We start from the raw sequence: 128,694 nt of genomic DNA on the forward strand, positions 1-128,694 counted from the left end.
TAATAGTAATAGTAATAGTAATAGTAATAGTAATAGTAATAGTAATATCTAAGAGCTAGCAAACACCCTGCTAAATATTTCAATAGATAATACCGTTCAGTTGAATTCAATTTACACGCTCTATTTACTTCAACAAATTATTTAGCAGTGGGACCAAGTGCACTCTCAGCAAGTTTGTGGATAACACCATACTGTGTGGTGCAGCCAGTGTACCTGAGGGATGGGATCAGCCATCCAAAGGGACCTAGATAGGCTGTCCTTTCATCCCCCACTATCAGTACAAGCTGGAGGATGAAAGGATAGAACACAACTCTGCTGAAAAGTACTTGGGAGTACTGGTGGATGGCAAGCTGGACGAGAGCCAACAAAGTGCCCTCTCAGCCCAGAAAGCCAACTGCATCCTGGGCTGCATCAAAAGAAGCGGGGCCAGCAGGGCAAGAGAGGTTATCCCACCCCTCTGCTCTGTGCTGGTGAGAGCTCACCTGAAATACTTCATTCAGAAACTGAGTTCTCTGTATTTGAGAGACAGGAACCTGTTGGAATGCATGCAGAAGAGAGCCACCAAAATGATCCAAGGGATGGAACACCTCCCTTCCAAGAACAGAAAGCTGGGGCTGTTCATTCAGGAGAAGACAGGTCAATGAACCCTTCTTTTTGGCTCAAGGCTTGCTTTCGGAAGTATTTCTTGTGATAAGACTGACTCTTGTGATAAGACTGTTGGATGGGGCTCTGAGCACCCTGATGTCCCCATAGGTGGCCCTGTTCACTGAAGTGGAGTTGGAGTAGATGACCTTCAAGGGTCCCTTCCAACTCAAACGTTTCCATAACTCTATGAGAAGTGGCACAATCCCACAGAGGAGTATGACTTTAATTGCAGATATTTCCTGGAAACATACAAAACTTTCTCCCTGTTCTAGGATTGGACCTGAAACCTCTCGTGTAACACTGCTTGTAATTTCAGTACTTGCGTTAGAGACGAAGTGCCCAAAATCTCCCCTTGAACTCCAAATTTTGTCTGCACTGGGATTAGATTTATGGAAACCTGAACTATCCACAAATTAATTGCTGCTTACAGACATCTAAATGCTTACCATCGTGTAGAAACCTTTTAGAAAGAGGGAAGTACATGACCCCATCACCCTGTTCTGAGAAGAAAGCTTATTTTTAAAGTCATGTTATTTTCAACTGATAAGTGGAATGTGTGGAAGGCATTGCTCAAAGTTACCACAGTGGCACTGTTTGCAGAGGCTTGCTTAAGCTTTTCAATTGAGAATCTCATGCAGTAAGTGCAGGACAAAGCTGCACTATGGACAACTTCTTTTACTGCAAAAAGTCTTCTAGTTTGGTCATGGTCATCTATGACATAACATACAATGAATTTATTCCTTTCAGTTTTGTTTAGAGCTTAAGAACACATGCATCACAAGTGATTCCATTCTTGCTTGTACAAGTTTCACAGACAATATGAATTTCAAGAGTGTATCAGTGTCTATACTTTAATAATTGATGAACCCATAAAAACAGGATTTATTAATGTTTAAAAATTCATTTTAAGTAATTTCTGAGTTCAGATATAAAAAAGCAAAATGTAGCACCACAGTTAATTAAGATGTATATATTTTCCTTTTTTTGAGGCTTTCCATATAAGAATGTTTTTTCAACCATCTTCTTGGCTAATAATTCACTCCTTAAGCAAGTATCACATCCTTTTCACAGAAGATCAAAATCTTTCTAACCAAAGTTGCCACAGCTTTTTGCTCAGCTTCAAGACCTTCATTCCACCATGCCAGTCGAGGATGCCTGCAATGATAATTTAATTATGGTGTTAATCCCTTTTTCCTTTCCTTATTATTTCCATTCAATCTTGACTGACTTTTAGAAATGTTCATGTCTCCCAGGAAATGTCTGCTAAATAGACTTGTGATACTGTGATTGCCAACCTTAAGTAACCAATGTGTTGTGAGGGAAAAGATGTTCTCTCCAGTACATCAGTGTGGTACACTGAATGCTGCAGTTAAAATCAAATTTCCACATATTGATAAGCATATGTTAGACTGCCATATAAAAAAAAAAAAAAAAAAAAAAAAAAAAAGTGTATAATCTGTTTGTACTAATTCTTATTGAGATGTTAATATAACATTTTGATATGATAAATGGCATTTGTATTCTTTTGCTTATGACTGGGAAAGACAACCTGCCAGGGAGCACAAAATTGCCATCACTGCCCTCCTCACTGGACTTCACTTTCAAGTTTACCCCACTTTGTTTCATAAAATGGAACAGATGTTTGTGATGAGCAGAGTAGGCTTTCTTCACCACACTATGATCATGTCTTTTTTGCCTGGGAAAGTAATGAGAAAAAGAACATTAAGAGAAGGAATGACATCTTGATCAATTTAGTCCTCTTCCCTCTCCCATTTGTTCTAAATTTTAATCTATTGTCTGTGTCTATCAGACAGCACACGCAGCCTAGGGAAAGCTAAAATACATTCTACAGAGCAGCTAAATGGAGCTGGGGTTATTGCAGGAAAATCCTCCTAGAAGCTAAAAACTAATAATAGTTAGAATATCAAGATTCACTTACTCTATTCTTCATCAGACAGTGAAGACTTTTAGGTGTCACCTGCTTGTTTGAAAACAAAAACAAAAAAAGCAGGTATTTTAAAAGTAAAGGAAAAATAAAGAAGAAAGGGGAAAAAAAATACTCTGTTTTATCCTTCCACTAAGATAGCTGGGAAAAACATAAAAGACATTCCTTCACTTAATTTATCCTAATTTTTTTTTTTCTGAAGTAGGATTAGAGGAAGAGATATTTAAAAATTTAAATTAAAATTTACTCTTGTCTTCTGATTTAATATAGCAGTTCTCTCAGCCGTGTTTCCCTGTACCCTTTCTATTCTCTGTGGCACAGATCTGAAAAGCAAAGTTACCATTCAAACAGGAAGAGGAAATATGATCCTATAGCATTAGTGAGGTTATAACATGTCTACAGAGATACAAGGAAAAGGTGTTTTACAAGGGGGTAATAGGCTCAGTAAATAGAAGTGCATGCATAGCTAAGTTACAGCTCTCAGGCTTATGACGCATCAATTCTTTGTAAGAATTCTGGAAGTGCATACCTTCTATTCCCTTACTAATGCACACTAATACCTTTAATTAAATTACTAGTGTGAATACACATTTACCTTATGTAAAATGTAATAATTATGATAAACATAACCATGCGTATTTTTAAACACAGAAATAATGTGGGTTTTTTTGGGTAGACTACTGTAAGACATAGCTGACAAGAAAAGATATGCAAAGGATATATAGAAGACTCTTGTTCTACAGTAGGAACAGATGCAGGCATCTTCCCGTGTGTGGACTTAGTGTGATTTTATTCTATAAGTATATATATATAATTATTATTTTTAAAGCATATTTTCTATCAGAGTTGAGATTGCTATAATTTTTATTTAAGAAATAGTTTTAAAACTTGGAAAAGTTACTAAAAAAAATTAAGTAGCAAAAATGGTGCAATGATCTATAAAAATAATATTTCTGAGGATTTGTGTAAAAGGAGTAAGAAGTCAAATTACAAAAAAAATCACAGAATTGCAGAAAGATTGAAATTGGAAGGGATCTCTGGGTGCATCTGCTGCAATTCCTCTCCACCAGGATCACCCAGAGCTAGGTGCCCGGTACTGTGTCCAGATACATGGCTTTTGGAGATCCCAAGGACAAGTCTTCTGAAAATGAAAATAAGGGATAGTAATAAAAGATATTTTTGCCTGGTGCCTGCAGATATTGTCTGAAAAAAAAGTAGATGGCATACGACAAGATGACTGTGCAGTGGAGGAAAGGAACACTTGGCTCATACTGTGGGAATCAAATGTTGTTTCTGCATTAGAATTGTATGATATTATTTTTATTTTATGATCTCCGCTATCATAGTTCTTTTTGGGAGTCCTTCTACTTAACTTGGGGAAGATCTCTGATAAGTTTACATCACTTATCCTCTAGATGAACCTTCCCAGGAACGCACACTCTGTATATAGGTGTATATATGTATATTTTGTCATACACACTGCAAGAATATCCTGCAGGTCAAACCAGAGAACTAGTCAACGCATGCCCGAGGAAGCACCTGAAGAGACATCGGAAGGCCTGGCATCATCCCCCAAGTGCTCTTTGTTTAACGATGACTTTAAAGAAAATCACCATATCAATAGGACAAGGAGAGCACCGAGACATCTTGGAAACAGGATGGCCGCTGACTGACACCAGATAACAAATAAATTAACAAGTAAATAGCAAATGTAAACCTTCTGATAAGATCGTGAACCTGGAGTACCCAGCCACTGGGTAAACAGGGAAAGGGGGAGGCAAGGGGGAGTAAACAGGGTATAAAGGCTGTCATGCTGTGTCCATAGGCGCGCTCCTGCTTGCGGGACACCCGCCATTACAATCGCGAATTCTGCATTAATCAGAGATACCGTCCTGACAAACATTACTTGGATATTTCCAACAATACTCAGATGAATCGGGCAGAACTGTAAGTAAAATACAAATACCATAGCAAATAAAACACTAGCAGAAATGTTGATAAAATAAGGGACAGAATAATGGTTGTGCTGAATGCAATCAAAACCTTTTCACGTCAGCACGGCCCCGCTCTGTTCCTCTGCTGTCATGACCCTCCTGTAGTCCCTTCTCTGGAGGGGCTTTTAACTCTGCTCAATGGGAACACGGCACTGTGTTCTATGTAGTGTGAGAAGAGCGATCTGCCATTGCAGGCACAAGTGAGTCACAAATGCTGACTCTCATTCCCCAGAACTTAGACACAGAGGAGGAAAACAGTGATTTGCTCGAGTTGGAATGAAAACGATGTGACAGTGCGTCCCAAATTAATCTTTTTCCTTTTTATCCTCATGATAGAAAAGGTAAAAACAGAATAGGAAGGTATGTGCCTGTGCAACATCGAACACACACTTTGATGGCTAGAGGGAAGAGCTGCACCAGAAGTGACGCTCCTGACGTGACCTGGAAAGCACAGAATACGAGTGTTCCTTCTGTGGAGCTGTAAAGCACACCACGATCAAACCAGCCTTACAAGTGCAGCCATGCATGCTGTCGCACTGAACTGGCGCTGCAGACAGCGAGGAAGGACTGCGGGGACCTCATCCCACCCGGCAGATTTTCTGGGCTTCTCTTACAGCACTGGGCACGGTTAGGAACTGAGCACTGCTCCTCTGGCCTGTGCGAGCTCTGGATTTGAGCTGACTTCGTATATCTGCAACCTCATTATTTGCTGCAGCAAAACTCGGTCAGATGGATGTGCTAAAGGGGGAGCAATCTTTGACTGTGGTTCTTCACTGTAACCTTAAGTATCTCTCCTCCCGACTTCCCAATTTCTAAGGGTAGGTTGTCCCTCCTACAGACATGGATCTAAGCATTTTGCCCGGTACGAAATGAACGGACTGTATGGAAGCGAAGCACGCTGTGGATGAGGAACTGTTTTTTATCTCAGCGCTGGGTTGCCTGGCCTCAATCCTTCAGAAAGCAGTTCTGAAAAGTAGCAAATAGCCTTTGTTAACACACAATCTGTTTGGGTGAGTGTAATTACGAATCTCAGATTTTCTTTGTGTTGCAAACGAAGCAGTCCTGTTTTAGAAACAGCTTTTCTCTGCAAGCTGCTGAGGGAGAGCTGCAAAGACCAGAAAGTAGGTGACAGTATGGACAGAACAATGGCCCCTCTCACGAATAAAAAACGCCACTTCCCACAGCTTTCTCTGAGCAGGAAACATTTCGCTATCCAAAGCAACAGCTGACACAGTGCTTGATTTAAATGGAACTGCAGTTTTGATGGAACCCTGATTCTGTGAGCCTGATAAGGTGAAATTAACCCTCATCTTTAATTTGCGAGGCATCGTATTGCCAAAACACTCCGTGTAATTCCATTTGGGACAAAAAACACCAAGAGTTCTGGCCAGATAATGAATCATAGAGTCATAGAATCACTCAGGTTGAAAAAGACCTTAAAGATCGAGTCCAACCATGATAATAGTGATAATGCCAACAGTGCAGGCTGGAGTTAATAAGATAAGTAAGAAAATGCTGGCTTACGTCTCAAAGGTGAAAAGAAACTATTTTGTGTCTATTTTTTCCTTTCTCAGAATAGTTGTTCCTTATCAGGCTGCCATATTTATTGGGATTCGTGTCATAATCTAGTTCAATAAAACTTGAAATAAAAAATTAAGTAAGGACAGAAAAGTGGATATAAATTCAATTTCTTGTCAGTGTCATCAGTCCTACGTGTTTTAGTAGGACTGTGTTTTAGCTGAAATACTTAAAATTGGCTGCTGAGTTTATTGTCGATGGGTAGTTACTGTACTATAAATTAAGTGAAATGTTGTATATTTGCCACCTATTAAATTCATTACTTTCTTTCTGCACATAAAGCACCATAAAGCACACAGCCATGGCCAGGTCATATCAGAATGCCCTCAGCCTGGTGGGGTTGGGCTGCATGGCAGGCATTCCTTCTCAGTTGGTTCAACAAAAGGATGTGACAGGCCTTCTCTGCCCAGTGTACTGAAGCAACTTAATGTGGGACTCAATAAGTGAGGAAAGAGTAGGTTCTAGGAAAATAAAATAAATAAACAGAATGAAATAAAGATTATATTCATGCTTTCAGCGCAGAGCAGAGGAGCTGAGGGGAGGCCTGATGGCGGCCGCAGCTCCTCACAGGCAGTGGAGGGCAACGCTGAGCTCTGCTCTGTGACAGCGACAGGGCCCGAGGGAAAGGATGGAGCTGGGGTGAGGGAAAGGGTCTGCACCAGAGGGCGGTGGGCATGGCACAGCTCCACAGGGCAGTGGCACCGTTTGGGCACTGCTCTCAAGCAGTTTCTGGGTTTGGGTCTTCCTATGTGAAGCCAGGGGTTGGACTCGGTGATCCTTATGTGTCCCTTCCAACCTCCAAGATTCTGTAATCCCACCATTCTAAGTTATCTGTACATATTCGTATACAGACTTTGCAAATGAGGAGGGAACTCAATGGCTGCTTATTTATCTGAGACTTGCTTTTCAAGTCCTAGAGTTAATGACCAAAAGAGGTCTTCCCCTTTATATTCCTTTTGTGACAAAATATGACACTGAGAAAGACTAATTCAGTGAGTTCAGTACTCCTTATCAACACTAACAACTACTTTTATCTTGCCATGTCTTAGTGTACTATTTCTTCTTTGTTGTTTTTCACCCAGACATGGTGAACTTGATTTATTGTTATCTTTTAACAATGACTATTGATGGTCTGTTTATTTGACAGAGCATAATTTATAGATAGTACGTTAGTTTGAAAGCAGTATTGACTCCTTAAATTCCTGGACTGAGAAGGTTTTCTGTGGTCTCATATCAGAAGCATTCTTAGGAGCTTTCTCAAGTGTTTTCTTGGGTACATGGGCATTGCCCAAAGCAGTACAGTAGATGTGTGATGTGGCAGAAATTTTGTTCTGTTAAGTCTTCTTTTTCCACCTTGTTCCCTTATTAGCAGACAGTAAGAACTGAAGATACTCACAGATATGCACAAAGTTTGTGTACAGGATGCTTACAAAATATTTTGGATTTCGAAACCTTTGAAACCTTTGAAGCAACTTCTAGGGATTAATATTCTGTCTCAAACAGTGAAGCTCCCACTCCCTGGGAGGAGACTCCTTAGCACTATTTTGGTGTCATTGCAGGTCTCAGGTAGGTCAAAAATCTCATTCTGACAAAGAAAATCTAGCTGGTTATTGCAAACATTATTCTCTTTCCTCTTTCTCAATCTTTCAGTTATTGTTAAGTGAGAGATGAATAATTCTTACAATAAATTGCTTCAGTAAGTAGAGAAACATTATAACATAAGATGGAATCATACTATTAATTGGCTCCTGAGATGGCCTACCATACTTTTTGGATCAATCTGGTAGATACCAGATTATGCTTTTTAGCTGAAAACATTACAGCTCCTATTCAAAAGAAGCAAACAAGCCACCTCAAAACACGACATTACCAAAAATTGCAACAATGTCCAACCTACTCCAACTCTTATGTACAAGTATTTATTTCTGCTTTAACAGAACCTTAAATACAATTAATATTTAGTTTTAATTTGTTTTACTTTTTGGAAGTATCCTGGAGTTAGATTTGCAGTGACTCCTTAGTTACTAGGAAGAATTGTAGGATGCAAACTTAATGTAGGGATATAGTCTGGGACAAGGGAAAAAGAAAATCAGGAAAGGAACATGTGACTGTCCTTTGTATTAATATGGCAGAAGAACAAAAGAGAACTCAGAATCCTTTGCTGGGCACAAACATGCAGAAATTCACCTAAAATAAATACATTAACTGTGTCATATTATTGCTGTCCAGGATCCTGGGATTCAGAGACAAAAGCCTGTAAGGCAAAAGGTATGAAATTATCTGTCCTGTATTAAAGCTGGATCTCTAATAAAGGTTGGCTGAAGTCCTGAAGCACTGGGTGAGCTGATAGAAAAAAACTGAAATGGGACAGAAAGTAATGAATATAGGTCAGATCCTTCTGAGACGGCTCCTCGTCTAAAGAAAGATAATTCTTTAAGTATAAACGTTGCTGCAGAATGTTCACGATGAAAAAAAATCAGTGTCATTTCAGATGGTTTTTCCGTGTGTTTCAGATAATATAATTCCTTTAGTATTCAAAAAAAGAAGAAAAAAAAAGCCAGTTCAGTTTTGTTATAAAGATAACCTTAAAATATCAACTTGGAAAGTGAACAAACAAACAGAATTGTAGTAAATCTGTATGGACAGTCTCATCTGGAAAAAAAAAAAAAAAAACTTCCTCTGAATAACAACCGTGATGGCTGTTTTAACAGATCATTAATGTGGAAAATCAAAATTAATTCTGCCTATTTGAAGTAAAAAAATAGTTCGTGCAAAAAATAAAAGCAGTATCACTATATGTTAAATGCAGAACATCTTTATTTAATTTTCACCTCAGGTTATAAATCACTCTAAGTGAAATGAACATGATATATGATTCTACTCCACAACTGCATTATTTAAAGATAAACAGCAAGAAACTTTTTTGATGAGATCTTAAAAGACAGAAAAGACAAATTACCACATTCAAACTTCATCTTCACTGCTGAAAAATAGTTTTATGATGATGGTAGTTTATGATTTTTTCAGTGCAAAGTGATTAAAGATATGTTCTCGTGGGTCTGTGCCATTCTGTGCTGGAAATAAAAGTCAGTTGTATCTTTAACTTGTCTACCCCAGGACATTAATAGTGGTTGCAAGAAACTAATTGCCTTTACCATGAAGACGTTTGATGCAGCATTTTCATGCTATTTGATAAATTGAGGGAAAAACCTTTCAGTGTGGACTACCAAGTCTGCCTTTACCAGCTAGCCTTGCTTATTTTGACATATACACTTATATGAACTAAAAATATATAAACAACATGGAGTTTTCTTGGTGTGGTCTTTATTTTCGTCAAATGCTGACTGCATACACTTAAAAAATTCCATACACAGGAATACTAGAACTTCTCGGGAAAGAGTTATCCTTTTTACTATATCCCCTTCGTAAAGTCAAACACATTATCATCTAATCTCGTTCATGGAAGATGTTTATAATCATTTAAAGAATTGAATATAGGAACAATCTATATAAAGTATGAACAGAAATGTTTCTAAGCTTATCAGCTGCTCTGCTGTACACATTTCTTATAACTTAAAATGCATATTTTGACTCAAGTTGGTAGGGTATTATGGATTTATTGCAACTGATATTACTCATTAGGACTTACTCATTCTTGTAAGTCTTTGTGTCAATGTACTGATTTAAAAAAATCAATCTTGCAAGAATTTGGAGGTATAGAAAAGATTTTTAGTGATATTATTTGATAATATTTTATGGAAATGCCCAACAAAATTTTGTCTATATCCATGCAGAAAGCCTTAGATATTATTGTTAAAGTCTCTCAAAATTCAGGAATTTTGTAGATAATTTGTTTATATATATATAGATATGTATATATAATAACAAAAATTCAGTATTCAGTCTGCCACTATTTTGATTTTTCTCATAAATAATGCACCATCAATTTGGCAGTACACTTTAAAGGAGGAATAAACATTATTTATTTAATTCATATTAAGCCTGGATGTTCTCTCCTGCAAAAGAAAGCTGAGTGGAGATATCAGTTCATCATTTTGTTTTCAACAGTTGGTTGATTGGAATTAAGTAAATTTTCTTCAGTTCTGTGGTAACAGAAGTCTTAAGGGATTTCAGAGTTGCAGCAGTTTGTTAAGCAGTTAGTTAAATAACAGTTAATATATATGTTGCTGAGCACCTTAAGAACAATAACAAACTATGCAGTGGTGGACAATTTCACCCTAGTAGACTCAGTTTCTCAAAGAGAGTCCCATGGTCCAAGTAGCCACATCCCTGGCTGTGGTACCAGCTAAAGCAGGTTCCCTACAGTAGGTCACACAGGTAGGTGTACAGATGGGTCTTGAATATCTCCAAAGAAGGAGACTCCACAACCTGTCTGAGCAGCCTGTTCTAGTGCTTTGTCACTTTGTCACATGTTCTTGGCTACACATGCACACTGCTGGCTCATGGCCTACCTGCTGTCCACCAGAACACCCACATCCTTCTCTGTAGAAGGATGCTTCTCTTAGCAAGTCATCCTCTAACGTGTGCTGATTCATGTGGTTATTCTTCCCCAGGTTCAAGACTCTACACTTGCTTTTGTTATATCTCAACAGGTTCCTTCTTTCCCAGCTCTCCAGTCTGTCCAGATCTTGCTTAATGGCAGCACAGCCTTCAGGTGTGTCTGCCAATCCTCCCAGCTTTGTATTATCAGCAAACTTGCTGAGAGTGGACTCTATCCATTCATCCCTTCTGTTGATGAAGATGTTGAACAAGACTGGAGCCAGCACTGAGCCCTGGAGAACACCACTAGTTACAGGTCTCCAACCAGACTCTGCACCATTGATCACAATGCTCTGAGCTTTACCAGCCAGCCAGTTCTCCATGCACCCCACCATTCACTCATCTATTCCACCCTTTCTAAGCTTCATTACAAGGATGTTGTGGGGAACAGCATCAAACGCCTTGCTGGAGACAAGATATGCAGCATCCACTGCTCTCCTCTCATCTATCCAGCCAGTGATGACATCATAGAAAGCTACCGGATTGGTCAAGCACATGAGTTCCCTTTTGTGAATCTATGTTGACAACTCCTGATAACCTTCTTCTCTTCCAGTTGCTTGGAGATCACATCCAGAACAAGTTGTTCCATCACCTTTTCTAGGGTGAAGTGAGGCTGACTGGGCTGTAGTTTCATGGATCATTCTTCTTGCCATTTCTGAAGACTGGAATGACATGGCTTTCCTCCAGTCTTCAGGTACTTCTCCTGTTTTCCAAGACCTTTCAAAGGTGATGGAGAGTGATTCAGCAATCACTACTGCCAGCTTCCTCTGCACATATGACTGCATCCCATTGGGGTCCATTTTGGAAAGGGTCCAGAGGAGGGCGACTAAGATGATCAGGGGGCTGGAGCACCTCCCCTATGAGGACAGGCTGAGGGAGTTGGGCTTGTTCAGCCTGGAGAAGAGAAGGCTGCGTGGTGACCTCATTGCAGCCTATCAATGCCTGAAGGGAACCTACACCCACGAGGGGAGTAAACTCTTCAAAAGGGCTGACAACAGCAGGACTAGGGGAAATGGATCGAAGTTGAAGGAGGGAAGATTTAGGTTGGATGTTAGGGGGAAGTTCTATACAAGGAGAGTGGTTAGGCCCTGGAACGGGCTGCCCAGGGAGGTTGTGGATGCCCCGTCCTTGGATGTGTTTAAGGCCAGGTTGGACGGGGTCCTGGGCAACCTGATCTGAATGTGTGTGTTTGGTGGCCCTGCTAGGCAGGGGGGTTGGAACTACATGATCCTTGAGGTCCCTTCCAACCCGGGTGATTCTGTGATTCTGTGATTCTGTGTGCACTAATTTGGCTAGATGGGCTCTGATCATATACTGCTAGGCCAAAGGAAAGTCTTCCATTCCCTAGACTCAGTCTTCACTGACATCAGGCTTCCTACATTTCCCGTGTTCTTCAACCTCTAGATGCAAGCTGGGGGAGCAAAATCCATTCAAAAGTAAGCAAAGAGCAACGTCAAGGCCACCTGATGAGAATGAATGTATACATATCCATGGGGCCAGATGACATGCATCATAGACAGAAATGGCTGCCAAGCCTCTCTCTATCATATTGAAAAGGTCATGGCTGTCAGGCAAAGTACCTGGTGACCAGACAAATGGAAACACTCAAGAAAGGAAGAAAGGAAGACCCAGAGAACTACATACCTGTGAACCTCAGCTCTGTGCTTGGGAAGATCATGGAACAGATCCTACTGGAAGCCAAGTTGCATGTGCATGCAAGAAAAAGAGTTGATCCCAGTCAACATGGCTTCATTAAGGGCAGATTGTGCCTGACCTTTCTGGAGGCTTTCTACGATAGAGTGATGGCATCAGGAGACATAGGAAAGGCAACTAATGTAACTGAACTTGTGCAGGGCCTTTAATAAGGTTCGACACCACATTCTTATCTCTAAACTGTAAATACAGGCATTTGAAGGCTGTACTATTCAATGGATAAGGCACTGGTTGAATGGTTAGAGCCAGAGGGTTGTGGTCAACACTTCTGTATGCTGGTGGAGGCCAGTCAAAAGTGGTGTCCCTCCAGGGCTCTCCATCAATGGCACCATCTAGGATGCAATGGGAAGAAAAGCAAGTGATAGGGTAAGAATATTCCAGGACTTTCTATAATTCCTCTTTGATAATCTGCTTTTTAGCCAGGTTCTCTGATGAAGTGCAAAATAAACATTTTATGTTCCTTCTCCCACTGCCACCCAATTTCTGCTTCGTAGATCAGATTTTCAGCCATGGAAAGGATTACTCCAAATGGGCAAGTTGATGGTACTATTGCAAAACTGAGACAGATGTTTCTTTCTCACCGTTTTGCTGGAAAATGAAGGAAAATAATGACATTTTTGAAGTTTTACTCTCTCTTTTCAAATTGTCAGCAAAAGTTAGGTACTTTCATAATTCTCTTCATATTTAACAAGTGTTCATCTTTTAAAAAAATGTGTTCTAATATTGATTTTCAAGAACAGACAGGCATTATTACAGTTTTGCTGGATAAGTCTTTGCTAGAAGCGTCTGCATGCGTACTCAATTCAGTGAATAAATATGGGCCTGTATGTTCTCATGACTTTTGCTATGTTAACATTAATTTCTACAGTGCTTGGGAAATGTCACACTGAACTTACAACATTCTGTAAAATTTGATTAACATCAAGTCAATTTCACAGTATTTAAATCTGCACTGAAGATTTTCAATGGGACACACAGTCCTCAATACGCTCCTTGGCTTCCTCTGCATTGTGCAGAGAGAAGATATGGATGTTTCCATCCTGAACCCATGGCAAACAGCTGACTGAACAGTACAGTGCATTCACTCATACTCCACAAAGTGATGTCCATGTAAGGAAACAGTCATTTGCTTGGGCCCATACATAGTTAAAATGCACAGCTTTTTATTTAGATGAAACACCACAGGTCTCACATCTACCCTACTCCCATGCTCCTCCACGCCTTTCAAGAACTGATGAGCTTTCCATTAGCAGAAGTGCAGGGATGACTGATGCTGAAAATATGGAGGAGTTCAGACAACACTGAGACATTTTATAGCTGCTGGAAAGGGAAGAGCAGTTCTGATGACAAATGCCATTCCCTCTCTGGCCCCATTTTAAACTGAAATCCTATTTTATGAGCCCTTGCACATCTTAAAGCAGTCACAGTTCATCCACCTTCCAAAAGTCATTCAAACTCCAGCCATATCTCATCACACCTCTGGGCAGATAGAAGACCCTTGAGGACATTGGTGCAGGATGAAGGTAAGCCATCAACATACTGCTGGAAGGACTAATGGGGAGCCAGGGGCACACTGAGTCTGAGGAGCAGACAACAAGGCAAACAGAGGAAGCTGTGGTTCAGCACCTGATTTGATATCTGCACATCCTCTGTACCTTCTCTCACAGTACTAATCAGTCTCCTGCTCCAACAATGGGAGAGAGCACAGGAAAATGAACCAAAGAACAAAATTGGCTGTGTAATTTGGCAGGAACAAATGGCTGTGTAAAAGTTTAGGCTGTGTTTTAGAAGATGGTTTCTATTTGCCAGAGCAAGAAGGTCATGGAGCAGTTTTCCTCAGAGAGGCTAGGATAGAAATGTTAATGGTTATACAACAGAACTTAGCAATTCATGATTGGGATTATAGAGCATGATTGCTTGTACTTACACAGTGAATCAGATTTCCTTTGCCATGTTAACAAGACCATCATAAGGTTTTATATAGGAAGACATAGAATCATAGAATCATCAAGTTTGGAAAAGACCTCAAAGATCATCCAGTCCAACCGCCCACCTACCAACAATATTGCCCACTAATCCATGTCCTTTCTAAGTGTTTCTTGAACACCTCCACTGATGGTGACTTCACCACCTCCCTCAGCACCCCAGCAACAACACTAGCACAAAAGCAGAGATTTTTTGCTGCTCTGATGAAGAAGGAGATGACAATTTACCTAAAGAAGGGCGAGAATTTGGTGTGTTTTTCTTCACTGTGATACACTGGCAGAATAACTGCCTTAGAAAAGATAGCTAAGCAGTCAGAAGATTCTTGAAACGAGTCTAATATTCAAAGCCACATGGATTAGTTGCAGCCAGGATTCCATATAATTTGTGAGACAGGGAGAAGAACAAATCTCTGTATTATCTCTGGCCATTCCCATTCATGCATTTCTTGTGCTTTTGTCGGTGCTGTCATTTGCTGCTCCCACACTAGAGCCATATGATTTTCTGCGTCTGTTGTCTTGCAGTTCACCCTGTGAGATATGATCCTGATGTGTCTAGATCCCTGGGAGAGAGGATCTCAGGTCTCCAGGACTGTGCCAAAAGGCTGAGAGTCAATCCAGTTAATTTTCTGAAGTAAATATTTATCGATATTTCAGAAATGCAGTGGAATGATACAAGCACTTATTAATTCCTGCTTTTCATTGTCAGCAAGGTCTGCTTGCTAGGAAAAGGTTGTGTCTTTGCTGGAATAACTGGAACATCCTGGAAAACCAAACAGAAGCAATTTCAATATGTACATTCTTCTTTGTAACTGCAAAAAAATGCATGATTCAAAATCTTCACCAGTGATATAATTTGTAGATAGCTTCTTTAGAAAATAAAAGAGAAAGTTTAAGGCTGTAAGCTTTATATTTTTTAGCAAAAAAAAAAAAAAAAAAAAAAGACTCATTAAGCAGCAGGCTAATCCAAACTTTTTGATATAACTCATAAATCCATGTTAGTTAAGGCTGACAAGTTTACAGCTTTCTTCAATGTCCTGCGGGCATTCTCTCACAGAATTGCAGAATTGTAGTGGTTGAAAGGGAGCTCTAGCAATCACTGAGTCCAGTCTTCGTGCTGAAGAAGGTTCCTTCCACAGTTCAGCAGATCTAGGTTGCTTCTACACAGTTAGGTAGCCTCAATAAGTACTTTATTGTGTTTTGTGAGTCTTTGAGGATGATGTACCTGAGGAAAATACTTCAAATTACATTTTTGCTGGCACCTAGATAACTTTCTAGAAAGAGTAGAAGTGTGTTACTTTTTCACAGAATGCAGATATAGGAATGCAATTTCAAAAACAGTGCTCTGGCATTTTTATGAAATGTGCATTTCTTTTTCTAACTTTCTGGGTTGGTTGCCATGCTTACCTGACCCTTAGCATCATTACCTGACTCAGTGAGATACACCGGATGAGGATTTGCTGCATGTCAGCATCCCATGAGGCAGTCATGGCAATTTTCAGGGTTCTTTGTCTCATCAAACCGAGACCTCTTCTGCCTCAGACATGTAGACCTTCTAAGTATGTCAAGTCAAAGGAGCTACAGATATCATAGAGGTTGTCCAGGTGCCTTGAGTCACTGGCACCAACTCCTGGATCATTGCCACTGTAACCCTCCTCAGTCAGCTTCAGACAGGTTTACTCACACTCTTTTCTGTCTTTGTTCTTTTTTTTTTTTCCTTGAATATTGCAGAATTCATCTGGGTGAGCAGTTTGCGAATAAGTTGGTCAGTGACTCATCAGCAAAGATAAAAATTTCATCCTTTTCTGGCAGAAGTCCAAAATTTGTGCTTTCTGTTCATTGTGTATATTGCTCAGCTAAGTATTTCTTTTTAACATCTTAGAAATATATTATAAAACACTCCAATGAGGCCACTAAGGAGTACACTTTGTGCTTCTTCCAGCCCCACCTTTACAGAGGACTGCAAAGCACCTGGCTTTATAAGCTGGGATGTGCTGCCTTTGCTTTCACATCCAGACAGCTATGTTTGTGGATACATTATGTTTTCCACCAAAAAAAACATGTCATGCTGATTTCCTTTGTGCTCATTTTAAACAGTAGAATTGGTCTGTAATGTAAATGTCAGAAATGAAGGCAGTAACAAGAAATAGCACATGTGGATGTTGCGGTTAGTGGCCTGAGCAGAGTCCCCATGGCTTCACATGAAATAACAGCCACCTTCAGCAAGCTCTCAGAAGTAAAAGCGAGGAGCAAAGACTTGGGTTGTCACAACAGGAAGGTGCAGCTACAGTGGAGCTGGGTAATGGCAGGCACAAAACTGGGCACAAAGGAGATGAATGTTGGCATCAAGGCCGGCACTGTGAGCAGGCCAAGTGAAGTACTGGGAAGAACTGGCATGAAACCGGTGCCAGCAGCAGGCAGGAGGTGCAGCGAGCTGTTCTCCAGGGGCTTTTAGGGCCAAGGATTTCTGTAAGCCACTTTGTGCCTTGCTGCAGAAGCTGATGTCTGGGAGCAGCGTGTAATGAAACGACATTAAGTATCCTCTAAGTCTCTGGTTTGATTGTATGCTCTAATTAGTGTGACCAACAGTAGGCAAAGGAAAAGAAATGAAGAAAACCATATGGATATTAAGACTCAGAAGTGTGCTTTAGTGATAATGTTCCACCAAAAAGATAACTGCAAAAATGTAATTGTTTCACTGAATCACAGAATCATAGAATCACCCTTCCCTCGAGGTGATGAACTAAAGAACTGCTCTGTTTTCGTTAATTCTGAAATGCAGTTAAGGAATGACTGCATTTACATCTAAATATATTAATGTATACACTCAGATATCCTTTCCATTCCAGGTCCTCTTTAGGTTATATATTGATCAAATTAAGGAATTAAACAGAGGAAACAAAGGACAACATTACTGTAAATAAAGTTTTGAATAAAAATATTTACAACATAACTTTTTAACATAATCCCTCCCAGGAGTTCTTATGTGTAATTAATTTATGTTTCAGTTGTACACGTTGAAACAGTTCTATAGCTCTAAAACACAGAAGAGCCTTAGCAGATATTGCAGGTATTAAACCAAATCTGAACTGAATGTAGTGAACTGTGATGAATACTCTTTCTCATCTGTTGAAGTAGTGCTCAGAATACATCCCTTATGAAATGGCATTTCTGTATTGAACAACTGATGCTGCAGCATGAAGTCAAAATAAATTTACATGAATTACATGTTCTTGATTAACTCAGTACCACTGTTAAAATAACTCAGAGAAACTCAGAGAGTGTCTAAACATAAAAAAAAATAAACGACAGAACAGTAGGTGTTACTTTACTTACCTAAATCAATAAAGTTTGTTAGGCACAATCTATCATTTTTTCTATCATTTGAATTTGAAAAGCAAGAGAGCTTGATTTCTTTATATAAGAGGCAATTGCAAGAGTCTCACACCTTACAATACTCAAATTCCGTACTCAAAACTGAAACATGCATTGGACGCGCATCTGGAATTAATGTCTGTGCTCTTTGGTTCTGTACTTTGTGTAGTTCTTGGCTACTGCAGAAAGGAAACAATCTGTTTTAATGTCTTATTTAAGCCAAATGCCTTGTGTTGAACAACTTTGTACATTCCTTTATGGGCAAAGTGTTATGATAAGTTATGATAAGCGATGCCCCTCTGCCTATTTATTTAACATAACCTACAGCTATATTCTAGAGCCATTCATCTGCAAAATACACTCCTGTGACAGAGCAAGCAGAACAGTGAGGACAAACCTTGTCTTGATTCTTTGAAATGTCATTAAAAATCTGCCCTATGAAATGCCCTATGAAAGTAGGTACTTTTCTAAGGAGTATCACTCCTAAGTAGGAGGAGGATGTGAAAGTTTTGAGAGGAAAACAAAACAACTTCAGTCTGCTTTATGACTAGAACACTGGGATCTTATTCCATGTTTTTCCAGTTCTTCAATTGTGATCAGAAGATCAGGAATATCAGAAAAGTTTCTTAATATTCTATTTCTGAATGTAGGCATTAATGTGAAATATAAAAGTAAATCTGCACAGTCGGTACCTAACAGTAAAGGTATATCTTGTTTTTCTGAACTGTTATGCAACTGTGCCAAGCAGTGACACTAAGAACAACCTGATGACTCTGGAAACTGTTGCAGGCTCATTCAGATTATGTCCAAGATGGAAGTAATATCATTTCAGAAATCTCACAAGTCATTGTATTTTTCTCAGTTGCTGGACATGATAGTAATTGTTTGACAAAAGCACAGCTCTCAAAACAGAATGTATTCCTGACTGTAAGACTGCTCCTAATGTTTGCAAAAAGCTCTAATTGCCTTGTTTTCTTTCACTAAGTTATTTCCTTTTTTAAATAATTGACAATGACTTGTAATTGGCCCGTATTCATCTTTCACCTGTTGTCTGGTGGCCTTCCTCAGTGGAACAGCATTTGTGATCCACAGTTCCTCTCACCTGAGGACTCACTGTGGAAGTGATTCGCCTTCTTTGAAGTGTCAGCTGTACCTCTGCTGTCCAAGGTGTCATCACCAACAGTAATCTCAGTTCAAACAGTCAAGTTCCAGAGCCTCATACTTAGTCTGTATTAGCACCTGGCAGGTGAGGTAGGCAGGGAGGGGATTGACCTTTGGCCCCAAGGAGAAACCTGCTTCCATTTGCCTCTGTCTCTCAGATCCCCTTCTGCCTCTGCATCCTGCCTTCACTGCTCACATCAGCCATAAAAAGCTGCCTGGTTCACCTTTGAGGAGCAGCTGGGCCCTTCACTGACAGTCTTCCGTATGATCTTTTAAATGGGTTCAGGAACAGAAGGAACACCTGACAAATTGCAAAACTCACATTTTGTCAAACAGGCATAGGGCTCCACTGCTTTTGAATCTCACCCACGGAGAAGCTTTGCATTAAATTTTACATACAAAGAATGCTAACATTAGGCTAAGATGTGGCTGAGAACTGAAAAAGTGGTATTTACAAGCATTCTGAACCACTTCAACTACATCTGCATTTGTACTAAATTTCTCTGGAGATTGTATTTATGTTTGGTTTTTTGTTTGATTATTATTTTGATACAGAAAAACTGCAGAAAGCACTGTGTTTTAGTTAACATTTCTACAGACTCTGCTGAACTTAAAAATACTATGCATATATTGATACCACTTTCCCACAGCTGAAACAAATTGTGAACTAGCTAAGGATAAACTAACGGCCATATTCCGCTCTTTTTACTCCATATTTCTGGAATAGTTTGTGATAGCTCAACTCGTAAACGAGCTCCAGCATTGCAACAGCAAGCTCTGTTGTGATCCTGAGGAACTAAGTGCAGATCAATGAAGTGACATAACATAATGTTAAGAGTCACTTTTTTATTTTTGTCAGTTTCAGGGAAGTAAAAGAAAAAAAAAGAAAACCAGCTATCCAGGCAAAGATGCTTTGCACTCATAGGTACTCTGGATAAGTAAAAGCTGAGACAATTGCTTGAAATGCAGCCCAGAATCACAGAGAAATCTACGGATCTCTGAAGCATAATTTGGTGAAGATGAATTTTGTCAGGGACATTCAAGTTAACATCCACAAGTTGTTACGATCCTCAGTCACTATTGTGTGGGAATCATATTGCTCTGCCCAACTGAGGTCTGAGCTCAGTAAGTAGAGTTACACTATTTGTATGCCTTCAATTTTTTTCTAGCCTCCATAAGCATTTCTGAATTCCCCTTCCCAACTGACAACACTCAATCACCACCAAATCCCTCATCAGGTTCACATTTTATGCGTCTTCCCTTTCTCCACATTAACGCATTTGTGATATTGAAGAGTTCTTTTGCAGTCCACCTCTAGCTGCTGGAACAACTCATTCAAATTACAGTTGTGTGCCACATTTTTAAATGCATTCTGCAGGAATTCTAGATGTAACATGATATTGCACTTCCTACCCTGCTTTGTTTTCTTTCATTTGGCAGTGGTGAAAGGATGCTGCTACCAGGCTCTATATACACATCTCTAAGGGAATATATTTACCTGCTGCTGCACACTTTTATTGTTCCTCCCTTTTATAAGTTTTTATAAATAGCTGTATACTGCAGATACTTCAGTTTAAATGCTATCAGGGTTTTGTGTATAAGTTCTTTCTAAGGCTCTTACCAGAAAATGACAAGAAGCCTTTTTTAAAAATCCCATCTGCTAGAGGCAAGGAAACTTGCTTCCTTACACGAGAGAGTTCTTTCATAGCCTTATAAGCAAAGTGTTGTCAGAGCATTTAAGGGTTCAAAGGTCTCTTATGTTATCCATCCTCTATTTGTGTAACTGATGCCTGCTTCTGAATAATTTTGAAGATAGGTAGAATAGAATAGAATTAAATAGTTCTGTTGGAAGATCCCAATGAAGATAATCAAATAGAAATGTTTGCCAGGAAGAAGAGATCAACACTTCCTTCTCTCTATTTCCCCTCCTCAGAAAGTTGTAGAGGACAATGAGATCACCTCTTGGTTTCCTCTTCTCCAGACTGGACACCCAAAATGTCTTCAGACTCTCCTCATGGGAAACATGCCTTCCCGCCCTTTCACCAGCTTTTCTGACCTCCTCTGGACACTTTCAAATACCTTAACATGGTTTTGGTATTGCAGGGCTCAGAACTGCACATAGTGCTCAAGGTGAGGCACCATCAATATAAATTAAATAAGGCATGAGAATCACCTCTTTTGGCCAGCTGGCTCATGTTGAGCCTGCTGTATCCAGCACCCGCAGATCCCTTTCTGCTGAGCCGCTCTCCAGCCACTTACCTCTCAGTCTGTCTGGCACCTGTGTTTGGCAGGTGTTTTTACTCCATTGCAGGTACAGAACCCAGCACTTACCTTTGCTGAACTTTGTGCCATTGCTGATGCTCCAATCTATTTATATCTCTCTTCAAGGCCTCTTGTCTCTGCAGGGAGCCAGTTGCCTCTCCTCACACACACTCCCCCCCACATCCCTCCCACCTCCATTAAGTATCATCACCAAACTTGCTAAGGATGCATTCCACTCCTGAGCCCAGATGTTGAACAGAATTAGCCCTAGAATTGAGCTCTGGGGAGCACCTCCATTGACTGACTACAAACCAGCCCCATGTTCTAAGATAGGACTTCTTATTGACTAAGACTGATAATAGCTTTGATCTTTAAATGCCTTTAAGTAGCACCCAGAATGTTTATTTCTGTAAGTTTTCAAGTTTCTGAGGTTTGACTAACATCTGTAGTTTTCTTGGTCTTCTCTCAGGCCCTTCTTTAGACTGGCATGAGATTGTCTGCTGACCAGTTAGTGAAAGCCTTTTGTTAATGTCTGATACCACAGACAACACTGGCCAATGTCAACTCAGGCTGAACATCGGTTTCTCTTGTTTTCTCTCAGCAACTGCATGTCTGTAACCACACACTGTAAACCCTGACCTTGTTTCCAGAGATCATATATCTTCTTTTTCTGCCCTACTTCCAGGAGGAGTTCCTTGTTCAGCCAAGCTGGTCTTCTGCCCTGTTTGCTTGACTTGTGGAACAATGGTATTTTCTCTACTTTAGTAAATACTTCACCATCATTTTTGTTATATTTCTTCTTACCACCTAATTCTTTCTTTCCTCTATAGGTGATCCTTAAATGAGCACTGGTCTTTAAATAGGCATTGTCTAGAGAGATTCTTCATTCATTTAGCTGATAAGCCATGGAGCAGATCAGAGAGCATGGTTCAATAGCACCACATTGCATTTACACTAAACTTTTTCTCAGCAAAACAGCTAATCCCACAGTGGTTGCCTCTGCATTGTAGGAACTTGCCATTTTTTTTCTGGTTTGCCGCACACACTTTTTTTTCTGTCTTCTCTAAAATCAGTTCTCAAATGTTTCTTCTCTGTAGACCTGAACTGAGCCTATCTGGATTTGCTTAAATACAGTCCTGTGAGACTCATTAATTGTGACTGTAAGTGTAAGCAGTGTAAGCAGAATGGAAGCCAGCTGAGATGGGGTCAAGTGTTACTCAGTTCTACACAAACTGGTAAGACTGGAGGGAAATCTTTGGAATGGGCTCATTCCACACACATATTGTGGGAATTAGCATATGTTTCCTACAAAATTCTTTCTTCTTTCATGTTACTCATGTTTATTAAAATCTGCTTTCTAGCAAAATATTCTAATTGATTATAAATGTTTTGTAGACACTGTAGGACTCTGGGTCTAAAAAAGATGCTTTCATTTTTGTGTTGGCCATTCTACTATGGTCTCTATGCATATAACCCAAAATCATAAATATCTCATGAAATCTGACGGCTTTATTGATGCACTTCACTTTATTCCTTCTCTTTTGGTCAAAGAGACCAAAGTGATTGGCAAATGGTGTTGGTAATATCCTATTTCAAGACCTTTATGGATGCAGAATGTGAACAATGCTCTAGATAGCCACAAGCTTATAATGTCTTCAAAGTTCATGAGTATCCCACTGGAATGATGACATTCTTATACCACTTCCGCGCTCATTCAACTGATTACTTCTTGACCTTTTCAAGCATCTGTTTTGCCTCAAGGGCAAAAAGGAGGACTAATATGTTTTATTCTCCCCTGGTTCTGGTCAATTTATGACTCTTGTGCTGTTGGGACTGTATGAAACTTAGAAAAGTTGTATCTCCTGACTCCTTTGAGGAGCTGAACACAAAACAGTGTGCTGTATAATTGACAGAGAAGACGAGGAAAAAATGAGGAAAAAAAGCAGGAAAAGTCAGTGGTTTCATTTAATTTCATTTCACCTGACTTGTATAAAAAGATACTACACTTTCTGTTTTGATTTCTCCTTTGGACTATTGAATACTGAATTTTCACTTTATAGCTGGGAAGGAGATATTTTATTTATTCCTTTACTGATCATATAATTGCCAGTTAAATCAATTTCTAAAATTAAAATGTATCCTTGAAATCTGGTACAAATAAAATTAGATTTAGGAATCATCATTTTTTTAATAATACATTTTAAGTTCCTACTGCACTTTTGTGAGAGAGGGAGGAAAGGATTTAATATCTTGCCAATTCCATAAATTGTAAAAGCATATTGGTATGTCAGCCATTTCCTTTTGTGGGAATAACCAGGATTATAACAGCATTGGAGAGCACTCTTATCACTGGTAAGCTGAAAGTAGTAGTATTAAACTACTAGTAGTATTAAACAGCTGAATACAATTCATGAAGCTTAAGAATAAGTGATTCTTAAACATCTCCTTTCTTTTGAATCTTTAGATTAGAGTCTAGCATTCTGGCTGCATAACTTGACCTAGACATGAATCACCAGCCCATCAGTATGACACTTGTTTCCACTTCATCATTAGAAATAGATTAACTACTTGAATAGATAGTAATAGTTAAAAATGTTTGGCTGCTGTTCTAGAAAAATGTGTGTAGCTATCCAAAATGTCTAGAGTTCAAAAACCCAAGTAATAAATATTCTAAACATGATGTGAGTGCCCTTATCTCACTGTAAAGAGGAAATATGTGTGCTGTTTTCCTAGCTAGGGAAGAAAATTCATGACTTTTTTTTTTTTTTTCTCATAAAGAAAAAATTCTTTTAAAACAATGAAAAAACCTTCTGGTGGTATCTACTTGCATTGGCTCCAGTTGTCATGGATGTGAAGTTCTGTAATCCTTGGAGATTTACTATCTTTTCATACAGGCAATTGAACTAAAGCTGCCATTCTCCTGGTTTCTTTTCATCCTGGTCGGACTCAGTGAAATACATTGACAGATTATTTTTCCTGGTCTCCAGTTAAGCAAATATTCAGCATCAGTATGTTTTGTACTTCCTCAGTCTATTTTGTCACTTATATACTACATAAGCCATAAGTCATTTTTGTTGCCTCCTTGGGCTGTTTTTTTCTTTCCCCAGTTTTCTCTGAAGATAACTTAGGTAGAAACAATTTATATTATGAGTTTAAGGAGAGAAATACAATCATGGAATCAAAAATATTCTGGGGGGATTCTATGAGGGGACTCACAAGGATCACAGAGTTCAGTGTCTGACTCCACAGAAGTATACCCAAATTTCAAACCATATTTCTGAGAGCATTATACAAACACTTCTTAAACTCCAGCAGCTTGGTGTAGGCTGCCATGAGGTTGAAACCTCAGTCTCCTCTCCTCTAGGCTGAACAAATAGAGAGACTTCAGATGTTCCTCATACATCTTTCCCCCCAGACCTTTCACCATCTTTGTGGATTTCTGACACTCTCTGGTAGTCGTTCTGTTTATGTCTTTCTCATGTTGTGGTGCCCAAACTTGCCCATAGAGTTTTCTGCATAGAGCAGAGCAGGACAATTCCTTCCCTTGGTCAACTGCCAGTGATGGGCCTGATTCATCCCAGGATACAGCTGACCTTTTTGGCTTTCAAGGCACAGTGCTGACACATTCAAATTGCAGTCAAGAAGAACCTTTTTGAACTTGACCCATCCACCAAATATTTTAGAACTGCCTGCTCCAGTGCTCTTAAGGAATGGTAATTATAAAGTGACCAGCACTGATGTATCATAACACCTTCAAAAGTAAGATTTCTAAAAGATGTCTTTAGCCAGTGCTTTGAGCAGGTTGATATGCTGGCAAAGAAAACAAATTTCTAGCACCTATAGAGAAGACCTCAGACCATCATTCTTCTACTGAGTCCAAGGTCGGAAGGCAAATTAAAGTTTTTGAGTTTAATATCAATCTGATTCTTTAATCATCCTCAGTTTGCAGGCGGGCTCATGGGAAGCAGAATCTGCAAGTTCCACTTCTGTTAGTGGGCTCTTCGCACACAAGAAAAATGAAACATAAACTGGAAGCTGCCTAGCACTGTTTTAACTGTGCATAAAACACTTTATTAGAAACATAAGTGAGTCCAAATTAGCTACAGGTGCTAAAGAGAAGGTGCTATTTATTGAACATGTTTTGGCTCTAAGCCCTAAGGATATCATTTTCTGCTGCAGTTGTCAATTGCCTGGAAAATAGGTATAGAGAGCAGATAAACTGCTTCCAAACGATGGCTGTTTCAGAGGCTAATTCCAAGCACAGCCATACTTGGCAACAGAAGAACCATCTGAGTTTAGGGAGGAAGTTTGATGATGCTTAATAAAAAATTTACATAAAAGAAAAATGCTTGTGAGAACATTCTATAAGTAATTTGATAATTTAAGGTAATGAGGTTCTTTATAAGTTACTGTAAAAAGAGAAATAAAGAAGGCTGAGCTACTGACCAAATATTTCTAACTTGAACTAGACAAATTAGTAGTGATTTTCACTGTTGCTGCTAAGTTCTAAAGGGACAGAACTTAACATCTAAAAAAGACATTCACACAGGAGATATTCTGGCACAAGTTGACAACTGCAAAGTGATTAAAAAAATACTTACAGCAAGACTATTGCATCCAGCTGGCAGTTGACTCATTCTGTAAGACAGTTAGATCGTTAGATCAAGCATACTCTATTAATAAATAAAAGTCCTTTTTTTTTTTTTTTTTTTTTTTTTTGACACCTTCAGTCACATGGTCAGAAAGACAATATTATACAGAATCTAAAACATGGTTTTTTTACATTCTTTTCTGACTTTTTGGAGCCTTCATGCTGGAAAGCAGATGGGGGAAGGACATTCAAGATGATGCAGTTCCAACTTCTCTATAAGCTTTTGCTTACAGCTGCAGAGAGTGTTAAGCTTTCAGCTCTCATATGAAAATCAGTGGGGTGATGGAATGAGGCTGTTGTTGCCAGTTCTCCCTTCTCATTTATCAGAGAAAGTACACTCTCACTGGCCTTTCTTTTCAGACTAATTTACCTATTGAATCCTTTCTTGTAATTCTTTGCATCCCTTGCCAACTTCAGTTGTGTCTGTGTCTTGGCTTTCCCAGTCCCATCCCTACATATCCAAAGAGCATTCCTATAATCTTCTCAGGCCATATGTCCCTGCTTCCACTGTCTGTACAACCCCTTCTTACCCTTCAGTTTCACTAGTCCTTGCTGTTTTCCTGTTTCCTGGTTTGATTTCTTTCATGTGAGATTGGAGAGCTCTTGCATACTTATGTAAGGTGTCCTTAAAAGAGCTGCTATGTTCCTCTGTCCCTAAGAACACTTCCCAGGGGCTCTCATCCAATAATTCCTTTAACAGCTGAAATTTCACTCTTCTGAAGTTAAGGGTCCTGACAGCTTTTTAGCAGGCCCATCTTCCTTGAGATCATGAACTCAACCAGGGCATAGTCTCTGTAGCTCAGACTGTCTCTGATCTTCAACTCTTTGATGATCTCCTCTGCTTTGGAGAGCACTAGATCCAGTAATATTTCACATTTAGTTGGTCTGTCCCACATTTGGACTAGAAAGTTATTCTCAATGCACTCTAAGAGTCTCCTGGATTGCTTGCAGCGCACTGTGTTGCTTTCCCAGCAAACATCAGAGTGGTTAAAATCAGCATGAGACCCTATAAGCATTGTGCTTCTGGTAACTAAAACAAGGTCTTCTCACCTGGCTTCTCTTGACCAGGTGGACTGTAGTAGGCTAAACTGCAAGATGTCCTTTATTGTTACAGCCCTTAATTTTTACCCTCAAACTCTTGACCTGTTCCTGCCATTTCTTAGAGTCATCTCTTTGCAGTCTATCAATTTCTTAACTAGGCCACATTATTGCCTGTTCTTCCCTGGCTATTTTTTCTAAAATGCATGTAATCTTCAACTTTGGTGTTCCTAGTGTTCCCAACTTTAGTTGTACGATTTGTCTCCCTGTTTCTGTAATAGCAATGAGATCATGGTGTTCTAATTGCCCTGTCGTTTTCTAGTCTTCTAGAAAAGCACTGATGTGGAAGCAGTTCAGCTGATGAGCCCTCCCAAGTTCCTCTGAGACAATTCTAAAGTTCAGCTTCCAAAGCAGAAGGCTTCTGCTGGCTCGTCTCTATCACTCCAAAGGACAACCTGTTCCCTTACTGAATCTAGTTTAAAGCTCTGCTGTAATCAATCCAGACTACTTGCTGTCCAGAACACTCTGTGTCCCATCTGGTCAGTTGAGTCCCATCTAATGTCCATACACCCAGTTTCTTGAAGGTCTGTCTAAAATCAAGGAACCCAAAGCCCCATGCATGGTAACAGCTACACAGCCAGTCATTTGTGGATCCATTCATCTCCTTCTTCCTGGGTCCCAGTTTCCCACTGGGAGGACAAAAGCAGACACTACTTGTGCCCTTGATCACTTCAACATCTTTCTGAGGGACATAAAATCTCTTTTAGTATTTCTGAGTGTTCTCATTGCAGCCTCATTGGACCCTCTTTGAAAGAGTAGAAATTATTTATTCCCATAATTGAGAGCAAAATACTGAATACAAATCTGGATGAGTTATATTAAGAAACTGAAAAAATAAGTGCCTCTGGTAATGGCACAATGTAAGGTGTGAAGTATGTCTTAAAATACTGTAACTTACTATTTTCTTAACTATTTCTTTCCCATTTTAAGGTGTTCTGATGGAAATAGAACATTTCGGAATGGAAGTCATTCACAGTTAGTATTTCCTTTGGCCTATGCCTTCTAAACCCTCATCTCCATCAGTGCCTCCTATCAGCCCCACATATTTACCTACTATTGTAGTCAAACTTCATCTGTAATAGAAAGCATCTTCCTCCATCCCAAAAATAAATTCAGTTTAGACAGTCCTACAACCAATCAAATTTATGTCCCTACTCAAAACATGGTGCTTATATGTCACCTTAAAGCACCTAATGCAATGTGACTGTCAACATATTACAAAGGTACGTCTAAAAGGTAGACATGCACCCATTTATGTTGCAGAAGTTATGTTGCCCTGTAAAAAGAAGGCATCAACCTCCACGGATTATCACACCATAAAATATGCTTTATTTCTCTCCAAAATAGCTGACTTTTTTTTTTCTCTAAATTTGGCAAAAGGCAAAAATATTTGATACAAGTCTGTTGCTGTTTTTGTTGCTGTTTTCATAAAGAATTCCCTTTATGTCCAATAGCCACAATACTGTTTTTCAAATCAGGATAATTCTTAAAATCTAAGTAGTCTCTGAATTTTTTAATAAACACAAAGAGGAGAAACAACTATGACCTTGAAGCCATTAATAAGAATAATAGCTTTGGGGTTATGATGTTTTTTTAAATCACGTAAGGTGTCATTTGCAGTAGTTATCTGGATCCAGCAGTTCTCTGCATAGTACCTTTATTTATCTAGGTCAGTGGTGCTTGTCCGACTTCCCATTTGTGAGCAATTTCCTACTGCATCCATTAGGACAAATGACCCAGCTGAGGATGTTTAAAGATATGTTATTTGGAAAGAAGACGTAATTAAAGCTCCTTGTTAAGACAAAATAGCCACTATTTCCATTAATGGCCAGGGATGTGACGTGCTTCCATTCTAGTATAGCTAAATTGAAAATTTAGACAAAAAGATGACGGAGAGTAGGAACATTTGACATATGACAAGAGGCTAAGAAATCTGAAACTACTCAGCCTAGAGAAGAGAAGGACCAGGGAACTTTTATACACGTGTATGAATACCTGATAGATGTGTGGAATTCAGTGTTTATTTATGGCCTCCAATAACAGGTCAAGGAACAATCAGCACAAACTGAAATACAATACATTAATTTAAATGTAAGAAAAAGCTTTTCTTTATTTCCAAGGTGGTTAAGTGTTAGAACAGGTTGGGTTGTCCAGAAAGGTTATGGAATCTCCATCTCTGGATACATTAAAAAGTGATTGGACACAATCTTTGACAGTTTGCACAGAGAGCCTGGCATCCTCACACTGTGATTCTATGAAAATTATTTCATTTCCAGTTATTGCCAAGGTCAGAGAACAAGAAGAAAAGGAATAGAAGAAACAAAAAATGGAAAGGAGGAGAAAAAGAAATTTTGTTTTGTTTATAAAAATGAGGGAAAAGTAGCAGAGAACACAGAAGCCACTCAAACTGGAAAATACATTTATGGCTACCCATGACATTAGAATGAGCTTCATTCATATATGTTTCTTGTAGCATTTCAGCACTGAATCTTCCTTGGAGATGAGTCAAGACTTGTATGGACACTTATCTATGTGACTTACTTTTGGAACCTGCTTTAGCAGGGGGGTTGGACTCAATTATCTCTTGAGGACTCTTTGAACCCCTGCAATTCTGTGATTCTGTGAATCTTTCAATGTGTGAATGCACGCAAAAGAAATGAGAGGGAATAAATGATTTCTTTTCCCGTAACTCTTTCCTGCAAAATCAGAAGCAATCTATTTTGGGGCTTGAGACCAGACATGCCTTCTCTCCATTGGAATGTTTGAATGTTTGTATTTCTAGCTTCCTCAAGAAATTCAAAATTCTAGTTAAAAGATCATGGTTATATTTGTTCTTTCAATGTTGGAATGCTAAGTGCATGAGAGGTCACAACTGGATTCAAAGTCCTTTCCAAGTCTTATGTTCAATTTCTGTTAATATCTTTTCAACACTCAACATTTTCAGGTTTTACTTGTTACTATTGAGTTTTTATGAAGTGAAGGTTTTCCCATCTGGAATTCTTCAGTCAGAAACTGTACAGCAGAAACAAGCTAGTGGGAATTATTTGGTCACACAGAACTATCACAGAATCATTATCTAATAAAATCACACAGTAGTTTGAAGTGGAAAGGACCTCTACCTGGATTAGTTCCAACCCCCCTGCAATTGGCAGAGACAGGATCCACTGCATCAGGTTGTTTGAGGTCCCGTACAACCTGACCTCCAACACCTCCAGGAAGGAGGCATCCATGGCTTCCCTGGACAACTGTGCCATCATCACCCTCTGAGTAAAGAAGCTTTTCCTTGCATCTAATCTAAATATAACCTCTTTCACTGTGAAACATTACCCCATTTCCTATCACTACTCCCCCTGTCAAAGAGCAAACTTTGCACATCAATGTCAGACAGGTCTTAGACTCTGCCTGAGTCTGGTGATGCCTTAGAGGTTCCTTTTCTGAACTTTCCAACACAGCAGAGAGCCTTGGCTTTCATTTATTTCTCCCCCACTCACTGAGACTGCAGTCAGTTCTGCAAACACAGAGATCATCTTCATTTACAGTTGTAAATACACAGGTAGAAAATTGAATCAAAACCCAAGTACTGTAACTTGCCAAAGGAGAAACAATTACATGACAGTTTGTTGTAACGATTACCCCTGTCAAGTGGGTCAGTTATAATATAAATTGCTTGGGGAAAATGTCAAGCATAAGTTAAACTCTAGTGATTGGCTGTAAAAAGAACAATCTTCTGGATGAAACTAAAAAATCAAATTTCACTAAAAAGTAATTTCTCTTTTGTCTCTCCTGGAAAGCACAAGCTTTGGAAGAGAAAGGTGTCATGTCTACATGCAAATCCTAACTAAATACGGAGGATTTCTTTACAGATCTGTCTTCAAAGAGCATCAGAATAATCCAGTGCATTTTACAATTTTGAATGCAGGGAAAACACAGAGCCCTTAAAAAATTTCAACGTAATGTTGAAAATCTGATTCTCCGAATGAACCGCCTCAGAAACAAAGCTTACAGGAGTCAAGCACTGCTGTCTCCTGGAGAAAACTATTTCATTACAACTTGCCAGGCCCCGAGGTTAGAAAATGTTGTAACAACCCATCCAACCCTCTCCATGATGCCCTGGGCCAGGAGCCCAGAGCCAATCCCACTCCCTCGCTCCTGGTGACACCCCTGTCCTGCCAGCCCCCATAAGGTCCCCCCATGGTTCCAGCCACCTGACATCCTAACAGAGCCTGACTAGCAAAATACATCTTCACTATTCTCTCTGAGCTTCTGCATTGTGATGATTTAAAGATCCTCCCTTTTTTTTAATGTTTGTCTGTCACTTGTAAAAATAATTAATAAGCTTTTGGTTGATTTCAAGTAAATTTGGCTCATTTGTTAGATTCAGCAGTTCTGGGAGAGAGTCGTGTTCCTGACTGGAAGGGAAAAAGCAGTGCCAAAGGCAGAACTCTCCTAATATTTTCAATCCAATTTTCCTGGTAACTCAGGTACTCCCAACACTTTGTTGTTGAATTGCCACCATCAGACCTCAGCCCTGTGATAAAGTTATGTGACAGCTACTTGAAGCATACAGCAGGTTTGAAGGGCAGACGGTTGCTTGAAGAATAAATGTGCAAGAACAGACAGCATTAGAGGAGATTAAAATAAATTCTGAGAAATCTGCTTCGGATTACTATCTGAATTCTTAGATGACAGAGTGTAAAACACCATTTTGAAAATGCCAAAGAAAACCAGCAGCAGTAGATTCCTCTTTTGCAGAAAGTTACTGAGCTTCTACCCAAAAATAACGGAGAAAGTCGCAGGGTTTTATTTCCCTGGAAATTAACCTCTCACACAAGTTCAATTGCATGTACATTCATAAAGAACAAATGTAAACCAGAATTTCTGGTCTTGGAGGGGAAAATGCCTTGATCACCTGTGGATCTAGCAAGCTGAGCTCCCCTGAGATAAGTAGCAGCAACACGTTCTGAGATATTGCTCTGTTCTTGCAGGATGTTCCATCATAAAACCAGATGAAAAATACAAGGTTCACTGATGCTCATTCTATTCTATTCTCATCTTCATTTATGAGTAGTACACATACATGTGTAAGCTTATTCAAAACACATATGTATATATACGTGCATTTACATACATGCTTAAACAGACTGAACACATACACAGATTTATAAACACATGATCCTTAGATTTATAACTTCATCATCTTTAGTCTCATAGCATTGTCATGCGGAAATCTGCGTTGAAGGAGTGATCAGCCACCAGTATGTTGGTGCAACTCAACCACCTCATGTCAAAGTATTTCCTGCATATTAATGATTAAACTATCCTGTAGCAGAAAATCCATCCAAAGTAATTTTAAACACCAGGAAATTAGGAAGTTTATATATATATGGTCCACAGAAATATCAAAGAATGAGTGAGAGCTGAATAATTACAGCCATACGCCTTTTAAGACATACGTCCTACTACTTTCTAGGCAACAGATAAAGGATTTTTGCATGAGATTTTAGGTGAATATGTGGAGTCATGCTGAACAACAACAGCAGAACCACTGAATGTTACATTTCACTTTGTTATCTCAGAAGCACCCTGGTAGACAAGCCCACCCCATACTCACAAATCTGCAACTAGTAATTCTGATGATTGTCTGCTAATTATTCCCCATTTTTAATATGGAGAGCATTTCTGCATTAGTTCTGCCAGATGTATACAGACACAGAGCTGTTTTAACAGTTACTGAAACAGCAGCGACCTTGCAGTGTTTGCAGTCGCCTGTCAGGAGGCACTGCCTGCTGTGTGCCTGCCACAGCTAACAGGATGAACCAGGAATGAAAGAGAGGCATCTAGTGGCAAATCTGCGCTGCTCTTTGCATCTCATGATAAAAGTTCCAGTATTACAGTTATGATCAACCACCATTTCTTTGAAAGAACTGTTTAATATTATGAATGAAAACACATGAAAAACAAAGAGGATTTTTTTTTTCTCTCACAGTTGATAGTCAGGACTGTTAGAAAAGGAGCTGAGGTCTTTATATTTGCTCCTTAATTTTTTTCATTTTCCTTCATCAATGGAGAGAGGCCATGCTGCAGTTAATGATACTTCTACCCATGAAAGCATTTACAGAAATAGAACCACTTGTGATGTTGCAAACTTCACAGTCTAAAGATCAGCTGCTAGAGCTGTAGAAACAAAGAGCAAATAGTTCTGAGCATAAACAGAACATAATACCAAGGAACTAGCATGATGGTAAAAAGTATCATAGTTGCTTGTGCCTCATTTTGAAGATTCTAATGATATGATAGAGATGGGAAATTCTAGATACAGAATCACAGAATGGTTCGGTTGGAAGGGGCATCAAAGACCATCCAGTCTCAACCTCCTGCCATGGACAGGACCGCCACCCACCTGGACCGATCAGCCTGCCCAGGGCTCCATCCAACCTGGTCTGGAATGCCTCCTTGAACACCCTCACTTAGAGTATGCTGGTGTAGACTGGCTGAAACATTTCAGAATTTTCCAAGTGTACCACAAAATACTGCCTCTGAGAAAACTCAAGTTGGATAAATCAAACCCAGTTTAGTTAAACTAAACTCAGTCCTGAGTGGATTCAGCCTGAATTGAGCAACTCAGGCTGAAAATACAGAGAGATCCTCATAAACAGAATTCATATAGATAGATTGTTGGAAAAGAAGTGCAGAAGTTATGCTGGACCACTAATAAACAAAGCCGAAGCTGAGACAAGATAACATCAGTGATGGAAAAGAGTTTCTAATACAAAGCCAAATTAATCTCATGAAGTGCAGGTAAGTATTGAAGACGAATTTTTATTAAAATGGATCAAATGGGCAATCTTTTTGCCTGGAAGTAGAATTTTAGAGTTGCTATCAACATATGAGGAGCAAAGAGACTTGCAATCCTAGTCCAATGTCTGCCAGCAATCTGTTGTGGAATCATGGAATCACAAATTGGAAACGACCTCAAGGATCATTCAGTTCCCTGCCATGGGCAGACCTGCCATTCACTAGATCAGGGTTCTATCCAATCAGGCCTTGAATGCCTCCAGAGATGGGCATCCACAACCTCTTCAAGCAACCTGTTCCAGCACCTCACCACCCTCTGAGTAAAAATCTTTTTCCTAACATCTAACTAAATCTGTCCTCTGAGTTGAAAGCCATCCCCCCCTTGTCCCATCACTATCAGAGAGTGTAAAAAGTCAGTCCCCATTGTGCTTCTAAGCTCCTTTCAAATACGGGAAACCACAAAAAGGTCTTCCTAGAGCCTTCTCCAAAGTGTACAAGCCCATTTGCCTCAGTCTTTCTTCATAGGATAGGATAGGAGCTATAGCCCTGACAATCTCTGTGGCATTATTTTCCATGACTCCAACAGTCCCACATCTTTCCCATACTGGGGGCCCTAGGCTTGGATGCAGTATCTCCAAATGGGATCTCACAAGGGTAGAGCAGTGGGGGACAACCATCTCTCTCTGCTGCCACACCTTTGTTGATGTAGCCCAGGGTACAGCTGGCCTTCTGTGCTGCAAGTGCACACTGCTGGCTCATGGACAGTTTTTCATCAAACACGAGCACTAGAATAGGTTGTCCAGAGCATTGTGGAGTCTTCTTCTATGGAAATAAGCAAGACCTGGACACCTAATTGTGCAACCTCCTGTAGGGTACCTGCTTAAGAAGGGGGGGTTGGATGCAATGACCTCTCGAGGTCCTTTCCAATCCCTACAATTCTGTGATTCTATGGAATTTTTCTTTCTGTTTTTGTTCACCTGCTTAGAAACCAGAAGCAGCTCAGATTAATGTCTCATTCACAGTTTCTGAAGGAATGTTCTAACGGTGGCAAATTACTACAAACGTGGCTGGTTTTTCATTGAAGCATTCCCAATCATGATTGCAAGTCTATGCATAAATGTGTGCAGTACATGTAGACTTCTAATTTGCAGAAGCCATAGTGTTAATACGCAGCAATAATGCATGTTATGGTATTGCCAGCTGTTAAGTGATACAACTTTCTAAGCTGCGTTCACTCCTCCATGTTTTCTCCAGACTTAAGTAATTCAAGATAGCTTCTAGTCAACAGTATGACTTCTTTGCCATCAAAAATTGCTTAATATACACGAGCAAACACAATAAAGGTACTTCAATAAGGACTTGTAAGCTTATTTGAACTGAGGTAGTCTCATAAACGAAGCTTCACTTACATGAATTTCTGAAGCAAGAGCTTCAATAGTAATTGCAACACTGCTTGCAAGATTGGCTGACAAATGAAAAGAGACAAATTAAAAAATGATAAACTATTCCATTAAAAGTACTATCATGAATTATGATCTTAACCTTTTTGAAAAATGTCACTTCAACATGAAACTGAATGTACAAGACTGCAAATCTGAATTTCAGTGTGAAATAGTGTTTTGCAGAATTTTAGTCTTTTTGCAAGAAATTCCACCTACTAAAAGAATGAGAAAGTATGAAACTAAACTGATGAAAAGAATGCTCATACAGAGATTTCCAATTGGAATTAATCTTAAATGCACAAAGCCTGTCCTTAATCAAATACGACAAGGTTCTGTTATTAACAACTCTTAATTCACGGAATCACAGAATGGTTTGGGTTGGAAACCACCTTAAGGACCATTCAGTTCTCAGGGACAACTTACGCTAGATTAGGCTTCCCAACATCCAGTACAAATTGACCTTGGAACAGTTCCTGGGAGGTGGTATCCTAAAACTCTCTGGGCAAGCAGTTCCAGTATCCAAGCACTCTCACAGTAGACTTTTTTCCTTTTATCTCATCTAAATCTACTGTCTTTTAGTTTAATACTTGACACTTCTACACACCCTGGTGAAGAATCTTTATCCATCTGTCTTGTAGGTCTGCTTTAATTATTGGAAGGCCATAGTAAGACCATCACAAAGCTTCCTTTTCTCATTGTAATGGAAAATTATTGGATGAAATAGCCTAAAATGCACACTCCCATTGTATCTTGTTCTGTAATAATACCCTAGATGAATAAAATCAATTACAAAACTTATTAAAAGTTCAGTCTTCAGACACCATTCTGCTCTGTTAGCAAAAGAGAATATATCCCAAATAAGTCTTTAGCACAAAAGTAAGTTATGTAAAAATCTCTCTTATTTTTTAAATACAGAGCCGTGGTACTTATTACAATTTGGATCATATACTTCCTTGGAGAACAGCTTTCTGAAGGATGAATATGAAAAACATGTTTTACCTGCTTTCAAGGTATGAAAGACAAGAAGTTGGTTTGAATTTCTATTTCTCTGAAATTTCATCTGAAATCTGGAAAGAAAACTCCAACTCCAATGTGTCATTCTTTTACTCTTCAAACTAAGTACCAGGGGACTTTACAAACAAGCATGCTTGCAGAGTTCAGGTAGCACATCTAAACCTGAGAAGTCCACTGCCCCAAGTTCATCTCTTCCCATCCGTGCAAGGGATGATTTTGGCATATGCAGGTGAATCCAGCGCTTTTTCTCTGGCTGTCTTCCATGCAGGTAATGTGCAGTGCACTGCATATACAGCTACATTTACAGGGGGAGTATGAAGAGCCCAAGTATGAGCCACAGTGGTTTCTCAAAGGCTGGTGTGACGTTGGAATTATTTGGCCACACCTTAAAAATTATATATGATATCCGTTACTCCTACCAAAAAGTCCCCAAACTATTCCTGGAAAGTAATTACTGTGTTTTTAGAAAAGACATTTCTGCTCCCAGCTTAGAATAATAATCTTTTGATGGCAGACAACACCTTTCTGGGATTTTTGTTTTCAATTACACTATATAATGCCTCAGAAAAACACATTTCCAGTGCTTCTAATCACTTTCCCTTTAAGGACATGGGCAATCTCTCTGGGCAGAAAAAATTTAACAACCTGAACATTATTTGCAGTAGCACATTACTGAAACAGCAGCAGCACACCAATGGACAGACAGAGGCTGTATTCTAAATATATCAACAGATTAATTCTGAGTTCAGTTTACAATTAAATGATTTAAAAAAAAAAAAAAAAAAAAAAAGGTGCTTGCTTTCTTTTCAGTGTTTCTCTTCTTTCTGTAACTGGGATAACATTGCTCAGGGAACCAAAGGCTGTTTTTTTCCTTCCAGAGGTTGGAGAGTGGGCTGTAGCAGCAACTCAGTCTTGTACCTGCTTGCAACTGAAGCTGAATGTCCCTGCAACACATCTAGAACTTCCATAGTTTGAGGCGTTCATCCCACTCACACATTTTGAACTCCATTGCAATTCCGGCATCAGAAAACAAGAGCATGCAATATTATTGCAATATAAATTGTGGGAGTTTTGGTGGCACCTCCACGTAAAAAAGGTTTTATGGTTGTGATTTTGAATCCCCTAGACGACAGTAATATGTCTCTATTGCTGAAGTTTGTCATTAACCAAGTGTTGAGTGCTTTAGTAAGGCCAAGGCCAACAGTAATAATCAGAAGTTGATGTTAAAGAACTTTCTTGTTACTATTATTACTTCATACTATTATCAGGAAAGCTCAAAAACGTGAAGTAGCTCAGAGTTTTGATTAGAGTGAAAATGAGTATAGCACAAATTACCATCCTTCAGTACTAGACACCCTCTATGAGCTCAGGAGGGTCCAGATGGCATTTTAGTGACACAAACCTGCAGGGGGCCTGGATAAACTGAGTCTTCACCTGAACTAAACAGGGACCACCCCATCCCATGCATCCCACGTAAGGAATGGAATAAGTACAGCTGTAGTAAATTGAAGATGTAAATTCCCCCTCTTCAAAATTAAACACTTGTCATAAAGACAACACCTGATCTTTCATAGGGGACAAAGCCAGAGCATTCAAAATTGGCAGCAATTCTAAATTTATGTTGGATTAGTGTATTTCTTTTTTTTAAAATTTGTATGCTAGCAATACAGAATGCAAACATATCACACATTCAAAATAAGTTGTTTTGATCCTTGCTTTCTTATTTATGCAGTAACACTAATTACAATGATGTGAGATATGATGTATGTAAGGGATTTATGATTTCACACAGGGACCCAAACAACAAGAAGTATTTAACAGTCTATTCTGATAAAGACAAAACACTGTGAATGTCAGTAGCCAAACATGAAATTATTCTTTGTTCCAGCCTAGCTAATTTAAAGAGGAAAACTACATGACACCATTAACTTCCTACCAAATAAAAATAGGACAAGAACTTCTGCTTAACTGTTGTATTTTCACCTCAATAAATTATCAAAAAAATTCAAAAACAAATCCAAACTAAACTGTTGTACAGCATATGTTCTATTTATAAACAGTTAAAATATCTCTAGCAGATTACAGAACAGCATTCATACAGTAGTTTTATTTACATCATCAATACAAGATATCAAAGTTTTTACATATCCCCTTAAATCTCCTCTTTCAGAAGGTTCAAGCTTCTAAACAATAATTTTTCTGAAGACATACACTTTAGAAAAATCTTCAAATGCTGGTAACTTACCAAATGTGTAAATAGGAACACATTGTAAAACTCCAAAGTAAATGAAGATGTGTAAAAAAAAAAAAAAAAAAAAAAAACACAACAATAACTTAAGAATGGCACTGATTAGCTACAGCCTCAAACTATTTAAATTTATCATTTATTGTTCTCCCTTTGTCTCAGTATACTTCTATGGCTCAGAACAGGCAGGGAATAGCCTGTGATTTAGTATTCTGATCAGGTCTGATCCTGCAAAGCTATGAGGAAGATAAAGAAAAGTGTCTTGATACTGACACTGTTATGTTTAGACTGGGCCTCCCAGCCCACCTGCACTCCATTCAGCAGACCATACTCATTTTAGCAAAGCCCTTTGGCACATAATAATCTATCAGCTAAGTCAGTGGCTGATGCTTTGTTGGACTTAGTCACTGTCATATTCCTCTATATTTAATTCATCTTCCTCCATAGCTACTAGAGCAGCAACAGGCTGAGGCTGACTGCAAGGTAGTTCACTTCCACTGTGCTGGCTGGATGACAGGGGCAGTCCATCCCAATCGTTCTCATTTGTTCTATTTTCCTCCATCTGTACAGCCACCTCAGCAGGGTCCTCCTCACAACCAACAAATAAGTCTGGAACTCCAGGATCTTTATCAGTAAGCGTTTCAAGCTTTAACCTGTAAAATAACCATTACAAGAGTAACTCACCATCAAACAAAACAAAACCAGCCAGCCAAAGCAACCACTGCACTTCCTGCTCTCCCACACCTCTTGCATAATATCCAGGCCTTCCCTGTTCACTGATGCCAAACAGCTTTCACATTTTCTAGCAGTAATATCCCTGTCAGTCTTAGTTAATTAATTTATACAAGTTTGTTTGTTTTTTTTTAAATTTATATCCTCACCTTCATTATCAGTTTTACACCTGTGTGCACATCTTCCAAGCCCAGAACTCAACACTATGCATAAGCTACACAAGACACTACGGAAGACACTACGGAAGACAGAAATTTCTCTCAGATAAAGAAAAGCAACACAGAGTCTCACACCAGAGCTATGGCAACAGCAAAATACAAAAACATGTCTGTGTTCTGTTAGTCTCTAGCACCCACTGTTGCCTGAAGTTTCTCCTTACGGTGGCAGTGGATTTGCTCCTTTCCTAAAGCAACATGAACTGCTGACAATGAAGTGACTGACAGCAGCCCACGGAATCCAGCCATGACAGGCAGCAACTGAACTTGAAACAGGCCACTTCAGAAAAGAAATGAAGAGAAATTCTTTTCACATATTATCTTCCCTTTAGTATTTGGACTTCAATTTTTGTAGCATCTCTGTATCAGTGCTCCATTAAAATTGGTCTTGCTAATTATAAACAGATTTGAACTAGAAACAATTCTAGCTTCCAAAGTTAGAAACGGTCATGCTGCAAATGGAGGAAAATATTACACCACAGATATACACTAATATTTTTTGTATGAAATGGCTCCTCCTCGGTATATGTTAAGAGAAAGACAGCATTTTATTTCCTTAAAGAAAGTAAAAGACAAGTCTACCTCCCAAAATGTCTTTTCAATGGCAGCCTCCCAACATCTTGGATAAAAGCAATCTGAGCTGAGAACAAAGAATAGCCAGTATTATATTGAGTACATCATAACACACTTAAAATTGAACACATTGGAAAATAAGCAGTTTATAAGTTCGCTTAAGTGGTCCTGTAAAAATCTGCAGTAATTTGGCTATCAAAACAGCTTAAATAGCTGCCATAACATATTTGCACATTCCCTACACAATAAAATAGAAAAACAATCATCAGCTGTGAAACTGTTCTGCAGTTATTAAAACGCAGCCTACGAAAAGAATTCATCCAGATGCCACGGCCTTATATAAGGCTGTTATTAGAAGCAATTATCACGGTGTAAGCGACATAGCTGTCTGAAAAGTAATTTCCAAATTATTTATCATACAAAGAAAACATTTTCTGCATGGATTGTCTTACATTAGACAACAAAGCACTGTGCACTCTGATCTTATTTACTTCTCCTAGGAAAGACTCCTCAGAGCCTTTCTAAGACTTAATGTTATTTGATAGGGATCAGCAAGCAAGGAAGATGCAGCTAAAATTGTCTTCTGCACTTCCAAAAGGCTTCTCACTAAGTCCCCTAATTAAAAAGCTCTAAAAGAAGCCTTAGGACTAAAATAACTACTTTTTTTGTTGTTGTTTTTGTTTTCCTCCACTGTGTTACCCAGTACACTATGAAAAAAGGGAGGTGAAGAGTGAGACTGGCAAGTTTCCTGACTTCTCCAAGTTAAATACCTGGTAGTGCTGAAATTTTTCAATATGCTTTAATACCTAGGGGGAAAAAAAACAACAAAAACAAAACAAAACACTAAAACAAGAGTTACACTGATCTTACCTTCGTTTCTCATTGGATTTGCTAACTTTGCAAGGTAAGGCAGTAACTCTGTCTGAAGACACTCTGGTGATAAACAGAAGCTTGAAAAGAGAGATTTTGCAGCAGCACAGTTTTCTTGATACTGTAAGAGTTGGGGAAAAATAAAAAATAAATAATCACAATACAAACCCTGCTAAACCAGAACTGACATATATATTCAGTGTGATAAAGAGCAGGAGGACAATTTCCTGGTCTTCTGGATAACTGTGCACAGGCTTGTGAAGAATTAATACAGAAAAGACAGAAAAAGTTGAGTTCAGATATACAGATTACAAAACAGCAGTACACATCTTCACTTTTGTCTTCCACCACACATTAAAGATTTCTGCAAGTTTTTATCCTATATACAGGCAGACACAGCAGGGCAGGTATGCATTCAAATGCAAAAAAAATGCCAAGAGCTGACACATCTCATAGACAAATTACATCCAAAAAAAAAACCACACAGTACAACAGCAGTAATTTGTTACAGAATATTTTAAAGTAGTTTAAACTGCTCAAGTTACACTTATTTTTAGAAATATCTTACATTATTTAAACACTAACCATGTAACTTAGGATTAAAACTATCCCAGAAGTATGCCAATTTGAAGAAAGAGAACACTATCAGAGGACTCCATTTTATTTTTCCTTTAAAGGAATAAACAATTCAAATGGACCTCCTCGTACGAATGTCATTTAGAAGTAGCTTATGTCAAAATATCATATTTGACAATGCATGCAAACCTCATATATACTGCTAAAATCACTAAGATGTAGTAATTTCCTCAAAACAACAAGCATTTACCTTGCTATTGATAAAGAACCACTGAGGTTTATGTAAGGGCCGGAACCCCATCCCTCCTTGGCAGTGGGCAAAGGCTCTGGATGAATTTGAATGTATCACACCTCGAGTAGATACAGATGTACTGTACTCTTCCATCACAAGCCGTGACTAAGGAAAAAAAAATGGGCATTACAATAACTTGAGGACTGTGTATAGCACATCTCATCTGAACCAGAACCAACTGGTACCTGCAGTGACACACAACATATCCCACATGTATTTGGGTTAGTGCAGAATCACTAGTCAGAGCCAAACAGAACACCAGCTCAAGTTCTTCAGGGAAAAAACATGCAGCCTGTAACACATTTTAACACACTTCTGTTCTACTCAAAAACACTTTGTAGAATACATTAGATTGTTCTATAAAGTGTTCTTAATACCATAGTATGGCATGTATATATACACATATATACGCATATGCACTGTAGCATATATGAGATACAGTGATCAACTATAACAAAATGGTGTCAAGTTGCACAAAAAATGTATATGAAAACATATATAATCTTTATAACGTAAAATGACTTACATTCCAATTAGCACAAAGGACATCAGCAGTACTCAGGTACTCACTGGCTCTCACAACATCATCTATGTCAGTAAAAAATTCTACATAGTTCTGGTGAAGGTACAAATTGAACATGCTTCCAGACATATGTGATTTTTCCACAATATCCTGTGGGGACAAAAAACATGTCCAGATTTTACACAGTATGAAGGAAATGCATCCTATAAAACTATGATACATTTTGATGGTTAGGGAACTGGCACATGTAACCCAAGCAGGGAAAGGATGCCATACGTTGGGACCCTGACAGGCTTGAGAGATGAGCCCATGGAAACCTCATCAAGTTCAACAAGGCCAAGTGCAAGGTCCAGTATCTGGGTTGGGGCAAAGAATACAGGCTGGGAGATGGTGGACTGGCAGTGCAGCAGCCCTGCAGAGAAGGGATTTGGAGTACCAATGAATGAAAAGCTGGACATTACCCAGATGCATGTGGCTGCAGCCCAAAAGGCCAACTGCACCCTGCACTGTATCAACAAAGGAGTGGCCAGGAGGGAGGTGATTTCCCTTCACACTCTGCCCTCATAAGGCCTAACCTAGAGCACTGCATTCAGCTCTGGGGCCCCTAGCTGAAGAAGAAGACCGACCTGTTAGAGCAGGTCAAAAGGAGAGCCATGAAGATGATCCTAAGAAGACCTCAGGTAGGAAGGACCTTTAGGCAACTTGGTCTAGTAAGAGGTGACCCTGCTCATGGCAGGGTCAGGATAGTCATCAAGGTCCCAAACCATTCATATAGAAAATGAAGGGTTGTTTGTTCCTAAAGAAGGATAAGAGGGGCTGGAAGCTGTTTTCAACCCTGTAATGGGTGACAACAGAAAGGTGAACTCAAAACTCCACTCAATCATGCACAGCAAAAAGATGATAGGCAATGGGCACAGTCTGCATACACGCCTGCATACAAGCCTGAGGTTCTCTCTGACTTATTGAAGGTACTCAAAACTCAACAGGATTGGGAATCCAATCAGTCTTTGAAGCTAGTCTCTAGAAGTCCCTTCCAGAATAATTATTCTTTAACTCAGGTAGACAGAGTATACGTATATTAAGATTAATGAGAAAGCCACTCTGCTTGAGAATACGCATCAACCACTCAGGTTTGCTTGCTTCTTTCTTTTTTTTTTTTTTTTTCTCCAAATCAAAATTGAAGATGTACCTCAGGGTGGATAAGCAAGGTATCTCGACGGTGTTCCATTAAGTGAGAAGGCAGCTGAGGAAATTCAGATTCTGACAACGGTTCTCCTAAAAGAATTGTATAATCCATAGTCTTTTAGTACCAGAAATGGTTACATTAATGCGTATTACTAAAAAGCTAGGGTAAAGGAAAAGAAAAAAAGAAAAAAAAAAAAAAGACATTTCAGATGTTACATTCAAAAATCAGAACACAGATGAGACGGGAGCAAGAACAGAAGCATGCAAGTTCACGAACAAAAGCCTTCACACAGACCGTGGACTTGACTAACTAACTTGACTTTACCAACAAGGAGGTTGCACTGTTTCCAGTTTAAGTGTTTATGCCCGCATCAATATAGTCAACAGAATGTAATTGGTTATACTATCCTTTATAAAATAAAATCCACTTGAAGATTTTCGTACTCCTTCCTCTCGTCATTTCTTAATTGGTTTGGGGGAGAAATTCTGTCAATTATTAGGAAAAGGTGGAAAAATTGCATTATGAATTCTGATTCCGATCACTACAGATAGTAACACAGCATAAATATCTGATTCTTCTGAATGATATTTTTCAAATATTAAAAAAAAAAAAATAAAGGACAGTAACCATACATGCAGACTAGAGAGGAATACATTTACAGAGCTGTGTGTATAGAAAGCAGTGAAGAGAAAAGTGGAAAGGGAGACAGGATACTAAAAGGAGAAGTCAAAGAGCCTTTCAGCTCAGAAAGACACACAGGTCTCAAAGGAACCAAGGACTTGAAATAAGGAGAAAGAGACAGCAAAACGAATCAAACCCAAACAGGAAAGGCAGCAACTGAAGGGCTGCAGGTGTGTTTTGTAACTCTAAGAAAACATATGAGGACAGAACATAACCACACAACAAAGTACTGTGCACAAAAGAAAATTCTGGGATAGCTATCTTTGCGTGCTTGACAGCATGCGGACCTAAAGAAACTAGAGTTATGCATTTTATTACATGTTTAGTAATTCTCTGATGAAGCATGCATTATTTCTCTTCTGAATACAGACAGCTGCAATCTCAGCTACCAAAAACATTTATTGCTGTTTATTACTGTTACCAATGACAAAACATGTTCATTAGAGATCACCTAGCCTTATTTAAGGGAAGGCTATCTATTATCTGACATGTTTTGCTCATTATTGAAGATAGAACAAGTAACTTTTCTTACTTTTGCAGTAAATTATTTTCCCTAGAGCATGAAAAAGAAAGATGGAAGCATCTTTGCCACCAATAGCTTGTATTGCCTGGTCTTCTAAAATATCGGATTTACTTTTCTTCCTCAAATTATACACTGCTGCTGTTTCATTTTTTAGCGTGGAACTCCGTTTCTTCCTCGACCAGAAATCTTTCTCCAATGACCAATCTACCAATAAAAGCACAACACAGACAGAATAAAGTAACTGGAGTAAAATAAATAAATATAATCCACAGATACAGAAAGTTTTATAAATGCAGTCACCATGAGAAAGCTCATTTATTAAGAAGGCAACCCCATTATCTTCACTAGCAAATTTCATTCCACTTGTAAGCCATTCTACGGTGCCATTCTAAAAGAGAAGCTGGCATTCTTGCTTACTTACTCTAGCTCCGTATGCCTCTTAAGTTAGCCATCTCTCCTTTATAAATAAAGTACAAGGCAGATGCAAATATATGTAGATAATATTCCCATTACATTTCCTACAATTATCAAACCCAGAAATTGATTTAGCAGCAAAGTCCTCCAAACTGGAGGAAATCATCCTTTAATTAGTTTTTTCTTCTCCGATGATTACCACAGATCTCTTTTACCCATTAATATCACCAAACTGAATACATCATTATGTACCTAACACACACACCAAGTTACATACTTGTAAAACAAATCCTGCCATCCTTCTGATGGCTTTCAGGAAATGAAAATGGAGGTGAGGTCTCTCCAAAACATCACTGACTGCCTATCTATTATCTAACTGAAACACACCTGAACAACTAAACGATTTCTATTCAACATGAAGTAAGATATTTTCATTAGCATCTAAAGGAAAAAAAAATATGAAAAGAGAATGTATGTATGCCTTTGTTTTCTTCCAAGTTCTCTTTGTAACTCTCATGTTTTTATACTTCCGAAGTGAGTTTTCTTTAAATTAACATAGAAAATCTAAACAGTCTTAAAAACAAGCAGTTTGTGTATGTATAAGCTGCTTATCATCCACCAGTAAGCAAGAGCAAACTCTCCTCAGGTATTCCCAACCTACTTTTTATGTACTTAGTGGCATCACCATCATCAAAATCTTTTTATTAGAGGAATTTCGCACTTTTTTTTTTTTTTTTTTAAGTCTAAAACCTAAGCTACATTGACGTGAAACATAAGGCTATATGTTGTTTCACGTTGCTGAAAGATGGAATGGAAAGAAACAAATCTGCTACTAGCTTAAAGACATACCACTGAAGTTAAATTCACTTCCTTATTTCTAGGTTGAATATAAATGCTGGTATCCTCTAAAAGTTCCTAGAATGAATTACATGCGCTACAAAACAGACTGAAAAAAAAAAAAAAAAAAAAAAGATTACATATCTTCCATATATTTTTTCTTTACACATTCTGACTTCCAGCGCTTACAAAAGACAGAGAAAAAGTCTCTTCTTCCTACATGGGAAGATCTGAAATAATCCCAATTTTCCCAATTTAAGTTTGATTTGAACGCCGTCTAGTCCTGTGCTTTGAAGGCTCTTAATATACTGAACTTCACAAAAAATTTTTCTTTTCAGTCAATAACTTCAGAATAGATTATGCTACCTCACAGCTTTTCAACTTACTAACAATCACTTCAGAAATTACACACAAAAAATCAGTGGGCTATTTCAGAAATGCTACATAAGTAGAGCTAAGTGCAAAGAGAACCAAGCAGAGAAACTATCACTTTCAAACTGAGGTTGCATCATAAAAGTTTTCATCAGTGAACACATACTAATACCAAAAGACTTAGAGAGGAAGAGAGACGATTGCATTATGTTCAACAGACACACTGCCAGTACATGAGGGCTGCTTCAAAAGTAATACCTCCTACTTCATGATGCTGGCCCACAACAGAGGTGGATGCTGGTTGGATGGCAGTGAAAGTGGAACCTTCCCACCAATATTTCATGACATGTTGCTGTGCAACAGATGGCAGCGGAGGGACAGTCTGACAGAATGATGTCTGACATGGAATTGCAACTGAAGCAAAGGTTCACTCCATTCCTCCATGTAGAAAATATGGCACCCACTGATACTCCTCAATGCTCGCTGAATGCTTCTGAGACCAAGCAGTGAGTGAGAGCACAGTGAGGTGGTGAGTGTTGCATTTCAGCAGCAGTGAGAGTGGCTCACCTACACCAGTGCAGATCGTTTACAAGTGCACCACACAGGCTCTTGTTCAAAAGATGTACAGCTAACGGGGGTGACTATCTTGAAGAAGAATGTTTTGTACCTGACAACTTGCTCTATCAAATAGTATACTGTGCTCTTTGTACCTCTCATAGCTTCCATGGAAATAAACAGAAGGCACTACTTTCAGAACAACCTATGTATATTATTAGTAATCACTGAGTTTATATGTAAACAGCAGAATTATCTACACAGCTACCTAAAACAAACAACAACAACAAAACCTGCTCCCTTTTACCACAGCAAGATATCAAGTTTTTCACACAGCCCACATAACCCCACATAACGGATCTTCAGCACTCAACAGTTTTTCTTCACTGTGGAAGCAGTCAAAATGTCACTCAATTTCACCAAAATCATAGATATTTACCTTTCATGGAAAAAAACTGGAGGCTGTTTATTGCGCTTCTTATGTCACCTGAACAGCCCTTGCAAAGCAACTCCAGCGAAGTTCTATCAGGAGCATAGTTCTTCTCTCTGTTCTACAGGTAAAAGCAACATTCAAAATAATTACATGGGAAAAGGCATATTTGAGTATTCCTTTTACTATAGGTACCCATCCCTGATACAGACCATGAACAGACTATATTATATTATTATATTACATTGAACTCAGCATATGTTCAGGCCAGGTAAGATCTCCAGCTCAATAAATCACCATATTTTAAATTTCAAGACTAGAGAAAACAACACACAAATTTATTTTGTAACTGCCACTCAGGAGTAGACTAGATTATAATCTAAAAGCTTGAGAGTACATGAGTGGGGTTAATGGTCTTCAGGTCTTAATGAATACCATAAAAAAAGTAACTTCTATTCCTATTACTTGTTTTATACATACGGTTTCTGTAAAAGGCAGAATTCTCAGAGGCAACTTCAGACAAAGGATCAAGGGGATCTCATCTTAAAAACAAGATGGCTTTCCCTTTTCTTCCTTGTATTTTGCTATAGCCTTTCCTGCTCCTACCTCCCCCTCTTCCCCCCTCCTGGGGGCAAAAGCCTGTTACTTGATCAAAGATCAAGCAAATAGCAAAAACAAGTAGGAATAACAAATTTCACATATAAAAGCCAGAAATCTTTTGGTCCCAGAACCCTGCAGAAGTTCACAGTTTTGACAACTTACCATGTTAGCTTCTGCTGTAGCTATTCGATTAAGAACTTTCATCATGTTTGTTGGTGCAACGGGCTTGAAACTGTTAAATTCCATTAAAAAATGAATTAGTTTCTGAATTCTCATTTATTTTTAATAAATTTTTAATGAGACAGAAGATCTTACCTAATAACTGATACACACAACTCCTCTAGAATTTCTTTGGGGAATAGTAACCTCTGGTTGCTGTCTCCACTGAAGTTATCTGATATTATAAATATTAGAGGACATCTACTTGTACGTACAAATCTCCTAAAGTGAAAAATAAAAACGTGTAAGAGGATTCAAACTCCACTATAGTGCAGAATGGCTAAGGCTAACCATTAAAAACTTATTTATAACTAACCTGAGAATTTCATGTAGACTGCTAGGGTCTCGATAGAATTGGTTTGGCATGTCCTATTCAAAACAAATTAACTGCTGTCATTACATTCAGGTGTAAATATTCTCTCCCGCAGACTAACTTAAGGCGTGCTATATTGCTACATGGTTTTTCTTGCTAGTTAGCTTGGCTTCAACTGTGGCTGAAGCTGAAGATAACTGGGAAGTAGGTAGGGTGAGGGGTGTGGGAGAAGCATAACTTTCTTTTTTTCAGGAAAAACAATTACCTAGGAGAAGCATTTTCTTTCTAATCTTGTTTCCTAAGAAACAGCCTTGGGTGAGAACACTGCCTGCTAGACAATTCTATTCAAAACACACAGATATACACAGAGTAACAGCCATACTGAAGAAGGCAAGACATAGTGTATCAGATATGAGAGGAGGTAGACAAGGAAGTGATTATATGAACAGAGGTTTTAGGAATCTACATTTCCCAAGTTATATGGTAGACAATGTTGCTCAGCTGAAACTTCTCTCTCTTCTATTTTTTTTCTTGAAAGTTCACTTTACTAAAGGCTACTTTATTAATTTAGAAAATCTTTCTGTCAAAAAACAATGAGAAGTTCAAGAAGGATGTAGTAGTGTGATATATTCCTGAATTTGTGAAAATAAAGCCTTCTCCTGGATCTCCCGTTATGGCTTATGAGAAGGGTAAATTTCAAATGCCTTATTTTATTAATTCCCATGCACTTCTATATTCTACTGTATCTTCAGTTAACACGCGTAATTTTTACACATGCCTTTGTATATACACAAATATTGCTATGAAGCAAAACACGGTATGATTTTTTTCAGTATTGTTCCAGTCACTTTTTGAGTATCTATTACTTATTTCTGTATATGAATTAGTATGCAGTTTCTGCCCAGCAATTATATCATACAGTTTAAGCACAGGTAGAACTTGTTTTCAGCCAGCTGTCAAAGCCAAAAAGTAACAAAAAACTCATGGGCAATAAAGTGCCAACATTAATTCTCCAGCAGCAGCTAGTTAGCACGTCAAGATTATTATAAAAGTTTTCACTTACTTCAACAAGAATAAGCTTTTTATCATTTTCTGAGGACTCCCCAAGCATCTGAAGTTTGTTATATTTATTTGCTCTTAACAGAAAATCCTGAAAGAGAGCTGATTGGGCCTGACTTGAAAACGCATGAGAATTTGAGTCTGAAAAAGAAAACTAATTAAAAATGTGTATTCGATGTTACAGCAAGTAGAATACAAATACCCGCAAGAACTAATACCCACCCATGCTACTTTCAGATAACAGCCACTGAAGACCAGCAGCAAAGCCTTTTGGCAAACACATTTCAAATAAAAGATAGTTTTCAAAGGGAAGAATTCAATGGAAAACTCAAAGATACATTCTTATTTAACTAGTTCAGATGGTATCCAAAACATTACACTGCTTTCTGTATGAACTGCAAACTGCTTTGGAGTAAACACTGTAAAAAGTAAATCCCTTTTCAGACTATTACTGAACTCCAAGGAGGTGGCTTATATAGACATCAGTCTGACTTTGTAGTCTGTATTTTTTTTATGCTTTTATCTCTGTTACATACAAAACAAATCACAAAATTATCCAAAAAAATAAAATAAAATACTTACTATGGCCAGATATATTTAATAAGTCTTCTTTTGTGAAGTCTAAAGATACTGGATTGGTCCATTCTTGCACTTGCACACCAAGATCTTTTGCTAATATTTGTATAGTTGCTGTCTTTCCACAGCCAGCAGGACCAGTTAACAGCAAAACACAGCCACCCTGACAGAGAAAAAATAACTCCAAACATTTTGAATAAAGATTAAATGTAGACTGATGATGAATACCGTTATCTTTCATACAGCAAAGATTCTCTTTTACAAATAAGAAGAGGTAAATAGTTTGAGTTTTTAATTACCTATTCAGTACTCAGAAAGAACTAGAACAGAAATCTGCAAGGCTTGCTCCCAGCATCTGCATGGCTAACTGCATGCTATATGGGGTACCAACATAATATAAACGGAACAGAAGAATCAGGTGAAAAGAATATTAGCCAGTAAATGATGCATTTGTATAAGAATGCCTAACAATCCAGAAATTAAAAGCATCCTATTGCATCAAGTCACTACGACTAGAAGTTTGCCTCACTATTTAAAATCATACTGCTGGAGATAAAATGCAGTTATAAAAGCACACCAAGCTGAAGGTATGAATTGACTAGGTGCCAGAAAATAATGCTGCTGAGCAAAAACAGAATCCATCTCTACTTCTCTTTGCGTAGGGCTTGTGGGTTGGCTTGTGGTTTGCTTGGTTTTTTTTTTCAGGTTTTGTTCTTGTGGGTTTTTTTTGTTTTGTTTTTTTGTTTTGTTTTGTTTTTTTTAATTAAATTAGAATTCAATCCAATTTGGTTAGACAATTTTGTACCTCTACCTGCTAATTTCACCAAAATTACCTGCTTTGGCTGTCTCCGAAATATATGTATTTTTAACCATGTTTCAACTTCTTCAATTTTCTTCTTTTGGACAGCAAGGTCATTCTAAAACAAGATGAAAAATGTATGAAATGAATTTATAAGTATGCATTACAGTTTCTAAAACTTTAACGATGAAATTCAAGAACAGAAAACAGGCTGAGTAAAATAACAGCTGTGTATGCGTATGTTTCAGTTACATACACTATGCTTTAGAAGTAAATGAAGGACAATCATTAGAACTTATTTCCTCAAACAACCAATTTCCCATTCCTTGCAGTATGGAAATAATGAATGATTTTTGATTCCTAAAGTAACAACATGATCTTGCAGTGTGATTACACACAAATGCTTTGCAGCTATTGCTAGAACTGATCCTTGACTCTAATACTACGTGGATCTTTCTAAATTTCTAGTCTTGTGACCCAGTTCCTCACCATAGCTGGACTACTAAAAAATTAAATATGAAATACAAGTACTGCATTAACTCATTTCTCTCTCTTTTCACTAGTTGTGGATTTTCCTTGAATTGAACTGTCAGATTTGACAACAGATTCAGAAGTTTAGGTGTTGATGGACAGGAAATGTCAGTAGCTTTATATCCTCCAGAAGCCTGCTAGAAGGCATACATCCTACAGATATATAGCACATTATAATCTTCATTACAGACAGTATATAATCAAATCAGAACTTCAATGCCCCCATAAAACAGAACATATTTAACTTCTGATCAAAAACGATTACAAATAAAAGCATCATATGTAACGTTGCTAGTAAATTTGCACTTCAAATCTCTCATACCTGAGTTTCAGGTTTGTATTTATCTACCCATGGCTCATCTTGAGACTGGTTCCAGTTTATTCTGGACTTGTTACAAGGCAGATCTACTGAGGACAACTTTGCTCTTTTTCTTGACAGGACTTTCTTTTTGCTGCATCCCGGCACAGCAGGCAGGTCTTTCTTCCGCTGATGATTTCTCCCAGAGTTGCCTTTGTGCGACTTTTCAGGAATCACACTGGAAGAAATATCTGCACTTCCAAAGAAATCATCAAACGAACAGGCCAACCAATCTGTCGCCTGGTAAAATACAAGGAATTGATATTGTTACAGCATTACCTTCCCTCTTCACATGGGTGCAATCTGAAAATCCTATCAGGCACGCACAGAGAATACCCTGTAAAGGCCTTTAGTAACAATGCTTTTTTAATCCGAGTACAAACTTTCTAAGAGTTAACAAAGTAAATCACACTTTAGATTCCACAGCAGAGCATTTTGTAGCAAACTGGAAACCAGAACAAGCTAGAGCAGAAATAACTAACACCACCAGCAGCGCACAGCATACACAGGCTGTTCTAAAACTGCCGGTTAAAAACATCGCTCCCACACGAAGATTAAGTTCACATTGCCTCCACTCGGTTTTAAACTGACCGCCTCGAGCCCCACCTCCGCCGGCGCCAGCTGTCGCCCCGCCGCAGTCCCGGACATCCCGGGCCGAGCCGCCGGGCAGCGCCGCGCGACGCGGTGCCAAGCCCCCTTCCGCCGCGACGCGGCCTTCCCGCCGCCTCTGCTTAGCTGCCCGCAGCGTGCCTGCGCGCTAAGGCGCCTGCGCGTGACGTCGTCGCCGTGCGACGGCGGTAGCGCAGGACCCCGCACGTGTCTCCTAGGCGACGGCAGCATGCGGCGCCCCAACATCTTGCTGACCGGTGAGTGGCGGGCTGCGCCAACACGGGCCGGGATGGGCCGCGCCGGGCCGCATTTCCGTGTTCACCCGCAACGTGGAGCCGTTCGGGCCTCGTGGCGATAGGGAGAGAGGAAATGGCAGGGCTACGTGGGCTTTGTGCGCCATTCGGCCCTGTGAGGTGGCAGACCACTGTCAGAGCAGGAGAGTGGGTTTGTCTTTTCTCCCGTCCCATTCAGAATCACACCTGTGCACTAAATGAGTCGCCTTTGTTTACTGTGGTTGGTTTTGGTCTTGTTTAGTTTAAGCGCCCCAGGCGTGCTGGACGTCTTTTTTTTTTCTTCTCATGTACCTTTTTGCCCCTTTTCTTGTACGAACTCACTGGTATTCGCTGGGGAAAGCTTCCCCCTTGGCTCTACTCCTGGTAGAAGGTTGCCTGAACAGCTGTCTGCCTGTCTTTGACTGCTCTGCATTTGTCTTTAGGTACTCCGGGTGTTGGCAAAAGCACCCTTGGCAAAGAGCTTGCATCGAGGACAGGGCTGACCTACATCAGCGTGGGTGAGCTGGCAAAAGAAGGTGGGTGGTGTTACAGGACAGTACTAGGATTCTGTGACTGTGTCATTCCTTGCTTCCAATGCATGTGTTATAGAGCAAACCAAAATGTAACAGATTTCCCTGAATTGAAATATGTTGGGTGGATTTGTTAAAGAGACCCTATGCAACAATAACTTGTATTGCATTAATTAATAAATATACATTTATAAATGAAGGGCTCCATGCTACCTTTTGCTGACATCTAGCCAAAGCAAACATGACTGTGAATATTTTTAATAACTCCTGTTATCTCACAAACATGCACAAATCATTTTTGTTACAGAAGAACTGTATGAAGGTTTCGACGAGGAGTATGAATGCCCAATTTTGGATGAAGACAGAGTAAGTTCAGCTTCAAAAAGTAGTATCTTTGTATTGTTTCAACCATTTGTGATTTCATGTAGATGTACCACTCTCTGTTTGTTTGTTATTATTTTTTTTGGTAGGTAATTGATGAACTAGAAGGCAAAATGTGCGAGGGTGGAGTTATTGTTGATTACCACGGCTGTGATTTTTTCCCTGAACACTGGTTTCATATAGTGTTTGTACTTCGTGCAGACAACTCAGTTCTGTATGACAGGCTTGAAAGCAGGTATGTGAGGAGAGTAATTAAGTAAATTGCTATTGTGTAATCTTCATCAGAATTTTTTTCTAAGCAGTAAGATACAGGGGGGTTGGACTCGATGATCTCTGGAGGTCCCTTCCAGAGATCCCTACAATTCTGTGATTCTGTGATACTGATTTTGTATAAAAAGTGTTATAGTTTTGTATATGTGAGGCTGGCTCTCAGTATTGTTCTTATTTTTTTAGGGGCTACAAAGGGAAAAAGCTACAAGACAATATTCAGTGTGAAATTTTTCAGACACTTTATGAGGAAGCTGTGTTGTCATACAGAAAGGAAATTGTGCACCAATTACCCAGCAACACTCCTGACGACCTAGAGAGAAATTTGGATCAGATCGTGCAATGGGTTGAGCAATGGACAAAGGACAACAATTGACAACTGGAGAAAAAGCAACTGTTCTAGTTTTGATTGGGATAGACTTAATTTTTTAATTTTCTTCTTTTCAGCTTCCCATGCTGCTCTGCCACCGTGGATTGCAAATAACAAAATGGCTTGGTTTGGAAGGGGCTTACCTAGTACAGTGCTGTTCAGTAAACAGCTACCTGTTGGGTCCCTCTATCTCAGCCGTCACCAGTGGTCTCTCTTTTGATCAGCATTCTCATCAGCACTTCAGGATTCTCAGGATAAAATATTTCCTGACTCATTTCTAACTCTGTAATCTGGTACAGGGTTCCAGACCTAGCTTCTGTTTATCAACCGATTTAGCCAGACTCAAAAATTCTGGCTTGCTTTCTGAGATTAAGTCACGATCTATCTCTTGTTCTTTTTCTTCTAATTTAGACTGCAAAACTTCTTCCTGATCTAATTCATCTTCCAGTGCCACATGAAGTTACTAACTAGTAGCTACTAACTAAGCTACTAACATTCAGCAGCTAACAGGGTCTGTATGCTTTTCATTTATTCCTGCAAGGATTTAACCATTTCATCACTAGTTTATCTAATAAAACCTGTCTCTGGGCTGTCACCAGTGCTCCTCCCAACAAAGTATGCACTGTGGCTTTTCTTTCTCTGGCCACAACTTTTGATTTTTTTGCAAGTGTTGTGATTCCTTCTGCTATAGCTTTGGGATTGTGCCAGTTGTTCAGAGCCCAAACCATTCCCAGTGGGGAAGGGCAAACACTATACCTTTTCAGATTTCCAGTAATGGGAGAAGTCAAACACCAGTGTTTCCTGGGCAACCATGGCTTGCCACTGCTCATACCTCTCCCAGTGTATGGCCTTCATGGCATATAGTTGAGAGATTGCTTCCCAAGACTTCCCACCCACAGTATCAGGTATCTTCCAGCTTACAACTTTGCTGGCAGTTAGCAGGATTGCCTCATTTTGGAAGGTCTGAAGGCTACCTCTCAGCTACGTGCCAGCCTACCATGGGCAGGGTTGCCATTCAGCAGATCAGGCTGCTCAGGGCCCTATCCTTCCTGATCTTGAACACCTCCAGGGATGGAGGATCCACAACTCTGAGCAGCCTCTGCCAGGGCTTTGCCACCTTCTGAGTGAAGAATTGGTTCCTATCATGTAACCTAAATTTTTCCTCTTTCAGTTTAGAGCCATTCCTTTTGTCCTATTACTATTAAACCATGTAAAAACCAATCCCCCTCCTGGAGCCTTCGTGCTAAACAAGTCCTGTTTTCTCAAAATTTTTTCATGAGAGAGATGCTCCAGCACCTCTGATCATGTGGTCCTGTTCTGGACCCACTCCAACAGCTCCACAACAATTCTTTCTGTGCTGTGGCCCCAGGCTTGGACACAGTGCTCTAGATGGGGCCTCACAAAAGCAGAGCAGAGAGGGACAATCCCTTCCTTTTCCCGGCTGCCACTTATCTGTTGATGCAGCCTAGGATATAGTTGACCTTCTGGGCCTCAAAGGTACACTGCTGGCTCATGTCCATCTTTTTATCCACCAGGACCCCAAAATCCTCCTCTGCAGGGCTGCTTACAGTGAGTTCTTCTTCCAGTCTTTACCTCTGTCTGGGATCACTGTGATACAAATACAATTCCTCGTGCTTAACCCTGTTGATTCATGTGGGCTTATTTCTGATCCTTCTGGATGGTGTCCCTCCCTTCCATCCCTTCCATTGTGTCAACTGCACCGGTCAGTTTAGTGAAACCATCAAACTTACTGAGGGTACTCAATCCTACTATCAATGTCATTGATAAAGATGTTGAAAATACCAGTCCCAAGATGGACCCCCAAGGGACACCACTTGTCACAGGCCTTCATCTAGACATAGAGCTGTTCATACAACCTTGTGGCTCTGACTATCCAACCAGTTATTTATCACCCAATAATCCACCCTTCACATTCCTGTCTCCAGTTTGAAGATAAGAAAGTGTTGTGTGATCATGACAAAAGCCCTGCACAAGTCCAGTTGCCTTTCCTTTGTCCACTGATTCTGTCTGGCTACCATGGAAGGCCACCAGACTGGTCAGGCAGGATCCGCCCTTGGTGAAGCCGTACTGGCTGTCTCAGATTACCTCCTACATGTGCTTCAGTGTAGCTTCCAGGAGGGTCTGTTCCCTGATCTCCCCCAGCACCGAGGCCAGTACAGAATGCTGAGGTTCACAAGAAACTGGGATCTGATCCAAACTGGGATGGGTGTCCCATACCGTGTAGTGACATGGAGAACAATAACACTGGGGAGAGTTGGCTGAGGGGTTGCTGCTGCTGGGGAATTCTCTGGACGTCAGTGGCTGGTGAGGAATTGCACTGTGTGTCACATGTTCTGTATATTGTGGGTTTTTTAAATCATTAAACTATAGCTCAGTCCCCCACAGGCGCTACCTTTTTTTTATTCCCCAACACTATTCCTCCATCCCACAGTGGGTGGAGTGAGTGAACAGCTTTGTAATGCTTAGCTGCATGCTGCTTTAGTAACAGCAGCAACTGCTGCATCTCTCACTGGAATGGTTCAATAAACCACATTTGTAACTCTTACCTGATAAATTAAAATCAACTTCTCAGTAGTTTGTTATGGTTGCAAACTTGGGAAAAAAAAAAAAAAATCGGCCAAGCGATAAGGCTTTGGAACAGCCTCCAAAGCAGCACGGGAGAGAAGGAACTGACACTGGAAGCAAAACTAAGCGGCTAATGAAACCGCCCTCGGTCCCGCAGCGCCTCCGGGGCGGTGCAGGCGGCGAGCCCGCCCCGGAGCTGAGGGGAGGCCGTGCCTGCCGTGCCCCGATCTGGTCACCGAGCCTCGGAGGAGGAAGGGTGGCGAGGGAGCGGTGAGAGCGGCCGCCGGCTTCCCGCTGGAGAAGGGGTCTGACTGCCTCGATTGCAGACAGCACCTGGAGGCTGGACAGGTAACTGAGAGCGGGCTCACGCGGAGAACTGCAGGTTTTTCGCTGAATGTTGCTTTGCCGCTTTAAGTAAGGAGCTCTGTTTGTTTTTTCTAGGTGGAAAAAACCTGGTGTTTTGTTAGGGGAGGTGTTCACATGGCCAGAAAGTGACGTGCGCTCCACTGAAGAAGAAAAAAACAAAAAACAGGTGGAGGGTAAGATGGAGGAAGCAGAAGAGGATGACATGGCATGTGGAGACTTGGGGAACGGACTTGGGAGAAGACCTGGAGGTGTTTATGAAGGGGAAAAATTACAAAACTATTCACTCAGATCTAAGAAGGTGTCTGTGAAGGCTTACAACTCTCTCTCATCAATAAAGGGAGTGGAAGAAAATGATGCTTCCCCTTTTCCCTGTTCCAAAAGAAACAGTTTTCATGATGGATCATCCAAGAAGCCTCTGTCTAGTTTGTCTCGACTAAGTAGCTGTGGTAAGGCTAATTTGGAGTTCAGTGTTCATCAGGAGAAAAATTCCTGGCAAGACTGAGCATTGCCTGAAGCCTGAAGGCATCACCAAAATCAGATTCAACTGTTTGCCAAAACCCTCAGAAGCTGCAAAGAATTCCATGTGCATGTGCCTCACATGCTTCTTGGAGTCCAGTGCTTCTTGGGATTGCGGGCAAAATCTTCAGGTCTTCTGTCAGTGCAGCTGGCATTGCCACAAGTGCAAGAAGTTCTCTGCCTGTTGGAGGCAGCCACATAGTCGCTGCATCTGGGTCTTCCTCTGCAAATACTAACAGAAAAATTGCCTTGCAGCCAGTCAGGCCATGGCCCTTCTTGGTCCTTGTTAATATTTGGTATTGACCTTGAAAGAGAAGTCCTGTGGTGGAGGACAATATAATTGTTCTCTAAATGAGTACATTGCATTGAATTGTTGGGGCTCCTCCTTTAAATGTGTGTTCCCAGAGTCCGCTTCTGAGGTTTAGGGCTAAATATTCAAACTCCTGTTTGCTGTTTAGCTGGAATTTGTAAGCTAGCGTTGTTTAAGGGTAAGAAGTTAGTTTTAGAATCTACACATCTCTGTTAATCCATGTTGGCATTGTGGTTTTACCTGAAGACAACACTACTGTGAATAAAATCAAATACAGGCAGGAATGTTCTTCGTATTTTAGCTTCTTTACCTTATATTTTTAGCTGTTATTTGTACTTTGTCTCAAGTATTTCCATGTAACTGCTTGTTTCTCTCCCTTACAATGAGTCTGAACTATCCTTAATATATACTAAGCCATGTAATTATTCTTTCTTGGTTTCAACAGTGTCAGTGAGAGGATGCTGCAACTGCAGTGTAATGCTGGTTGGTTTCACTGTCCACCGCTGCTCTCTGTGATGCTGTCTTGGCTGTAGGTCATTCACACAGCAAACATGACTGAGTTCCACATGAACCCAGCTGATTTAGCAGGAGGCTGCGCGTTAATATATTTCTCTAATACTTTACTGAAGAAAAAATGATGCCAACAGGAATTTCTTGTTTATGCAAATGTTGAAACTTGCTGGATTGCGTTGGGTAGAATTGATGAAAAGTTGCAATTTAAAATGAATCTAAAAAGTGAAATTATTTTTTGAGTCAAGATGTTCTTTTTTAAAAAAAATTATTTTTAAATGGAAATTTAAAACTTAAAATTGCCTTTCATGACTGTCTTTTTTCCGATTTTGCTTCTTTAACTCTGAAATAATGTTTCTGTTTAGTGTTTGTGTACTTCTTAGGTTTGCTTATTAGCTCCAGAAGTTAGAAACAAACAAACAAACAAAACAAAACAAAACAAAACAAAAAACAAAAAAAAAAAAAAAAAAAAAAACCAAACTTAAGGATGAAAACTATCCCTGCATGTTCCCTGTTTTCAGGTTAAAGTGAGTTCTCGTGTTTTTACTGTCTCCTCTAAATCTTGCAGAATCCAGTAGTGAAGTGTCAAATGAAGAACTAAAGCAACAGCTTCGAGAAGCTCTAGAGGTTAGTAGTGCTACTATGAGCACTATCCTTAAAATCTGCATTTCAATTTAATGTGTCACAGCACATTATTATTATATAGTTATATAGTTATTTCAGCAGTATGTTCAGAATCTTGTATGAATGTGGGTTCTTGAAACTAGAGCACTACTTGGAAGTCTCATTACATTTTATGCCTCTGACTTTCCATGGAAAAAAAATATTCCATATTACACCTTGAAAATCAGAATAATCTTGGGACTTTTAACCTGTGGTTTCATCAGAATAACAAGTAACCTTACTGATTTTCAATCAGACAAAAGCAACAAATTGGTACTGCTCACAAATGCAACTCCAGTAACATCTGCTGAAGCAACAGAACAGGAAGAACCATAGCAAAGTGTTTTGGGAGGCCAGAGCTGAACAGTCAAGACCTACCTAGTTGTGAAGGAAAGATAACTATTGAAAGCAGTGAATTTTCACCTATCTCTTGGAAAGAGAAAAAATGCTTCCTTCTGAAAGGGAGAATGCTGCTCACTTCATGGAAGTGCTCTAGACCTGTGCTAGTATATGCAACTTTATTAGCAAGGCAGAACTACAGAATATAGTGGCTTATTTTGTTCTGTTTTCCAAATACACTGGAGGAAAACAGAATGGATAGTAACAAGTATTCTTTAATGATTGGGCACTAGCATGCACTGTTAACATTTCTTCATCACAAGCAAACTGTAAGTAGAGAAAGAATCATAGAGGATAAAGATGAGATTTTTTTGAGGTGAACAAATTTACATTGCTGTTGTAATCAAGTTTTTAAAGAGATTATATTGGCTTTTATTCAGTGTATCCACTTTATTTTGCTTTAGGAAATTGAAATGTTGAAAGTTGAGCTTGAAGCTGCTCAAAGAAAACTTGAAGGAAAAGATGAAGCCCTAAGAATTCTGCAAAGCATGGTAGGAGTTGTTCAGAGATCATTGGCTTATTTATGGGTAAAGGAAGGGAGCAGAATCTTTCTGCCACTCTTCCTTGTCAAGCCTCCCAAACCTTGTAGTCCTTCTAAGGCTGTAATTTAAATCGTTGAGTCTACAAACTTATACAGACTCAGCTTTTACACTTTATTACTTTTTCTGCTTTTTTTTTTCAATTTGATTGCACATTACAAATATTTATTTCAAAGATAATATGTCCCTTTTCTAACTTCTGCAGGATATACTGTGAAAACACAGTTATTTAAGAAGACTTCACTCTTTTAGCAAATTCTCAGAATTTTATCTTTGAGGATCCTTGAAGGATCTAGGAAATGCTGCCTTTTTTGCAGTTCTTCAAATTACTGATTTTTCCAGTGATGGAGATTCTGCTGCAAAGCTGAGATACTTTCAGCTAATTAGTTCCATCTAAGCATTAAACACTGCATCAGTCTTTCGTGCATGGATTGTAATATTTTAACTTGCTATTACAGTGCATGATGTTGAAATTAACTGCCTACTTGCATAATCCATTTATAGTTCTGCAGTTTCTACCCTCAGACATTTGTAATAAGTCACATCTGGATTGAAGTATAAGTGTGTTGTAACCGAGTTTTCTGAGAGTTGATATTGTGGAAAACCCTTGAAGATCCGATCATTATAAATAATGCTGTATTTTTTTTCAGTAAAAGAAACTAGGTGATTGAAACGCAAGTTTGTTATGCGACATAGCTATTTCATTCCTTGAAATTAGAGTTGCTAGTGTCTAATTCTACACACTTCTGGTTAACCAAGAGCATGAGTCTTGCACTGATGTAAAACTGAACACTGGGCTCTACTTAAAGCATTTGATTGATCTGTGATTTTTCTGCAGGCAGTATTTAGTAAGGCCACTAGTCATACAAAAGCAATGCTTGAAAAAACTGAGGAAGAAAAGAGAACTTTAGAAAAGGTAAGAGTGCAGTTTTCTTTCATACCTGCACAAAATCACAGATGTTCATTGCTATTTATAAGGGTGGTCATACTGCTTATTTGAATCAATGCCAATCAATACCAAAGTCTATTCCTTTTTTTTTTTTTTTTCACCCTAAAGTGTTCTTATTCCTTTTCAGAAAGGAAATGTCATTCTGTCATTCTTTTCCCACTACACCGCATACTTAAACGTTATACCTGAAAGATATTAGAATTCTGTAGTTTTAGTTGTTTTCTGTTGTGAATTTCACTGTTGTTTATATTGAGTTCTTCTATTTCTTAGTTAGCCTGGAACTTCCAAAACAAGACTAAGGAATGAATATCCAATGAGAAAAAGAGGAGTAGGTGGAAGAAGGTGTTGAGCTTTATTAAACTGAGTTTTGTTTCTCTTATTGTACATGTGTATATATGTATAATATTACATAGTATATATGTGCCCTTTCTACAGAACAGTAAGGAAAGAGGGAAATGTGACTTCATGGGTTGCCAGTTGCAATAAGCCACTGCAAGCATTATTGCATTCAGCAGGGTCTGGAACCCACAGATTAGTAATGCACTAAATCATTTTTATCTGCTGCTAAATTTGTTTAAAACAACATAGATTGTCAGTGTAGGACACCCTGATCTCTGTCAGTGCCAAATATAGCACCAGCAGTTCCATTTCTTCCCTTCATTGTGAGGATTGTAATGAATTGCTGCTGCCTTCTTTTGCCTCTGCAGGAAATTAATATTTTGCAGTGGGAAATCGAATTTGATCAGGATAGATTTAAAAACATAGAAGACACATGGACAGAAAAATATGACAGGTATTTAATTTATGCTGCATTTCTTTATTCTTCTTTTCCTTTTTCTCCCTTTTTCAGTGCTTTCCTAATTTCCTTCCTGACTTGAGAAGATTAATCTAAATTTCATGCTTGTCAGATTTTTATTTTTCAATTCAAACTACTGCAATTAATAAGCCTCTAATTCTTTAGTTGGGTGGCTTTGCTAGTGAATTTTCATTTTCGTTCTTATACTTTATTGTATTAGCCAGCAGGAGCCAGAGTGTCCTTATTTACTTTAAATGTAAATGAGGTGTGGAAAGTAATAGTATTTGCTTGCATGTGGTAATACCATTTTCAGGTTAATCATTGCTTTACTTCCTTGCGTTGTAGATATGAGCCTAAGTACGGGTAAAACTGAATGCTTTGGGGAGAGGCTGATGAACTGGTTCTTTGTTTAATTAAGACTTATTCAGAATGGAAAGAAGGTGTAGTGAGGCAGGCAGTAGAAGCCAAAGCACTACACTAATGATTCAGTTGCAAACATGGAAAGACACAAAGTCTCATTTATTTAAAGTATAACAGTATCTCTGGCATCTGTGCTTTAGAGTTACAATTATTTTAGTGGAGTTTCTTACTTAAAAGTTTCCAACTTTGAATCAATGAATACGCCAAAAAGACTTAGGAACTATTCATTTATAAGAAAGATTTGCTAAGATGTTGTATCTCTTTCATCTCTTAACTGAGTTAAAATGCCAAGAAATAACTTTTTAAAATCCGATAGGAAGGTAGGAAGTGTTGGTAGCAACAAAACTACAGTTAATGGTTGGAAGCTAGAGGTGAAAGCTTCGGAAAGCCACAAGCTGTGGGCTAAAGACAGCTTTGCAAAAACATACTCCAATATCCAATACACTTGGATGAGAAGAATGTTTATTTCCCTTTCTTCATTCAAACAAAATATTTCAAATTATTATTTGGCTATAAAAAAAAAAAAGTTACGGGATGCTGCAATTACAGGCAGCTGAAGAGAGTGATACACCAAAAAAAGGTATTGCTTTAACACTTAGGAATTTAGATTGCCACTTTTCAATAAGGAAATATATAAAGAAAAACTGTCATTCTACATGTCTCTGATGTGCTCTCAGTTTGCTACTCTCAGAATAGTATCAAGATACAGGAAGTTTACTTTCTAAAATGAAGACACGAGCCATATTGTCATATGTCCAATTACAGTTTCCTCCTTTCAAGGAAACGAAAGGTTGCTGAGCAAATGTTTCAGAGTTTTTCAGTTACAATTTTTATAGAGTTTCTAATAGCAATGCAGTGCTTAAACTTATCTCCTGTTAAACTCTGAAGCTAGGGGCACTGTGTACTTCCATATGAATTATTGTCTTATTACTATTTTTTCACACTCACTTAAGCACACATGGGCACATTTAAATTGATAGCATAAGGGAGTGGTTTTACTAAAAAGGCCAGCCTGTTTGAACAGTATGTTATCTGGATTGCAAAAGAAACCTCCACATAAATGCAGAGATTCTTACTATTGCTCCCTGCACAGAGAGCTGCAGCTTGGATGACCAGGAGCAACCTTACAGAAGCTGGTGTTACGTGGTCTCATTTCTGTGCCCTGCAGGTTCAGTGCCCGTCAGACCAACCCTAGGCAGACCTGCTCCCACAGTGTACTGTGGTCACCAACCCCTGCATTATTCAGAATATCTGGTCAATCTCATCTGTTTGCCCAGAAGAGGAGTTCATTAGTCTTTAAAAGGAATCCCCCATCGAAAACTGCTAGCTATGTAAAAGGTCATTCCATCTTTATTTCAGAAGGCTAGTTATGAGCAGTTTCAGGATTTTTATTAGACCCTCACTATCAGATTCAGATCTAGTAACACACCACTTATTATTGGTACAAATATTATTATGGGAAAAAATCAGGAACTTTTGCATTAAAAAATTCACAAGCGAGGAAGCTGCTGATGTGTGCATAATATCAAATTAACACTCAACTTTTTTTCAGTTTTCTATCTTTTCAAAACTAATTTTAATTTCCAGGAATATTAGATACAATGTTTTAACAGGCTAATGTCTTTTTTCTTCTATTTGATTGCACATTTTCAATATTTATTTCAAAGATAATATGGCCCTTTTCTAACTTCTGCAGGATATACTGTGAAAACACAGCTCTTAAGGAAGCACTGAAACTGAGAACAGAAGAAGTTAAAACTCTTAAATCTGAAAATGCAAGTAAGATGCCAGCAGCTCTTCCTCTTAATGTATTGCTTTTCTGGAATAATTCATTAGCTATGAATGAAAGTTTCTGTCAGGACAAGTTTCTTTTTATTGGCAGCTGGTATTAGTGGATATTCAGCAACCCACTTTAAATAAACTGGTAGTATTTGTTATTCTAGTTGCATTGTCACTTGAAAAGTGAAGAAAACAAAAAAAACTGACAGGGCAAGTCAATGAAGAAATAGAGCTCACCTCTAGGGGACTCTGGGTGTAGAAGGGAACAAGCTTCTGCATTCTATTAATGTTCTGTAGGAAGGGAGCAGCAGGCCAAGCAAGGCACAGGATGTCTGTGCTACCATTAAAATCAGCACTAGAGGCATACTCTGTAAATCTCTGGCATCCAAAGGCATCTCTGTAAATGGATCATCACATCTAGGAAAACACACAAGGAAAAGCAACTGGGATCTGAGTTTCCAAATCTACATAGTCTCATATTATCATACCTGATACTTACGCTATAGAACTGTTTTTTGGTTCTTTTTTTTTTTTTTTTTTTTTTTTTGGCTGTAGTTGAACTCGGAAATTAAGAAATTAGAAGAACAAACTTTAAATTATTGTCCTCATTTATTTCATAGTCTTGAATCAGCAGCGCTTAGAATTTCTTGTAATGCTTGATGTGAACAAACAGAAGATTGTTCAGGAGAACATGTCCATGAATAAAAGAGACATCACAGATATTACAGGTCTTGAAGTAAGTATGAAGTCTGATTTTTGAAATTGCTGATGACCTTGTGTCCCACCTTGTCATCTGGAAATCCATATTCCAAATCATATATCTTTGTGATATAAAAGCAGGCTGTATGATGTGATGCATTTACTAATGTTTCTGGAAGTGCTCAGTCTGGCAAGATCACAGTATGAGACTTCATTTCTTTCTTCAGCTTCAGAGTAAAAGTTAGAGGGGAACAATGTCTGCAGGGGTATGTTTACATGCAGAATTACTGGAATGCAGTTGTGGCTCTTCCTAGGTTGTACAAGCACACTACTTCTACTGCCTTGATTTTCTTGAGTATTTCCATGTAAGTAACTGCTGAGTAGAAAACTTAAAGCCTTTGTGGTGCTGAATTCAGATTAGTTAATTGGCATAATTAGTATCACAAAAGTACTGTGTTAGGATTAGATGTGAAATTAGTGCTGAAAAATAGACATCACGTGTGTCGTTGTTAGTGAAAAAAACTGATGTCCAAATCTTTGTAGCCAAATTTTCCTAACTCCTAAACTCCCTCTGCAGCTTCAGGATGTTTTTGCTAGTCACTTAGCATCTCTTGGATTGCATTCCATATGCAGATATATAACTGCTGGTTTGTTTTGGATTTTAAGCTGGCAGTTCTTGGAGCCTGCACCTGCAATTCTTCTGTGGGGCAGCCTTGTCCCTGTGCTAAAACGGCAGCTGTCACTCGGAAGCAAATTCTTCATCTCAAGCAAGAGGTAATGCTGTTTGATTTAGGTATGAGCAAGGAGTGAAGGCAAGAGAACAAATTTGTACAAAAACAAGTAAAGCCTTAAACACTCTCCCATGGCTTACACAAATTGGTGTGTTTGATAACAAGAATGCATCTCAGAAATAATGTTTGCTTGTGGTGTCCTAATTGTTGCTGATGTAAAAATGTTTTGCTAGTAAAAAAAAAAAAATCTTACTTGTTTTACTTCATTCTACTTACATTTTTTATTATGAAAATATGCACACTCGAAATGCATACACTCTGTAAATATTACAGTATTTACAATGTGAGTATGAATTGTCACTGAAAAAGAAATTGCTCCTTTTCCCCTCTTTCCTGGCACGGTTTTCCATCCCTTTCCATCCCTCCTTTGTGCTGGCATTAGCATTGAGCTGACCTTGCAAAAAATGATGTATTTACATCACACTTAATACAGCAAAATGTTTTCAAGCTCATGAAGTCTCTAATTTAGTAAATATATAATTTTAGATAGAAATTTTTTTTCTTTTCGTTAGTGTTTTAGCCTGCAAATGTGGTAACCTTTCTCACAGTCCTAATGCAGAAGTCCCACTAACATACTGATTTTGAAAATAGGTGGAATAGAATAGAACAGGTTCACTTCCATCTGAAAGGGCCTTCCAAAGATTTGAGTCCAACTGTCACTATTTTGGGGCTGATCACAATTAAAATTCATCAATAAAAACATTATCTTAGACCTCACAGACAGGCATAAGGCAGCAACTACCTCTATAGAACTTTCACATCTCTTCTGTATCAGGGTTATGATACCTGATAGAAATACTGTTCTTTTGCTGGCTGGCAGCATAGCCAGTGCAGTGGATAGGTGGTGTTAGCTGCAGGCACAAAAAAGGATTTAAATACATGCTTCAAAATACATTTCTTTATGTAGCAAGAAAGCCACTGTTCTGTTTCTACTTCCCTAATTGAAATCAATCCATTTGACATGCACAGGGCTGCCTTAGGAACTGCTGTGGTGACTTGGTAACATGAAAGTGCTGAACTGTGCTAATGGCTTCAATTTGTCTCAATTTAAATTTTAAACCTGCTATTGCTTCCAAATTGCTTAACATACTGTAAATTTTCTCTTAATTAAAACCAGATTGAACTTCTGATGAAGAGTAAAGATGAAGCTTATATAATGGCAGATGCCTTCAGAATCGCATTTGAGCAGCAGTTAATGCACAGGAAGGACCAAGCCCTGAGGCTTGCAGAAGTGATAAAGATTAAAAAGGAAACAAAATTTATAAACTGGAGGCGACTGAAAGAGGATGGTAACTGTATCTGTAATGGTGGACTAGAAAAAAAGTCAGCTGATGGGCATGGACAGATATTTTTATTGCATCAGATGTGTGTTTGTGGTCTAATGGCTGACAGATTTCTGAAGAGTTCAGAAAAAAGGAACAAATTTATGTCAAACCATACGTACCATAAGAAATGCAGCTGGTAGTTCACAAACTCCTACCAGAAGTTTCTTATGTAGAATGTACATGTATAAGAGGCTTGTTACAGTAGTCATTATATAAAGATGACCATGATGGCCATAGGACACTGATGATACTAACCCTGCTTTTAGTGTAGCCCTTTTTTAGAATAAATAATCTGTTATCCAGATTAACAATAACATTGCAGATATTAAAGATGTTAGAAAAACAGCACAAAAAGCCTAGCATTTGGAAAGGTTAGCTTGGCCATTTAAGACGCTATCAACCATTTCATTTTTATTTTTCAATGAAGCCTGTATCAGGAAGGATAAAGGCAAAAACACGTACTGAGCTTTTACTGGAATACTACTTTTTTCTGTGTTTTTTGTTTTTTGTTTTGCGTTTTTTTAAAAAAAAAGTACTTCAATTTTTCATTATTTGTGTTGGCATTATTATTATTATTATTATTAATAATAATTTTTCTACTACTACTTAGCATGGTCATCTACAATCCCTCTGGAAAAGAGAAAGACTTTTTGCTATCCTTTTCTTGGTTGAGAAAAAAATAATGAGAATTGTTTAAGTGCTTATGTCATGGTCAAAACCATAGCAGAAGTGAGAAATAGAATGTACTTCAAAATGTGTTTCTGCTAGCCATTGATCTGCATGTGTCAGGCATGGATCTGTGGATCCTCTGGTTTCCTTGGACACCTCCAGGAAATAATATTAAAACAGGACATATCTCCAATATCTGTTTCCCGTTTATCAGTATCACTGTTTCACAGAATCATAGAATCAACAGAATAGTTTGGGTTGGAAGTGCTGCCTAGGGCCCTGTCCAGCCTAGTGCTGAGTGCCTTGTGTATTCTAAGCTCTGTGTTTTGATACAAGCGTTTCATCATTTTGATGTATTTTAAACATTTGATAAATCCTACGAACTGAACATATCAGGCTACCAGATGCTTAAAAACACATTGCCATGAATTGTTATTTAGCTAGAGGCAAGATATATTTTTCAATAGCAAAAATAAATAATTTTTATTTTCAATTTGCTGTTATATCTGATGAAAGGTCTAGGTAGCTTTTAAGTGATGGCAAGAGTGGTGCTGCATATTAATAACCTTCCCTAAGATGTACAGTAGAAGCTGTAGCCTGCAGTGCCCTTCTAGAGGAAATTGTTCAGAGTTCAGTCAGATGCACATTCATTTTATCCAAAACCAGTTTTTCTCTGAAGTATTTCCACCATTCTCATACCTTCTGTTGTTCATAGGGTCTGTCAAGCTACAAGGGAACAAGAACAATCTGGGACAGAAATTATCAAGCCTGCTCTCCTCAGATGCTGACAGCAGGAAAGTTGAAGAACTAGACAACCCTCATGAAATCCTGAAGATGTTAATAGATTTGGTTAGTATTACTTCTTAAACTAGATTCTGGGAGAACAAACTGAACTACAGAGTTTTTGTTAATAATAAAACGAGGTAAAAACAAGACAAGGAATCTTGCATGGATACACATTTGCCTGTACCTGTGAAAACACATCTTCCTATGCCAACATCCCTATTGCTGTTAACAGGTCTGGACTGATAGGTTACTGTCATTTTTGGTTGCTGTCAAACTCTGGGTTTGCCAACATGCCTAAGGAGCCTTGACATCATTCTGACATTGTTTTTCTGATCTTTTCATACGCTAGATGTGGTGATCCTCATGAGTCCCTTCCAATGCAAGATACCCTACCATTTACATTTACATGGAACGTTTGGATTTTGTATTTTGTGTTGAGGGACATGTTTTAATGAGTACTATTGGTGATAGATGGATGGTTGGACTGGATGATCTTGAAGGTCTTTTTCAACCTTGGCGATTCTGTGATTCTGTGATACATGGACTCCCTTGCTCTCAGCTCACGGCTTCTTTCTTCCCTTTCTGTGGCCAACCGCAGGTAAATGACAAAGAGGAGGCCCTGGCTCACCAGAGGAAGGTCAGCTACATGCTAGCTCGTGCAATGGAGCTGAAGGAGGCGGCACAGCTGACGCAAGGCCAGCCTCCCACTGGGCACGGAGGCAAAGCCGAGCAGCCCTGTGGGCCAGCAGCACTGGGACCGGCGTCATGCTGCGACCTGGCTTCTCCAAGCAGCCTTTCCTGCAGTGGAAACGGGTTCCAGAACTCGGTTAGACAGCTTCGAAAATCACACTCCTGGCCCTGTGAGGCTGCACCTCACGAGGAAAGGGATCTGTGTGGGAAAACACGCGAAACTGTGGTGATCTCGATCTAAGTGTCAGCCGGAATAAATTATTTTTTCAAGGAAAAAAAAAAAAAAAAGATTTTGTGGACACGTCTCCAAGCTCCCCCGTTCACACGATCGACTGCTGAGGAGCCCCGATGTGGCACGCGGGCAGCTCTGCGCGCGCGTCAGAGTACGGTCGTCCTGCGCACGTGCAGAGTCGGCGGGTTCCCGCCCTCGCGGGGGCTGCCACTGCGCATGTGCCGCAGGGCGCGCAGGGAATCGGGGCGCCGTCCCGGAGCCGGGCGGGGTTTGGGCTACTCGTGAGGTGAGCGCCGGGGAAGGGGCGGTTATCTTTGCTGCTGTGCCGGGGCGGTAAAGAGGGAGGAGGAGGTGGTGGCGGCTGCGGCGGCTGCGGCGGCTGCGGCGGCTGCGGCGGCGGCAGTGGCGGCAGTGGCGGCAGTGGCGGCAGTGGCGGCAGTGGCGGCAGTGGCGGCAGTGGACGGTCGCCCGGCCGGGGAGCGGCCCGGGGCGGAGGACAGCTGAGGGGTTCACGCACGGCGCTGTTCTGAGGCCTTCCGCCGTGAGCTGCGCTCTGTGAGGCAGCCCCGCTTCCTCCCGACCCGAGGCGGCCGTCTGAGTTGGGCCTTGCGCTGCGCTGCGGCTCTGGGTGCCTTGGGGCGGCGTGCCTCAGGGGCTCGTCTCCGTAACGGCCGTGGAAGTGCTGCACACGGTCGTTCTGGAACGAAGCGAAAACGACGTGGTGAATGTACAGCTTAGGGCAGACGCGGTGCTCGTAGCGATTTGCAGACATTGACGATCTTTTCACTTCTTCTTTTCAGTTGGCATCGCTGTCGGATGCAGAGTTTAATGGACGTGCTTGCACTGCTCAAGTTAAGTAAGATGTGCTGGATGAACTGGAGCATATGGGTAGCCCTGTCTGTATTCAGATACAGACTGCAGTGGCAGAAAGCTGTTTCTTGGTATGCCCTGAAGAAATGACTTGTGCACAGGAAAGGATTCAGTTGGCTGCCAGAACCAGATGCTATTAGTGTCTGATGCTGTACTGCTTAGTTTGTCCAATACGAATGTCTGATCATTAATAATGCAGATCAGAGAAGATGAGAAAGTTAAGAGATCACTGGTCTCTGTTGTCTGAGAAGTTCTTTAAGACCTGATCAAATAGTCATGTTCCCGTGGCTTGTTTCCCAAGGCTGAGCATTACAAGCTGATACTTCCAGTAGTGGTGGCACTGTGTGCAGTTTGTCTGTTCAGGTGAGCAAGGAGGGGGTTGGACTAGACCTTTAAAGGTTCCTGTCAACTCAAGCAGTTCTGTGATTTTTTTGGAATGGGTTCTTCAGCCATTGGGCCTGTTTTTGTTGGTACTGGTGATGTTCTGGAGCGGTGCTGATAGTCATTAATTGCTGTCTGACATCTATTTGTGGTGTGATTGGTGCTTTTTTCTGGTCAGAAGAGTGATAGTATGTGCCGTTAAAGTGGAAGGAAATTCTAGTGAGGCTGAGTACGTTGTCAACATAAGTAGTCTGATCAGGTTGGTGATAAAATCACAACGCTGGTGACCTTTTGTATTGTTGAAATTGTGTTTCAGCAACATCCATCTTTAGGTGAGGCAGTTTAGTGTTTTGCATCATGCAATGTAAGTTTTTGTTAGGTGTCTGAAAACTTTCGTAAATTTCATATTCATCCCCTTATTCAGCAAGTAGGTTTGCAGTGGCAGCAGCTGCTGTGCTTTTATGGTTCAATAATGTATAGCATTGCTCAGCAAGAATATTATATCTTTTTATTATTATTTTTGTCTGACAGCACTTAATTATTTCTCATTTTTCGCTCTTTGTTGATTGCTGGTGAACTCCATGGGTATCTGTACACCCAGGCTTTGGTGGTCTTTCTATGGCTTTTATTGGTTGGTTGTATGGCTTTTATTGGTTGGTTGTATGGCTTTTATTGGTTGGTTGGTGGTGGTATTGTTTCTGTCTGCAAGGGCCTACAGTTTTCTAATTCCTGTAAAGGTAGTGAATTGAAATAATGTATCATTGTGATGATACAAAAGTCTCTACAGATGACCACAATAACTGTCCTAATATTATGCTAGTTTTTAGACTTGAGGAACTGTACATTCACTTGTGTTTCTTTGCTTCCATATCCAATCTTTGTTCCAACATGCTCCCTACAAATACAGGCCTGGATTCTTTGATGATGTTTGGTTGTGACTAGATTGATATCTGGTAATGGATATATATATCAAGCACTAGAGGTTGTTTTTCAGGGATTTTTAAACATCAGAAATCTGCTTGTTGTTAGACATGCAATTGCTTAGCAAACCATGATGAATTTGACCATTTTGCAAGTTCTTACTGAAAACTACAAATTACCTGCATTTAGAAATACTGTGTTTGATTTAAAAAAATGGCAGTCTACAATATAGTTTGATGCTTGGCTGTTCTCTATCCTAGCAAATTTGTAATGTCTTCTTATTTTAATAAGACTGCATTGAGAGGTCCCTAACAAAGTATTTTTTGAATCTTAGTATATGTATCCTTTAGAAATTGTTTACGAAGTTTATATAAAGTTGCTTATAAAGTGTTTTTGTTGTTTTTTGTTGTTTTTTTTTTTAAGTCTATGGACACACTCAGGCATGTTACATGGTCGTCTAAATCACAACATTTGCTTTATGTAGGTAACTTTTCCAGTAAAATTATTGCCTCTGTTTCTTAAGGTAGGGTCCAGTATAAAGTGCAGTGTTAGGAGTTAGCTAGTAACCAAGCCTCATCTGATGGGGAAAATAAAGTAAGCAAGCTTTCACCAATCCCATTTGTTCTGTTTAGGCTTGCTTTGTGCCCAGCCTTAGTACGCAAAGAAGGGTGTCAGACCAGGTGCTGATGTACTTGTGCTAAACACTTAACTGTTCAGAGTCCATCCTGGGACTACTGCTGTTCTGCTGGCGTTTGGAATACAGAGTTCACTGTGATTGATGACTACTACATAACAGTTTCATTGTTAGATTTCTTCTTAATCAGCATGGGTAAGATAGGAAAGAGCATTTGTACTGTAAACGTGAATGTGGGGTTTGCTCATTAGGTGTTTAGAAATGCAAGCATTAGCTTATCTCTTGTAAAGCTTGGGGATGGATATCTGCAAGGTTGGTATGAAAGCAAGATGAAGGAGGCAGTTTTGTGACAGCCACGGTCCTGTTTTGGCTAACAGCTGTGGGAGTGAGCAGTTAACGTTTCAGCATGGACTCTTGAAAGTCACAGCACCTAGAGTAAGAACTTTTGCTTCATTAATCTGTGAAATAAATATTAAGTTAAAACCCCTTAGCATGATAATCTCTAAGAACGACATACTAAGCATGTCTGACTGTTGTACTCGACTCTCAACCAAAACTATGTTGAATGTCCCTCTGGGGATGGGGAGCCCATAAGGTTAGGCTGTAAGGGAAAGTTCCTTTAGGAGCGAGAAACTGTTGAAACTGTTCAGTGAAAGCACGGGGGGTGCTGGCAGGCAGACATCACCTGTTTGCAACTATAAAAGCCCTTATGGGGTTGGCCGAGAATGTCAAAACTGTAAGCTTAACATGAGAATGGGAGACGTGGAGTGAACTTGTTTAAAAACAAACCAAGTGCTTACCTAGGGAAGTGAAAAAGTAGTCCGATGTGCCTTGTTGTAATAAAGTAATGAAAAATATTGAAGCTTGGTGATGTTCTATCAGCAAAATAAAGGTTGTTAACTGTGCTCTGTTCTTTAATGAAATTAAATATCCATTAAGTGAGACATAAATAAGACCAAACTGTGAGATGAGAGCTAATGACTTGTAATAATTCAAAATATTTAGATTGTGTCTTATTTCTGTCCTTTAATATTTGAAAACCATCTTTTGTGTATTTCTGTCTAAAGAAGTAAGCACCTCAGTGCTTCATTTGCTATCAGGCCTTGTAGCTTAGTCATAAGGCAGAGAGTAAAATGTCTAAAAGAAATAACAGGCCTTTTTAGCTCAGTTTAGTACTTCCATCTGTGAAAGTCAGTCTCCAGAGCTGGTGTGTAAACTGAGTCACCCAGTTTAGCAGTAACTACCTTCCCCAGTCTGAAATGTCTTTCTGAAAAAAAAAGTTTTCTGAGGTCTTCCCCTTTAAACTGACTTCTACTGTGTTAGAAAGTAGCTGTTAACACTGTGCTGTAGTTGTTTTATGCTTTGGTTATTTTCTTCTGTTTTTGAAAGGGACCGGTACACAATCTCCCAGTCCCCTAGCATATAAATATTTATCTTAGGATGGAAGCATACAATCTTTGGCAGACAGTGATTTAACCACTGCTTAAAACTTAAGGCTTTCTACTTTGAAAGAATCATATGAAATTGAGCCAATAGGAATCTCAAGTTGTGTGCCTTACTGTGAAGGATTTAAGATCTCAGAGACCATATTTTAATAATCTATAATCCACTGGGAGACAGTACTGGGACAGGATTCAGATAACTAGAAAGTGTGTTTGGAAAACAGCCTCTAGCAGAAGGTTCATGCCTTTCAACCCTTGGAAGGTGGCAGCAGCAAGTAAGGGATTCATTCAAGTCCTGAAGGTGTCTCAGGTGCACAGATCAGGCTTCCCTGTTTTTCTGCCTGGTGGGGATGCTTTGCTCCTTATCTGCTTTTTCTTCTGGTGTGCTGGCATTCAGTTGTTATGTTTATACAAAGGCCTCATCTCAATGAAAACTAAGGAAAAAAAAAGTTGTTGTTGCTTCCTGCTCAGTGTAACTGGACAAATCAAAACTCATATGATGTAAGGAATGTTAAAAGGGCAAGTTGTGGAACAGTTCCTCTAAAAGTTGCAGTGTGAAGATCTTTGTGTGTAAACAACTGCAGTCACTGCTTCCACACCCAGTAGTCTCCTTCCTGTGTGCTCATGCGCTTTCCCTGCCCATATAAAACTTCTATCTTAGTTGCTTGTTTTCTTTTAGGTATGGGGTTTTTACAGAAATTGCTATGTATTTTTAAAAATACAGTGACACTGCTGCTAGTTTCAGATGGTAGAATTCTTGAAACTCTTACGTTACTTTCAGAGTGAGTGCAATTTGATGAAACAAACAGCTTCAACAGCTTGTTTTTGCTCAAGGAAGCAAATAGACATTTAGCAAAACTGTATGACCAGAACTTCTTCATGGCTTCCAATTCACTCCTGTTTTAATGTTAATGCTGGGATTGGCTGCAGGCAACTATTGCTGAGCCTAAAATATAAGGTGATCTGATTCCTGAAACGTTATATCAAATGAGCAGGATTTTAGTTTAATGATGATAATACGTATACAAGATTGAGAACAGAAAGATGAGGGATGGATAAGAAGGAATTACTGCTTGTTTCCCTATTGCTGTAGTAGTTTTGGGGAGATGGAAGAGGGGAGAATGTTCTGTGACTGCTTCTTTTAGTCATGGATGAAAAGAAGTTGCACCTGAATGTTAAGGATGTGCAAGAAATCCCCACAGCGTTATGTATTTATGTTATGTATTTCTTAAACCTCTGTTTTCTCATAAACTTCAGTATTTGTACTTTATATAATCTCTTTTAGTAACTTTTGACCATCAGTTTTGTTAGAGTCCATAAGCACGTGCTGTAAGGGTGAGATCTGCAGTTTTTCCTTTAACAATATATAAGCTATTTTAGCATGAGCTGTTTTAGCATCTCCCTGAGTAGCAGGAAAACAAGGCAGACCTTCAGAGGTCTGGTTTCCAGACACAAGAACTAAAGAGATCTGAGTCCCTTTGCATTACTTTCCGGTAAGGTAGATAGCATCTTGATTATATGACAGTTAACTGCGTGTTACCTGTATTCAGACATGAAAAAGATGTAGGATTAGGAAGCTTCTCAAAGTGATCAAGAAGGCATAACATCTGGAGACTGAAAGTCTTCATTAAGCAAATGGAACACTGTTTTATGATACAGACCATGCATTGCAAATTGCTTTCTGGTGAGTTGCCAGGTATCTAAAATGAAACTTCTTTCTTTCTAAATGCTTTTTTGCAGGTCTCATAGAAGGTTAATGGGTTTTGTGTTCTGAGTAGGGTGGAGATGAACTAAATTACCATGCTGTTTTTTTGTTTTTTTTTCCTGGTCTTGAAGGAAAAATTAAAAGGATTTAAAGGCAAGTCATTGAGCATGAGGTACATAGAGGCTGATGGACTGCAGTCATCTGCATAATATTTTATTTTATAGACAGAAAGTTTCATTAAAATACTTCCTGAAAGTTATTGTCTAATAATGGAAACACTTTGTGAGTAGCAAAATATGAGTGAATCATTGCATTTTTCTTTTTAGGTTTGAGAGGCCTGAAGCCAGACTAGAACTTAAATAGAATGGATACATACTTCAAAGCTGCAGTCTGTGACTTGGACAAACTGCTGGATGAATTTGAACTGAATACAGGTTAGTAACTGTGCTGCCTTCTACTGCAGTGTGTTAATATTGGTTGAGTGACTGTTACGGGGAATTTGAAACTAATAAATGGTAAGTTAAAGCTTATGGTAGTGAATAGATTAAATTTGGAGGACATGCACAGTAGAAGCACTTAAGTCTTGTAAACTTTGCTTTTGATCTCTTTTTTGCTTAAAATAGATGAATGCGACCTCTCCAGAGCTCCTCAAAATCCATATGATTCAAAACACCGTTCCCTTCCTCTGGATTTGGGTTTCTTGCAACATGTATACCCAACGCAAAAACCACTGGAGAATGCTAACAGCTGTCCCGCGTCAGAAGAAATCTCTCAAGCCAGCCACACCAGACCAAATGAAGGGATCCCGAATTGTTCATCACAAAATGAGAGGAGTGTTCCTGGGCCTGATATTTTGACCATTGTGAACGGTGCTTCGTCAGAAGGAAGTCAGGGTTCAAACCTGGGAAGTAGTATACCTATGTGTGATCTTATTAATGACATAAGTAACTTGATCCGTTCAGCAGGTACTAATGTAAATAATCAAAAATTGCAGTCAGGTGACTCTTATTCTAGTGAAGACTTTGAGTGGCTTTGGCAAATCTTGCATACTTCTCCTTGATTGTGTATTTTCATTGGGTTGCAGAGGTGTTTCATGTACAGAGCAGAATGATGGGGACTCAATGCTACAACTTTCAGGACCTGTTAAAACAGAAGAGAGTAATCAGTTAGCTTTAAAATCAGATGTTTTTGGTAAAGCAGAGGTTTCAGGTCTGTGTGATTATCACTTCAGTTTAAATATACAATCCTATATTGAAGTATTTGATCATCTTGAACAAACCGCTCACCCTAATACTGTGTGTGTCTCTGAAACATTACAGAATTCAAATGTGTATGATCCCAGAGATGAGACAGCTTGTGAAAAATTGCCTTCTGAGCCACAAGATGGAAGCATGTGCTCTCCAGTGAGTGAAGAGATACATGGAGGAAATACTGCAGAATGTGTGACCTTGGAAGATCAGTGTAAAATGGAATCCATGCCTTCAAATCTGCCACATACACATCAGTTGGACAAAAGCCATGGAACATTGCCTGAAAGTCATGCTTTACAAGGCTCTATGTGTCAAACAGGGGCTGAAGTAGAACTAGAAGAGCAAATTACGGAAGAGAATGTGGGTAGTGAAAAAGTTGCTGGCAGTGAAGTACTAAACAGTGCTTTACCTTTATGTGAATCAGTCGAGGATGTCCAGACGTCACTGCTACATCTTCCACCACTTCCTGTATCTCCATGTGGTTCCTCAGTTGTAACAGAAGAAAAAGTTAATTCTGTACCTCAGGATGAAATAGCAGAGGTTATTAGTGACACTTTAACAACTGATCTCTCTGATTGTGAGTCCTGCAAAGAGACTGACTTACATGAACAGGAAGGATATCTAACTAAAATCAACCAAATTATTGTAGAAAAAAGTGATGGAGAGACATGTAATACTGAGAATGTAATTGATGATAGTGATTCTGATCAAGTCAAAGCTATTGCTTCTACTTTTATGGAATATGAAGCTGAGCCATATGGCATTGATATAGACTGTTACTATGATGAAAGTGTGAGCCAAACTGTAGCTAACTTTACTGTTGAGGAGGGTATTATTGAAAGTAATAGTCTTGTAAGTGATGCAGAGCTTGATGAATTCTTGTATGGGCAAAGTCATCTGTCCAGTTCATTGAATTCTTTAAGCAATAGTAATAACTTAATGGCAGCTGACACAGAAGGGAATCTGGGGGATGAGAACCTGGATTTCACACAGGTTACTGAAGAACATGCTCTGACAAAACTGGAGGATATAACTAGCATCAGTAGCAATCTTGAAGTCTGTCTTGCAGCCCATAAGTTGAAACCTCCACCAGAGGAGAGTGCATTTCATATTCAAAATGTGTCTGAGCGTGATAGTGAGGCACAGGTTTCAAAGATTCCTAATGAAAGTGCAAGACCAAAGCTGTTGTGTGACAGTACGCAAGGAAATGTTCAGAAACAACTGAATCAAACACATGTGCTTGAGAAAGCAATTACTCCAGAAGCTCCCTTCTCAAGGAACAGCATTACTTCTGATGAAAATTCTGAACCTGCGGGGGAGATTGGCACTGAAGCAAGAAAAACTTTTCAAAGCGTAGAATCACTAAAAACACCTGCAGCTCTTCTGCAGAAACAGCCGTTGTGGGTTCCTGATTCAGAGGCACCCAACTGCATGAACTGTCAAGTGAAGTTCACCTTTACAAAAAGACGACACCACTGTCGTGCGTGTGGAAAAGTAAGTTGTTGGTGAGGGGTCCTTCTGTTACTGTAAGCAAATTTACTCTGATTTAGGGATAACCGGAATGCAAAGGAGAAAGATGAATTATGTCAACATTGTAAGGTTTTTTTGTTTTAATTTTTTCTTAATTTTACATCAGAGTTGGACTCTTAGAAAAGACTACAATAAGTAAAAAAAAAAACTTCTTTTTTGAAAATAAGAACATTTTCCTTGCATAGCTTTACTTTATCTTCCATTACTGGTTAGGATACTGTTCTTTTCTTGTAACAGGGAAGATGTGACACTGTAACAATCACTGCAGTGCACACTGAATCAGTTTATTACTTATTTTAGATTAAGCTTAAGTATTTAGGCATCAAAAATTTAGGCAGTGATGGTAATTAGAATTCAGAAAAGTGATTATGATAAGTGTAAAAAATATCTATTACTCTGGAAGAATGTATGTTCTTTCAGGAGCTGTCACAGAAGCAGCCATGCAACGGACTTACAGTCTGTTGTGCACTGTGTTTAAATGTCTGCACAGTTTTCCAAGGGAGTTGTCAGGGAGAGCAGAGGGAAGTATGCTATTTCCGCTGAGTGAATGGTACTGGCTAACTGAGCAAGTAGTCTGTAGACTTTTCTATTTTTCCAGCCTATGTTTGTGTGCAGTGAGTAAATAATGCTGAAGTCTGTTTTTAATCAAAAATAAATTTCTTCGTGAGCTATTGCATCTTGTGTGCTAGTGCATAAATACAAATATAATGCTATTGGAACTGATTTTTTTTTCAGTGTTCCTCTGCAGCTTTATGGATGAGGAGATGGTGCAAAGACTAGACTTACTAGCTTCTTTCATCTCATTTCAAAAGACAACTGGAGTGGCTTGTTTTTTCTGTGGAGTCCCTCTTCAAGTACTGTGTATTGAAAGCATAGCCCCCACTTTCTTCTGTCACAGCAGACCTATAGAAAGTGTAGATCTGCAGTGGGGCACTGAGAAAAATGAAGTTCTTATTGTGACATGCTAGATGTTATCGAACTTAGGCAGTTATATACCCTACTAAAATTTTATAACAGTTTAAAATATGGTTCTTTAGAGTATGGTTTTGAACTTCTTGAAGTTCTTGTTTATATTCACTATGAAGCTTATTGCCTGTTTTCTGGAGATGGGAATAGAAACTCCCTCCAGTACGCACTGCTGCTTATAGCTAACTGCTGTTACTGTTAATCCTGTGTGTTAACAGGGTGTAGCAGAGTGTATTTGCATAATAGCAAAGTAATTCAGGGTGCTTCACAATGCTTGTGCATTCAGAAAATGAGTGAAGGCAGTACAGATGGTGTAATTGTCAGAGATAATGGAGTGCTAAGCAGCTGTAACTGTCATTGCTTTTCTGAATGTGCAATATTGTTTTGCTATTTGTTTTTAAAAACAAAGTCTACTTTTTCATGGATCCACATTGTGTTGCAGTGTTTGCTACCAGCTTGAGGAGGAACAGGTAGAAATTCACAGTTGTTCTCTGTGAAGTGTCTTAGAATTGTTTAATTTTTATGTAGTCCTATAGATTTATTATTATCAGGGAAAGTGTCAGAACTTGGGAATTCTGGCTTCTGTGTTGGAGGAATGCATAAGCTATCAATAATACTGCTTCTTCTCCCATCTGCAATACACAAGGTCAAATTCTCATCTCCATTTATTTGTCTGCTTTTTAATGTGGCACACATTCTCTTTGCAGCCCAACTAGATTTAATTTTGTTGCTCAGTATATTCATTTTCATAGCCATTGCTCTGTTGCGCTATCTGTCCCTTAGTTTGCTTCCACCTCTTGTTTCTTGTGCATTGAGATTGAGGTAATGCCTTTGTTGAGGGTTCTAGTGGCACCAAGTGTAAGAGAATGGCACTTGGCAAAGGATTGTTGTACTGCTCAGCATTTGAAGCCCTAAATTTTGACAGCAGCTGATTAGCAATTGATCCTTTCCAGTTACAAGCTTAATAACTTTACTAAGCATGTGCGTTTTCAGGTGAGATAAATAATTAATATGCAAGCATTAATTGTTATGAGATTAATATGGAAGCAACTGGAATGTTTATTTTATTGTCTTGCACTGATCAAATGTGAATCTTAGCATGGCTTTTCCTACTTAAAGGACACAAACAGCTAGTACAGTCTATCCTTTGTTAACATTTCAAACTGAAATGTTCGTTTTTGGTAAGATAAACACCTTCTGGACTATTGAGGATTTAATACAATACTTTCGAAAACACAAAATAATACTGTCTTTTAAGAAAAGATACTTGGGCTTGTTAAACAAGACGAAGAATAACTTGGAATATTGTTTTACCTTAATTGTAAATTGAAGAATCCAGAAAAGAAAAGAAGAAAAGAAATAAAATATTACTGCATTTTCAACAGCCTTCCTTGGAGGCAGTCTTAATGGAAATACGCAAAGTAGCATTTTTAGGTTTTGTGCAGAATTTCAGCAGATGCTGAACTTGAAATTCTTCAGTCATGAAGGTGACAGTAAACTTCCTTGTGCTTTAAAACTAACAAAAACAACTTAAAAAATGGGTTCAACTCTTTGGCGTTTAGTTTGGTTTAGTTCTTCAGAGATTTTCAGCTGGTGCATTGCCTTAGGGTCACAAGTGTTAACATGGCTTGGTAGGCTTCCCTATTATTTAGGAAGTTCTGCAGATCATAAGGATTCCCCAAACAAGTGTCAATTTTATGTTTGGTTGAGAGTAGAATGATGATGACACATGGTACCCAGAGGGTTACCCTAGGTAATGCTATAGAGCTGTGCTACAGCATAGTGTTCCTGAGTGTTTCAGAAAAGTGATAGGATGTAGCCTTTTTCAAAAATTTGTAGCATGGATAGATTGTGTGCTGTTCTGGGAAACAGGGTTAAGAACTCAAAAAGCTTCAGGCCAAACTGTGGAGCTTTTGGCCTTGATAAAACCCTTTTAGTTCTGGTAATTCCCCTTGTGTCAACACAGAAACATACTGTAAGATAAATGTACTAAAGCTCCTCTTCTTCTTCAGTATTGCTGAGAATATTTTATGTATGCTTTATTATTTTAATTAGATGAAATAATATAATAGAAACCTAACTCAGGAAATATTGGGACTTTGCTTATAATATTTATTTCAATCTTTTTCTTGTTCAGGTTTTTTGCGGTGGTTGTTGCAAACGAAAGTGCAAATTACAGTACATGGAAAAGGAAGCAAGAGTCTGTACTCGCTGCTATGATGATATTAATAAAGGTAAAAAAGATTTGGATCTTTTTGAATAACTGTAGTAATCCTTAAAAAAATAATATGTACAGCTAGTATCTTAATTTTCATGCCTTCTGGGAAGCTTCCATGCTTCAATTGGGTCATCTGTGGCAGGATTCCACAAAAACAGATTTTTGCCCCATCTTCTACCCTTCCACAGTAGCCTTCTACATGTTGAATGGCAGATTGAAAATCAATAAAATAGCTTGAGCGTTCAGTTTACACAACTAGCTCACTAAACTATGCACTGTTATTGCAAAAAAAACCAAAAAACAAGAAACCCAAAACCCTCAGTATTGCACTGCATGCTAAAATTATTGCTTTTCTTTAATGTTTAAACATTTAAAGCAAACAATTTTTCATTTTTTAATTTAGCACAAGCATTTGAAAGGATGATGAGTCCAACAGGTCCTGCCCCTAATTCCAGTGTCTCCTCTGAGAATTCTTCTGCTCCACCTTTGCAGGAAGCCTGTATAACTGGTAGTGCCAGCTGCCCCTTATTTTCTTCACCATTACCCATTTCAGCACTTAAACAATCTGATAATGAAGGTATGTTTAACACAGTATAATTTAACTAACATTTTTTTCAAGATCTGCTTGGGAAGAGTTGCTTATTATATTGTGGGTATGTACTATGTGGATATAGTATTAGTATGGGAACTGCTGAGTCACGGCCTGAACCTCTGATTGATCACCTGAGGCGAGCCATGAGCCAGCCAGAGGAGCACAGCTGAAGGCAATTCAGCTGTGCTGCCGGAAGGGGTGGAGCCTGGCTTCACCCCTCCTAGACCTATTGAAGAGCTGGCTGCCAGTGGGGAAGGGTCTCATCTGGAGATCCCTCCTTCTGGTGTTTTGTGGTGAACCCAGCATAAGGGTAAACCTTCCATTTATTCTCTCTTGTTATCATAGTCCACTTTGCCTAACTCTCTTGTTTATTTTGTGATTGTAACATCTTGATATCCGTTGATTATACAGTATTGAACAGAAATTCTGTCAATTAGGACTCAAGAAACTTGCTCTTAGTTCTGAGTTCAGACTCCATGAGTTTGACAACATCTGTCTTGCATCCACATTTCATAAGTGGAGATTGTCCTTCTTCTATGTTTATACTGTAATTTCTTTGTTCAGTTCAGATAATTTCATAATTTTTTATATTGCTCCGGAGACATCTGTCATGCCTTTTTACAGTAAACAAAAGTACTTTTTTATGGAAAAAGTAAGAAGCAGTAGGGGTTCATCCTCAGTAAACATGAATGTTTAGCCATTGAACAGTGTTTGTTTCACTATTACTAAATACCTGACCTTCATCAATGAAAATAGTTTTTCAAACATTGACTAGATTTTTTTTTTTTAGTGTTTCATCTTCTAGTTGTGGTAAGCATTTTATTTATATCTTATGACAAGGGGATGGTTGACGAAGAAGTTTTGATATGTAGAGTGATAGGATATAGCATGACAGCTTCCTCTGCTATGATGAACTGTTTTTTCCATGTATTTACCTGATAGGATTGTGGCTGGAGTCAAGCTGTCTACCTGTGCTTAGTTTCAGTTAACAAATTCTCTATGTAACTGATAGGAGAAAGACCTCTGAGTATGCATCTCTTTTAGTTATTAGAACAGTAAAGTAATACAAATTCAGTGTTTTTTCTCAATCTATCCTAGAGTTATGCCCCAAAGAACAGAAGAGAGTTTGGTTTGCAGATGGTATTTTGCCAACTGGCGAAGTGGCATATACAACAAAGCTTTCATCTGGAGCAAAGAGGTCGTCTCAGGACACAGTACGCCCTGATGTGCCAGAGCTGCATATGGTATGATTAAAATTGTATGTAGATGCATGAATTCTGCTGAAATAACTTTGTTCCCTGTTGATTAGGACATACATGAACTTCAAAAATGACGTAGTAGAAAATATTAAAAATCAAGATTATTCTGTAAAGTATTTGTATAACTACTGTTATGAAGGTATGATAAATATAAGTCAAATAGCTTACTTAAGGGACAAAGAGGTGAAGAACTGAATACAGAAGTTGCCTGTCCTGGACTGTGCTATATATCATACTCACAGATAATAAAAATGGTAACATTTTTCAGACAGTGAAGGCAGATAGATTCTGAATATTCATGAACTGAATGTTAAAATGACAGGTGTCATTTGCCACGAATTGCAGAGTTAGGAGTGTATGAGTAGCAGAACTTATTAATGTTACTTTTATTGCTGTCTGAGTTACTGGAAAAGGAAGACTTAAGGTCAATGATCGGTCTGAAGAAAGTACTTAAGTAGTTGTTTAAAATAGGAAATAAATTGGAGGGAACAGAAACACAAGTGGAAAACTGTCGTGACAATAAATGTATCCCTCTTGTTTCCAAAACCTAGAAGTTCTTGCTCTACCCATCATAGTAACCCAAAGATAAAACCTGTCTTCTGTTTTGATGAAAGAGTAGATTATTTTCACTTAGAGAAGATAAACAGTGTCTAATATTAAAAGCATCATGAACAAAGAAATAGTGAGTTGATGGTTCTCATATACAGCTTTAGGAGCTCAGACAAAACTGCTATGTTGCAGCTCCTAAGCTGTGGATATCTTTTACTAGGTAGCATGTAGCATGTAATCCCAAGCATGCTGCCTCAGACTGCTATGAAGGCCAAAAGTATAAAGTGATCTGCAAAGCCAGCAAGTGAATTTGTGGGAAAGAAGTTTATTAGAGGCTCTTTTAGTCACACTTCTTTTTCCTTCATCTTCTGGCACGTGTTCTCTAAGCAGGAGATCTGAGGAAGCTGAGGGCATGTCAGGAGAATTAATACAGGACAAGCATAGTGTTGTTACGTTTTTATCTTGTTACAATTCAGTCTTTCCTGTTGAAATAGTGTGCAAATCTACAGGGATTTATAGTGTGATGACTCAATATATTTAATAGATCGCATCCACCTTTGTTTTGATGACAGATCATTTCATAATATGACTGCACTCTTGGTTTATTCTATGCATTTCACTGAGGGAGCAGCGCAGGTTTGACAGCAAACCAAAAATGAGTTGAATTGTACAATACTAGACTTGGCTATTGTATCCAAGTGAAGAAACAATAATACTAATTGGGTTGCTCAAGGGATACCTACTTTATCGTTGATTTTGTTAAATCTGGCTATATGCTAAAATGATAGATCTACAGCATTTTCTGAGAATTTTGTATTACCGAACAAATAAAAAAGTGATTCATCTTCACTTTAAATGGGGTGTAATGTGACCTTTAAGAACAGGGGGAAATGCAAGGTCCACAGTGGATTTGGTGAGTTACTTCTTGAATAAATAATTTATGTCCTGTCAGTTTGGTAGATTTCCTAGTCCCTTTTCTTTCTTTTAGAATGCTATCATGGAAGTTATAGAAGTTATAGTTTGTTGTGAAACTAGAGTATAGATCTTCTTTATTCTCGTAGGGTGCAAATGCAGAGGAAGATGACATACCAACTGATGTAAATTCAAAACCAGAAGAAGAAATGGATGTTATCACAAGAACAGAGGGATTATGTCCTTCTGTTGTTCCGGAGGATGCACAACAGACCATTTCCAGCCAGAGCAAGATGATTGATAGTGATAAATCTGTGACTCCAGACACTAAAGAGTGTTCTTCCACCACGGAATCTGAGAAGACTAGAACTAATATAGCAGATTGGGCTAAAAGTGATATGCCTGTTAGTCCTACAAGTTACAGAGCACTTTGTGGTGTTGAAAACTGTGTTCGGAAAGATGTCAGCCTTCTTCCAGATGGTGATAAGCTGCCACCGCTTCTGCTTGCCATGGGTGAAAAAGGAAAAGGTAAACAATTGTCAGTACTGCGTCACCAGATGCAGGATTTCTAAATGTGAATTTTAATACAGAAATGCAACTTTAACTTCTCACCTGTGCTGCATGTTAGATTGTTCGTTAGTTAAACATGAGTTACTGAAATGTGAGTATATTGTGAAAATAACAATCACATAAACCCATTCTAGTAGTGATTGTTTTCACTGTAACTAACAGCAATATGTGAATTGAAGAAACAACACAGATAATATGAGTAACTACCAAATAAACAGCAGCCCCAGATCATGCCTTGTTATAAATTACTGCTTTATTTTTGTATGGCCTTTGAATCTTCTGGTAAGCTACTGAACTTGTTCTAAGTTTGAAAATAATTAACAGCCTTTTAAGATAGGAAAGTAAGGACAGTCTTTCATATACTGTCATCTGATTTTTTTTTTTAATTTTAGTAGTTGGCTGGCATGTTGAACTAAATCAGATATTAATTTCTTTAGATCCCCTAGTGGAAGAAAATCTGTCACACCAACAGGTCGCCTTGCTTCTTGAGAAAGGAGGTGCCAGTCCATTAACTTTTATCCTAAATGCAAACTTGCTTGTGAATGTCAAGTTAATATCTTGTAAGTAGTGTGTGTTTTCTTTTCCATTGAATCTATTTTTCTGATTGTAAAGATCAGCATTACTGTGGTCTCTGTCTTTTTAATTGAAGATTCTTCAGAAAAATGCTGGTACTTCTCAACAAACGGGCTACATGGTTTGGGGCAGGCAGAAATTGTAGTTCTGTTGCAGTGTTTGCCTGATGAGAAGACTTTTCCTAATGAAATATTCAAATTATTTATTGACATCTATAAGAATGCAGTAGAAGGTATGTAATCATGTCTGATATTATGGTGTGATGTTTTCTTGCTTGCCTTCAAAGTTAGAAGTTTATGCACTTTTTATGCATTTATAGGTATATCTGATCTGGTTGAAAAACTTGTCAGTGCTTAGTCTTTGTTTCTAAATAGACAACAGAAAGAAAATGTGCATTTCTCTGGCTCAAATACTTCTGTAAATATCTAGTTTGCATTTTCTGTAATTGTTCTTAATACATATGGACTTGGAGATTCTGTGCATAAATCCCTGTGTCAATGGCTGGGACTTCATTGTGTATGCGGTATGCATAACTGCAGTATACATAAATATGTATATGTGAGGTCTGTTAATTGAAGTTCATCAACTGAGGTGTGCCAGAACATTGTGTACTTTAGAGTTTTTTATATTTGGGGGGAAAAAAAAGTCTACTTCCATTTTCATGTCCATCCAGGTAATAAGTGTGTAGGATATTTCTGTGGGGTTAGATGTCTCCCAGATTTTCAGGAAGATATGAGACATACTTTATGATTTGCAAGTCTGTAATGAAGGGATGATGGTAGTAGTTTTCTTCATAATAGCATGTTATCTTTTTAAGATGCGCCAACACTCTTTCTCACCATCTTTCAACAGGAAAGTTAATAAGAAACATGGAAAATGTGACTTTTAGTGAAAATTTTCTCAGTAATGAAGACCATGGAGGATTCCTGTTTGTTTCACCTACTTATCAGAAACTTGATGATTTAATGCTACCAGATAACCCTTTTCTTTGTGGTATTCTAATCCATAAGATGGAAATACCCTGGGCAAAAGTTTTTCCAATCCGTTTAATGTTGAGACTGGGAGCAGAATATGGGGGTAAGTTATAGTACTTCAAATAGCTGTATTAATGTAAAACTTCCTTTGAAAAATTTAACTTTAGTAGTCAAAGAAAATATTCAAAATGTTTGCAGTCTTGTACATTACTCTTGCATAAGGATGAAGTTTTGTATGTGAGAACTGTTGGTCCTGTTGAGACACCTGGAAATTTACACTGTTCTGCTACACTTACTTGGTTCTTTCTCATGTTAGCTGGAGGTGGCTAGACTTAAAAACCAAGTCTGACACTTAAAAAAAATTAAAAGTTTGACTTCTATTGTCACTGGAGAAAGTTTTGAGGGAAAGTTCACCAGCCTAATTGTCAATTTTGAAAAAAAAAAAAAAAAAAAAAAAAAAAAAAAAAGGATGCAACATGCAGATGTTACTTAAGTGGGATGAATTTCAAAAATATCATACTCAATGTTCCGACATTGAATGGACTTTTGGTAAATTAAGAGTACCATTTTAGAAGCATCAGGTCTATAAAAATGCATCATTAAATTGTTTGTGGGTTTGAGTGAATAGTGGAGTTCTGCTCTCCAGGCTTCTGCCTGGGAGTTGACAAGGGTGGTAGCTTCTTTATCATACTTTTCTCTTACCAGTTTTATTGTCATTTTTGTACTAGCCATGCACTTTCTTGGACTGATCTCATTATCTTGATTTTGCTGCACTGTTTGTTTTACTTTCAAATGACTTCGTGTGTTGATGTGTTGGTCTCCTGATCTCTTTGCTTTCCCTAATTTCCAGCTGCATGTTTTCTACTACAGCCACGGGACTGCAAAGCAATTAGAAGCTTATTACTTTGTATGAACCACTTCATTCACTTCATTCTTGTTTATTAATGCTAAGTGGTACTTCAGTTCATTCTACAACATTAATATGAAATTGGATGTTACTTGTATAGTACTTCTGTTTAAGAAAGTATTCAACCTTGCAGCTCCTCTCACAACTGGTGACACAGAGACTGAACGAAGGTTGTTTCCTTTCAGCTCACCCTTTGCAAGAAACATAGCTGGTCAATCACAGAGAAAGAAGCAGCAGGTCTCTGCCACAAGATTTCTGCTGCTTGGGGAGTGACTCTAGAGTAGTAGAGATATTGCAGTAGGATTTAACTGTGGGTGGGGAAATCATGCAGTGGACTAAGGGGTTGTCAGTGAGTAAGGATCACAGTGGTTCTAGTTCCCTTGAATGTTCAGATATTGAAATTAAGAAACTTGGTCTATAACTGAAAATAAATACTTACAACTATAAAACTTAAAAGTGTGACTTTATTTCTTCTATTCCAGTATATCCAACTCCTCTAGTAAGCTTCAGACATCGAAAGCCGCTCTTCGGAGAAATAGGACATACAATTATGAATCTACTTGTTGTGAGTAATTATTTTATTCATTTCACTTCCTGTTGTAATCCAGATTGTGTAAAATATCCTCAGATTGTTTAAAGCTGAATTACTTTTGGCAAAGTTAAAGAATTAACTTTTTCTTTGGAGGTGACTTGGAAATTCCCTACTTTAATATGTATTAAGTGTGAGCTAAGGAAGTGTGGTGACTTTACCCTGATGGCAGCTATACCCCACAGCCATTCTTTTTCTCTGCAAATAAGGAGAAAATGCAATGAAAGAGGGATCAAGTGTTGAGATAAGAACAGGGAATTCAATCACTGGTTATTGTCAAATTAAATTCAGCATAATAAATTATGTTAATGTTCCTATTACTAGCAAAATTTATTTACTATCACTAACAGGGTGATTTCTTACTAAGGGCAACTTGCTAAGAGCAAACCTCCCCATCTACCCTATTTTACCTTCTTCCAAGGCACGCAGGTGAACAGGGAATGTGAGCTTCAGTCAGTCCATAATGCTTCATCTCTGATGCTCTTTCATGGTTACTCTCTGCCCCTGCTCTATGTATGTCCCTCCCACAGGATGCTGTCCTTCTCAAACTGATCCTGTGTGGGCTGCCTACAGGCTGCAGCTCCCTGAAGCACTGTTCCAATTCAGCTCCCTACTATGAGGCTCATGCTTCAGGAGCTGCTCCAGCACAGTCCCCACAGGCAGCAGATTTGCTAGCCCTTCTGCACTATGGGCTACTCTCCTTCAGCTGCAGCTGTGGACCAGGGCCTGCTACCTGTGAGGGCTCTTCGTGACTTTTTCCAGGCCACATACGTCTGTTCAGTCATGGGCTCCACCATGGGCTGCATTCCTGGTCATTTCTTAACCATGCTCTTCTACTGGCTTCTTCCAGTATCGCTTAGGGCTCAGATCTGGCCTACAGTGGGTCCCTTTGGGAGCTGACTGGAGCTGGATCTGATCAGACATGGTGCAGCTGCTGGGTTATGTTCTCTTAGCAACTCCCCTGCTGTCAAAGCCTTGTCTTATAAACCTAGTGCAGTCTTATGCATCATACTCATTATAGCACAGTTTCTGGTTGTAAGAAATAGTTTTAAATAATGAGAACAACTTTGGAATTTACACTGAAGCTGGTAGCAGTTGCCATTCAGTTGCAGTTTTCTCTTTCAAATACTGCTTTGGTGCAAGAATTCTAGTCTTAAAATGGTATTTCATTAAATTTGAAAAAACAAACTAGTAAACTTCTATTCCTGTCCAGTAACCTTTCCCTTCAAATACTTGCATAGAATTTATCCTTAATGCTGTAAGCAAAAGTGTTGGAAATGTTGCGGAGAAAAAAATTGCACATACTTACGTGATCACTGAATCCTCTCAAATCTGGAAAACCATTACAGCTTAGAGGAAACAGCAATCTTTGGCACTCTTCTGTTTTTCCTGTTGTTGATATTTATGTCACTGCATAGAGAATTGATATGAATCGGAGCTGCACTACAGGAAAGCTAGCAATTAGCCAGCTTTTTTTTTTTCTTGATGGAGGAATCTTAAATCTCAATTCTGTGAGCCTGCTCCCTGCCTCGCTGTTGTTGGGACAGTACCAATATGAGGTCAGAAGAAGGACTTGAGGGTGGAAGGGACCACCAAATGAGGGAGATTTCCTTAATCAGCTTAAACCTCTGTATTATTCAGGAAGTGCCTAAACTACAAGTAAATAAGATCTAGAAGAACAGCCTCAAAAGACAGACAGGCACCCAATGGGTAGTTAAATGCATCAGCGTGCACTTCTTGCTGCTGCTAAGAATGTATTGAAATGGATTTGCCTTAGTCTCTGATATGTTATATCCATTCCTTTTTTAGCCCAAGGTCCACCTTCAGGCTCAAAACAAGCAGTGGGAATATATGCTCTTTGGCAAGATTACTTCTTCTGATGTAGCAAGAGTTTCTAGTTGTTGTAGAAAGGCTGCAAAAAGTTCTCATTATGTAGCTTAACAAGAGGTTAAGAATATGTTAAACTACACATGGCTCAAACTCAGTTAAAGATGATAAAATCTAGCACCACAGAAGTGACTGAGGTGCTGGTAAGTGGTGAAGGCATGCACATCTGTGATAATACCCTTTATACCATCAAATAATGTCATTTGAACTGAAACTTGCAGTGCAGTGAGACCTGTTCATAAATAGCTCTTGCTATAGCTGAGCTGACTGGGGAAGAACACTGATTTCCTGGTTCAATTGCTGATACAAAACTTCCTGGCGTTCCCTAGGAAAGGCAAATGAGACCATTTTTCATCTATCATCATTCTTCCAGAACAGAACAGAATGTGGAAATTCGCAGAACTGGCTGATGGATGGTAACCTCTGTCAGAGGGAGGTATAATGAACAGTGTGAGACTCAAGCAGTACTTCAAGTACTCAAGAGATTGCAGAATCATAGAATAAAATATCCTGAGCCGGAAAGGACTGATAAGCATTGTCAAGTCTTAACTCCTGGCTCCACATGAAGTTAAGAATTAAGGCATTGTTCACGTGATTCCTGAACAACAGCTGTCTTGGAGCTGTAACCACTGCCTTGAAAACCCATTCCAGGGCCTAGCCCCCCTGTCAGTGAGTAACTTTTCCTAATATCCATTCTGGACTTATCACTGGTCACCAAAGAGGAAATCAACACCTCGCTCTCCACTCTCCTCCATTGAGTGATAGACAGCTATGAAGTCTCTCCTCCATCTCCTGTTCTCTAAATTCTCTCTCTCAGCAAACCAAATGGGCTTGTCCATTCTTTCTGTTCAAGTATTTCACATTACCTCAAACATTACAAGATCACAATGTGCATAAAGTAGCTGTAGTTGAAGTAAGCCACTGTTAAATAGTACAGCCACTTCATGAATGCTACAGATTTTTTAATATATCCATTAAGGTACTTTTCCAGTGAATCACAGCAGAGGAGTGGAACAGAAGTTTTTAGGTACTTCTAAGGACTTAAAAGCCTGGAGATAGATGCAAAGTACTTAGTCTTTAAGATTTATTATAAAATGTATGGAAATGAACTGTCTGCTCACATCTTTGTCTTAGCATATTATCTTTGTCTATTGCAGGACCTTAGAAACTATCAATATACTTTGCATACAATAGACAACCTGTTTGTTCACGTGGAAATGGGTAGGAGCTGTATTAAAATACCCCTAAGGAAATATAATCAAGTAAGTTAAACTATTCCAAACTGCTTTTATGTTTTTTTGATGTAATACCAATCACATCTTTAACATGACTTCTTTTATTAATGGGGAGGGGGAGAAGGCAGAGGAGGAGTAGTAGTTCCTAGAGGCAGTAGTGCTTTTATTCTCTGGTCAGTGTCCATGCAGTTCTGCAAGTGATTTCTTCACCTGATGGAGCTCTCCAGTGTGCTCTTAGAGTGGATGATGTGTGGAAATAAGTCATTTTTAGGATAACTGTTAACTGTGGAAGATGAACAATTTCAGTGAAGTGTTCTAGCATGCATTTCCAAGGAGTATCTCCTATGTATTTCCTACGGATTATGTTTTACTTAAAACACTATTTTTAAAAAAAGCCAGTATAGTTTTTATTGCAATCTGTTTAATAGAGCTTTAACGAAAAAACTGAGTAATATAAGAGTAGTAATATAATTATATACTAATCTCATGTCTCATGACCAATAAAATCATACTTAGTCTCATGACCAATAAAATCCCTCCAGCTCTGATATTCTGTGTTGACCAGCAGTTTTTAGACTTTTCCCTCTCCAAGTAGTATTTTCAATCGTGTTTAATTTGACTCCAGCTAGTCAGCTTGAAACTTCTTGTAATTAAGTGAATAATTGTGCTAGATTTTTCTAATGTCTTATATTTAAAGAGCACTACAGAATGAGATCTGTCTGTTTAATAACAAATCTTACATTGGCAGGTGATGAAGGTGATAAATTCCTCTAATGACCATGTAATTAGCATTGGAGCCAGTTTTAATACTGAAGCAGATTCTCACTTTGTGTGTGTGCAGAATAAACAAGGTCACTATCATACGCAAGCAAACAGCACTAATGAACACCCTCGAAAAGGTAAGCTGTCTGGTGTGCTTATGGGGAACAATTTCTAGAGCAAAAGTCATAGGAGTGTGGAATCGTTTGGGATGGAAGGGATCTTGAAAGATCTTCTAGTTCCAACCTCCTTGCCATGGGCAGGGATGTCTCCCTCTAGTCAAGGTTGCTTAAAGTTCCATATGACCTTTCAGTTTAGTTCAGTTTAGTTTCACTACTAATACTGTAAGCTTCAGGAATATCCTTTGTAAATAAATTTAATTTAAAGTTGTGTGGCATTATGTTTTATGTTTAAAAAAAATTGAAACACCACTCTGTTTTCTCTTGTAGCTGCCTGTTCTCCTCTCTCAGTTCTCTTAACTGTCTCCTTTTTGCATATTGGGCTCTTTCATTGTGCCCATCTTTCAGTGTCTTACACACTGTATGCACTCATAAAATGAGAAAGGTGGTTGTTTGTTTTCTTTTTTTTTTTTGCTACAGTCTAGTATTTTTTGTACCAACTTGTGACTAAGTTATTCATATCATCACTTGAAGCATAGTAATACCTCTTCTGCCCTGTTTTTTGTTGGTTTTTTTTTTTTAATTAAAAACATTTAAAATATATTTTTGATTTTAAAAAGGTAATGTAAGTCATTTGACTTGATGGTAATGTCAAACTTGAGTGATTAGTGTCACTCTTTTTTCCTACCTTTTCTAGTTACAGGTGCAAGTTTTGTGGTATTCAATGGAGCCTTAAAGACATCTTCGGAATTTCTAGCTAAATCCAGCATAGTTGAAGGTAAGAATTGTACTGAGTGTCTGTTCTACAGGTGGTTTCAAAAATAAAAATTAGCTTTGTGCAGGATCTTTGTTCTACTCTAAGCAAAACTCTTTCAGGACTTTGTAAATTGTAGAAAACCTGTAACAAACAAACTGTGCTTTATAAAGGTGCATGCTAGTTTATCTGTTGCTTTTATTACATTATAAGTTTTATCTCTTCATATTAGTCAGTGCAAACATTTCCTTTATAGCTTCCAGTATCTAGAAGTATGTTCATTGCTGTATTGATGAAATACATACATTAACACATATATCCAGAAACTTAACATTTGTCTAAGATTGCTCTACTAGTCTTAGCTCTACTGACTAGAAAGGCTTTCACTACTCCTGACTCTTGTCATGGAGCATTTAATGCTGTAGTTTACTATGGAGTCCAAGTTAGGACTTGCTGCAGGAGAGGGTTGATCCCACTAATATTTAAGCCAGGACGACTATAAAGTGTTGCTGCTCTTCCTGTAGACAAGTGGGGATTTTAATTGATTTTCTTGTAGATGGATTAATGGTCCAGATAACACCAGAGACAATGGAAAGCCTACGTCAAGCATTAAGAGACAAGAAAGACTTCAAAATAACTTGTGGAAAAGTGGATGGAGAAGGTCTAAAAGAATATGTAGATATTTGCTGGGTGGAAGATGAAAAAAAAGCAAACAAAGGGTAAATATATTAGCAAAGCATGTAACTCTCATGTTCCTAACTTTCAAATATCTGCTTTTTATTTCAAGAAATTAATCTAAAACATCTTTATTCAGGTAATTTGCCACTAAGACCTGTAAGGACAGTAAGCTGCCTGCTCTCCTCTAGATGTCACTAGCAGAACAGTTTTGTTTGTAGTATTTGCCAAAATCAATACCATTTTTCTCTGTTCGGGAAGCTGACAGGACGAGTTTGTGAAAACCTGATGTTCCTTTGGAAGTCTCTATCAGTCAAATCACTAACCGTTTTAAGGATGCAGTTAGTTCCTGCAAGTTTCTGGGGTCGAGGGCTTGGAAGTGCACTGTACTGCTCATGGCCACTCACTGCTTGCAATGGCAGCATTTAATTTAAAATATATATATCTCCTTATTCCCTGTGATTTGAACAGTTATATGAATAACTTCAAACTTTAATTACACATCATTAACTCAAAACTTGCCTTTTGTTAAGCCATCTCTTCCTCACATGGCGGGGTTGTCTTGGCATGCTTTTTGGGGGTTTTTTTGTGGCTTTTTTGATTGATTAGAACAAACAGAGGCTTTAATTTTAACAGAGGCGGCTTCAGTTTCACAGACCTATAAAGGTAAGGTTTTTATTGAGTAAGTGTTGTTTGTTCCCTGTCTAGGATACTGTTTTTTGTAGCTTCTATATTATTATGATGCAAATCCTGTATTATTTTGTTACAGAGCTGTTAAATAGCTTTTGAAGATAATTAGACATTATGCTTCAGAATGGGAAAACATTTATGAAACAAAATGTTATTGCAATTGTTGACAATACTATTCTCTTCCATAGAATTTTAAGCCAAGTGGATGGAAAATCAATGGAAGGAACTCAGAGTGAAAAAATAGCACACACCAGAGACTTTGAGAGAAAAGGAAAAGTTGTGAAGTGTACCGAAGTTAGTAAATTATGTTGTGCTTGAACTTTTTTTACTGCTACTACTTACAGTACTTAAGTGCTAAAACAAGAGTACTGAATGTTACTATTAAAGAAACAAAACTACGCATAGCCATACCGAACTGCGAACTGTTCTGTGATTCTGTGATAAGTTCATATACTTTACATTATTTTCCTCTGAAAAATAGTAAATGGTGTAAGTCTGTTAGCACTGTTAACTCTGTGAGTATGAAATCTAGATATTCTCATAGTTACTCAAGTATTTTGATTGAACAAATGAAACTCTAGGAACATTATGCCAGCAAACAAGCATTGGTAGCTCACTGTTGTGTTAACTGAATACTGAATTACTTTTTTTTTTTTTTTTTTTAACTTTTTATATGACAGATTGCTGAATATCCTTATTTCTGTAATTTCAGGTGTATTATTTCCAAAAGGACCATGAACTACCCAGTCCTGTTCATCTCCAGTTTGCTAAAGACATCGCTGCTGCCTGCTGTTCTGCTCTTTGTCCACACCTTAAAACCCTGAAGAAGAATGGGATGAATAAGATAGGCCTGAGAGTTTCAGTTGACTCAGATATGGTAATCTTTCAGCTTGTATTGTATATACTTCAATTCTGAAGCCTTTCCTGTAAAGACCTTTGGATCTTTCTGAATGTTCCTAGTTTTTGTCCTACCCAGATCCAGACTAAGGATGAAATTTCATATAGGGGCTGTCTTAATGACTAATAGTTCACAAAAGAATAACTTCTGTTTTCCCTTCTGCCCCATGCCTGTAGCAGCTGTTTGCAGTAAGTTACCAGTTTTTGTCTGGTTCTAACTCTTTGGCACTCATGTGCCATAGGGTGAATTAGTAAAAGGAATCATACAGCTAATTTTCTGATGCTTTTCTTGATGTAGTTTTCTGCTGCTTTAGCTCCTGACATTGGTAAGACATTTGCTCCAGCATTTCTACAGGGTTGCTTAGCTCCATCTAGTATGCAATGCTCCTAAAAAGACTGCAGAATTCTGGAGCTGGAATACTCTTGTCTGAAGGAAGTGAACTGTAAAACTTCCTTATCTTTAAGAGAAGCTGTAATACTACTTTAAATTATTTTTCAATAATATACTTTGAAATTAATAGTCACTGTGATAGAATACAGACAATTCTTGACAAAAATCTCAAGTGGTATGAGACGCAGAGGATGTGTGTGGTCTGGTAAACCTAGAGATTCATTGACAATTCTAATAGTTCACGATTGACCTGGAAACCTACCCAGTTCCTAGTATATGTGTTATTTTCTGTCTGTGTGATGCTAGGTGAAATACTGATTTATTAAGATACTATACATTTGTCTGTCTTGTTAATAGAAGAAATGTTAATGTGTTTCTGTTTTAGGTTGAGTACTTGGCAGGATCTGGGGGTCAGCTTTTTCCACAGAAGTACCTGAATGAACTGGACAAAGCTCTGATTCCTGTGATCCATGGTGGGATGTCGGATCCTGCAAGCTTACCGCTGAAAATGGAATTAATGTTTTTCCTTATGGAACATTTATTTTGAGACCAATTTCTGGCAAGATACTGGTTCGCTAGCTCTGAACACCAAAGCTCAGTGCGTCAAACACTAAAGATCAAATTTTCTAAAACTGTTTTGATTTTAATGGATTTTGAAACTAAATTTAAAACAGGAATCTAACTTTCATTTGTTACTTTACCACAGAAACAAGTGTAGTTTGTAATGTTCTCTAACGTTCTGAAACTTTACACTTAATACAGCTGCAGAAGAAGGCAGTTGCTTACCTCTGTACACTACTGTAGCACTTACATTGTTTAGTGTAACTTCCAGCCATGCTATCTTGCCTCTTAACATCAGATAAGTATTAAAGAAATTGCTGCAGTCAGATCTAATCTCAATCTGAAGCATGTCCTTTCCATATGCGAAGAACTTTTTTGCTATTTGAGGTGCAAACTTGAAGTCTTAGGTTGCTGACTGCATACTTTGCCACTTGTACTTGCGCCAGTATAAATATAGGTGGACACCTCCTGACACTTGTTTTGAGAAATCATAGAATGGCTTAAAGTGAAAGGGACCTTAAATATCACCTAGTTCTAATTCCCCTGCCATGAGATGAGGCTGCCCAGGGCCTCATCAAACCTGGTATTGAGCATCTCCAGGGATGGGACATCCACAGCTTCTCTGGGCAGCTGGGCCAGGGCTTTAGCACCCTGTAAATAAAGAACATCTTCCTAAACATCTAACCTAAATCTCCCCTCTTTTAGTTTAAAGCCCTTCCACCTTGTCCCAGCACTGTTTGACTATGTAAAGTTAAGCTCCCTGTAAGTAGCGGAAGGATACCATGAGATGGCTGCAGAGCCTCCTCTGGAGTACTGCATCCAGGCTTGGTCCCCAACACAAAAAGATGCAGAGCTGTTGGAGCTGGGTACAGAGAAGGGCCACAAAGATGATGAGAGGGCTAGAGCACTTCTCTTATTAAGAAGCAGTAAGGGAGCTTGTTTCTTCCAAACCTCATTAGATTCGTGTGGGCCCACTTCTTAAGCCTGTCCAGGTCCATAAGGATGGTATCCCTTCCTTCTGTTGTATCAGCTGCACTACTCAGCTTGCTGAGGGTGCACTTGATGCAACTGTCAATCTTATTGATAAAGATGCCAAGGAGCACTGGTCCCAAGACAGACCTCTGAGGGGACCCTGCTCATTACCTGCCTCTACTTGGATATAGATCCATTGACCACACATCTTTCTGGCCATCATATATTCCACCCTTCAAAACCCACATCTCTCCAATTTAGAGATAAGAATGTGGTGGGGCCATGTCAAAGGCCTTGCAGAAACCTGGGTAGATGGCATCAGTTGCCCTTCCTTTGTCCACAGATGCTGTCATCACAGAAGGCCACCAGGCTGGCCGGCAGAATCTGCCCTTGATGAAGCTGTGCTGGCTGCCTCGGATCACCTGCTTGTTTTGCGTGTGCCTTAACACATGTTCTAGGAGGATCTGCTCCATGATCTTCCCAGGTGCAGACCCAGGCTCACTGACCTGTCATTCCCCAGGTCTTCTTGCTCTGCCCTTAAAGTGGAAGGGGTTTTGCTCACCTAGCCTCAACCTGTTATGTTCAGGAATGTAACAGGCGTGGAAAGCCTGATTGACAGTAATGAACGAGTCAGCCTTCTCCATGTCTGTTGTATTTAGTTCTCCCTTCTAAGCTGTCAGACGGGGTATGCTCTCCTTTGCATGTCTCTTCCAACCAATGTACCGTAGAATCTCTTCTTGATATTTTTCACATCTTGGCAGGTTTCGTTCCACCTGTGCCTTGGCTTTTCTCATTCCATCTCTGCAGGACAACTGGCCTTGTTACCTTATTGGAGGAGCCCTCGCAAATTCCTTTAGGGCACATCTGAGGTTTTCCCCTCCTCCTTCCTCAAGTGACAGTGTTCCCTGGTTCTTCTCTGTCTCTCAGCAGTACATCCCCTTCCCTCATCAAATCTGTTTTAAAAGAAAAATTGCAATTAAGTTTACAACAGCATTGTAAATTAAGTCCTGACTTAAGATACCATGCTGGTTCTTCAGGACCGTATGCTTCTGAATTACTTCTTGTAGAAAAACTGATTCTTGAATTTATAGGGATTTATCTTACTAAAACAGATGCTATTTTTATAAATATTGATCTTTTCTTTTACTGGATGTTCAAAAGTCCTGACGCAATCTGACCTTTCAAGGATTAGTAAAAAGCCATCTTATCCTTGAAGTAATCTATGTGTAGCAATAAGTGCAGAATTCCTGTCTATCTTTTCTGCTTCCTTCTCCGGCTTTTCTTATCTCTCAGTAGCCTCCTTTATTTTCAGGGAGGACAGATGTATTAAGTGTGAGTTTTCATGAACAGAAAATTGTATGTATTTTTTTATATTGGGTCCTTAAAATCTATTTATGTACTCGGGATGCACGTGATTTGTACCAAGGTTCCATGAACCAAGGATTGGTAACTGTCACAAGTCTTTACCAAAAAGAAAGCAACGAAACCAAGTCCAAGGTCGATGTTGTTTTCAGTAAAAATGCTGGTACAGGTTTATGAGGCTATTAACACTTTGCTGTCTTCTCGATGCTCACTGGGGATATTTTATGTTTTTGTCTCAGACACAATTTATAGCTTAACCTCATCAGCTCTGTGCTTAGAAAACACAGAAGCGGTGGAAGATTTCAGGCCTGGAGGATACTGGGGATACATCAGAGCTGATTCTTCTGCAAACTGTAGCTGCAGAGGGGAGCCGCGGCCCGCACGGTGGGCAGCTGCGTGCAAACGGGTCGTGCCTCGATCTCACCGCGCGACTCTCCGCTGTTTCCTCTGGTTAACGAACGCAGTGAGGTGCGGGCGGCATTCCTGCGTACGTCGCGCGGTCGGGTAACCGGAGTATCCGTTCTGCCATTTATTCTGCGCTAACGATGTCTAAGAGTTAAATAAAGCTTCGCTCTTATTTTAATAAAGCAGCCAGCCGGGCCTCGCCGACCGTCTCAAGTTTGTCTTCCCCTCCGGCGGCGTCCGCGCAGGGCCGGGCTGCGGGTCGCTTTCATCGCTGCTGCCCCGCGGCCCCCGCCTCTCGGGGCGGGCCCGGGCCGCGGCCATGGCGGCCGAGCAGAGCGTGGTCAGCGCGGCGGGGCCGGCGCCCGTCGCCCTGCTCCGTGCCGGGGGCCGCGGCAGCGCCGCGCTGAGGGCCGTCCCGCTCGGGGCCGCAGGAGCGCGGAGCCAGGCGGCGGTGGAGCACTTCCTGAGGGCCGGGCGCCTGGCGGCCAGGGACGGGGCGCAGATCCGCTGGTGGCACGCGGCGAACAGCCAGCGCTGGGCCCGGGAGGCCGCCCGCAGTAAGTGCCGGCCGGAGGGAGGCCGTGCGCTCGGCTGGGGCGGCTCCGCGTACGCGTGCAGCCGTGCGGAAAAGGATCTGGGGCGTCTGGTGGCAGCAAGGTGAATGCGAGCCGGCGGCGTGCCCTGGAGCCCAGAGGGCCATCCAGGCTGGGGTGCATCGGGCCCAGCGCTGCGAGGGCAGGGGTTGTGCCACTGTGCTCTGCGTTGTGCGGCCTCACCTCCAGCACCGCGTGCGGGCGGGCGATGTGAGAAGGACGCGGAGCTGTCAGAGGGTGCCCAAGGGAGGGCTGCGAACGTGGAGAAGGGTCTGCGGGGGGGCACGTGTGAGGAGCGGCTGAGGTCCCTTACGCCGCTTTGCTTGGCTAAGTGACACATTCAGAGCTCAGTTTTCCCTTGGCCACTGATTTCTAAAGATCCCAGTGACCGAAGTACACCAAAATGTGTCTTGGTTGCATCATAGGCAGCAGCTTGTACTTTGTGATCCTCATGGAGTAAACGAGCACCGTTTGGTGTAGGAAGTTTCCCTGCAATTACGGTTAAGCAGACACTGGAAGTACTGAATCTGCTCTGTTACAGCGTTCATTTTCTAAATAACAGGCACAGTTCACATGGTAGAAGGGGATGTCCTCCTCCGCGGTGGCAGGGGAGGAGATGGAGACCCAATTATGGCTCACCCCCCTGAAACAGACAGCGACATCACGCTGCAGGAGTGGCTGGAGGAGATGGTCAGCACAGATAAGGGCATTAAGCTGGATTTTAAGAGGTATTTTGAGACGAAACATTTGCATATACTTTACATTCTTAGCAATTAACAGTTTTATAAGTATTGCTAACTGTCTTCTGATGATCGTTTAAACTAACCTTTTTCTTACTGTGCAATTCAGAGCTTATGCATTCCTTACTGGACAGTAAACTTAGTGAATCTTAGTTTTACTGAGTACATTAAAAGAATAAAAACTTTACACGTTTTGAACCACAAATAATTATTTCATATTCAGTGAATTCATTACTGAGTTGCAACTAAGCGAAGTTTTGCTGCTGGGAAAACTGAAATAAAAGTGCTTATCTGGAAAGCTTCTTTCAGTTTTCTGCTTGAGCCAGGAAGGAGGACTGAAAACCCCATGAGATTGCTTTGACATGTTTGAAATGGGATTTGATATGACCTGTGATTTTTAGACAATCTTTGCCATTCCTGGTTTTAGCTTTCTCTGAGTATGTGTCAGATTGTACCACATGTAGAGAATGCAGCTGTACATCAAAAAGAGCTTTGTCACTGCATAGGTATGCTATAGAAATGCAGTAATTGCTGGGTGGCTATAAAATGTAATTTGCACCAGTTGTTCTGTGTGATGTAATCACTGTTTTCATGTTAAAGTTCACGGGAACAGAAGGACAAGGGGTGGCCAGCAGGGCCAGGGAGGTGATTGTCCCCTCTACTCTGCTCCTGTGAGGCCCCATCTGAAGTACAGCATCCAGGTATGGAGCCCCCAGTACAAGAAAGACAGGGAGCTGTTGGAGAAGGTCCAGAGGAGAGCCACAAAGATGATCAGGGGGCTGGAGCACCTCCTCTACAAAGACAGGCTGAGGGAGCTGGGCTTGTTCAGCCTGGAGCAAAGAAGGCTGCGGGGTGACCTCACTGCAGCCTTTCAGTACCTAAAGGGAGCCTACAAATAGGAGGGGAATCAACTCTTTGAAAGGGTTGATAACTGCAGGACAAGGGGAAATGGTTTCAAGTTGAGGGAGGGAGGATTTAGGTTGGATGCCAGGGGGAAATTCTTTACCCAGAGAGTGGTGAGGTACTGGAACAGGCTGCCCAGAGAGGCTGTGGATGCCCCGTCCCTGGAGGTGTTCAAGGCCAGGTTGGATGGGGCCCTGGGCAGCCTGGTCTGGTATTAAATGGGATGGTTATTGGCCCTGTCTGTGGCAGAGGGGTTGGAGATTCATGACCCTTGAGGTCCCTTCCAGCCCTTGCCATTCTGTGATTCTGTGATTCTGTGAAGATGGGCATGCTATATCCTCTTACTGATTCTCCATAGGTTCTCCATATCTTTGCTCAGAGAGAAAAGAGGAGAAATTAGTTTTAATGATTCCTTCAGATGCCTCTTATTTTTTTCCACGAGGAATTTCCAGACAAGTGCTGATCTTAAAAAGCTTTTAAAATTATATTGCACAATGAAAGTCTGGTTATATAAAAGCATTTCAAAATTACAAGTCCCCAGTGCAGCTATATTTGTGTGAGTGACACAGAATCTGATCTTCTTTTGGATACTTATTCTTTGGTTACTGTTGCTGAAGTTTTGAAGATTACTTTAACAGTGCTTAAGAAGAAATATTTTCCGTATTCCTACCCTGTGAGCGTGATTGATCACATAATCACATTTCCTGCTAGAATTAATGCATTCTGCAAAAGGGCTTCGGAGTCACACTTCAAAAAGTGCCACAGTCATTTCAAAAAAGCCTTGAAAGTGGAGTCAACAGCATGTTTGAATTTTCTCAGTGCTTTGCAAAAGAAGAGTCCTGTCTGGGTTTCTTTGTTCTATTTTCAAGAGATGCTTCTTTGTTTTTGTGCTCTTTACATTATCGTGTACTTCAGTGAAGAAATGAAGGCATTTGAGTGACTCCGACAGTCACCTGTCTGCTAGTTCTGGGAACAAATGAAATGTTCTGGCTTCAGAGCATGTTAGAAATTGGTTAGAAACCAATGGTGTTAAATTAAGTCATTACTGGCTTTTCTCTTGGGAAAAAAAAAAAATTAAAATAATAACAAAAAAAACCAAAAAAAACCTATGACCCAAATGAGCCAGTTCTTGCTGACTGAAAGTGGTGGGTGGAACCCTACCGATATGCAGTTCTCTCAATAACACTAAAGCTAAAATGTAGAAAAGCGCTGCTGACAGTAAGTGTGGGCAGGTTGGGTCACAGCTGGCTGCTCTTTCAAGTGCTGTCTGCACATTCTGACACGGTTCTTCTGACCTTGTCCTGGGCCAGGGCTAGGAATGGCCTGATGCAGAATGAGTCTTATGGAGTGGTGCGGAGGACTGTGGGAGAATACAGGTCTGTCCTGTTAGGATGCACCTTTAATTACAGTGATTTTAAGTTCCCGAATGTTATGTGGAACATTCATTAATTCGCTGTGAGAAAATAATTATGGATTTTCTTGACATCTGATCGGTTTCCCAATTATTCTATATTTCCTTTCCTACCACATCACAGTAGTTTTGGAAGTTTTGTTAGGATAGACAAGGTTCATAGAATCATCATAGAATGGTTTGGGTTGGAAGGGACCTCCAATCCCCCCTGCCACAGGCAGGGCCACCAACCTCCCCATTTAATACCAGACCAGGCTGCCCAGGGCCCCATCCAACCTGGCCTTGAACACCTCCAGGGACGGGGCATCCACAGCCTCTCTGGGCAGCCTGTTCCAGCACCTCACCACTCTCTCTGTAAAGAATTTCCCCCTGACACCCGGCCTAAATCTCCCCTCCCTCAACTTAAAGCCATTTCCCCTTGTCCTGCAGTTATCGACCCTTTCAAAGAGTTGATCCCTCTCCTGTCTGTAGGCTCCCTTTAGGTACTGAAAGGCTGCAATGAGGTCACCCCACAGCCTTCTTTTCTCCAGGCTGAACAAGCCCAGCTCCCTCAGCCTGTTTTTGTAGAGGAGGTGCTCCAGTGCCCTGATCATCTTTGTGGCTCTCCTCTGGACCTTCTCCAACAGCTCCCTGTCTTTCTTGTACTGGGGGCTCCATACCTGGACACAGTGCTTCAGATGGGGCCTCACAGGAGCAGAGTAGAGTGGGACAATCACATCCCTGTCCCTGCTGGCCACCCCTCTTCTGATGGAGCCCAAGGTACCATTCGCTATACCATTTGCCTTCCAAGCTGCAGGAGCACACTGCTGGCTCCCCAGGCTCCCCAGGTGTTTCTCTGCAGGGCTACTTTCAAGGACTGTTCCTCTGTATAACGCCTGGGTTTTTTCTGGCCTAACTGGAACACAGAAAAGTTCGTAAGAGGTTATAGGTCACCTTAGAATGACAGAATCATGGAATCATTAAGCTGGAAAAGACCACTGAGATCATCTAGTCCAACCATCAGCCCATCCCCACTGTGTCCACTGACGTGTTCTGAGTGCTTCCTGTCCTCACTGTGGGTAGAGGGGTCTCACCTTGTCCATGTGCTGCTGGTACAGCCTTGACGCCGTACTGCCCTCCTTGGAGCTGCTCCAGCTTGTGAAACCGTGTTTGGAGAGACCCGTTTGGCTCAATGCAGACATCCTCCCGGGACCCAATGGGATCAGCCCCGTTGTGGATGCAAAGGGATTCCTTGATACTGTCACCTCGTTTTTCCCAGATGTAACCTTGTCATTGGGATGGACGACTGGCTGGCACCCTGAACAGCACAATGAAGGTAAAGAGAGGGAATGCAATGCTTATGCCATGTCACCTGCTTTCCTCAAATTAATTTCATGATTGATTCTAGATAAATGCCATTTCCTGTCAGTTTGGAAATAATAGTCAATATAAGAAGTATTACTTTATTAATTACATTTTATAACATGTAGCAGTTAGTTCGGTGTTTGAGCTTAGATGGAACTCTATGGAAATCTGACTTTTCTGTCAAGCAGTACTTTGTTCTTCAAGTCATTTCCCTCATCCTGAGATATTGCCTGGAACAAATTGCCTGAGCCCTGTTTCAGGCAGTCTGCTCCCTGAGTCCCACCAGGAGAAGTTTGCTAACTGGAGTTCTGGAACGTTTCCTGAAGAAAAGTAAGCTGGAAACATTAAATCCTATCAGTATGCTCTTGCATTAGATAAATCAAGTGGTGAGTCAATTTTTTTTTTACATTTCCACTGAAGAACTGAATTTTTTTCAATAGACTTTCCAATGCATTAATGTTGGTAATTTTTTTAAAATCACAAATTTGTGAATCTAATTGCAGCTTTTAATTATTGATCCCTATCTGGAGTTTTGATCCAAAATGTGTAAAAACTATTTTGTGATCCTTTTTGCTAGCTTCCCTTCACCATTCTCACAGCTGCTTTGTCAGAGTGCTTTACTCCCATGCACCATGTGCATTTGTGTGCAGCAGCATAGTTCCCACCAGCATCATCTGGGACTTCAGTGACAAACCTGCACACCTTTCCAAACCACTGATTTTGGCTACCAAGGTTTAGCATTTTGTTGTAATGACTGCACTGTATACTGTGCAGTATGTTTTTAAAATTAGTACAGCTTTTTCTCCAAAGTTGTTTCAGTACAGTAAAACATTGCTGGAAATATGCACAGGAACTACTGTAGTGAGTGATCTTTTTAAATAAATTTCACATCATTTTCATTCTAAATTTCAGTTTACAGCAATGCTATTTAAGGATGTATTGTAAGACACAAGAGAAACTGATTGCAAATGCAAGTTACTGTTTGCCCAGCAAAACCTTAATTTTAAATTTGGTGCATTTTTTTGGTTGAAAAGCAGTAGTGACAGAAAAGTCCCTACATTGCCTGTGAGTAATTGAGAAAAACGTGATTAAGTGTTGTTACTGAAGAACAGCAAAACAGCACTCTTAACTACCTCCAGCACTCGTAAAAACCTCAGCAACAGGCACTGTATTTCAGATTGCTTGTTTTTAGCATTTTTTTAAGTACAAAACATTTTGTGTGCTACATTTCTACACAACTTTGTCTTCTGCTGCATTAATTCAGATTATTTCCTCTTTTTTTTTCTTTCCAAAATGTTTTTGCTTTTAAAGAGCCACGGTCAAGTTAAAGCCAGCATGTATTGATGTCATAGGCAAAACCTCTTAGAGAGCAAAGATGCAGTTCCTTGGGCGTTAAAAAACGTTGTATTCTGCAGCTATATATGAAAAAACACAGCAATTCATGAAAATAAGATTCTTTTTCTCCTTTTTTTTTCCCCCCATCGGACAATGATATTTCTCATAATAATTTAGTCACTTCATTTCTAAATGATCTGATTTTCACAAAACTGTCTGCTCTTCCCTTGTCTTACAGTCTGACCGTTCAGTAAATCATTGTGCCTTTGTTTTGATAGAGGTTGTATTTGCGAAGAGACCTTTGTAATCACATGGTCTTTATTGCAGGCTACAGTTGGACAATGGTGAAAGACATGGCTCAGATATGCAGTGCACTCTCTCAGCCTGTCACATTCCCTGTGCGGGCAGCGTTAGTACAGCAGTCAGCGTCTGAGCTTTGCTGGTTGGTAGACCAGTCAGACCAGTAAGTCTGTGGGGCTTTATTTTTAGCAGTCTTTATTGTGAAGTCACATATTTCTTAGTAATAAAGCTCTCATTTCTGTGAAATAATAACATTTTTAAAACCTCCTTTAATATTACTTATTATAGATAGCTAATCTTTTATAGGTTTTGTAATCCAGTTCCATTACAACCATTTCATAAGATTAGCGAAGTTAATTAGTCCAACCAGTTCGACATTGCAATTTGCAATTAATTGCTGCCTACACTTTGTATATTCCTCAATTGATATACTCCTTGTTTTCTACATAGTTGGCCTAAAAGCATCCCAAGTCAGTTCTGAATTGGAACTCATTTATTAACACTGGTGGTCAGCAGGGCATTACCCAGTTTGCTCACAGTGGGACTGGGGAGAGAATCAGAAAGGCAAAAATGAGAAAAGTCATGGGCTTTGATAAAGACCATTTTCTAAGTAAAAGAGGGACAAAATAAAACCAAGAAAAAAAAGTGGTGCAAAAACAAGTACTCACCTCCAGACCACTAATGTCCTGCCAGTCCCTGATCAACAGCAGCCTTGGCAAACATCTTCCCTGCTCCCCCAGGTTTTTAATTGCTGAGCAAAATGTTGCATGATACTGAATCCCTTTGGTGCTTTGATCTTTGTGGGTCAGCTCTACTGCCTGTGTTGTGTCCCAGCTTTGTATCTGTTCCCAGCCCATCAGCCTTTGCTTTGTCAGCACTGTTCAGCAGCTGCAAAAATATGAGATATATTGTCAGATCCGAAACATTTCAGCATACTGAGCTGCTGTGGAGAAAATTAATTCTATCCCAGCCAGAACTACAGCGGAAGTTTACTAACAATCTGAATGACATTGCTTTGATACCTGAAAAACATTCAGTGATTTCCAGACATTTAAGTTAGAGTTGCTTTAAAAAAATGTTTTTACAAACCTATAGCAATTTCATAAAAAATATGTTTACATATAACAAAAGAAGACAAAAACTTGCCTCATACAGACTACCATTTCCTCATTTGTTCTTGGGCTGCAGTCATATTCTCAAGGTAGCCTGTCTGTATCAGGCATTCTTTGTGCTCCTTATGGTACAAATTTGTGTTGTTTGAGCTTTGGAGTAATATTTTCAGTAATTGCTTTTTACATAAACTTGAAATCATTGGGGCATCAAGAAGAGTGGGGAGACCATGAGTGCAGTTTCTTGAAACAGACATGCAAGGTGGAGGAAGATTATTGGTATAAATGTAAACGCATAAGGAAAACAGGGACACACAGTTCTCCTACTTCCTAATTTTGAATCTTGCTTAACTTTGAAATACAAAGGAGATAAAATTTGGTAAATAATTACATTCCTAACATTAAGATACCACACTTCTGACTATTTTAGAAGCCTATAAATGCAATGGTTTTGGTTTTTTTTCCGTTTTATATCCATTATATTTATAATAACTTTTTTTTTTTTTAATAGGTACAGCCTCACTGTTTGGACAGGCAAACAGGATGTATATTCTGTAGAAGATTTGCTTTTCATCCGTGAAAACTTTGATAAAAGTAGGGTTTATTATGACATCCCAGAACCACAGAATTCTGAGTTTAAAAAGGCTATAGGAATAGAATGTTAAATATGAAGCCTACAAGGTATGACCTCATTTATAATAATTGGTTTCTTTAAACTTGAAAGGGAAGTGTATTTTCCTGCTCAAATGGAGTGTATAGAACACACCCATGGTCACTGAAATAGTTCTTGTATAATTTTCTTAAAAGGTTTTCCAAACAGAAATGCAGTGCCTCTTTAATGGGTCAGTATTGTTATTTACTCATCACATGCATGTTCTCTGTCATTCTCTCAGTGTGATCTAGCACTTGTTTCCTGCAAGTATATAAAGGAGAGAACAACCCTGATTGCTACTTGTAGACCAAGGTAATTTGCTACCAACAGCTTTTGTGTCAGCTGTCAAGAACCATTCAGTGTCTGCCAAGAAAAATCATTCATATTCATACAGGAGGACAGCAAGACTGTAGTAGGTACAGCACTGTGCAGTTCCTCAGAGGGATTATTTTGTATCTCATCCTTCTATGCTCCATTTGTGCTGCTATCATAACGGGTAATTTTCTCACTCCTCATCAGTAGAAGATTCTGTTTATGACATGTTAAATGTAGAATGCATTATATTAACACAAGCTGTTTTTTCTGTTTTTTGTTGGTTGGTTTTGGTTTTTTTTTTTTTGTTTTTTTTTTGGTTTTTTTTGGAAGGGCTAGGGGGAAAGACACCAGAGTATTATGAAATGCTTCCTATGCTACATTCAAATTCAGGGGGACCTTCCCTTAAATTCAGCTGTTCTAGGATTTCTTTCAATTTATTTAAAATTTATTTTGATTTTCAGTGAATATTTGCTTTAATAGGGGTAAAACTACTAATGAAAAGATATAAGTAAGTGTGGGACACATTTTTAAAGAATTTTTTTTTTAAACTTCATGTTTATTCAAAGATTTTTGTTTTTTCTAATATAATACACTCTTGCAGCTCTTGAAATTTTAATTGAAAAGCAGTATTGATAGTTGTTGTGTTCTGATGTTTGTAGACTTATTCCTTAGTTTGACTCTAGTTGCTGTAATATTGTTGGTTCACGGAATATGTCTCCATGATGTTTGTATCTATTAGCTTGTGTGGGTCAATGTACAAATGTAAGGACTCCTTAATAAAATGCTGGGGTGTTACATCAGTCTTTTCTTTGGCTCTCTTCAGGGCTCTGGTTGTTGAGTTTCAGTATGTCTTTGCAACAAAGTGAGATGAAGTTACTTTCTTCTAGCTGCTCTTACTTCTGACTTGTGTTTTCACTGCAGGGCAGTCATTACTGCATTATTACATTTTCAGCGTGGCTGAAGAAAATAATAATTCCACACTGCAGTTACTTGTAATTGTGCTAGGGCAGGAAGGTCAATGTTCCCTTCTGCTAGCTCTTGTGCAGGTGGATGCAATAGGCTGATGGGGATCATCAGATCTTAGGCTGCTGCTGCAGCACAATAACAAATTACTATTTTTGTTCTGTTCCCACTAAAATGAGAATTATTTTGCTCTGTAATCATCTGAATTTTGAACATAGTTATTTTCAAGGCAATTACTTGTTGGTTTTCAGTGTCTTTATATTTTGCCTTCATTCCCTTCAGTCTTTCTGTGTTGTTCTGTCATAGCCACTGCCTTGGCTGCCTGTCATTCCTGATGCTGTTGAAACATAAAAGGGAGTAGCTTGTTGAGAGAGAAGGCTGCAACTGGTGGCATCTGGCAGCTTGATTGTGCTCAACTGATAGTTCATCCCTTTTGGGGAAAAACAAACAAGCAAACAAACCAGGAATTAATTACAGTGCATCAGCATGCACTCGGACTCAGAAATTTGGAAATAACTTGGACTGTATGCAGTCTTTTAAAAAACTCACTGCTCTAAGATTGTTGTGTGTTTTTTGAGTAGAATCCAGTCCCAGTTGAACACGAAATTATATGTTTTGTTTTTTTTTTTTCCCTATGTGGAACAAAACCTCTACATTAATATTAGAAATACATTGTGGTGCTGGACAGAGCCACAGATCCTAGTGGTTAAACGTGAAACAGTGGTTTTGACTTCATGCAGATGCTCACAGTAGTCTGGTACTTTCTTAAGTGCTGCAGTGTTAACACTTCCCAAATCCCAGTTTAAGGGAAATCATGTGCTGTTTACAGCACTCAGTGATGATGCTTGTTTGCTTCTGAGGAGCAGGTGAGCAGTAGGGGTGAGGCAAATCTTGCTCTGAGGTGGAGGATTGGTAAGACCTCCAAGCATTCCTCTTAGACAAAGATTTTGGGGTTCTTTAAGATTTAATGGCACATTTCACCTTCTGCACAGTAAAGACTACCACAGAGGAGTAATACAGGTACAAAATAAGTTTTTGAACAGTTCTAATTCCTGTAGTTTGATTGATTATTAGAAATTTACTTTCCTCTTTGTTGTCTTCTGACAAATACTTGTAAGGAATGTGTAAAGCCTTTGCACCAAGTAGCTCAGATGCTTCTATCAGCACCCCCACTCAGGGCCCTCAGGTTCTGTTATTCATTCTGTCAGACATAAAAAAGTGTGCTTGTGTTTTTACAGTGTAAAATGCAAAAAGCAGGGATGTTCATGGGACGTATGTGCTCCCTCTCAGTTGAAAACGTTGTCTGAGGAGGCACCTATCTCAGATAACAGGTCCTATCTCTGAACAACAGGAGCAGAACAGGATGTATACTTTTAAAGAAGGCCAATTTTTCTGAAGGATTCTAAGACTTAGAAACTATTAATAGCTGGGACATTTATCAGAGATGTTAGTCATAAAAATTGGCATTTTGTACCAATTCACTCTGCAAAGAAAACCCGAGTTTTCTTAAGATGCATTTATATTGGCAGTGATCTCTTTGAAGGCCCTGCAGCAACAGCAAAACTTGATGGAAAAAATACTTTGCTGAGAAATACTGTGAAGTACTTTAGTATCCCTCCCTCCAACTCTGGATTTAAATTTGAAAGTGAAAAAAAACTCATCTTCTAATGAGAACAGTTTGAATGTAGTCAGGATGATTTGTGTGACTAATGTTATCTTTTCTGTTAGTGACCCGTGCTCCTGTTACATGGACGGTGTTGTGAACGAGTGGTGTCATGCTTTGCTTGTGAAGGAATCTAATTACAGATATCTGATTTCAGGGGGGGAAAAAAAAAAGAAAAAAACAAAGTTGACTACTTGTATCTCATGATATGCATAAAGATGAAGGTATTATTAAGTGTTGACAAAAGAAAAAAACCTACATTTTAGCAACTTTTAATTTACTAGTTTTCTCATGTAGCTGCACTGAATGCTTGGAGATGCTGCCCTCTGCTCTATAGCTGTAAGACAAAAAAGAAACAGTCCCTGCAAACAACCTCCTCCTTAATGCAAAAGTAAAAGCAAACAGAACAGGGAAGGATATTTTCAAAGCTGCACTTTGAGCACAGCACATTAAATGCAGCCATGGACATGTCTTTTTTGCAGTGTTTTTGTAGTGACTTGCTGTTCTTGTACATAGCGAACCAAAATATGAAATACATAAGTGCAGTGGATGTTAGGTAATCACTGCTTTTGTGAGGCAATCACAGAAGACATTTCGCAGTATTGCACAGTATCTTGCAGATGAAAATGAAAGATTGAGGAAAAAAAATCATCTTTCTGAATTTGTACCAGATCTGCAAAAGTCTGTCGCAGAGATCCAGAACCAGCAATCTCATAAGTCAATGCATTTTCCTCAGAGCTGTAATTTACATTGACAGGAATGCTTACTCATGGAAGTATCACTTATTTTATGTAGTTTAATGCAGGGCTTTTCAAGGACTGATATATTAATCTTCTCAGAAGTGTGAGTGAATGAGCTTCCCTAATTTTTCACTGCCAGATGTGAAACAGAACAGATGATCTGCTGGGTGGGAAGCCACAGTCCTGAAAAGCCAACATGAGGCAAGGAAAAGGTTTCCCCTCGTGTTTTCTTCATCGATATGCATGAAGAACACCTGAAAGGTGTTTTGTTGTTTTTAAATCTTTGAGCCTGGGGGGTGGAATTTAATATTATAAATCAGGTCTGTTGGGAACTCTTTGCCTAAGGATAACTGGAAAACAGATGGGATGTTTCAGGAATGGCAGAACTGTATCTTCAATTCAATTGCTAAAATAAGCTACTGAGAGAGTCTCTCTCAGACATTACTGTGTACAAATTCAGCTCTGTTTGATTAAACTGTTCCAGTTTTCCAGTTCAGAGACAGCCTGAGGAACACTTAGCAGTATCTTTGGCAGTGATTCAGCATCTCCTAAACGGCGAATAAATGGATATGTCTATTTCCACATTGTCTGAAGAGGAAAAAAACCAACTTTTATTTATGCATCATTACAACAACAAGAAAACACAACTGAACAGTTTTTACTTCTAAGGTCACTTTTAACACTGATGCAACAATAAACACATTAACTTTTCACATTATTTCGGCGTGAAAATTAGGCACAAAGTATTGGCAACATGGCAGAAAGATCTCTCTTCTCAAGGCATTGGGCATTCTCCATCTTCTAAACACTTCTAAAAAAGTACTATTTCAGAGAGCAGTGCATAAGTTAATACATGATTAATTACAAACCCACACAGCAGAAAAGAGACTTTTAGAGAAAATACGAGTAGAAAATCTTATCATTAACTGGTACTTTCTAAAAGGAAAAAAGTATTTCTTAAAGACATATTTTTAACTCTCAGTACTTACATTAATCATGAAATGAATAGACTAGAATTCACTTTCCACAAACAGCATAAAAACCACTTCAGAAGTACATTGTGTTGCATACACGCTGTGTCTATATGGACTGATTTTTAAATTTATGGTTAGTAATTCAAGATTGCCTAATGTTACTCCACATAATTTCTCTGCTACAACATGCTTCCCACCTCATCTTTCTTGTTTCTGCCACGCATGTGCTGAGGCTGGTCCAGTAATGCCTCTCGAAATACAGCACTGTTCTCCAGTCTGCACCTGAATGGAACCAAGTTCTCCACAAGCTTCACCACGTGTGCCAGTGGTTAGCAGTATGTTAGCAGTATGACATAACATCACTTTCGGAACTGCCTCAGTTCTGATTGCTCAGCTGTGTAACCTCGTGGAGCTAAATCTACCCCATTCTTACTCATCCATAAATGAGTAAGGAACTTTCAAGGGATGAACAGTCCTTCTCTGAAAGATGAACAAGCAATCAAATAAATACCCTATTCCTGTCGCCAGCAACGTGTTTGTGACCGGAACTGGTTATTTCTGAGACACCCACTGAGGAATACTTGATGAAGTAACAAAGCAAGTGTGACAGCTGTATCCACGTCAAACTCTGTGCGGGTCACTGTGCATCAGGGTGCTACACATCTCAGGTTAGCAGAGCTGTGAGCACTGTGACTTTCAAGGCTTATATATTTTTTGTGGAGGAGTTAATTTTGACTACAGTGGAACAGGTTTCCTTCTTTGCTCATTCCGGTTACGTGTGGGAGTTTGGACAGAGAGCAATTCTCAGAGAATCTCTATAATCTACAGGTTGAAAAGACTTGGTATCGAAAAATCATTTTAAGATTTAAATCTGTAGTTCTGGATGTGCATTTTGTTCAGTGTTGTTGAGCAGGGATGTTAAACCATGCTATTTCTGTATGTCGAAAATTTCCTTCTTCAAAAAATATATATTAGGGGCTTTTTATATATGTTCTATATTTTTATATATTCATATTCATTTTTATATATTTTTATATTTTTCCATCAAAAGGAATTTACAGAGAGATTGTATATTTATTATTTACTTGAAACTGTCTTATAGTAAGAGCAAGACTAAACAACATCACTACTCATACAGCTATTCATTAGGCAACAGAGCAGAGTGAATTTTGACAGAATCCAGAAGACAACAGATAACACCCACAGTATTTTTAGGAAAGGGCACCTCATTTTGCCATACAGAAATTCAGGTTATACAGACACCAATACAGATGGCTTTTTTGTTTGTTTGTTTGTTTTTGGTAAATATTGGCGAAAGAGAGCACATTAAATACTTCTCAAGCTTTAGAAGACAAGTTATTAAGTGTTAGATTTGATGCCATAAATCATCTACAGAACATACACAAATGCAAGATAGATGTCTGGAACCACAAAACACCAAACAGGAAGGAAAAGCACATCTTTGATAGAAACGATTAAAAATATATATGAATTATCTTAGAGGCAAAGCATGTTTCTGACCTGTAGCAAACTCATACTCTTGCTTCAAATTAGGCAAGATGAGGTCTTCCAGCTCCCAGGTGAATATCCCCATTGTTGGATTTTTTAAATTATTATTATTTTCTTTTAATATGTGAGAGCAGGACAGAGCTCACCCTTGCTCCCAGGCGAGGAAAGGTATGTGATACCTTCCTCCACCTGCATCTTGTGTAGAGAAGAAACACGCGTATGGGGAGGACAGGGTCCCACGTGTTCTGCCTGAAGCTGCAAGTAACAGCTCCATTTTGACAGAGCCTTTACCTCCCCCACCCATCCTTGTTTTAATCAGTGAACTCCAGCAGACAGCCTGAGAAGCCCATGTTGATGGACGTGGCTACCTGGTGCTGCAAGCAGGGTTTGGTCATTTTAGATGAGAAGCGAGAGCACCACTCAGGCACTCTGCTGGCCTCATGGCTCCTTGCTGGACTGCTGTCAGATGCTGAATGCCCAGCTGCAGCGCTCGGAGGTCTGTGTACTGTGCCGATTCCCAGTGGGCACATCGAGCAGATTCCCAGTCTTCATCTGGAATTTCTCAAGTGAAGCTACGCATACAGCATAGCTTTGTAACATCTGTTTTCATTTATAGTCTGTGTATTGTCTGTTTACAAGCAGTAAATTCACTGAAGCAAGAGGATGTTGCCTGTTGGCACCCATCACTGCCCACCCTTCAAGCACAGGCTCGTGTCTGGAATGTCTGGATATCACAAAACTCTCATGTCCAGCATCAAAGTCAAATGTTCCAGGTTCCCAAATTTCATTTGTACAACTTGTCTGGATGGAAAAACAAGGCAGTGTTTGGGCAAAACTTGCAACCTAGAACTGAGAACTGCATCGCCTAATATCCCTCATACATTCAGACTGATGTGGGTAAGGCTTCAGTGCTAAAGCTGAAATTAAGAGCATATAATAAATATTCCTCAGTCTGCAGAAAGCAACATCATTTAATTAATTCATTAGATGGGTAAGTATATCTTTTGATGTAGTACCTAAGCCATTTAATTCATTCTGAGGCTGAGAGTCCTACATCACAGATCTGCCATCTTTTACAGTTAGGTAGAGCAGTGAGTCTGTACACATTGTAAACATTTTATAACTCTTCAATCTCCTGTCAAAAATTCACTAATTGCCTAATCTGCTAAGTCTGTAATGACTGCTTCCTTTGTAGCTTTTTTGTATTTTTGGTCTTGCTAAGGGAAGCAGGTGCTGCTGGTATTGTTTTTGCCCATAAGGTTTCTAGGGTAATTTCTTATGTAAGAAATTAACATCCGGAATTGGGGGCTGCAGATTCACATTGAGCGGTGGAAGAAAAGCTGGTCTTGCCCGAGCACTGTTATCCAGCAGAAAGGCTCCTGAACCCTGTCTTTCTGGAAAAGTCTCATTTTTTCTTCTCCTGGGAACAGAAGGTATTTTCTCCAGTAAATCTCTAGAACTTGGAAACAAAGAGTGAGTTGGAGACACAGACTTCTTCTTTCCTATCACTGACTTACTGTCTTCTGCAGCAGCAGGATGTAGAGCAGTAGTTAACTGAGAATGAGCGCTGTGATGATTTGCTCCTAAGCTTCTTTTTTTAATAATACTGCGTAGGTTTGAAATTAAGCTGGTTGGTCCCAAACTAGAATTCTCATCCTCACCCCCAAGGATCTCACTGGGAAGATGCTCCTCTTCACTACAAGTCTGAGTGTTTATCACCTTGTATAATTTCTTTGATCTACTTTGAGCAGCACTTTTCAGTAAATTAGCAGTGTCTTTTATGTCAATATTTTGGAGCCTGTTAACAAACTTCTTTGATAAGGCAAAGCCACTGGCTTTGGAAGAGAGCTTTTCTTCTGGAGTTATATCCTGGAGCTCTCCACGTAGATTGGAAATCTTATTCTGGTGAAACGAGGAAGTAGAGCGCTTTACCCACGGCTCAGACTGAAGTTGCTGCAAATGTGTCAGCTTGGGTCCCATGCCTGATGAACTTGAATTTCTTGGTGAAACTAGCTGAGAAGGGTCACTGTGTTCGGGATGCTCCAGATCACTGAAGCTGAAGTGTGCCCTTTTAGTTTCATTTGAGCTTGAAAGTGGGGGTGATAATGTCATTTCTATTTTCGATGGGGCAATGGAGGAAACTGGAGAGTGGCATACCTCAAGTTCTGGAGGAGGCACGTTTAAGTACTGTTTTGTTGTCAGCCTTCCTGATGGAGACTTCTCTGTTGTGATTATGATAACCTCCTTTCCTCTTGCTCTACAGGCATTGAGAAGAATTCTCAGAGTCTCTCTGTCTTCAGAGTGTATTGCGTACACCAGCGCAGAGCAGTCAGAGTGATCTTGTAGGCTTGGGTCAGCTCCACTTTTCAGCAGCAGAGAAACCACCTCAGGCCCCGCTTTTCCTAGGCAAGCATGCATCAAGGCTGTCTTTCCAGATTTGTCCTGGATGTTTGGATCTGCCTTGTTTTCCAGTAGATATTTAACCATCCTTGCCTTGCTGACACTCTGAGAGTCTGAATGCCTTGTCCTACAGGCAATCATTAAGGGGGTTTCACCTCTATTGTTACTTTCATTGATGTAGACCCCACCTTCCAACAACAGCCTGGTGAGGCGTAGTCGACTCTGATAGACAGCTGTGATCAGGGAGTTCCCTTCTGTCGGCACTTCTATGGTCTGATTCATGGCACTTGTCTTTTATGTACACCTTCCTAGCTGCAGAAAATAACACCCAGTGCTCAAAGAAGGCAAGGAGGCCAAAAAAGAAAAAAGAAGAAAAAAAAGGGGGGTTGGGGGGGACAGAGAAAGATTAGCTGTTTGAATTGCTCCTATAAATTTGTCAACACTCCTCCAACCCTCCCCCGCGGGGGCCCGCGCCCCGTGAATTACCACCTCCCAGACTTCCAGAAACGCTTTTTTTTTTAAAAATAATATTTGAAATATTTATAGTTGCTTAAAATGTATCTGTCACTATGTTTTCTCTTTCTCCACACTGTAATGGCTTTATACTGACTACACCTAAGTGACTCTGCAGCAGTTGTAGCGCTCCTGATTCAAAACATTGGAAGCAAGAACAAGATGAACGCTGCAGTGTTTGTTTTCACTGAGTTCCTGCGAGTACCTGAGCTGCTTCTATTTTTTCTTATCAAATGACAGTGCTAAACATCAACAAATCAGTGAGGAAAAAAACAGGTTACTTAAGAGGGTCTTAATGAAGAAGAAAAGCACAAGCACACTTTGTTTAGCTAAGAATTAACTTTTAAATAGTTGGCAGACTTATATTATTTCTTTTATAAAAGTAAAGTAGTAACATTTGCAGAACATTACCTTAGTTACGGTGCTTGGAGAACTTACTAGTCTGAGTGAAACTGCACAAATGAAGTGATGCCAAAGCTGCTGTGCTTGTCGTGGAGCTGAGAGTAATACACTGCCTGGGCAAAAAGCATCAGCTCTAAAAGAAAAAAAAACATTCAATAGTATGAAGAAAAATTCTGGAGGTTTCATATGAAAAAAATAGGAGCTTAATGATATAAACAGTGGCTCGAATGCACTCTCAGCAAGTTTGCTGACGATGCCAAGCTGAGGGGTGCAGTCAACACACCCAAGGGATAGGAAGTCATCAAAAGAGACCTGGACAGGCTGAGCAGGGGGCCAAGAAGAACTTCATGAGGTTCAACAGATCCATGTGCAAGGTACTGCCTGTGGGTCGTGGCAACCCCCAGTGTAAGTACAAGCTGGGGGATGGAAGGATAGAGAACAAAAATAAATGATAGTGCCAAAAAGGACCTGGGGGTACTGATGGATGGCAAGCTGGACATGGTCAGGCAATGTTCCCTCACAGCCCAGAAAGCCAACCTGGGCTTTCCTGGTATCCTGGGCTGCATCAAAAGTGGCATGGCCAGCACCACGAGGAAGGTGAGCCTGTCCCTGTGCTCTGTGCTGGTGAGACCTCACCTGAAGTACTGTGCTCTCAGTACAGGAGAGACATGGACCTGTTGGAACACGTTCAGAGGAGGGCTATAAAAATGATGGAACACCTCTCCTATGAGCACGGGGCTGTTCATCCTGGAGAAGACTCCAGAGAGACCTAACAGTGACCTTCCAGTATCTAAAGGAGGGGGAGAGAAGAAAGAAAGGGACAGACTCCTTAGTGGTGTCAGCTGTGGTAGGGCAAGGGGAAATGGTTTTAAACTCAAAGAGAGCAGATTTAGGTCGGACATAAGGAAAAAGTTTGTGGGTTCTTCTTTTGTTTGCTTGTTTTTACAATGAGGGTAGTGAGGCAGTGGAACAGGTTGCCCAGAGAGATGGTAGATGCCCCCCGTCCCTGAAGACATTCCAGGTTAGCCAGTACAGGGCTCCGAGCATCTGACGGAGCTATAGGTGCCCCTGTTCATTGCAGGGGATATGGACTAGATGGCCTTTGATTCTAAATTACTTTCTGTTTAGAGAAAAGTCTTCAGAGACAGAAAAAAAATCAGAATTTAACAACTGGCAGAGCAATATGATTTCAAAACAAGATTGGATATGAAAACAAATTTGTTTATTTACAATTTGTTTCTAGAGAAACAAAAATGCCAAATTAATTTAATTGCAAATGAAATGAACAAACTTATTACTAATCCATAGGGAGTATTAGTAATATTCTGGTGAATAGCTGAGAAGTAGTAACTTCATTCTGTTTTTCTTCAAAACTGGTGTTTTATGTTGAATTCTGAAGTCGAAAGACAGTATCCATGTACTTTTTTTTGTTCTAAAAGTCCAAGAAACAGCAACATAAAAGTCAGCTGAAATACACGCTTACCTCAGATCTCCACCCCTGCCATAGGTAGAGGTGCCTTTGTCCAGCTGTGACACGCCACGGCTCCTCAGCTGCAGTGAGAACAGTTAGTGCAGGGGCTTCATGCTTATTTCTCTGTCCTCATGGAGCAAATATCACACTGCTGATCACTGGTGAGAGCAGAGATGCCACTGTGATAATATCATTTTCTTTCATTGGATTTTGTTCTTTTTAAAAAACTTTTTCTTGATAAAACTATATTTTAAAACAAATTGGACTGAAACAGCTTTAAGGATTCATTCCATTACAGTGAAGTTTCATGATGCAGTACTGTCTCTCTCAGCTTTTATTGATGTACAAACCATTATTATGAAATACATATTTTTGAGGTGTAAAACAATCAAGATTATCATCAAGTCTATTATTAAAAAGAACAGTCCAATTAACTGGTGCATTCAAGGTGTCAGGACACAAGTTAAAGAGAAACATCTTCTAGATAGCACACATGCTGGAGTTCTGACACAGTCTCCCCTCATTTTTTAAATATCTGTAAGTCACCAGTGATTTTATATTTCTTTCAGACTTATCTTTTGGTACCTACCTGCATGCATTACTTACATGAAGGTACACAGCACTAACAGGAGTCTTTTCATCTGCAGAAATTCTTTGGTTAGAAGAGCATTAAATAACAGGCACAGGAGGGGTTGAGAATAAGCCATTTGGCAAGAAAATGAGAGTGTTCTTCTGTTATCTGACCAAATGCTACCACTTGCTTACAGGTGCTGTCTGCATATACTTCAACTGAACTATGAATTAAGTAAGGGTAGAGTAAGGCTAGCCTAAGCCAGTAGCGTTTAAATGTTTGGAGCAGGTTTTCTACCTGGAAGACCCTATTTTGCCATAGCAAAGCTAAGGTTACTCAAAGCTCAACTTCTAAATAACTTCTACTTTCTTAATTAAACAGAGATCAGCAGCAGCCAGAAGAAGCATTGAGCCTCATTCACTCATTCACACTATGAACAGACAGCTGTAACAAAGAGCTGCAAAAAAAGATGAGGTGCTTGCATGCTGCTATGATCATAGAACCATAGCAGCAATAGAATCAGTTCTGTGATTAAGGTTGGAAAAGACTGCTAGGATTATCTAGACCGAATGTCCACCCATCACCAATACTGCCCACTAAATCACATCCCTAAGTGCTGTATCTACCCTTTCCTTAAATACCTCCAAGGGACAGTGATTCAACCACTTCCCTGGGCTGCCCATTCTGGTACCTAACCCCTCTTTTGGAGAAGAAATTCTTCCTAATATCCAACCTCCTCCAGCACAGTTTCAGGTCATCACCTCTCATCCTATCACTGATCCCCACCTCACCACAACCTCCTTTGCAGGCAGCTGTAGAAGGGGAATAAGGTCTCCATTGAGCCTCTTCTTGAGACTGAGCAAACCCAGTTCCCTCAGCTGCTCCTCGAAAGGCTTGTGCTTCAGAAACCCTGAGAGCTTCTCTGCCCTTCTCTGAAGATGCTCCAGAACCTCCATGTCTTTCTTGTAGTGAAGGACCCAAAACTGAACACAGTACTTGAGATGGAGCCTCAGCGGGGCAGAGTACAGGAGAACAATCACCTCCCTGCTCCTGCTGGCTGCTCTGATACAAGCTAGAATACATTGGCCTTGGCTACATAGGCACACAGCTGGCTCTTGTTCAGCTGAGCGTCAATGAACACCCCAAGTCCTTTTCCTCTGCACAGCTTTCCTGCAACTCTGCCCTGCCTGTAGCATTGCCTGGGTTTGTGACCAAAGTGGAGAATCTAATACTTGATCTTGTTGAACTTCCTCCCATTGGCCTCAGCCCACCTATTCAGCCTGTCCAGATCCCTCTGTAGGGCATTCCTACCATCAGGCAGATTGACACTTCCCCTCAACTTGGTGTCATCTGCAAACTTACGAGGGTGCACTCAATTCCTTCAGCCAAATCATCAGTAAAGACTGTAAGCCGGTTGGGCCCCAATATCAGCCCCTGGGGAACACCACTGAGGACCAGTCACCAGCTGGATTGGACTCCATTCACCACCACTCTCTGGACGTGGCCCAAAGCAAGTTCCTTACCCAGAAAAGAGTGTACCTGTCCAAGCCACGGGCTGCCACCTTTTCCCAGAGAATACTGTGGCAGACAGCATCAAAGGCTTTGCTGAAGTCTAGGTAGACTACCCTAACAGCCTCTCCCTCATTCACCAGGTGGGCTACCAGGTCAGAGAAGAAGATGAGACTGGTCAACTAGGACCTATCTTTCATGAAGCCATGCTGGCTGGGCCTGAACCCCTGGCTGTCCAACACATGCCATGCAATCTTACACAAGATGACCTGTTCCTTATTCTTCCTTGGCACAGATGTCAGGCTGACAGGCCTGTAGTTCCCTAGGTCATAAGGAGGATCTTTCTCGCAGATAGGAATCACACTGGCAAGTCTGCAGTCCTCTGGGACATCTCAAGTAGACAAGGATCACTGATGGACGATGGAAAGCAACTTGGCAATCACTTCCACCAGTTCCCATGGCACCCTTGCATGGATCCCATCTGGCCCCATGGACTTGTGACAGTCCAGGTGCAGTAGCAGATCTCTGACTGTTACCTCCTAAGTTGTAGGGGGTTTATTCTGCTCCCCACCTCAGACTTCCAGGTCAGAGGGGTAGAGTACCCAGGTGATACTCTGACTATTAAAGTCAGGTGTAAAACAGGCATTGAGAACCTCAACCTTTTCCTTACCCTGAGTGGTCATGTTCCCCACCACATTCAGTAAAGGATGGAGATTCTCACTGTCCTTTAACTATTGGTGCATTCGTAAACACATTTTTCCATTGTCCTTTACCACAGTGGCCAGGTTGATACTGGACTTCATACTGGGCATGAGCGTTTCTGATTTTCTTCCTGCATATAACTTAGCAACTTCCCTGTGCTCTCCCTGAGTTGCCTGTCCCTTCTCCCACAGGAGGTAAACTCCTCAGTTCCCTGTTCAGCCACCACTTCATCTTACAGCACACTGGGACAGCCCACTCCTGCATCTTTACAGTTTCCTTCCTGAGGAGCATCCAGCCTTCCTGGATCCTTCTGCCCTCCAAGAAGTACTCTTAAGGGATAGGATGGTGGGGGGATGGTGCAAGCACCGAAAGACATGCAGGATGCAGAATACACTACTGGAAGAAAAATTGGTTATTTATTATTTACTGCTGACTACTTCCATCATATCTACACTGGCCATAGGCATGTATCTGCATTTACACAGATATGCATGCCCAGCTGAGAACAGACCAAGAGCCATCTGTAAGCATCTCTTGCCCTCACAGTGGTGAAGAGGTAACCACAAAACATGCAGCACATGTTGCATGAACCTGTCCTGTTAACACCAGAAGAGTTAAATATCTGTAAATGAACAGTATAATGCAGAACACATTCTTGACAACTAGGCACCATAACCATGATTTCATCTGCAGAAATCTCCTTACAGGAGAATGTGTCATTGGCCACATGTCATCATAAAATTGCTATTGTGGAAACAAAGTTTAGACAGACTTCTGTAAGACCAGAGTGACATTGGCTGAATGGAAACACACCTAGACAGGGTACACACTGCTCCAAAAAAACACAAATAACAACAACAGAAAACCCAATAACCCAACAAAAATGCACAGTACTTACAGATACTTGTGAAAGTCACAGTTCAAGCAGACTCCCCATAAGATTTGCTGAGTTGATAATTAAACAAATTGGGATTACACATGCTCTAATCTCAGTAGCTGTGATGCCAGGAACACCTGCATGTGTTACTGAGATGTGAGGAGAGCCACAGGAGCAAGACTGGTGCTGGGACAGCTCATCAAGGAATGAGGAACTGCATGACTTTAACTGCAGATTATAAGCTGGTCTTTCAGAACATTCACAAATTTCTAATGTTCTTGTGCAAATCGCATTCCAGAAACACTTATTCTTTCTGTAGATAAATTAATTTTATTTTTAAACAGACAAATTGTCCTGGAGAATGGGATGAAGAAGCACAAGGCACCTGGTAGAATGAAAATGAATTTTTGAAGGCAAAGATGGTTTGTTACCAAGAAGTAGTGAGGTACTGCTGTGGATCTGTGCTGAGTCCTATCTTGAGGTCTGACAGGCAAGTACAAAGTGGTGATAACCTAGATCCCTATTCTGACAGAGGTCCTGCTGCCATCAAAGTGGGAAAAGCCAATGGAACTTAGAAGTTTTAGCAATTTTTTTTTTTGTCCTGTACCCCTTGCTTCGTGGTCTGCAAGCATACTGATCAGCTATCAGTGCCCCTGCTCACTGCAGGGGAGTTGGACCAGCCTTTAAGGGTCCCTCCCAACTCAAACAATTCCATGACTCTAATTACCAGGTGACAGCATTTTGTTACAGGTAAGAATGGAAATAACCACAAAGCTAAGGGGCAAAACGCCCACTGTTATAATGTACAGGTATTTTCACTACGTGAACATAGCAAAGGATGCTGTGAATTGGTGTTATTGCAAGATATTCCTCACTTATTCAAAGTTAAAGCGAAATCTTCTTGGTATGCCCCACCCACTCAGTTGCACACAACTTTTCACAGCAGCGTTCAGGGATCTAAAACGATTCCACTACAATTAAGGCAGCGATTCTCCCCTCTGTCAGAGACGGGCTCAGCCACTGAAGGAGCGCAAAGCCGTCAGCGCACCCGTGACTCACCTTAACTCCTTGAACTCTCCCGGTCCGTGTAACAGCTCCGATCTCCCCCGCTGATATTTAACAGCACGTAAGAAACGACTTCTAGTTAACAAATTACAAACAGAGCCAAAGTTTCCCCCACAGCCCCGGGGAGCTGCCGGGACCGAGCCAGGTTTCAGGGACCCAGGCGCGACTCCCCACAGCCACAGCATTTGCCCCTCCGCCGGGCCGAGCTGAGGGCGGTCCGGGCGCTGCCTGCAGCCGTCCCACTCACCGTGCTGTGCCTCAGAGGAGCGTCGGAGAGCTCCCGAGCCCGCAGGCTGCCGTCACACCGGCCCGCTCGCTCCTCACCTGTTCCCGTCGCGGTTCCTCGGGGCTGGAGCGGCGCTGCGCCGCCCGCCGCGGTCTCAGTGAGAGCCGCGCCTCCCCGCCACGCGCTCAGGCACGAACTGGAAGTTCCGCCTGCTTTTATAAAGGGGCCGGCGGCCAGCGGGGCGAGACGTGAGGCGGAGGGGGTTCCTCGCTGCGCAGACGTCGGCTCTCTCGGGTCGCGCTCAGCGGAGGCAGCGGGCGCCCACGTCTGACACTGCCCAGCTGCCTCACAGCCGCGCTCCGCTGCCTCGTTCACACAGCCCTCCTGCCCCGACCCAGCCTTCCCTGCCACCTCCTCAGGATGGCTTAGGAGGCCCTCACACCTTGCTGCCCATCTCCTCGTGGCAGTGGTCTCCTTCCACGGGCTGTTGGCTTTCCGGTGTCCACCACTGCCTCCGATTCCCTGCTGTCCTCTACAAAGTGATCTCCTGGCCGCGCTGCTCTCCCTCCGCAGCGAAGGGCAGCTGTTGTGAAGAAACAACTCCCTGAAATCCCTGCTGCTTCCCACCACGTAGGGGTACTTATTGGCATTTAATGTGAAGTTGAGGCAGATGACCAGAAGCTGGTTGCCTCTAGCTGACTTCCCAAACAAGCTCAAAAACAGCCTGTCTGTGGCACTGTCCAAACTCTACTGGAAATGTGGCTGTGGCTTTTAGTGCCTACAGGGAACTTGCACTTTGAACAACTTACAGGTCTGTCCCAAGAGTACCATCTATTAAGTAAAAATGATCACCTAGAGCCATAAGAGAAGCTGAGAAACATGTCAGATCTTTTTCAGGGGAGCCTGAAGCAGTTCTGCCTTGGGGTGTATTCAACTTTTACTCTGCAAGAATCCCCAGCTATTTCAGATGGCAAAACTGCAAGGAAAAAAAAAAAGGAGGGGGGGTTGGATTCTGTTTATTTCTAGGAGGGCTACCATTGCTATGGTATGCCATTTCATAAACTGCCATGGAAGTCTCTGGAAGGATCCAGCCTAGGAAGGATCTGGGCAACCTGATTTAGCTGTATGTGTTCCTGTTCCTTGCATGGGAGTTGGACTAGGTGGCCTTCAAAGGTCCCTTCCAAGTCTAAGACTTCTATGATTCTGTGATTCTCAATTTCTTCATTATTAATCAAGCCTAAATCAATCCAGATACTTATTTTGATATGTTTCTCTTTGCAGGGGTACCTGTAGCCCCACTTGGAGTTGAAGGCCCCCATATCGATATAGGATTACCTTACGTCATGTTTTATCTCTGTTTCTTCCTCTCCAGAAGCAACTATAATTAAAGTATGCCAGGAAAGAATTTTTTTTTTTTTTTTTTCTTTCTTGGTACTTGATGTTGCCTAACAATGAACCAACCTGGCAGAAAATAAATCCTGGGATTTTATCTATCTATCTATCTATCTATCTATCTATCTATCTATCTATCTATTTATTTTTGTGACTAGTACATGGAAGTTTCTCTGCAATACCATTTATTATCCGTTTTAATGCAGGGGCATTTTGTATGGATTCATCTACTGAGAAGTAGGCTACACTGTGTTTTCTAGAGTGCCTGGAAATGATCTTCGGCACCAGAAGAGGTTTTAATAAGTGACATTTATTCCAATGGAACCAACCTGTATGTTCTTCATCACTAACTCAGGAATACAAAAGTTTTAAAAAACTAAAAAAATCCTGTCAAATACAGTGCGTCAATGTCTTCTCACAGCTGCCATGTACTATGTTTCTGAGTTTCTCTGAGGATATAAAATCTTAAAATGTGTCCAAAGGGAGGCAACAAAGAGGTGTGACTTAGGAGGAGTATATGATGTCACTTGGTTTGTCCAGCCCAGACAAGAGAAGACTAAGGGGTAACTTCAATACTCTCCAGATTCTTCATGGGGAGCAGAGGGTAGCACTGAGCTCTGCTTTCTGGTGACAGCAACAGGGCCTGAAGGAACAGCATAGAGCTGCATCAGGGGAGGATTTGAGGGGTTAGGGAAAGATTCTGCCCCAGAGGGCTCCCCAGGGCAGTGCGCACAGCTTCAAGCCTTTTGATGTTCAAGAAACATTTGGAAAGCACTCTCATCAGATCCAGCTTAACTTTTAGATTGCTTTGTGTGGAGTTACACTTGATAATGCTCATGCATCCCTTCTAGCTAAGGATATTCTATGATTCTATGATCTTAACTCCTTGAATACTGTTTTTCTAAACTGACCGTCTCATATAAATACTTCTTCTGCAATGGACTTTCAGGTTACTACAAAAAGCCTATGGAATTTCAGACCATATTACTAGTTTAGGGAACCTTTGCAGAATCACAAACTCAACAGGATTGAAAGGAACCTTTACAGATCATCTGGTCAGTCCCTCTCACTCCAGCAGGACCACCACAGAACTGTGTCTGGATGTTTTTTGGTCTAGATCCCTAAAGTCCAGGACTCCAATAATAGTCAACCTCTCTAGGCAGCCTGTGCCAGTCTCCGACAGTAAAGAAGTGTTTCCTTGAACTGTTCCTTGGCACCACTGAGAAAAGCTCCGCTCTCCGTGCACTCTCTCCTGTGGGATTTGTATACACTGATATAATCACCCCTGAGCATCTCTAGGCAGAACAGTCTCAGCTGTCTCACTCAGCCTTTCCTCACAACTCAACAGTCCAGCTCTCAGCCCTTCCCTACAGGAGAGAGGCTCCAGGTCCTTTGTCATCTTAATGGCCCTTTTCTGAACTCTCTCCAGTAGCTTCACATCTCTCATGTACTTGGAAGTGGGAGGGGAAAGGAAGAACTGGACACATCATCCCCACCAATGCAGAGGAGAGGGGATTACATCCCTCAGCCTGATGCAATCCTTTGCCTAACACAGCACGTGACACTTTCTGTCTTCTTTGTCTCAGGGGCAGATGGCTCACTTATAGTCAGCTTGATGTCCACTGGGACCCTCAGGTCCCTTACTACAATGTCACTTTCCAGGTGGGTGGCCTCAGCATATGTTGGTGCTTGGGTTCCACATCCAAAAGTCTTCTAAATACCTCCAGATGTGGGGACTCCATCACTTCCCTGGGCAGCCTGTTCCAATATTCAACCACTTTCAATGTGAAGAAATTCTTCCTAATATCCAGCCTAAACCTTCCCTGGCATAACTTGAGCCATTTCCTTGCATGTTGTCACTCATCATCTGAGAAAAGAGGCCAACACCCTTCTCACTGCAACCTCATTTCAGGTAGTTGTAGAGTGATACGGCATAATCTCAACATTCTTTACTCCAGACTAAAGTAGCACAGTTCCCCTACCTGTTCCTCACATATCTCATTTTCTAATTCCTTCACTACCTTCATTACAGGAGAGAAGTAGAAGACTTCGCCAGCATCCAGGCAGACAATATCTATTGCCTCCCTCTCATCCACCAGGCCAGTAATTTCATACACAATTGATTGGTCAAGCATGACTTCCCTGGGTGAATTTATGCTGATTATTTCTGATCACATTATTGCGCTAGTTTGTCTGCTTGTTGCCTCAGTGTTGCTTATGGACTATTCTTCATCACAGAATCATAGAATCATTTAAGTTAGAAGGGATCTTCAAATGTTATCCAGTCCAACTGCCCTGCAATGAACAGGAATAGGATCACCCCCACTGCCAAGCTAACTTTCGGCAGTGAGAATGTGTGGATGTTACAATGGTACCTGCAGCAACTGTCTTCTCTCCCCTGCAAATGCTGTTAAATGCAGGGTCTGTAGTGCTGTTTTGTGCAAGACGCTGCACTCATCTATTTAAAAAGGCAGCTGCTGCTTTAAAGACTTTGTCATCTTGGCATGTAATAAAAGACAACAGGTGAATCCAGTAAACAAATAGGGTAGTTCAAGGCAAAGTAAGAGTGAAACAGTTGTATTCTGGATAATACACACAGAGTGCCAGCAGCCTTGATGCTATGAAGGGCTTTCTTAGGCATTGCAGGAGATAAGTTTCCAGGAGGACTGTGAAAGAGATTTGTGCTGTTCTACCTTTTAAAGTGCTTCACAGGATCGGTCAGGCACAGGCATGACTAAGGGCTGGATGAACGTATGAATAAGCCACTCCGACAAACATCCCAAGCGCAGGTTCTTCAGCTACTCTTTAAGCTCATCTTTAAAAAGCTAAGTCGGGAGAATGTCCACAATGTTTCTTCTTGCAGTTCTAATTATCTTTGTTTTTTTTTTTTGTTCTCTGCACCTCGCTCACATTGTTAATATTCTTTCTATACAGTCTGAGATAGACATGTACATCAGACACCCATTGTGCAAATTATGTAAGGAATGGAGGTGGGCTGCACTTGTGCGTGGTTCTTCAGTTCTGCTGTTTACACATACCTGTGTGGTTTCTGCAGCTCTCATATGCACTTTCTTATTGCGCCTCCTGTCTTTTATTGCATTGTTTTGTTGTGCTTATGATGGCCAACAAAATCACTTACTTAAAAAAGAGTTTGTCACACCAGAGCTTTTTCAGAAAGATGATTAGACTTAAAACAAACAAACAAACAAACAAAAAAAACCAACCATAATAAATAAATAAATAAATAAATAAATAAATATCACAGTCTCCTCGTTTTTGTCTAGTTTTAATTAGGTATAAAAAACAACTCTTGATATCAAGAAAACAGTCTTTATGCTAACTGTGAAGGAGGGTGGAAAACCAAGGCAGGATGTATATCAATGCAGCCTAAGGTTTGTACTCAAACACAGAATATGTTTGCATATGCCCATGACATGTTAGTCTGTTACTACTTCCTGTTCCTCTCAGGATCTCTGTCTACCCAGACCTCTTGAATCATTATGACATATGGGCTAGTTGATATCTACCAGGAGAAAGTTGTATGGTCAGAATAGCAGCACTCATTTTAATTGACCAAAATTTGTTCAGAGTGCACTAATTCTTGACAAGCTTTTGTTCAAATGCAGGCAGGCAGACAGTAAAACTAAAGAAACACACTTATCTTAGACAGTCTGCTTAACAAGCTGTTGGAAATCCAGAGCTAGACTGCAGCCCTTGAGCCTGGGAGCTGTGTCTTCAGCAAATGGCTGCAGGGATTGGATTCCTGGCATGGAACTCAGAACTTAGCAGGGGCTTTCCTTGGACTACCCAGAACTCGGGGGTGAGGGAAGAGAGCTGCCTCACTCTTCTAATGGGGGTGGGGGGAATTGGGGGGGAGGGGTAGGTGGGGGGGAGGAGGGGATAGAAAAAGAAAAAAAAAAGAGTGGAAATATTTTGATCCAAAACTACTTTTTTTGTGGATTATGTTTTCTATGGGGGACTGTATACATGTTGGTTATCATGCCTATTTGGAATGGTCACCAAAACAACCTTGCACAGACCAACTTTAGCCTACACCACCAAGAAATGATTGAAATGAAGGATCCAAACTTGCGATTATTATTATAGTAATTTGGTACCTAAACTAATACATTTTAAGATGTCTGAAGAGGCAGCAGTTTACTGTGCTGGAACCATTCGCTAGAAGGAATGCACTAACACACTGTAAATAACAGTGCTTCTTAAAAAGGCACTGCTCTGTCATTAAATGTAAGAGGTGTAGCAGCCTGCTTTTTTAAAATAAGGAAAAGAGATTCTGCCTATGATCCAGAGATACTGG

General features: G+C 39.9%; 6 protein-coding genes across 9 annotated transcripts; 4 read left to right on the plus strand and 2 right to left on the minus strand.

Annotated features, from left to right (window-relative positions):
- Positions 1-38,024: 38,024 nt before the first annotated feature.
- RAD17 (RAD17 checkpoint clamp loader component) lies at positions 38,025-52,357 on the minus strand. The gene is made up of 16 exons (XM_042823070.1): positions 52,301-52,357; positions 51,659-51,934; positions 50,840-50,923; positions 50,013-50,169; positions 49,435-49,571; positions 48,375-48,427; positions 48,155-48,280; positions 48,002-48,071; positions 47,249-47,360; positions 44,641-44,835; positions 43,431-43,516; positions 42,245-42,391; positions 41,677-41,823; positions 40,851-40,971; positions 39,990-40,047; positions 38,025-39,113 (listed from the first exon to the last, which is right to left on the minus strand). The coding sequence occupies exons 1-16, from the start codon at positions 52,340-52,342 to the stop codon at positions 38,861-38,863; spliced, it is 2,064 nt and encodes a 687-aa protein (XP_042679004.1). The 5' UTR covers positions 52,343-52,357; the 3' UTR covers positions 38,025-38,860.
- A 135-nt stretch (positions 52,358-52,492) lies between these two features.
- Positions 52,493-55,762, plus strand: AK6 (adenylate kinase 6). The gene is made up of 5 exons (XM_042822924.1): positions 52,493-52,560; positions 53,019-53,111; positions 53,413-53,471; positions 53,576-53,721; positions 53,940-55,762. Exons 1-5 carry the CDS (start codon positions 52,533-52,535, stop codon positions 54,127-54,129), a joined length of 516 nt encoding a protein of 171 aa, XP_042678858.1. The 5' UTR covers positions 52,493-52,532; the 3' UTR covers positions 54,130-55,762.
- Positions 55,763-56,936: 1,174 nt separating this feature from the next.
- Positions 56,937-69,181, plus strand: CCDC125 (coiled-coil domain containing 125). Its single transcript, XM_042823095.1, has 12 exons — positions 56,937-57,057; positions 57,151-57,521; positions 58,980-59,038; positions 59,878-59,964; positions 60,851-60,928; positions 61,669-61,754; positions 63,874-63,956; positions 64,577-64,692; positions 65,322-65,429; positions 66,564-66,735; positions 68,156-68,289; positions 68,825-69,181. Exons 2-12 carry the CDS (start codon positions 57,254-57,256, stop codon positions 69,155-69,157), a joined length of 1,524 nt encoding a protein of 507 aa, XP_042679029.1. The 5' UTR covers positions 56,937-57,057; positions 57,151-57,253; the 3' UTR covers positions 69,158-69,181.
- A 185-nt stretch (positions 69,182-69,366) lies between these two features.
- Positions 69,367-98,883, plus strand: ZFYVE16 (zinc finger FYVE-type containing 16). The gene is made up of 20 exons (XM_042822904.1): positions 69,367-69,434; positions 69,949-70,000; positions 75,428-75,535; positions 75,725-76,005; positions 76,421-77,845; positions 80,985-81,081; positions 81,469-81,642; positions 82,756-82,901; positions 84,527-84,905; positions 85,385-85,507; positions 85,597-85,752; positions 86,373-86,597; positions 87,884-87,966; positions 91,035-91,139; positions 91,861-92,011; positions 92,688-92,768; positions 93,301-93,463; positions 94,298-94,403; positions 94,822-94,986; positions 95,783-98,883. The coding sequence occupies exons 3-20, from the start codon at positions 75,466-75,468 to the stop codon at positions 95,942-95,944; spliced, it is 4,092 nt and encodes a 1,363-aa protein (XP_042678838.1). The 5' UTR covers positions 69,367-69,434; positions 69,949-70,000; positions 75,428-75,465; the 3' UTR covers positions 95,945-98,883.
- A 133-nt stretch (positions 98,884-99,016) lies between these two features.
- On the plus strand, positions 99,017-108,194 carry FAM151B (family with sequence similarity 151 member B). 4 transcript variants are annotated; one of them, XM_042822892.1, is made up of 6 exons: positions 99,017-99,254; positions 99,853-100,018; positions 103,442-103,659; positions 105,351-105,486; positions 106,944-107,113; positions 107,326-108,194. In XM_042822892.1, the coding sequence occupies exons 1-5, from the start codon at positions 99,017-99,019 to the stop codon at positions 107,095-107,097; spliced, it is 912 nt and encodes a 303-aa protein (XP_042678826.1). In that variant the 3' UTR covers positions 107,098-107,113; positions 107,326-108,194. The 4 variants fall into 4 exon arrangements, with proteins under 4 accessions (XP_042678826.1, XP_042678827.1, XP_042678829.1 ...); XM_042822893.1 differs by lacking the exon at positions 107,326-108,194 and adding an exon at positions 103,877-104,018 and having other exon boundaries at positions 106,944-107,032; XM_042822895.1 differs by lacking the exon at positions 107,326-108,194 and adding an exon at positions 103,949-104,018 and having other exon boundaries at positions 106,944-107,032.
- Positions 108,195-112,817: 4,623 nt separating this feature from the next.
- On the minus strand, positions 112,818-118,310 carry ANKRD34B (ankyrin repeat domain 34B). Its single transcript, XM_042822890.1, has 3 exons — positions 118,047-118,310; positions 116,573-116,696; positions 112,818-115,960 (listed from the first exon to the last, which is right to left on the minus strand). The coding sequence occupies exon 3, from the start codon at positions 115,928-115,930 to the stop codon at positions 114,512-114,514; it is 1,419 nt and encodes a 472-aa protein (XP_042678824.1). The 5' UTR covers positions 115,931-115,960; positions 116,573-116,696; positions 118,047-118,310; the 3' UTR covers positions 112,818-114,511.
- Between the last annotated feature and the right edge of the window lie 10,384 nt (positions 118,311-128,694).

Source organism: Centrocercus urophasianus, unplaced genomic scaffold (genome assembly GCF_019232065.1).
Source record: "Centrocercus urophasianus isolate 14NV4802_14NV808 unplaced genomic scaffold, USGS_Curo_1.0 seq_21, whole genome shotgun sequence".
In the NCBI taxonomy this organism is placed as follows: domain Eukaryota; kingdom Metazoa; phylum Chordata; class Aves; order Galliformes; family Phasianidae; genus Centrocercus; species Centrocercus urophasianus.

Bases quoted from the DNA above. Each gene is read 5' to 3' on its own strand.
- CCDC125 (XM_042823095.1), top strand. From the start codon at position 57,254: ATGGAGGAAGCAGAAGAGGATGACATGGCATGTGGAGACTTGGGGAAC. The intron at 57,522-58,979 runs GTAAGGCTAATT...TAAATCTTGCAG, and splicing joins GTCTCGACTAAGTAGCTGTG to AATCCAGTAGTGAAGTGTCA. The intron at 66,736-68,155 runs GTAACTGTATCT...TGTTGTTCATAG, and splicing joins GAGGCGACTGAAAGAGGATG to GGTCTGTCAAGCTACAAGGG.
- ANKRD34B (XM_042822890.1), bottom strand. From the start codon at position 115,930: ATGAATCAGACCATAGAAGTGCCGACAGAAGGGAACTCCCTGATCACA.
- AK6 (XM_042822924.1), top strand. From the start codon at position 52,533: ATGCGGCGCCCCAACATCTTGCTGACCG. The intron at 52,561-53,018 runs GTGAGTGGCGGG...ATTTGTCTTTAG, and splicing joins CCCCAACATCTTGCTGACCG to GTACTCCGGGTGTTGGCAAA. The intron at 53,472-53,575 runs GTAAGTTCAGCT...TTTTTTTGGTAG, and splicing joins CAATTTTGGATGAAGACAGA to GTAATTGATGAACTAGAAGG.
- ZFYVE16 (XM_042822904.1), top strand. From the start codon at position 75,466: ATGGATACATACTTCAAAGCTGCAGTCTGTGACTTGGACAAACTGCTG. The intron at 92,769-93,300 runs GTAAGAATTGTA...ATTTTCTTGTAG, and splicing joins TAAATCCAGCATAGTTGAAG to ATGGATTAATGGTCCAGATA. The intron at 94,987-95,782 runs GTAATCTTTCAG...TTTCTGTTTTAG, and splicing joins TTTCAGTTGACTCAGATATG to GTTGAGTACTTGGCAGGATC.
- RAD17 (XM_042823070.1), bottom strand. From the start codon at position 52,342: ATGTCCGGGACTGCGGCGGGGCGACAGCTGGCGCCGGCGGAG. The intron at 51,935-52,300 runs GTGGGGCTCGAG...GTATTTTACCAG, and splicing joins GACAGCTGGCGCCGGCGGAG to GCGACAGATTGGTTGGCCTG. The intron at 40,048-40,850 runs GTAAGATCAGTG...CTTTGTTCTCAG, and splicing joins AAATCCAATGAGAAACGAAG to CTCAGATTGCTTTTATCCAA.
- FAM151B (XM_042822891.1), top strand. From the start codon at position 99,017: ATGGCGGCCGAGCAGAGCGTGGTCAGCGCGGCGGGGCCGGCGCCCGTC. The intron at 99,255-99,852 runs GTAAGTGCCGGC...TCTAAATAACAG, and splicing joins GGCCCGGGAGGCCGCCCGCA to GCACAGTTCACATGGTAGAA. The intron at 100,019-103,441 runs GTATTTTGAGAC...CTGCTGGTACAG, and splicing joins ATTAAGCTGGATTTTAAGAG to CCTTGACGCCGTACTGCCCT.